Below are 134,013 nucleotides of genomic sequence, written 5' to 3'. Positions count from 1 at the left end.
AGCAGCTGCACTGAGACAGCAGCAAATTTCAGAAGGACTTGCCAAAATAAGGCTGCCCTCGGCAGTGTACACGGCACTGACAACCCGCTGATCAACTTGAACTCACATATTCAAAATTGTCAGAGGAAATTTTAATATTAGGTTCGACCTTTACTAACTGACCACAGATTTGAAGTTTATTCAGCTACATTCTCGACTAAACGGCAACATTTTATGACACAGAAATAATATTATACACAGAGTAATATTTCAAATAGTGGCAATGAAGCTTAAAACCTGCACAATGATGCAAAATGCATTCTAGGCAAGTTACCACCTGATGCATCCTTGATAAAATGAGAGGATCAAAACATATCATGAGATGTTATGTGAACTTTACTTGATGTGAACTTGGGATTGGAAAAGTACTTGGGCTGTGACTGATATGTTTCACAAGAACACAAGTACAGACATTGTGAATTCTTAGGTGTTCATTAAGGTAATGATTTCTTATGAAACTTGAATGGGTTCTCTCCGGTATGAATCCTCAAATGTCTGTTAAGAATACTTGAAGTTGTAAAACTCTTGGCACACTGATGGCACACATGTGGTTTCTCTCCAGTGTGAGACCTCATGTGTATCCTAAGTTCACTTGTATTTGGAAAACTCTTGTCACAGTGATGGCACGTGTAAGGTTTCTCTCTGGTGTGAGTTCTCAAATGTGTTTTAAGGACAGTTGCAGTTGTAAAACTCTTTCCACACTGATGGCACACATGTGGTTTCTCTCCAGTGTGAGACCTCATGTGTCTCTGAAGTTGACTTTCATATGGGAAACTTTTGTCACAATGATGGCACGCATGTGGCTTTTCTCCCCTGTGAGTTTTCATGTGATGGTAAAAGCTTGTTTGAAATGTGAAACTCTTTCCACACTGTTGACACACATATGGTTTCTCTCCGGTGTGAATCCTCACATGTAAGGTAAGGTGATCTTTTCTTCTGAAACTCTTTCCACAGTGATGACAAGTGAACGGTTTTCCTTCAGTGTGAACTGTCATGTGTTTCTTAAGAGTGGCTTTGCTTGAAAAACTCTTTCCACACTGAGAGCATATGTAAGGTTTCTCTCCAGTGTGACTTCTCATGTGAGTCTCAAGTCTCGTTTTATCTCTGAAACTCTTGTCACAATGCTGACAGGCGTGTGGCTTTTCCCCCCTGTGAGTTTTCATGTGCCAGTTAAGGTTCGATTGAGAGGTGAAACTCCTTCCACACTGTTGACATGTGAAAGGTTTCTCCTCACTGTGAGTCCTCTTGTGATCTTTAAGGTGAGCTTTTCTTCCGAAACTTTTTCCACATTGATGACATGTGAAAGGTTTCTCCTGTGAAAGGGTCCTCTTGTGATCTGCAGGGCGTTCATCTTCACTGAAACTATTTTCACACTTTATTTCTTCTGTCTTCAGAGTTTCTTTCTGTGAAACATTATGGTTTATTTTTACAATCTGATGTTTCTCATCCACTTCAGCTTGACTCTCCTCTTTCACTTCCATCATATCTAAAATACAGACAGTAAATAGTTCAGATTAATAAATCAGAGTAACAAAACACATTTGAGATTGTCATGTATCCATGTTATTTTTAATGTGAAGTACATTATGTAATTTCTATTGTCAATTTCTGCTCTTGTAGTTTAACTCTTGTGCTGTGTTCAAAACCCTTTAACACTTCTGGTGTTTTCAATATCACCAAACATTGGATTTTTTTGTCAACTTGTTTTCTTTCAGTTAGGACTAGTTTTGTTTTGCATTTCTTTTTGAATTAATTAATCAAAGGCCTAATTAATATGCGCTTAAGCACCTCAATATTTGAGTGAAAAAGCTGTGAATAATTTTGGCAATACTGTATAAAATATGACAAACATTTGCAGTGTTGATCACTATTGGCATTGTTTGGCCATTTTTAGAGGGCTTTAGCCACATTACTAAAAACAAATAAAGAAAATTTTAAATGTTGCGAATTTTACATAATGATTTCATCATTGGCTGGAAGAAAGTGCATAGTAGAGATCGACCGATATGTAAAGTTAACTTAGGAAAAAGTCTCTCCTATGGTTTAACAGTGATTCCTTCAGCTCATCAAGGAGCGAGATCTTACTCTTAAAAGGTCTTTAATGACTAAAACCAACACTGACTATCTTTTTTACACTAGCCTAAGGAATAAAGTAGTCAGAGCTGCGGAAAGCCAAGGAAAAATATTTTTATAAACTTATTGAAGAGGGCAATAGCAACAGTTATAAACTGTGGCAACACATAAATAAGCTAAGCAACTTAAGTAAAGAAATGCACCGAAAACACACTAAAAGTAATGAGTTAATTGCAAATGGTTTTAATATTTTTTATGGAGTCTGTAAGAGGCTGTTTACACTTGTCATTAACATGCGTTTTCATCGATCGGATCACAAGTGGATGACGTTAATGCCAGGTGTAAACGGTGTTCAAAACGTTTTGAACGCATCCACTTTCAACCACATTCAGAGGTGGTCGAAACCCCTTTCGATCAGATTGCTTTTGCTTGTGTAAATGCACATGTGATTGAATGTGTTCGAACAGCCACACGCGACCGCCTTCTCTCCGCCCATTTATCTAATCTGAGGTACTGAACACAAGTTTAACTTCTTTTCTGGCTTCTGGCTTGAAGATATGGTGAACAGTGCTATTTTTAGCATTTCATTTATACAACTAAAGCGGCTGATCTCCATAGTTTCGTTTTGAAAGCGTGTGAAAGTTGCGCGATCTTATTTCATCAATTGCGCCGAAAATTCAGAGAAAGCTCTAACATATACACGAACAAAACACTGTGCAGCATGTTTACTTGCTAGACATACACGCGGACTCCGCCATAATATTAGTTTGCGTCCATATGAACTCAAAATTACTCCCACTCGTTTGAATGACAGCAGAGAGACTCGCCACAGTATTCAGTACAGAAGCGGTCGAAAGTGGACAAAAGAGACGGATTTAAATACCAGGTGTAAACGTGATGCGTCTCTCTCGTCCACTTGTCGTCCGATCGATGAAAACACATCTTAATGACAAGTGTAAACAGCCCCTAAAATAATTAGCAAGTCATTTTAAATCTATTGAGACACCTTCTGATGAATTTGACAAGGATCACACAAACTCCTTAAAAAGAAGGTAAAAGAAGTATCCCAGGACAAAGTTAAAAAGGTGATTGTAATCATGAGTAAATCCATGGGAGAGGATAACCAAAACATAAATATTACATTTATCAAGAAACACCAGAGTTGTCTATTAGAGCCCATTACATATTTAGTCAATTTAACAATCCAAACAAACAGATTTCCAGAAAGCTGGAAACACTGCAATGATTACTCCAGTTTATAAATCAGGAGATAAGGTTTTAGCAAGTAACCTCAGGCCTATTGCTATCCTCTCTGTAGTTTCAAAAATTCTAGAGGAGATTATAGCTGAGCATTTAAATAGCACTTGGAGTATAACCAACTACTTTATCCACAGCAGTTTGGATTCAGACAGAAATACTCCACAGAATCAGCAATTGTTATTTGGTTGAAAAGATCAAAACTTCTCTGAATAAAGAACATGTTGTAAGGGCAGTGTTTTTTGATTTAAAAAAGGCATTTGATACTGTGTTAACCACAATGTTTTACTTAATAATTTAGTCCAGTATGCTTACAAACAGCATGGGTGTGCCACAAGGATCTGTGCTTGGTCCATTCATTTTCACAATGTACATTAATGACCTGCCGAGCTGCTGCCCAGGTGTCAACTGCCAGATATACGCAGATGACACTGTCATCTATTGGCAGTTTTCCATTGCATAGTACCCCACGGTTTAGTTTAGTTTGGGCCGGGTCAGCTCACCTCACTTTGGCGTGGTTAGCTTTTCCATCGAGTTTGGTATCATTTCGGAGTGGGAGGGATTATATGCGTGTCCTTATATTTGCGCTGCATACTGCTGTGACATCATAGAAGTGAGAGCATTGTACAATCCTATACATTTATTTATTTCTCAGTCCGCCACAAAATAAAAATTGACCACAACAAATAGATGTTTGCACATCGAGTTTATCACTACCTCTGTCTCACATGACAGTTTCTGTTCAAACACCACTGCATCAGTCGACAGCGGTCGACTGTTATGGTGTTCATGATTCTCAACCTGTGGATGTTTTTCATCGCTAAAAGGGAGTTTGGGAACTTATAGCAGAGCACAGATGACAACATGTTTGCTCGAGACAGCGCAAGCTAGCACAGGTAAAGCTAATATACATTATAGCGATGACACTGTAGTGACAATTTTCTCAGACCAATCAGTGATCTACTGTGTTTTCGCGTCACATTTGGTATCAGCTCGGGTCCCTTGGAACCCCAACCGAGGTGGTACGAAAAAAAGTATTGGGTACTACATACTCCACCCAAATGGAAAAGCTCCCAAAAGTAAGCTGACCCGACCCAAACTAAACTGAACCGTGGGGTACTATGCAATGGAAAAGTGCCATATATGTCCACTAAAACACCCAGCCTTCCAGGCGAGCACCTGACCCAGGTTTTATTATGCATCTCGGAATGGCTTGAGCTATCCCATCTAACTTTTAAATGTAAAAAAACTGTGTCTATATGCTTCTCCATGCGTAACAGGCCTGATCATGAAGTATTTGAGGTCAGGATTAAGGACAAAATCACTGAAGTAGTAAGTCAAGTGAAGTATTTAGGGATCATCCTCGATAAATATTTAAACTTTGTTAATCAAGTTAAGTACATTTGTAATAAGGTCAAACCAAATTTAAGCCGTTTTCGTTTTATTCGAAGGAACCAGTCATCAAGCTGCAAAACTATACATCGTCACTATAAAATCATAGACCAGAAACCATTAATGGCATAATTGCCGTATTTTAACGAAACACACCCTTTTCACTTTTGAAAATATAAATTTCAGTATTCTAGGATTCTTTTTAAAATGTCTAAACAATAATCAGGATTGTTCTCTGAAGTGGCTATCAGGCATCAGAGCTCTCACAGAGCAATCACACAAGCCGCTACTTGTGGTGATTGTCTGGTCCCAAGATGCAAGACTTCTTTCTCAAGAGTTCCCACAACTTAGCTAACTTCAAATTCAAGGACCTTTCAAGGACTTTCTAGGTCCAATACCCTCAAATTCAAGGACTGAATGTGGGGACACAATTCAAATGAGATCAAGGTTACATTGTGCTACCTTTAAAGATACATTGAAACAGTTCTCTTTCGAGGGAACTCATGCTGCATCACTGCGGCGACACTTTGGGGACGCCTGCAGGGGTAAGTGCGTCAGAATGTGTATATCAAATTCAACCAATGTTGAGGCTTAACGACAAAGACAGGGGGCAGGAAGAAAATCGCTATCTGAAATATTAAAGACAGCGTTAAAGGGACGCAGGAAGTATGGCAAGGGAGACGCAGCGTCTCGTTACCTTCTCAGGGGACAACAGTTACATACGTAACCCGAGACGTTTTCATTTGTCAAACACAACTATGCAAAAAAGCATTTTGGTATGAATCAACATACAGAAGATATAAGCATTTAAAGCGAACAGTTTATCATGAGTGCTTAAAAAGTCTAGAATTTGTATGATATTATTCTACACTACACAGGGAATAATATGGATTTTTTTTTCAGAAAACTTCTTGCATAAAATAGATTCAACACTTTCAATGACCTGTATCTATGTATGTATATCTTCGAAAACTTTCCAGGCCCATGAATTTTTCAAACTCACACACACTCAAACAATGCATCTGGTTTGTCCAATGTAATTGCTCAATGCCAATGTTTTTATGATCATTCCTCAACTCTCAAAGATGAAGATTGAAAAATAGACACCAACCTATTTGTTCCTCTGTATCTTCATCCTTTATTCTGCATGGTTGTGGATCTGTCATCTTGTCAAGCTCCTCTTTCACCAGCATCAACATTATGTCATGAAGATTTCAGTTGTCACACATGGAGTGATTTCTCTGTGTGTTTGACTCCAGCATTTATTGGTGGATTGTTGTAGGAGGAGCTTCACTGACACCTTCACTCTATGGGTGTGTCTGGAGATAAAAATTCACCATCTGTTTCAGACTTTTTAATGTAATACTTGTTTAGTTTATTTATGGCATCATCTGATTATTGCAGCAGGGTTTTCCTGCATTGAAAATGATTTAGGACCCACCCAGATTACAAAAACAAATGTATATTATTATTTCTACTAGCAACAAATGGCAATTGTTGATATCAAGAATTACATTTTCACTAGTAAAAATGTGTATTCTTGATATCAGAAAATAGTTTTACTAGTAAAAACTGTAATTCTTGATATCAATAATTCGATTGTCCCTAGTGACAATAGTAATATATGTTATCATGAATGGGATTGTTACTAGTAAGAACGTCATTTTAGATATCTGAGAGATTATATTGATATCAGAAATACAATTTCAGATAACAGAAATTAATTATTGATATCAAGAATTTACTTTTCAACTAGTAACAATTGTATTCTTCATATCAAGAACTTGATTGTTGATATCAATAATTTAATTTCAATTCAATTTAATTTTAAAATCAAGAATTAAAATTGTTACTAGTGGAAATGTAATTTCTGATATCAAGAATTTAAATTTTAACTAGTGAAAATTGATTTTGTTGATATCAAGAACTCAATGAATAAAAGTCAAAACAGCTTGCCATAAACTGTGGGAAAAGCTCTCCCTCCCATATTTAAGCTCTCTGTTCCTGAGCTTTATTTTTCAAAGCAACAGACAAAAGTACAGACAACATTACCTAAACCTCACATAATACTTGTAACTGAATTATAGCCGCATGAAACATGTCTGCACTGGCAGCACAAAGTGTGCTCAGCCTGAATAAAATGATTTGACCAGAAAAAAGTAAATATGACAAAATTACCTTCAAATAGGTTTGCTAAGGGGCAGAAAGTTTCTGGTTAATTTCTGGAAAATTTCCATGGTAACTTAATCTTGGGATTTATTTAATATTCTAAATTAGAAACTTCACAGGAATTTCTGGGAATTTTTTTTTAATTTGGGAAAAGGTATATAAACAAAATCACATACAAACATAAATAAACATATTGTTTGGTCATAAGCAGACATGCATGCAAGTGCTAAAATGACGCGTTGACTGATTTAATTGTAAGTAGAACTTTAATGCTTTCATAAAAAAACACAAAAGCATAATAAGCGTTTTTATAATAGTGCTCGCTTACATTTAGGTAACTGATTAACTGGCTAGCTACTGTACACACATTTTGGTATTTGCTAGTTAAACTATAATACCATAGATCAAATATATTTATCAAAGTTTATCATCAAAACTTACTTGACTTGATGTTGTCCTTGGGGTCAAATGCAAGTGTGGTTTATGTGGTAGTCAAGGCCTAGAAAATGGAGGGGAACCAACCCCACCCCAAATGATGAGTTTACAGGACAGGATTTAGATTAATCCAGCAGGACTAGTTATTTTAGGCCATTTAAGTTACAAAAACATAACTTACAACAACAACAACTCATGTGCTTCTTGATACAAAACAAATGGCAATGATGTATTTAAAGTAAACTTATGTCAGTGGCACAGTGCAAGCTGTTTTCAGTTGAGACAACTCAAATATGCATTTCAGTCTGGGACTACACTTAATACCTGTCTGGGAAACCGCCCCTAAGTGTTCATTTGTAGCAGAGATGTGTGTGTGTGTTGGTTGGTTTGTTGTGTGTCGTGTGAATAAAAAAGATTAAACTAACTCAAATATTTTTTAATGACAGAGCCAAAAAGCCATACTCTGTACACCGATCTCCCCTAACGTTACTAAATATAAATGTAAATAAGAACTAAAGTAAGAAGTGATAAATGCAGTTCCCAGGTAAATTTGTCTAAATAGCGCACATCTTCCGTTTTAAGTCCTCGATCTCCACAGTAAACTGGTTCATAATACATGTGTAAAAACAGTGAATAATATTGTTATTAAACGTGCTGGACATTACCTCAAAGTACACAACTGTATGAGTCAGGAGATGTTTATGACGCTGTCCGGACAATGGATCCCTGCTCCAGAGACAACAGTGAGTCCGGGTCAGATTTTCAACTTCATCTCACTGCTAACGGTTAGCGTATTAAATAATCCTGTCTTCTGTTGACAAACCAATAAAATAATCGAAGTCTAAATTGCCGCCTTCTGAGAAAGCATTCAAATGCAGGAAGACTCGGAACCCGTAGCTACAAACTCCACCCAGAGACCCGCGTTCTCAGACCACTCGTTTTTTGAGACAGCGCCCCTACTGTTTGGAAGATCGTATAACACCCTTATCCAAATGGCATTGAAAACAATAGGATGCAATATTACGGTCTCGTTTAATTTAAAGTTATCCAAATAAATATTGGCGTTCCCTGCTTAATGCATGTGCCAAAAAACTTTGTTATCTGACTATCAAATTACATAGTAGTCTGCAGTATTTTTGAGGATGAAAATTACTGATGGGATACAATTACAGATTGAACTATGAACAATTGAAATATGTGATCATAATCTATAATGGTCTTATTATAGGTTGAGATCAACCTATAATAGTCTTATTAACATTATATCATCCTAACATTACAAAACCTGTTTTTTGATATTTTGAAAGCAAAGCAAAACTTCAATAAGAATAAACAAAACAGCAATAATAAACAATTCTGTACTTTATTAAACAATTACCTAAACACCATCTTGCTGTAAACAGGAGAAAGCAAAGAAAAAAGGAAGAAAGACTTGTGTTAGTGACTTTACTTTTCATCTTCAATTGCATTAAAAACAACTCCTCATTTATAAGTCACTTTGGATAAAAGCGTCTGCTAAATGAATTAAATGTAAAATAATGTAAATGCATAAGTAAATTACTTCCTGCATGTGATTTTTCCTTTTTTCTGTTTTTTGGAAACTGCTCAGTCAAATTCCTCGACTTCACTACAATAAAAGATGAATGCCTTTGTCAAAAAATATTGTGTAATAACAAATACTATTTTTTTGCAAATGCAAATTACAAGCAAACCCAGAGTGATAAGAAGGGCCACGGAGGAAGTTGGAACACCTCCTCAGCTTCCTGCCACGATAATGCTTGCATTTCACATAGGCCATGAATGATGTCTTGTCCATATAAATAAATACTATTGTACTGTACTGTACTATTGTAGTAGTTTGATTAAAAAAAACAATTAGAATGAGTATGATTCGCTTAATAAAATTGACGATCCTTACGTTTCTTAACACGTTAACACTTAACTCGAAGCGGTATTCAAGGCTAAGTGTATCACATCATGCATCATATCTAGGATGTAAATCACGAGACTTTTGACCAAATCTTGCTAGATGTCGTGGAAACTTTTAAATGTAAGTTAATAAATGGATTTGACATATTAAATATATATATATATATATATATATATATATATATATATATATATATATATATATATATAAATAAATAAATACATCAATTAATTAATTAATTAATATAAAAACATTGCATATGACAATAATAGAAACAATCCAATTGACAAACATGTTTGTACGGAAGAGGATTAGGGCCACTGGTGAAAAAAATATTTGAATTCTGACTTTATTCTCAGAATTCTGACTTTAATCTCAGAATTCTGACTTTAAACTCAGAATTCTGACTTTAATCTCAGAATTCTGACTTTAATCTCAGAATTCTGACTTTAATCTCAGAATTCTGACTTTAATCTCAGAATTCTGACTTTAATCTCAGAATTCTGACTTTAATCACAGAATTCTGACTTTAATCTCAGAATTCTGACTTTAAACTCAGAATTCTGACTTTAATCTCAGAATTCTGACTTTAATCTCAGAATTCTGACTTTAAACTCAGAATTCTGACTTTAATCTCAGAATTCTGACTTTAAACTCAGAATTCTGACTTTAATCTCAGAATTCTGACTTTAATCTCAGAATTCTGACTTTTATCTCAGAAGTATTGGTACCTGTAATGGACCAATGAGAGGGAGTAACTTTGCGTGCTGTAGCCGCCGGAGAACCATCCATACACGCTGAACATGTCGGATTTAAGTGAGTTTTTGCGTAGTCGAGGGGTCCCAGATGAAGCAATTACATTACTGGAAGAACAAAAGGTGGGTAAAAGAGAATTATACGTTGGTTTGGTGCTTGGTGTTTGTAAAACTACGGAAATGCTACGGATATGAAATGAACACACGAGTTAGCTAGCAACTTTACCATGTTGTTTAAACTAATTGCATGTTTATGACGTCCAGTGTCCGCTAATGAGACACACTCGTTTTAGTATAAAGCTCCGTTCTTTAGTGTTTTTAATGTTTTAACGACCGTGTTTTGTAAAGTAGACGGCATCGGTGATAATGTGTGTGGGGGGATCAATATATGTAACCAGCTGTATAGGCAGCCAGTGAGCATAACAGCGTGAGCCTTAGAGCTTCTTATATTCAAAGCTCACTTCAGTTTGTCATTATATATTTGTTATGCTTCAGAAGTAAATGAGTGTTTACATGTTAGCATGATGAGGGCCAGTGCCAATTTGTTCCTTGTGATAAGGGCGAGATTTCTGCGGCGGGTCTCTACGCCAACTCGTCCCCAGCGAACGCGGTTTTTGATGTTATGATGCTTCATCCATACACTGTATAAACAATAGCCAAAGCGGTCTCCGCACTGCGATCGAGTTGCAAAGTCAACAAACACCTCAAACTATTTCTTGTTTGTAACGTTAAACACTTTAGAAACGAGTATGCCACACATCTGGGATTATAACAAGTTAATTCATCCACAAATTAAAATGGGCTGTGGACAAATAGAAGTTAAATTAAGCAAATAAATGAGTATAACAAAGAGTGTACGAAGTTACTGGCAGACATTCATTGTATGATTTCAAGTTTATATAAATATATGCATAGATATTTGCTCCTTATAATAAATTAACCTGTCAATTTGCTTTTGAACCATTGTATTTAAAATGATTGAGATATCTGGTGACTCTTGTCAAACTTGTTAAAAAGTTTTCGTTGGATTGACACAGAGCCTACTTTGAAAAAGGTTGATTTATTATGAGGCTTAACCTTATTATTTACGGAATGTGCACTTTGGAGATCATTGTCTTTTTTTCTTTGTTGTTCTGTGCAGATTGACAGCGACGTCATCATGCTCATGGATGATGCAAAGCTGGCAAATTACATCCCCTCCTATGGAGACCGAATCGCCCTCTTCAATTACTGCAAAAGTAAAAAGCCCATCTCAAAGCGAAAACATGGGCTTTTAGAAAAACTTCGTGAGAGCATGAAAGTCAGAAAGGAAGGCACCAAGGAAAACATATCACATGCTGACACAAGAACAACACAAAGAAAGAAGCTAAAAACAACACGAAATGTAGAGATAGGATGGATTCACAGTGACGGTCACATTGCCAAACAGGTGAGGGCAAAGCAGGGAGGTGGCACCAGAAAAATTCAATTGGCAGTTGATGCTGGATTAAATGACATCCTTCAAGAAGGAAAGAAACTTTTTTTCCCAGATGGAATATCTCCTAAAGGACCAGAATCAGATTTTGAGTTTGAGGTGTGGGACTTCAAACAGAACCACCTTACTGATGACACACGCCTGTCCATTGGCACTATGTATGAGACTGCAAGGCTCACAATGTTGCGCTTTTACATTGCAACAAAGCCAAAAGATCTTGAAGATGATGCCAGCGAGACATCTGAAGTCATTCTTGTATCTGCACACAGTGGCAATGAAATCAATACAGCAGAACTACAAGTGGGAGAGGTCATGCTTGTTTCTGAAGAAGTCCAGTCTTCTTTAAATGTGCCTGTGGACTCTGAAATTACTTTTGGTTCTAATTACAGCACTGCAGATGACACAGAGGACACATTGATCTATGAGGGATTTCTTATGCCCACCAGTCCAGCTCGTCCAGAGGATGTGATTATTATCACCATATATCATGCTAACACTTTTAATGACATGATTACAGCTTTCTCGGATGAAGAGATTTTAAACAAAGCACTGCATGTGAGGCGCATACTTCCAGACAACAAAGAAGAAGCAGGCAATGGATCTGGGGTCTTAAGAGATGTCCTCAGCTGCTTTTGGCAAGAATTCTATTATCGATGTACACTTGGTACAACAGTTAAAGTGCCCTTCATTCGCCACGACTTCCCTGCTGAAAAATGGAAGGCAGTTGGCAGAATCCTTGTGAAAGGTTACCAAGATTGTCAATATTTGCCAAACAAACTTGCACTCCCCTTCCTTGAACAGGTGCTTTTCAACAATGTGTATAGTGATCTTAAAGCACATTTTCTGCAGTTTGTGAGCAGCCAAGAACGTGAGGTTTTGATGCAGGCAATGAGTAATTTCTCTGGAGTTGACTCTGATGATCTTGTGGAGGTTCTAGACAGCTATGGCTGTAGAAGAATAATCACAGCGGAGACTCTTCCTACAATAGTTGATGAAATATCGCACAAAGAACTTGTCCAAAAACCCATGTTTGTCATTGACTGCTGGAGGGAGGTCACCCATCATCAGCTCTCTCTCAGTCAAGAAGCACTGACAAAGTTGTTCTCTGACCTGCAACCTACCACAAAAAAGGTATGCAATCTGCTGAAATCTGGCACTGATTTGACTACAAAACAGAAGGAAGTAATAAATCATCTGAAAAGATTCATCAGAGAGCTAGATGAAATTAAACTTCAGAAATTCCTGCGGTTCTGCACTGGATCTGATCTCATAGTTACAGACAGCATCTATGTGGAATTTGAAAAAATGACAGAGTTCACAAGAAGACCAGTTGGGCACACATGTGGGAAGATTCTGCATATAGCTGACACCTATGAGAACTTCCCAGATTTTCGCTCAGAATTTAATGCAGTTCTTGAAAGCAATGTGTGGGTAATGGACATTGTTTAGATTGACAAAACCTATCCCACAACAAGCCACTGTTAAGTCTTTTCACATTTGAAGTTTGAACTAATGCAGGATTTCAAGGATAAAAATGCAAGGAAGTGTGAGGAATAGACCCTTAAAGTCAGACATGTTACTCCAGCTGTGCAGAAGGAAGCCCATCTTTTGCTACAAAAACTATATTATCCCTAGTTTCATGTGTTTTGGTGGTGCATTAACATACCACAACAAACTGTCATACTGACCATTACCAAAGCCAGTTTCATCTCCACCAGACCAAGTTATCTAACTGTACAACCCAAACCTTGTTGCTGGACAAAAACATGTTTTGTTTGTTTAATTGAGGTTAAGGATTCCATTCCAACAGCAGCAACAACTGTGTCATGCTTCATCACTGCACTCTAAAAACAAACGGTGCTATATAGCACCAAAAGTGGTTATTTGCTCGTAATCATAGAAGAACCATTTTTTGTGCCATATAGCACCAGTGAAGCACCTGTGAAGAACCATATAGGGGCCATAAAGCAGCACATATGGTTCTTCATAGCACTATATGGTTCTACACAGGTGCCTCACCAGTGCTATACGGCACTAAAAATGGTTATTCTATGATTACGAGCAAATAACAATTTTTAGTGCTATATAGCACCGTTTGTTTTTAGAGTGTGCTTTATGCAGTCAGCTATATCAGCTATAGGATTTTTGTAAGTTGCAAAATAATGACCCATGTGAATGTTGTGTGTAAACAACCATTCAATTTCAGCCAGAAGTGTTCCGAAGCCACAACTGACTATTGGCTGAAATGTCATGTTGGACCAGCAAGCGCATTGTTCTAGTCAGACTAGTTCATCTATTCAATTTTTTTTTAAGTCTGCACTAATTACCATACATAATCTAAAAGTAAGGCTGGCAGTAACACTATTGTTAATTTCCCAGTCTATACAATTTTCCCATGGCTTTTGCATTAGCCATGTTTGTGTTTGCTGGATTTAATTGAATTCAGGTCTTTAAGGTTTAAATACTTGATTATTGTTAAAATACCACTTCCTAGTTAGTGAAAGCAGGTCTGAAGTGTATGTTTTTTTTTTACTGTTTGATATTGCACATGCACTATACAATGCAGTCTGGTAATTGTGCGTTCTTACATTACCTTGTGAATCAACACATTTGATACTAGCAATGCCAAATGGCTGTAGTTGTTTAGGAATACATGTTACAAACTCTCAGGATCTCATTTTAATTAAATACGAGAAGGTATTTCTTTGTTTGTAAGCAAGTCTGGCATATAGCTTTGCAGGTTGTCATAAGCATTAACACTTGTCTTAATTCTACACTACGTGTATGATTTTGATTTTATGATAGGCTATAACGTTTGAGGTAACAGGCCATGGTTGAATAGCCAATGTTGACCTGAGGTGTTAATGATCTTTTACATTAGGTTACTGTTGTAGAAGATGCATCGATAGAGGCTATACGAGATGTTAAGGCATTTTATTTTTTTAAAGCATCCATATAAAATTGCATGCTTCATATACTGCATTTATTATGTAGAATTTGTCATGTGGTGTTCATGCACTTTTAGCTTGTGACCATCTCTTTAGTTAAGATTTCTTTTAAGCCTCTTTACTGTAAACATGTTAAATGTTACTTTTAATAGTCAAATGTTAGTTTAAAAAGTCATGTTATATGCACTTTACAGACCAGGCTATGTGGTTATGAGGTTTAACCATCTTATTATTATAAAATGTTTCATATGTAGTTTTAATGTTAATAAAATGTTACTTTTTCACATTTGTATTCAGGTATTTAATTGAATGTTGATGAAGCTCTCTTTCCATATGGGTAAAAGTGATGGGGTAAATGAGGTTTAAAATACGGTTCAAGAATATTACAAACTGTTTATTAGTCATTAACATTTGACACAAGTGTGAAAAAAATCATTCAACTGGGATTAAAAACAAGTCACCCAGTGCAAGGTGTCAACTAGTCACAATTAAGCAAAGCTAGCAATTTACTTGGAAAGAGCTGATCTTACACAAAACCTAAAACAGTTATGCTGAATGATTTAATAGATGCACAATGATCAGATAAATACATAAAAATTGTGTTGCTGGGGGTCAAACATTTCTTAGGAACACATGGAATAGCAAGGCCAGTTTTTGATACATATTTGGAAAATAAAAACAACTTATTATAAGTTGGTTATTTAAGTTATTATAGGTGGGTTATTTTAAACCATCTTAAGTTCTTTAACTGCTTACAAGCTCTGGAACCCAGTTTATTCATCATATGTCCTCACTGCATATAATGTACCCAACACTTTCATTTGTCCCTATTTTTTGCAGAAACAAAATTAAACTGACTAATTACTTTGTTAAATAAAACTGTAACTACAATTTAGCTATTTTTATTAAGGGTCTTATAGTTTTCTAATTTCATCTCTTAAAGGGATAGTTCACCCAGAAATGAAAATTCAGTCATCAATTTCTCACTCACATGTTGTTACAAACCCGCATATATTTCTTTGTTCTGATGAACACAAAGGAAGATATTTTGAGATGTGTTGTAACCAAACCGTTTGTGGACCCCATTCACTTCCATAGAAGAAAAAATAATACTATGGAAGTAAATGGGGTCCACGAATGGTTTGGCTACAAACATTTCTCAAAATATCTTCCTATGTGTTCATCAGAACAAAGAAATGTATGCGGGTTTGTAACAACACGAGTGTGAGTAAATGATGATAGAATTTTCATTTTTGGGTGAACTATCCCTTTAAAAGTTGGCACTTTGTTTGCATCCAACATCCCATTCACCTTAAACACATCAAATTATTTTCTGTATTTCCTCTCTTAACATGATGTAAAGATCAGCTGCATCAAGTGGATCTGCTGGAACATCCCATCCTTTCTCCTCCATTAGGAGACAACACAGTTCAAAAACAGTTTCGTCACATGGAAACTGGCCTTTATGAGTACACTCTTCCATACACAAAGTGACTTCCTCCATGACAATTGGTTTCAGTCTATCCTCAGCACTGTGTAACTCTGGAAATGAGTACATCACAAATGGCCGACCCGATGCCGCATCATCACTTGATCGTGCTCTGATTTTGTGTGAATTCCATGTGTTGACAACTTCATCAAGTTCATCCTGCAGAGAAACAAACACAGTAAATACAGACTACAAACATGTGATATAGTTGGTCTTAATCTATGCAACTGCTCCCTAAACTGAAACCTTTCTGCATTTCATCAGCTAAGTCAACAGTGAAGAGATGCAGCATGCCACACTAATCACTGTAAAACTGAACAGCAAGAGAATGTCATTTTCTCAACAAACAGCATGAGCATATAGAACAATGCTGCACTGATACTGTAATACTTTACTAAGACTTTATGTCAGTGCATACAGTAACTGCATCCTAACAGGAGGCTCTGAATGAAAGTCTCGAATGTTCACTGTACATGAACAGAAAACTAGAGATGGATCATGTAAAAGCGCCAAACAATAAGTGTATCTTAACAGGGGGATAGTGAGTTTTACATCAGATATGAATACAAATTTCTTTGCATTTTTATGGCATTTTATTTCTCCTTATTCAATTTCAATTCAACTTTATTTATAGTATTAAATCATAACAAGAGTCAGATAGAGTAGGTCTAGACCACACTCTATAATTTACAAAGACCCCAAAATTCCAGTAAGTCCCCCAAGAGTAATCATTCAGTGTGACAGTGAAGAAAAAACTCCTTTTAGCGAGAAACCTGGGACAGACCCAGGCTCTTGGTAGGCGGTGTCTGACTGTGCCGGTTGGGGGTGTGGCAATAATAGTCACATAAATATAATGGTTCAGTGACTAGAAATAGTAGCTGTAGTAGTAGTTTATGGTATAGCAGGGAACTGCAGCGTGTCACAGGACATAGCAGGACTTATATTATGTGCCATTCAGCTGTGTTAACAACATGTTTCAGCTGTCAAGTTCTTCTGCTAATGTAATTGAGCTGTCAGCTCCAGTTTTACATTTCAGCCTCCACCTTTTTAAAAAAAGTCAATGGAATCTAATAAAAAAAATTCATGCTTCAATAATTGCAGCATAAAATCTTGAGATAAATATGGCCAGAAATGACTGCCATATGCAAAGACTAAAATGTCCTTTAACACTGTGACTCTGTGAGTCGACATTAAGACGAAATTTGCTGTGAAAAATTTACTGTGGGCTACATTACTACAGTATCACTGTTTAAAGCAAACTTATCTGTATGAAGCTGTAAATGATCAATGATCAATCATCTGTCATATTGTGAATAGTAGCACTAATTGAACATTCATAGTTATCATGTTACAGTATTTCATTAAATGCAAAATAAGCAAGATGTTTTAATGTAAAATAACCTTAAAATGTTTGAACCGAGACACTGCAAATCACTGGTAGCTGCATGGCTAAGCTTGATGACCGAATATATTTTTTAGATTTCAAGGGAGCCTTCTTTAGACTTCTTATCTAAACAATACAGTTACATCTCTCGTGTGTGGCATGATGTCCGGAGGGTTGTGACATTATTTTGGGGCCTACATGGCCCAAAAATACTCTCGCTTAGCCCCTTAAGCAAGAGTTTGAAAAGTGAAGCTGAGCAAAACCTGCAAACAGTGTTGTAACCAATGTAACTGTTATTATTACTATACTCCATTTATTACTGACTCATTTTATAAGGTGAAGAAAGATTATTACCTGAACAAGATTAAGGAAACAGAATTGGATGAGACTTTTGTCCAAAAAGTCTCCTGTGAAGTGGCCATCATCCTGAAAAGTTTGAAATAAGTTCATCCAGAACTGTGCACTTTGTTTGCGGAGGGTACCCCACCATCCCTCAATGCGCTGGTTTGCTGTGCTTCTTCCATAAAGGAAACTTCTCTCCCCTGCAAAACTGTCTGGGTGGTTGCGCCGCAAAAATATCTGCATTTCTTCAACACAAACATTTTCTGTTCCCCTGTCTGCACGAATCCTCTCTGGACATCCCCCTATGCTTGAAACTGTTTTGATGAAGTAACTTGCAACTACTTTAGGATCACTGTTCGTAGTATAGGCCTCCATCCATAACACATAGCGACTATAGCCATCTATACAGCCATTGATGGCAATGCCATAGGGCTTTAACTTATCATAGCCATCCATATGCCAAAGCGCATTTGGCCCTCTGCAGCTGTATTGACGTCTTCTCAAGCGTCTGGCTCGTCTTAATTCCACACCTTGTGGATCAACCAATTTGATGATGCGTCTGATGGTATCTTGTGATACAACAAATCCCCGTTGAACAGCACGAAGATGTAGCCAACGGTAACCCTGCATCTGTCCATTAGTCATGATCTCATGTTGAACAAAAGCCAGCACTTCATCCAAGTCAGACTGGTTCTTCCTTCTGAACAGACCAAGTCTTCTACAAATTCTCTTTAAAGTCCGGACACTTATTACTATTTGATTGTTGTGTGCTAAAATTGCAAGTATTTCTTTGTTACTGAAAGAAAGTCTGAAGTAGAGGTTGATATATTCATCCAAATCTGACATAGCAGGCATTGTTGTGAGTAGCAAAACTGATCAAATCCTATTGAGGGGAGGCTTTAACAGTAATTGAAGAGGGTGATTCGGTCTCCATAGGAGGGGATGTAATTTGCCAGCTTTGCATCATCCATGAGCATGATGACGTCGCTGTCAATCTGCACAGAACAACAAAGAAAAAAAGACAATGATCTCCAAAGTGCACATTCCGTAAATAATAAGGTTAAGCCTCATAATAAATCAACCCTTTTCAAAGTAGGCTCTGTGTCAATCCAACGAAAACTTTTTAACAAGTTTGACAAGAGTCACCAGATATCTCAATCATTTTAAATACAATGGTTCAAAAGCAAATTGACAGGTTAATTTATTATAAGGAGCAAATATCGATGCATATATTTATATAAACTTGAAATCATACAATGAATGTCTGCCAGTAACTTCGTACACTCTTTGTTATACTCATTTATTTGCTTAATTTAACTTCTATTTGTCCACAGCCCATTTTAATTTGTGGATGAATTAACTTGTTATAATCCCAGATGTGTGGCATACTCGTTTCTAAAGTGTTTAACGTTGCAAACAAGAAATAGTTTGAGGTGTTTGTTGACTTTGCAACTCGATCGCAGTGCGGAGACCGCTTTGGCTATTGTTTATACAGTGTATGGATGAAGCATCATAACATCAAAAACCGCGTTCGCTGGGGACGAGTTGGCGTAGAGACCCGCCGCAGAAATCTCGCCCTTATCACAAGGAACAAATTGGCACTGGCCCTCATCATGCTAACATGTAAACACTCATTTACTTCTGAAGCATAACAAATATATAATGACAAACTGAAGTGAGCTTTGAATATAAGAAGCTCTAAGGCTCACGCTGTTATGCTCACTGGCTGCCTATACAGCTGGTTACATATATTGATCCCCCCACACACATTATCACCGATGCCGTCTACTTTACAAAACACGGTCGTTAAAACATTAAAAACACTAAAGAACGGAGCTTTATACTAAAACGAGTGTGTCTCATTAGCGGACACTGGACGTCATAAACATGCAATTAGTTTAAACAACATGGTAAAGTTGCTAGCTAACTCGTGTGTTCATTTCATATCCGTAGCATTTCCGTAGTTTTACAAACACCAAGCACCAAACCAACGTATAATTCTCTTTTACCCACCTTTTGTTCTTCCAGTAATGTAATTGCTTCATCTGGGACCCCTCGACTACGCAAAAACTCACTTAAATCCGACATGTTCAGCGTGTATGGATGGTTCTCCGGCGGCTACAGCACGCAAAGTTACTCCCTCTCATTGGTCCATTACAGGTACCCATACTTCTGAGATAAAAGTCAGAATTCTGTAGCCTGGTTAGCCAGACCTACATCAAGATGTAAGGTCTGGCAACTCTTCACACAAACGGCTCAATGCAAGGGGCGGGATATAAGGTTGTCCCTCAAAATGCCTCTGCACGCAATAGGATAGCGCTATGACGGATCAGAGCAACGAAGAAGGTGACGTAGTTACCGTAACCAGTCGGCAAAACTCCAAACACATCTTTCTTGCTTAAAAAGGACTTCAGTAGGGTTTATTTGCTCTTCTCTCAAAGAAAAACATAAGTCTAAGTCCTCCAGAGTCGCGGCCAAAGCCGCTTCAAAAGATAGCTGTTCGCCAGCAGCAGCAAACATTCTCTGTTTTCAAGTAGGAACCGTTGCAGCTCTGTCGTCATCATGTTAAGCCCGCCCCACAGACGCTACACACGATGTGATTGGCCTGACCAAATTTTGGTTTTTGGACCGGTTAAGTGTATTGTGAGTGCCTAGACTAAACCCTGGCAGCAAATATATTTTGCGGCCGCTAGGGTGCGTCTAGATTTCTAGGCTAAGAATTCTGAGATAAAAGTCAGAATTCTGAGATAAAAGTCAGAATTCTGAGATTAAAGTCAGAATTCTGAGTTTAAAGTCAGAATTCTGAGATTAAAGTCAGAATTCTGAGATTAAAGTCAGAATTCTGAGATTAAAGTCAGAATTCTGAGATTAAAGTCAGAATTCTGAGTTTAAAGTCAGAATTCTGAGTTTAAAGTCAGAATTCTGAGATTAAAGTCAGAATTCTGAGATTAAAGTCAGAATTCTGAGATTAAAGTCAGAATTCTGAGTTTAAAGTCAGAATTCTGAGATTAAAGTCAGAATTCTGAGATTAAAGTCAGAATTCTGAGTTTAAAGTCAGAATTCTGAGTTTAAAGTCAGAATTCTGAGATTAAAGTCAGAATTCTGAGATTAAAGTCAGAATTCTGAGATTAAAGTCAGAATTCTGAGTTTAAAGTCAGAATTCTGAGATTAAAGTCAGAATTCTGAGATTAAAGTCAGAATTCTGAGATTAAAGTCAGAATTCTGACTTTAAAGTCAGAATTCTGAGATTAAAGTCAGAATTCTGAGATTAAAGTCAGAATTCTGAGTTTAAAGTCAGAATTCTGAGAATAAAGTCAGAATTCAAATATTTTTTTCACCAGTGGCCCTAATCCTCTTCCGTATGTTTGGGCCTACCACAGGAAAAAGAAAACTACAAATAAACTCCACTTTATTCTTGAAGTTCAGTTGAGTTTTAGATTTATAAAGCAGAGCTTTGAGGTATTGAAAAAGAATAGCACACTGCTACTCACTGTCCATGCAGGCACATGTGGCTTTAGGGGGAACCACTTTGATGGTAATCAAAATCACTGCAGCATTTGTGACATTTTGGAATTTCTGGAAGTGAATTCCCCCTTTGAATCGTTATATCCATCTTTAAAAGAGAGAGAGAGTGTCAAACTCAAATTTTAAGACCACCCCAAAGAGTCTAAGGAACCCAAACAAAAGTCCAAATGACACATTCTAGCTGACACGTAAATACCATAGGCTGGTTAATAAATAAGGCGTAGTAAATTTGATTATTAGTCAACTTAATACTTACTTTTTAACAACTCATTAAAGTAGTCTACATAAATTATATAAAGTAAAATAATTACTCCTGCATTAATTAATTCAATTTATAGTTTTAGGAGAAAAGGTCCGGTAATTTAAAAAAGGTCAAATGGTAAATCTGATTAAATAATTAATGTTGACATTCTTTGATATTAACACACTTTGGGGTGATTTCCCAAACAGGGATTAGTTTAAGCCAGGACTAGGCCTTAGTTTAATAAGAAAATATAACTAGTTTGATCAAACATGCCTTATTAAAAACATTGCTTGTGTACATTTTGAGGCCAAGCAATGGCCACTGATGTATTTTAAGATGTCAGTGCAAGTTGTTTTCAGTTTGCAGCGCTTAATAAAATTGACGACACTTACGTTTCTTAACACATTGCGCTGTTTTGAAAAACGAGGGGTCTGAGAAATTCTTTTTTCTTTCATCATTAGTAACTTCAATATGTGAAAACGAAAACATATTTTTATGATTTCCATGAAGAAATGTGATGTTCGAAGCTTTTGATTGTTGTAAAAACGAAAAGCTATTCGGATCTGTTAACCTAAAGTGAGTGAAATGTTTACTTATTTGTCAATAGATTTTACCTCAGTCTAACATTTATTCTAGCGATTTCTATTTTCTTTCTGTATTTAGTAACTTATATGTGAGGACTTATATACATTTTAGTGATTCCCGTCTAAATGAATAGATGATGTTATTGATTGTTGTAACTTAATAATGGAGAGGGGGCTAACTGCTGTGGTAAGATATGTTAAACTAAAGTAAATTAAATGTTTATTCATTTTCAATATCTGTTATAAGTCTTCTTTATTGTGTGAAGTCATTAGTTATTTATTTATTTATTTGATAAAATACAATGTTATCATAATACACTCTCAGAAAATAAAGTACATTAATTGTACCTTTTGTTACTGCACTGTCAGGAAAAAAAGGTTTAAAACTGTACCTTTTCTGTCACTGGGGTGGTACCCTCAAAGGTTCAGTTTTGTACCTTTTAGGTATACAACACATTGAAATATTGTACCTTTTGGAATACAATATTATACCTTAAGGAACTATTGTGTACCTATAAGGACCAAGTTTGTACATGTGGTGACAGTTTTGTACAAAAATGGACCCTTCCAAAAGGGTAAAAAATTGGCTTTGACAGGGTTCACTCGTTGACTATGAGATATATGTATACATTTTAAAACTAATCTAAGTAATGTAAACTTTAAATTATAAGTGCGTACTCTATATATTTGTGTTGGGTTAGCAAATCATTTAGAGTAAAGGTAACTTAAATAAAAGGTCAAATAAATCAATAAAAAAACCTTAAAGTTTTTAAGTTTCCTTAAGTTCATGCCACTCAGTTGGTTTAAGTTCACTTAATAAATCTTATTAAGTTCACACAACTATATAGCTCCTTAAATGGTTTAAGTTGATTTAACTCAAATTAATTAAATTACATAAGATCAGAAAAACATTAGTATAAAAATGATAACAGAAAGAGAGAAAGTACACAGTGAGTTTATTGAACAATGATTTACTTTACAAAATGTTTAGATATAAAACAGAAGTGTGCTGTTCAGTCCAAATTCACAACATTAAAACTAATATTACATTTACACTTTCCTCACGAAATATATCAACCATTCCTTTTATGACTTTGACAGACTGTCCAGAGCTCAAATAACCACTCATCACAACCGCGATATACAGAAGAGCATCTCTGAACGCACAACACGTCGAACCTTGAGGCGGATGGGCTACAGCAGCAGAAGACCACACCAGGTGCCACTCCTGACAGCTAACAGGAAACTAAGGCTACAATTCTCACAGGCTCACCAAAATTGGACCATAGAAGATTGGAAAAACGTTGCCTGGTCTGATGAGTCTTGATTTCTGCTGCAACATTCGGATGGTAGGGTCAGAATTTGGCGTCAACAACATGAAAGCATGGATCCATCCTGGCTTGTATCAACGGTTCAGGCTGGTGGTGGTGGTGTAATGTGGGGGATACTTTCTTGGCACACTTTTGGCCCATTAGTACCAATTGAGCATTGTGTATTTTTTCTGACCATGTTCATCCCTTAAAGGATAAAGCACCATGTCATACAGCGCAAATCATCTCAGACTGGTTTCTTGAACATGACAATGAGTTCACTGTACTAAAATGGCCTCCACAGTTACCAGATCTCAACCCAATGGAGCATCTTTGGGATGTGGTGAAATGGGAGCTTCATGCCCTGGATGTGCAGCCGACAAATCTGCAGCAACTTCGTGATCTTATCATGTCTATATGGACCAAAATATCTGAGGAATGTTTCCAGTACCTTGTTAAATCTGTGCCACGAAGGATTAAGGCAGTTCTGAAGGCAAAAGGGGGTCCAACCCGGTACTAGTAAGGTGTACCTAATAAAGTGGCCAGTGAGTTTAGCTCCTATCTTTACTAACTGACCACTAGGGATGGGTATTGTTTGGGTTTTTTTCGATACCTGTGCCAAATCGATACTTTTAAAACGGTTCCGGTGCCTAAACGGTGCCTAAAGCGGTACTTTGAAAAAAAGAGTCACAGAAAGATTGTAGATGAAAGTACAGCACAAAACACAATGAAAATTCTTCCCTGTTTGTCATTTGTTTATTAATGATTTGCCTAAAGCACCATCATCTTTTAAGACCTGCATTCTTGATTTCTTTATGAAATTTTTGATTTGTGAATTAAATAAAATCTTCTCAACACTCCACTTTTAGCTCAGAAAAATGTTCTATGATTGGTTGTTAATTATCTGTCTAATGATTGGTTAAAGCCTACGCGGCTGCCGCTCACAAAAAGATAAAGGGCGAGTTCTAATCGAAAGTGATCCTTTCTATGTCCTATTCCCTTCGAAGATCAGATCTGTTGAATTCTAGAGAAAGTTGCGCAATTGTTTCTCATAGTGTGGCTAATTAAACACACTTGGCAAATAGAGCAATAAAATACAGCGTCTTTTTCTCTTTATTTGGATCGACTGTTCATGCGAAATCCTGAAGTGCCCTTCAATGGCCCAAAACGGCATTTGGAATTCACCCAAAATATTTTCTTATCAGCTTGCAAAACCATTCACGTTTTGACGCTTTCTGCTTGTCTGAACTTGACACCCGTGACTGCCGCGGCCCATCTCAGGCCAATATCAGCCGAAGTACTAATAAAAACATTAGTGAGGTAATACGTTTTAGCAAATTCTCTGAAGGAATGTTACCATATAAAATAAGCTGCCGTCAGATCAATTGCGGCATTCACGCGCTCCTCTGAGGATCTCATTTTCCAAATTGTTCTTTTAAGTCAGAATATAAAAACAACCTGGACATATATTCTTACAAAATTTGTTCGATTTGTATTATTAGGGATGTGCAGATGAGGATTTTTTCACATTTTAAACTTATTAAACACAGCGCATATTTTAAATGAAAATATATTTGGCAAAGAAGTTTAAAAGTTGACTATTTAATCTTTAACATTAGATTATTTAATATTTCCATTTATTAATAAAATTAATTTTTAAAATGTTTGTTCATTATTACTCTTAACGAAAAACTCAACTCCAATAAAATAGTAGCTCCAATGACAAACTTGCTTATATTGCTTGTTTATTAATAAAACGAATTCGACGGATGGTATCTGCGTTAAAACACAAATAAATGAAAGATTTAATTGACATAATTTTAATTACTACGAATGCTTATTTGTTCATTATTATTTTTTTATTAAAACAGAACAACAATAAAAATGTAAAATGACTCGCTTAACGTTTAACAAAAACGAATAGACGGAAAACATTTTACCCGCCCTATAAATAAATTCAAGATCCTTAGATTTTTCAAAACAAATGATTGGTTTCGGTTTTTTTATCAATATAAAACTACAATAATGTAAAATATGAACAAACTCATCTAAGTTAAGCGAAGAAATCAAACTTGAATCCTCTGTATTATCAAATCTTTCCGACTTTCACATTCACGTGAATTATGTAAGTGAGGAAATTATTTACACCATATGAGTGCAGTATAATTTAACTAGCGATTGTGCTGTGCTTGTGTGATTATGCTTTTTGCGCTACAGAGAACAAAATACTTCAGTCAACCGTTCATGCATTAAGAGGCACCGAAATGAGGCACCGAAATCTGTGTTCTGATTCGGTCCGGTAGGTACCGCCCATATAGGCACCGCGTTTCGGTACCCAACCCTACTGACCACAGATTTAAAGTTTATTCATCTATATTCTTGACTAAACGGCTACATTTTATGACACATAAAAAGTAATATTTCGAATATTGTGCAGGTTTTAAGCTTCATTGCCACTGATGCAAAATGCATTCTGGGAAACTTAACTGTCATAAGTCCACACAAGTCACCTCCTGATGCATCCTTAATAAAATGAGAGGATCAAAACTAGGGATGCACCAGTTGACCGGGCAGAGATCGGAAACGGACAGTTTTTGCGTAATCGGCAACTGGTCGTTTTTTTGTATTTTTTCGGCCGATTTTTCCGTAAGTGCACCCGCTTGCAAAGACTAGGGCTAGGCAAAAAAAATATATTTTTCGATTAATCGTTTTTTAAAACGTGGTCGATGCAGAATCGATTCCCCCCATATTTTTTCTGCAAACATTGAACGTAAGATTAACATTAATCAAATTACTAGTCGTCTTCAGTAGATGTCACCCTCTTTTTTGCCTTGTGCGATGTTACCAATGAGCGAGAGGTGAGCCTGTCATTCTTTCATTTAGTCCTTAAAATTGAGCTTTTGGGTGCTTCATCGACGTTGATGCCACCTTCACATAAAAAGTAAGAGGTATGGATGCATTTTAGATTTCGCTAGCAAGACTTTTTATCCTTCTTTTTATTAATTTCCCACTTGTAAACTTATGTTCACCGTTCTTTTTTATTAATATAGTATTTGTATTCAATCTATATTCATTGAGTTGAATTGAATATAAAAACCGCCCCGAGATCCGGAATCGGATCGAGAAGCTATCGATTTGATAGCTTGTGAATCGAAATTGAATCGATCTGGAACACCTGAATCGATACCCAGCCCTAGCAAAGACTACATTTTTATCATTCGCAAACATGTCTGTTGTGTAAAAGCATTTCGAAATCTGTGCGCAGGACATTAAGATTGCAAGCTGCAATGTCTGTAAAGGACAAGTTAATCGCGGAGATTAACAACAGTACATTCGCAGGGCTCCCAGGTCTCACGCATTCACTGTGAGATACACGCATTTAAGTCAGTTTAAACACTCACACACCTTATATTTTTAAGAAACTGATAACTTTTCCTGCTATATACAATTAAGCAGGCAAGTTATCTGTCTTTTTTGTATTTTTTACAATGTAGAGCAATTTATTTAATTTGGATAAATTTGTTTGTCTTTTATCAGACTTACCAATTGTTATAATTTATATTTGTGCTGGTCAGTTATGAATAAAGGTAACATTCAACTGCTAGCAAAATTTTGAGAATTTGGTGGGGAAGAGGGGTATGGGGTTCCGGATGTGTCAAAATAATGTCGTCTGCTTTATACAATACATTTGTATATGTCCATTGAAATTGTCTGTATATGTCGTCTGTTTACGGACGTCGTCCTCGCTGTCGTCTGAATATGTCGTCTGAATATGTCGTCCTCCGTGTCGTCTGTATATGTCGTCTGAATATGTCGTTCTCCATGTCGTCTGTATATGTCGTTCTCCTTGTCGTCTGTATATGTCGTTCTCCCTGTCGTCTGTATATGTCGTTCTCTCTGTCGTCTGTATATGTCGTTCTCCCACCTGTCAAATGCTCGTGTTAATGTCGCCCTAGCTTTGCCTTTAATGAAGTGTCTATTCAAGATAGCATCCATTATTGGCAAACACGATTTACACAACTCCGCCCATTATTATTTTTTATTTGTGAGTAAAAAAATGTAAATTTCAAATGCCATAATACACTGTAAAAAATAAATCAGGAGCAGGGCGCACAAATATTGGGCAAATGTTATAATAATTAAAGGGTAACAAGCAGGGGTTATTCCTATGAGGTTTCATACAGTTTAAAGATGGAAAATACCTACCAAGAAAATTGTTATGAAACACAGACAAATAAAGGTTTTGTTTTGATGTATTTACATTTGTGAAAAAAGATTTCAGCTCTATTATTATTGTTTAGTTAAAGACACGCGGGCATATTAACGGCACGTGCAGTACAGCCTTGTATGGTCCCCTGGAAGTGGATTTTGCCGTGCTCGCTTTCTCACTTGCCCTCTAAAATATCACATCGAAAAGGAAAATATTTTCAATAAAACAAGTGGAAATAGTGTGCCTTTCGAGTGTTTAATAACAATGAAAATGCTTAGCTATACTGGGTAGTGTAACGGAGGGCTTTTGCACTTCCAGAATGCAGCATCAATTTAATTAATTTACTCATTTTTATTATTGCATCCTATTAATGTAAAAAAGCTGAGGTGAAAATAGTAGGCTAGCTGCCAGTACAAAGTGTAGCATCTAATTACGCTTTTTGCAAATAACTACTTTTGCTGAACACTATAAAGTATAAAGCGCTATTATCACCTGAAAATAGTGTATTGCTAAGAAAATTATGTTATTGTCACTTAAGTGTTAATATAATACATCTGTAAATAGAATATACATAGAATAGATTATCTGTCCGAACGCTCCGCCAGCAGTGTTTGTACAGTATGAATAAGCCCATAACGTAAGTGATGACCCTTTTCTGCATGCGTTTTTCTCATGTGTATTGTTTTTAGAATGTATATGTAACTTGCTACCCAGTGAATTGAAAGGTTGTGTAAAAAATTACACAATACGACTTTATCACTTACTAACTTTATCATTTGTTCGTTGTTAATGTAATACGTTAAGCTTTTTGTTTTAATAAAAATGTCATAAATAAATTCAACGTTTGAGTAATGTGTTTGTATTAAATATAACAAAGAATTCTGCTATAATGTCATCAATTTAGTAGAGAAAATTGTGCTTAATCAAGGCAAATTGTGATCAGAAAAATATTTTATTAATCGAAAAAAAGATGCTGAATTGCTGTAAAAATAAATAATCAGCTGACTTTATTTAAATACAGACATACACCATGTGTATAAAAACGTAATTTTGCTTTTGACTATGCCAAATGCAAGGAGTTAAGCTAGATGCATGTTAAAGGATTTATTGGAAAACATTGCTGGCGGAGCGTTCGGACAGATAATCTATTCTATGTATATTTTATTTACAGATGTATTATATTAACACTTAAGTGACAATAACAGAATTTTCTTAGCAATACACTATTTCCAGGTGATAATAGCGCTTTATAGTGTTCAGCAACACTTTGTACTGGCAACTAGCCTACTATTTTCACCTCAGCTTTTTTACATTAATAGGATGAAATAATAAAAATGAGTTTAAATGAATATGTTTATTAAAGTTATTAAATTGATGCTGCATTCTGGAAGTGCAAAAGCCCTCCGTTACACTACCCAGTATAGCTAAGCATTTTCATTGTTATTAAACACTCGAAAGGCACACTATTTCCACTTGTTTTATTGAAAATATTTTCCTTTTCGATGTGATATTTTAGAGGGCAAGTGAGAAAGCGAGCACGGCAAAATCCACTTCCAGGGGACCATACAAGGCTGTACTGCACGTGCAGTTAATATGCCCGCGTGTCTTTAACTAAACAATAATAATAGAGCTGAAATCTTTTTTCACAAATGTAAATACATCAAAACAAAACCTTTATTTGTCTGTGTTTAATAACAATTTTCTTGGTAGGTATTTTCCATCTTTAAACTGTATGAAACCTCATAGGAATGAATGACCCCTGCTTGTTACCCTTTAATTACGCCCTGCTCCTGATTTATTTTTTACAGTGTAAGACTTATTATGGCATTTGAAATTTAATTTTTTTTACTCATAAATAAAAAATAATAATGGGCGGAGTTGTGTAAATCGTGTTTGCTAATGGATGCTATCTTGAATAGACACTTCATTAAAGGCAAAGCTGAACAGGGCGACATTAACACGAGCATTGGACAGGTGGGAGAACGACATATACAGACGACAGGGAGAACGACATATTCAGACGACATATACAGACGACACGGAGGACGACATATTCAGACGACATATTCAGACGACAGGGAGGACGACGTCCGTAAACAGACGACATATACAGACAATTTCAATGGACATATACAAATGTATTGTATAAAGCAGACCACATTATTTTGACACATCCGGAACCCCATAGAGGGGCTCCTCCCCTAACAGATGTTATCTCACTCCAAACTTTAAAATAAAACCTGAGAGCCCTGCATTCACCACAACAAACTTGGTCAGACATTTAAGTTCATCACCTGATAGAACACAATAAGTATCAAAAGTCTGTTGATAATGCAAAACAGGCAAAACATTCAACCCTCACTCAACCATCCATGTCATGGTCTCATTTAACCCCTTATGTTTGTATTAAATGTATCCTACTGCACAGTTACTGCTGTTTTCTATTTTAGATGGTTACAGTTATTGTTTTCAATAGGCAAACCAAGTTTAGCCTGTTAAATACCAAATAAACATATTGTTTATGTATACTTCATTCTTTCTGGTTTGTTGCTTGATAAGAAATAAAAAATCGGAAATCGGAATCGGCCAATTTGCTTTTAAGAAAATCGGTATAAAAACCGCCCATGAAAAATCCCTGCATCCCTAATCAAAACATATCCTGAGATGTTATGTGAACTTGACTTGATGTGAACTTGGAATTGGAACAGTACTTGGGCCGCAACCGATGAGGTTTCACAAGTCCACAAGAACACAAGTACAGACATTGTGAATTCTTAGGTGTTCATTAAGGTGATGATGATTTCTTATGAAACTCTCTCACATGTGCACTAAGGTTACATTTCATTGTATAACTCTTACCACAGTGTTGACAAATGAATGGTTTCTCTCCAGTGTGAGTCCTCATGTGTATCTTAAGTTTATATGCAGTTATAAAACTCTTTTTACAGTGATGGCACCCGTGTGCTTTCTCTTCAGTGTGAATCATCACGTGTGCTTTAAGGTAACGTTTTTCTAAAAAAACCTTTCCACAGTGATGACAAGTGAACGATTTCTCTCCAGTGTGAGACCTCATGTGTATCTTAAGTTTACTTGTATCTGGGAAACTCTTGTCACAGTGATGGCACGCGTGTGGCTTTTCCTCAACGTGGGTTTTCATGTGGCAGTTAAGGTTCGTTTGAAAGGTGAAACTCTTTCCACACTGCTGACACGTGTAAGGTTTCTCTCCAGTGTGAATTCTCAAATGTCTTTTAAGGACACTTACAGTTGTAAAACTCTTTCCACACTGACGGCACACATGTGGTTTCTCTCCAGTGTGAGACCTCATGTGTCTCTCAAGTTGATTTTTATATGGGAAACTTTTTTCACAATGATGGCACGCGTGTGGCATTTCCCCACTGTGAGTTTTCATGTGTATCTTAAGGGTACATTCAACTGTGAAACTCCTTCCACACTGTTGACACACGTATGGTTTCTCTCCAGTGTGAATCCTCAAATGTATGTTAAGTTGAGCTTTTCTTCTGAAACCCTTTCCACAGTGATGACAAGTGAACGGTTTTCCTTCAGTGTGAACTTTCATGTGTGTCTTAAGAGTCTGTTTGATTGAAAAACTCTTTCCACACTGAGAGCATATGTAAGGTTTCTCTCCAGTGTGACTTCTCATGTGAGCCTTAAGTCCACGTTTATCTCTGAAACTCTTTTCACACTGAAGACATGCGTGTGGTTTCTCTCCAGTATGAGACCTCATGTGCATCTTAAGTTGACTTCTATCTGGGAAACTCTTTTCACAATGCTGGCAGGCGTGTGGCTTTTCCCCACTGTGAGCTTTCATGTGCCGGCTAAGGCTCGATTTAAGGGTGAAACTCTTTCCACACTGTTGACAAGTGTAAGGTTTCTCTCCTGTGTGAGACCTCATGTGCATCTTAAGTTGACTTCTATCTGGGAAACTCTTTTCACAATGCTGGCACGCGTGTGGCTTTTCCCCACTATGACCTTTCTTGTGCCGGCTAAGGTTCGATTGAAAAGTGAAACTCTTTCCACACTGTTGACATTCAAAAGGTTTCTCTTCACTGTGAGTCCTCTTGTGATCTGCAGGGCGTTCATCTTCACTGAAACTATTTTCACACTTTATGTCTTCTTTCTTCAGAGTTTCTTTCTGTGAAACATTATGGTTTATTTTTACAATCTGATGTTTCTCATCCACTTCAGCTTGACTCTCCTCTTTCACTTCCATCATATCTAAAATGAAGACAGTAAATAGTTAATATTGATAAACCAGAATGACAAAACACATTTGAGATGTCATGTATTCATGTTATTTTTAATGTGAAGTACATTATGTCATTTCTATTGTCCATTTCTGTTCTTGTAAATCCCTATAACACTTCTGGTGTTTCCAATATCACCAAACATTGGATTTTGTTTGTCAACTTGTTTTCTTTCAGTTAGGACTGGTTTTGTTTTGTTTTTCTTTTTTGAATGAATTAATCACAGGCCTAATTAAACTGAGCTTAAGCACCTCAGTATTTGAGTGAAAAAGCTGTGAATAATTTTGGCAATACTGTATAAAATATGACAAACATTGGCAGTGTTGATCACTATTGGCATTATTTGGCCATTTTTAGGGGACTTTAGCCACATTACTAAAAACAAATATTAATAAAATATAAAAAAAAATTTCAATCCAAACAAACAGATTCCCAGAAAGCTGGAAAACTGCAATGAGTACTCCAGTTTATAAATCAGGAGATAAGGTTTTAGCAAGTAACTACAGGCCTATTGCTCTCCTCACTGTAGTTTCAAAAATTCTAGAGAGGATTATAGCTGAGCATTTAAATAGCACTTGGAGTATAACCAACTACTTTATCCACAGCAGTTTGGATTCAGACAGAAATACTCCACAGAATCAGCAAATTGTTATTTGCTTGAAAAGATCAAAACTTCCTTGAATAAAGGACATGTTGTAGGGGCAGTGTTTTTGGATTTAAAAAAGGCCTTTGATAATGTTAACCCCAATGTTTTACTTAAAGACACACTATGCAGTTATTTTACCTTAATATAACAGCTTCAAAGTTATTTCAGTGGAGGACGCGGCTAGAAAAAACAGCAATGCAAGCTTGAGTGGAGCACCCCCGACAAATCTCGCGAGAATCACGACTTGCTTTACGGCAACGACGTCACAAACGTTAGGCTTGTTCGACTTTGTGCTGCACAGCTAGAACTGATAGACAGATGACGTCAAAGTGCCGTCTCGGATCATTCTCGCGCTAATTTGACGTCATCTGGCTGTCGGTTCTTGCAGCACCGCATGAAGTCGAACAAGCCTAAAACAACAACTGCACGCGCGAATTTGAGACGTGATGCTCAACAATGGAAAAGTTAAGAAAGCGCATTTGGAAGAGAGTAGGAAAAGGACAAGAGTCCCACTCGGTCAGGCTTTTACTCATTGGTGTGAGCTAAAAGACAGCACTGGATGGGATGCTGATCTGGCGATCTTGTTGATTAACTAGTAAGTAAATCTCTTATTTGTAAACTTGTTGCGCTTGCTTGTAGTATGTCATGCGATTATCATGACAACAGCTGTCTATACCTGACTTTCCAGGTCCAATACCCTCAAATTCAAGGACTGAATGTGGGGACACATTTCAAGTGAGAGCAAGGTTACATTGTGTTACATTTAAAGATACATTGTTACAGTTTCCTTTTGAGGGAACTCACGCTGTGTCACTGCGGCGACACTTTGGGGACGCCTCCAGGGGTAAGTGCGTCTGAATGTGTATATCAAATTCAACCGAATGTGTATATCAAATTTAACCAATGTTGAGGCTTTGTTTTCAGAAAACTTCTTGCATAAAATAGATTCAAGCACTTTTAATGACCTGCATCTATGTATGTATATTTTCAAAAACTTTCCAGGGCCTTGAATTACGCATTACATAATATTATTACTTTTCTGAAGTAACGAGTAAAGTAACGCATTACTTTATAAATGTACACATTAATATTTAATAACGGAGATGGCAGGCCAGAGCTTGACATTTTTGCGATCATAAAAACACCTGCAAGGCCTGAAAGAGATCAAGCCTCAGCCAAGTAAGAAAACGTAACGCAAAAGTAACTTAAAAGTAACATAAGCATTACTTTCCATGAAAAGTAACTAAGTAATGCAATTAGTAACTTTTTTGGGGAGTAATTTAATATTGTAATGCATTACTTTTAAAAGTAACGTTCCCCAACACTGCCTGTGGGGAGCCTGCTTTCTGCCAGTCTGCTCCCTCTATTCCCAAACTTTGGAACTCTCTACCCACGGGGCAAAAATTAGAAACCAATAGTAAAGCTTTTAACAAAGGTCTCAAACAATGGCTAAAGTCTAAACAACAGTGCTCACATAAATAGTCCTTAACTGGTTGATTACTTGCTCGTATTACCTTTGCTCTTCATCTTATTTGTTCTTTATTTCGAAAATGGCTTGCATTTCTTACTTTTTTTCTGTGATTTGTTGTTGTTTCTTCCATCTTTTTGATATTTTAATTGTTTTATTACGTATGGACAAGTGTTGCGAATTAGCACTTGTGCTAAAACACTCAAATAATGCATCCGGTTCGTCCAATGTAATTGCTATGTCCATATGAAATAAAATGTGATACATACATATATACAATTATTTATTACCTCTGCAAGCTATTGCAGTTTGATACAGTTAATGAGTGAGCAAAAGCATAGATAAACTTAGAAAACATGCTTATCAACAGCCATCATAAAATAACAGTTAAAGGCGGAGTCCACGATGTTTGAAAAACGCTTTGGAAATGGAGACGGGCCGACTACCAAAACACACTGATAGCCAATCAGCAGTAAGGAGCGTGTCTACTAACCGACATCCTTGCCGGGTTGCGTATGTGTGGGGCGGGTCTATCAACAGAAGGTCCAGATTCTATTGGGGTAGGGGCGTGTTTGTTTAGGTGATTTATTTTCAAATATCAACATTGGCTTTCAAACATCGTGGACTCCGCCTTTAAGAAATTCAATGGTATAAGCCATTTTGTTTGTTACTTTCCTGACAAAGAATTATTATTCCAGTGATATTATTCAGTAAATGAATATTTGAAGAGTTTGGTTCCAAAACGCAATAAATCCATTTTGACAAATTTCGGTAAAAACGTGTTTTCTATACCAAGAAAGTGACAAGATGAAAACCACTATTTTCTGTTACAAACTTTCACATAGCATCTTTAGGTTATAAAAACATAAGAAATTCAAATCCATAACTTGACTTTCAAAGATTTATTATAAAAACTAATTATTTTTTCCACAAAATGCAATAAATCCATGACAGTTTTTTATTTCAAAATGCTATTAATCTATTAAATCAATGTATAAATGTGCATTCATCTTTACCATTTTATATTTATTTAGTTGACTAGTGGTATACAATGATTAAAAAATAAACATTAATGGCATTAACCAAAACACTTACTTTGTTATATTAAGAACACATTGCTGCGGTTATATTTGACGTCGTCTCTTTACATGTTCACAGCGATCAGCTGAAAAATGTTTTGGTCCCGCTCGATTTTCGTTGACTTTGAGTAAAATAATGTAAAGTTTTCATAAGATCCTCTGGGGTCAATGTTTTAGCATGAGAAGCTTGATGCTGTCTGGAGAACAAGCAGCCGAGTGACTCTCGCGGAAATTTACTATTTCCTAATAGTAAAATTTAAAAAACTAAACTAAAAACTAAATTTATTACCATACTATATAGTAGGCAAAGTAGTGCTTTTTACATATAATATAGTATGGAAGTAGGCGGTTTGGGACGCAGCACGTTTTGCTAATAATACTCAAAACACCAAAAAAGCATGTTTACTACATGAGCCACCCCAAAAAAAAATCTTTAGAAAATCACCCTGTCTATAGTCTACTTTAATGTTTAACCAGGAAGTTTGCTTTAAATTGCTTTTATTCTGTACACTATGGGACAGAGTCATTATCAAATCTGAGTCGTTAAACCAAAATGACATCAACTTTGTGTGAACTCATGTAAATAAAGCATGTATCTAATGCATTTACTGAACGTATGCACATGAATGACAATAGCCTATTTCATGTGCCTTGTTAATGGGCGCTTTGCATTTAAAACAGACAGTGCTTGTTTAGACATCTTTTGTGGCACACAATGTGCATCTCTTCCTTTTCTCTCTTCTGTCTGAGACATTAGAAGACCCTGATTATAAACTATTTTCTGTAGGCCGGTCATTTATGATCAGAAACACCTCAAGTGGAACAAGGTGGAAAACATATTTATATTCCTAAGACCTGGGTGTCCACATATGTGGACATCAATTTTTTATGTTTGCACCATACACTGTAAAAAAATTCCGTAGAAATTGCAGCTGGGTTGCCGGTAATTTACCGTAGATTTACATATATGTTATTTACCGGCAAGAGTTTGTTCAAAGTTAAATGAACATTAAACATTTACAGTCTTTGTCTTTACAGAGTAAAACTAAAAAAACAACATCAAGCAAAAGATTCTGGGAAACAAAATCTGAAGCAAAAACAGAAAAAGGTTGATGATGATTTCTGGTTCCCAGAATGCTTTGCATGAGGCTGTTATTGTATAGTTTAATTATGTAAAGATAAAGACTTGTTAATATTTAAAATTTATTTAACTTTGAACAAACTCTTGCCAGTAAATAACAAAAATTTAAATCTACGGTAAATTACCGGCAACCCAGCTGCAATACCATTGTAATTTCTACGGAATTTTTTTACAGTGTAATACTTAATTCTGTGTAACTGGAACCTGTTGTACACAAACATGGACAATTACACTGCTTATGTTCAAAGAAAATATTTGGTTATTATATTTACTGGTTCTTCCTAACCCCGAAATCTGGAAAAAGACAAACCAAAACTCAGGTCTTAGGAGGTTAAAAAGCGTCAAATTTGAATAAGCGAGATTGTTATAGTCTTTATGAACAAATTTCAGTTTGATGAAATAACATTAACTAGTATTTTTGGCTAAAAGACAATTTTCTCTATAATGACGTGAACACAACATGAGGTTTAACTGTAGTAGAGCATTGCATGTAGATCACAGTCATTCAATTCACTGAAGGTTGCTTTGGATAAAACTCTTTACCTGATGCTTCAATCTAATTCTACTGAATCTATTATAGATGCAGAAAGTTATCATCTCATGGATTTTATTTTATCTTCTCCTTGTGTTTCTAACACCAACCTATTTGTTCCTCAGTATCTTCATCCTTTATTCTGCATGGTTGTGGATCTGTCATCTTCTCAAGGTCCTCTTTCACCAGCATCAACATTATGTCATGAAGATTTCAGTTGTCACACATGGAGTGATTTCTCTGTGTGTTTGACTCCAGCATTTATTGGTGGATTGTTGTAGGAAGAGCTTCACTGAAGATCTCAATCACTTACACTCTATGGGTGTGAAATAGAGATGAAAGAAGAGACATTAAAACATTGAATGTCAGTAAAACATTCGACTTCTGTTTCAGACTTTTTAATCTTTCACTTGAACTTCAAAAAATGACTTTCCTACTTAGTGATTTTGTCTTGTTTGCAGTAAAAATATCAAAAAATTCTTAAATTAAGTTGCTTTTCTCTTGATGAGCAAAATGTCCTAAGAAAATAAGCCTAGTTTTTTAAAAAAATATATAAACTTTAAGTAAATTTGTGCTTAAAACAAGCTAAAAAATCTGCCAATGAAATAAGTTTACCTTTTTCATAAAACACTTAATTCAAGAAAAAAAAATCTTATTCAATTGGCAATGTTATCTATACAAAAGGTAATGCTGATGTTTTTTTAATAAAAACAAGCTCCAGTTCATGTTCTCTGAATAATAAACACTTTTTAACACATAATTATTTAGATTATTTGCATTCAGGCATATCACAACAAAAAGGTTAGGGGAGCAATATCAAAATGTTATGAGAATGTTAAGGGAATGTAAGTGTAAAGTTGGGAGAATGCATTACCACCTTGTGTGTGGATTATTTTCGACAAATTGAACGGCCTCTTGTCAATTATTCATTACTGAAAATTCAATGTTATCTATACAAAAAGTAATGTTAATACTCAATTTCACGATTTCACATGGTAGATCCACATTATAATGAAGATTAAATTTAGCATTGTTATTTGTGCTTGTACAGAGTTAAAATTATTTCATATAAATCCAATCTTAAATCAATATTTAAATGAAATATGTGGTTAATGCAACACACAGTCTGATTAATGCATTTATTACAAAATGAAATATATGATGTAAAACACAACCATTTATTAAAAAAGTACAAAAGTTTTGTACAACATGAAGTAAACACAAGAAAATAAATCTAGTTAAAGTACAAAGGCAGTGATTCAGTGTTAAGATTCTATAGCTTTAACATCAATGTAACTTTTACATCAGTTAAAAACAATAATAACAAATAACAGACTTTATATGAATAATAAAGAGACAGAAAAATGCCAGTTAGACATATCCAAAGGGAATATTTCATGTTTGACCATCAGACACTGAAGGGCAAAGCAGCTGCACTGAGCCACCAGCACATTTCAGAAGGACTTGCCAAAATAAGGCTGCCCTTGGCGGTGTACACGGCACTGACAACCCGCTGATCAACTTAAACTCACATATCCAAAATTGTCAGAGAAAATTTACATTTTAATCTTTACTAACTGACAACAGATTTGAAGTTTATTCATCTACATTCTCGACTAAAAGACCACATTTTATGACACAGAAAGAGAAATATTTCGAATATTGACTTTAAGCTACACTGCCGTTGACGTGAAATGCATTCTGGAAAACTTGGCTGTCTTAAGTCCGCACAAGTCACATTCTGAAGCATCCTCAAACAAATGAGCAGATCAAGAACACATCCTGAGATGTTATGTGAACTTGACTTGATGTGAACTTGGAATTGGAACAGTACTTGGGCCGCGACTGATGACGTTTCACAAGAACACAAGAACAGACATTGTGAATTCTTAGGTGTTCATTAAGGTAATGATTTCTCATGAAACGTGTAAGGTTTCTCTCTGGTGTGAATTCTCAAATGTGTTTTAAGCACAGTTGTAGTTGTAAAACCCTTTCCACACTGATGGCACACATGTGGTTTCTCTCCGGTGTGAATTCCCAAATGTCTTTTAAGGACAGCTGTAGTTATAAAACTCTTTCCACAGTGATGGCACACATGTGGTTTCTCTCCAGTGTGAATCATCATGTGCATCTTAAGTCGACTTGTATCTGGGAAACTCTTGTCACAGTGATGGCACGTGTAAGGTTTCTCTCCGGTGTGAGTTCTCAAATGTTTGTTAAGCTTAGCTGCAGTTGTAGAACTCTTACCACATTGTTGACAAGTGTATGGTTTCTCTCCAGTGTGAAGTCTAATGTGTATCTTAAGGTAACTTTTTTCTGTGAAACTCTTGTCACAGTGATGGCACGTGTAAGGTTTCTCTCCGGTGTGAATTCTCAAATGTGTTTTAAGGGCAGTTGCAGTTGTTAAACTCTTTCCACACTGATGGCACACATATGGTTGCTCTCCAGTGTGAGACCTCATGTGTATCTCAAGTTGATTTTTATATACAAAACTTTTTTCACAATGATGGCACGCATGTGGCTTTTCCCCATTGTGAGTTCTCACGTGCTGGTAAAAGCTTGCTTGAAATGTGAAGCTCATTCCACACGGTTGACACACGTATGGTTTCTCTCCAGTGTGAATCCTTACATGTATTTTAAGGTGAGCTTTTGTTCTGAAACTCTTTCCACAGTGTTGACAAGTGAACGGTTTTACTTCAGTGTGAACTGTCATGTGTGATCTAAGATTGTCTTTGCTTGCAAAACACTTTTCACACTGAGAGCATATGTAAGGTTTCTCTCCAGTGTGACTTCTCATGTGAGTCTCAAGTCCACGTTTATCTATGAAACTCTTTTCACACTGAAGACATGCATGAGGTTTCTTTTCACTGTGAGTTATCATGTGTTTCTTAAGATGATTTTTAAATGAGAAACTCTTGTCACAACGCTGGCATGCATGTGGCTTTTCCCCCCTGTGAGCTGTCATGTGCCGGTTAAGGGTAGCTTTACGGGTATAACTCTTTCCACACTGTTGACAAGTGTAAGGTTTCTCTCCAGGGTGAAACCTCATGTGTCTCTTAAGTTTATTTTCATATAAGAAAATCTTGTTACAATGATGGCATGCGTATGACTTTTCTCCCCCGTGAGTTTTCATGTGCCTGTTTAGGTTTGATTTACGGGAATAACTCTTTCCACACTGTTGACATGTTAAAGGTTTCTCCTCACTGTGAGTCCTCTTGTGATCTGCAGGGCGTTCATCTTCACTGAAACTCTTTTCACACTTTATATCTTCTGTCTTCAGAGTTTCTTTCTGTGAAACATTATGGTTTAGTTTTAGAATCTGATGTTTCTCATCCACTTCAGCTTGACTCTCCTCTTTCACTTCCATCATATCTAAAATGAAGACAGTAAATAGTTCATATTGATAAACCAGAGTGACAAAACACATTTGAGATGTCATGTATCCATGTTATTTTTAATGTGAAGTACATTATGTCATTTGTATGGTTAATTTCTGCTCTTGTAGTTTAACTCTTGTGCTGTGTTCAAAACCCTATAAAACTTCTGGTGTTTCCAATATTACCAAACATTGGATTCTATCTTTTTGTCAACTTGTTTTCTTTCAGTTAGGACTGGTTTTGCATTTCTGTTTTGAAGTAATTAATCTTAGGCCTAAATAATCTGAGTTTATGCACCTGAATATTTGAGTGAAAATAGCTGTGAATAATTTTGGCAATACTGTATAAAATGACAAACATTTGTAGTGTTGATCACTATTGGCATTGTTTGGCCATTTTTAGGGGGCTTTAGCCACATTACTAAAAACAAATATTAAGAAAATATTAATTGTTGCGAATTGTACATAATGATTTCATCGTTGGCTGGAAGAAAGTGCATAGTAGAGATCGACCGATATGTAAAGTAAACCTAGGAGAAAGTCTCTCCTATGGTTTAACAGTGACAACCTTCAGCTCATCAAGGAGCGAGACCTTACTCTTAAAAGGTCTTTAATGTTTAAACCAACACTGACTATCTTTTTTACACTAGCCTAAGGAATAAAGTTGTGTCCGAGCTGCAAAAAGCCAAGGAAAAATATTTTTATAAACTTATTGAAGAGGGCAATCACTGTGGCCGCAACACAAGCTCCGGTCTTCCATAAACGTAATTGGCTGGCTCTGCCTAGGTTACAGTCGTGGCCAAAAATATTAGCACCCTTGGTAAATATGATCAAATAAGGCTGTAAAAAATTCATCTGCATTGTTAATCCTTTTGATTTTTTATTTAAAAAATTCACAAAAATGTATCCTTTCATTGCATAATAGGAATTTAAAATGGAGGGGAAATATCATTATGAAATTAATGTTTTTCTCAAATACTCGTTGGACACAATTATTAGCACCCCTAGAAATTCTTATTTGTAAAATATCTCTGAAGTATATTCCCATTCATTCTCACAATTTTCAGAACTCCAGCATGATTGTAAACACAAAATCATTCAGCTCTGGCTTCTGTTTCACAGAAATATAAAGAGGAGGGGAAACAAAGCCTAGATTCCCTTAATCATCCATCACAATGAGAAAAACCAAAGAATATATTTCTGATGTGCAGCAAAAGATAATTGATCTTCACAAATTGGTGAAGTGGCTTTAAGAAAAGAGCAGTGAAAATGACCATTTCCATCATCAGGGCAATAATTAAGAATTTCCAACCATCAGAAAATGTTACAAAACTGCCTGAAAGAGGACCTATGCCTATATCGTCCTAATGTGCGGTGAGAAGGAGAGTTTGAGTAGCTAAAGACTCTCCTAGGGTCACAGCTGAAGAATTGCAGAAAATTGTTGAGCCTCTGGTTCAGAAAACCTTTTAAAAAATTGTCAAACAGAACCTACATCAACACATGTTGTTTGGGAGGGTTACAAGAAAAATTCTCCTAGCTCATTCAAAAACAAACTAAAGCATATTCAGTTATCAGTCATGACTGGAACTTTAAATGGCAATGGCTTCTATGGTCAGATGAAACTAAAAAATGAGCTTTTAGCAGCAAACACTCAAGATGGGTTTGGTAAACACAGAGAAAAAAAGTACCCCATGTGTACAATGAAATATACTGCTGTGTTTTTGATTTTGTGGGCCTATATTTCTGCTGGAGGTTCTGGACATCTTGTTAAAATACATGGCATCATGGATTCTATCAAATACCAACAGATAAAAAATCCGTAAGTGACTGACTCTGTTAGAATTCTTATAATGGGCCATGTTTGGATCCTCTAACTGTACAATAACCAAAACACAAACCTCAAAAACAACACAAAAATGGGTCACTGAGCTCAAAACCAAGCTTCTGCTAAAGCCATTCTACTCTTCTGACCTGAACCCCACAGAAAATGAGAGGAGTGAACTGAAGAGGAGAAGCAACAACATGTAGCTGGGAATCTAAAAGGTCTGGAGTGATTCTGGATGAAGGAATGGTCTCTGATCTCTTGTTAGGTGATTTCTTACCTCATCAGGCATTATAGGAGAAAATTTAGACCTGTTAAACTGGCAAATGGAGGTTTTAAAAAGTATTGAATAAAAGGGTGCTAATAATTTTGGACAATGTGTATTAGAGAAAAACATTTATTTCATAATCATATTTACCCCCATTTTAAATTCTTATTATCCAATAAAAGAATACATTTTTGTGATTTTTTTTAATGAAAAATCAAAAGGATTAACAATGCAGATGAATTTTCACAGCCTTATTTGATCATATTTACCAAGGATGCTAATATTTTTGGCCACGACTGTATTTGCATAAGGCGATATGATTGGCTGACGCACGCGTTGCCGCTTGAAAAGTTGAGAAATGTTCAACTTCTGCCGCGAGCAACGGCACTGACGCAGCGCCGACGGATCCACAATTCAGTTCACCAACGCTTGACGTCACCCATTAAAAGTGAATGGGAAGCGTCAACGCTTACGCCCCGTGTGAATGCGGCGTAACAGTAATGAGTTCATTGCAAATGGTTTTAATATTTTTTATTGAGTCTGTAAAAGAATTAGCAAGTCATTTTAAATCTATTGAGCCACCTTGTGATGAATTGACAAGGATCACAAAAACTCCTACATAAAAGAAGTATACCAGGACAAAATTGATTGTAAACATGTGTTAATCCATGGCAAAGGATAACCAAAACTTAAATATTACATTTATCAAGAAACACCAGAGTTGTCTATTAGAGCCCATTAGATATTTAGTCAATTTATCAATCCAAACAAACAGATTCCCAGAAAGCTGGAAAACTGCAATGATTACTCCAGTTTATAAATCAGGAGATAAGGTTTTAGCAAGTAACTATAGGCCTATTGCTATCCTCTCTGTACAGGGCTCAACGTAAAAAAAATTCTACTGGCCCGATTGGGCCAGTGGATCAGGTTTTCACTTGCCCTGCCAAAATTTTCACTGGCCCTACAAAAAAAGGTCACATATTCATCAGCATCATCATATTCTTTATTCAGGACAACATTAAAATAAATGGTCCATAGCACTATATAAACACACCAAAATACAAGATACAGCACATACAATAAAGAATAGTGACTACAGCAGTCAAAATTCCAAAATACACAAAAACAACAACAACAACAACAACAACCAAACAAACAAACAAACAAACATGGAAAAAGGTGTTCAAATATTCACATATAAACTAAAACGCCAATGGTTCCACAATCTCGAAGTGAACCTAACTGCACTCAATGCAGGGTTCACTAGTGTTGCAATGATGCTGTTATCTGACTCTGCTAATCTACACATACACATGTACATGAGAATCCTAAGTACAGCAGAACATGTAAAAACATTTGCACTTACGCACATATGACTCGCACTGCCCCATCGTGGCATTTTAAGGAGCAGCCTCAAACCATCATTGTATGCCACATTGAGTTTCTGCATACTGCTTTTTTATAACGCCGCCACAAATGGGCTGTGTACATCGGAGTACAAAAAGCTTTAAAAAGTTTGGTCTTCACAGATAGTGAACACATACTGAACTTGCGATTCAGCATATTAGCTTGGGCATACAACATACAATACTGTCTATGAATGTCCCTATCATCAGACAGGTCATCAGTTATATAATGTCCCAAGTATTTAACTTCATCACACACTTTAAGTAAAGTACCAGACAAATAAAAAGTAGGAAATGAGAGATTATTGTCCTCCCTGCTTCTAACAATCATTATATTACTCTTCTTAGTGTTAAAAGTAATATCAAAGTCTGAACCATATTGAGAACATACCCTTAGTAGCTGTTGAAGGCCAGCACTATATGGACACAGAATGACCAAGTCATCTGCGTACATGAGATGGTTTATAATGATGCCCCCTACCATACAGCCTGTTCCACAGTTGTTTAACAATTTTGATAAATCATCCATATAAATATTAAAAAGAAAGGGAGATAAGATACTCCCCTGCCTAACTCCATTACTTACATTAAATGAGGCAGACATAGAGTTACCCCATTTCACATACATTGACTGATGGGCATACCAAAAGGCCAAGATTCTCACTAAATATTTGGGAGCCCCTCTGTTGTACAATTTGTAAAATAACTTCTCATGATATTAAAAAAAATATTTCAAAAGTCAAATATAATTTTACGCATTGTATTCATCATTAGCCTTTCATGGCTATGTTCTCAGATATTTCAGCATAAAACTGGACAAAAGATAATTCATAAAAGAAATCTTGTTGCATGAACGTTAACTAACCCATATTATTAAAACAGTGTTATTACATTTTATACAGTGTTGTTTTTGTTTCTGCCTGCATGCTAATAAAGTGGATTGCCTTAATCTCACTTAGCATCTCTTTCCAGAGAACCTCAATGATAGTGTCTGTGAATCTAGATTTATAAATATTTAGGTCAAAATCATAGTGTGATGGAAACAAACAGAAGTATGGAAAATATTAGGGATGCACCGATACCACTTTTTTGTATTTATTAAGTACCGAGTACTTAATAAAAAAACATGATTTAAATTTACAGGTAACAGCTTTAGTCATATAATTTAACAAAAAAACAAAGGACTAGTTTTCCAGTTTGTTGTAAACTCTGCCTCTTTGGACAACACGAGAGGCATTAACCCCTTACACGCCGCTCAAATATAGACATTTCTCAGACCGTGGTATCGATTCCAGGTATCGGGGGACTTTTAACGAGTATGAGTACTTTAGAAAATGTGGTATCGAGGCCGATACCCGATACCAGTATCGGTGCATCCCTAGAAAATATATAACATTACTGCATATATTTCCATGCAGTTCTATCCATTTTAACTAATAGTGGAGCATTTAGTGGACTTATTTCTTTAACGGCAGCAGATTTTTTTTTAAGTTGCCAGCCAGCGGCAGCATTTTATATGATTTTCATTCACTAAAGTTTAAGGCTGATCCCTCTGCTTTCAAACAAAATACAGTTTCATCCCATCTTCATTTTTATTCATCACCTCTCATATATGGGTGGGTTTTAAGGACGTTTGTTAGAGATCAGATAATATCAGTGAATGCTCCAGTGTTTTATAAGTTGGGTAAGCGCGCCACCTAGTGGGTAATAGCGGAAATATAGATTGCCTTTAACTCATCATTGGTGGGGAAAGAGTTAACTATTAGTAAAGACGTTAAACCAAATATTTCTTACCTCCGACATGCAATATCTGTGTGTTACTGAGATCCCACATAAACTCGGTTTTAATTTTTTTAAGCAAGTTAAAACATCGTTCGAATGGCTGTTCATTCTTGATGAGGTGAAATGCTGTGTTGATATGTCTCTCGATGCGCTGGATATTCTCATCCTTCATACGTCTCGCCATTAAGTTCAGTAGACCAGATGAAGCATTATCAGACTTTTCTCATCGGCTTTGACGTTTTGTTTGCGGTAGTTGCTAGTCCTAACGAAAAAGGATCCCGACTTGTCTGCTATACCTGGAAATCGACGGAAAACTGGTCGAAACATTGCATCGTTTCTTTCGTCGTGTTTTATTTAAGTAAATGTATGCTTCCGAGATGCTAAAAAAAAGTTTACTTTTGGCCTTATAATCGGAGGGCGCCGGCGCCTCCGCCATCTTAACGTATCTTTGCTCTAACTTACTACTACCAGCTGAGTATCACGCAAAACACGCAACAGTCACCACAACAACCAATAAGGTAAGATAAACTTATGATATTGCTAAGAAGTTTACGTTTGCGCCGCTTAAAATGCGTCTCAATGGTAACATTGCGTAAGAGTACATACAGAAAAGCGACCGCAGACAGAAAATATATTTTTGTGACTGATGGTGAAGCACTGGCCCGATCGGGCAAGTGACAATATGATATACTGGCCCAAGCTTCTCTCCCACTGGCCCTGGGCAACCGGGCAGTCCCTTATGTCGAGCCCTGCTGTAGTTTCAAAAATTCTAGAGAAGATTATAGCTGAGCAATTAAAGGAGCACTTGGAGTATAACCAACTGCTTTATCCACAACAGTTTGAATTCAGAGAGAAATACTCCACAGAATCAGCAATTATTATTTGGTTGAAAAGATCAAAACTTCTCTGAATAAAGGACATGTTGTAGGGGCAGTGTTTTTTGATTTGAAAAAGGCCTTTGATACTGTTAACCACAATGTTTTACTTAATAATTTAGTCCAGTTTGCTTACAAACAGCATGGGTGTGCCACAAGGATCTGTGCTTGGTCCATTAATTTTCACAACGTACATTAATGACTAGGGATGCTCCGATCAATGCCGATCTCCACTAATAATACGTGGCCGATCACTATTCTGAATCGGACAGCCGATCTTATTACAGGTATTTCATGTACTACGGCTTTTGATCAGTAAGTCCTTATCGATCTGAAATCACTGTTAGTTTAAATCGTTTATAACATGCATTTGAAAAAGCAACACTCGTCAAACATAATTATTAAACATATTCTTTATTATCATGAAAATACCTGAAACGGTTTGAAGAACAGCAATATAAATATATCCTTAAGCCATTTCATGGAGCTGCGTGTCATCACAGCTGCGTGTGTATTGTTCTTCGTCTACAGCGCATTTTGAGTTTCTGCACGAGAGCGCCCCCTGGCTTTTGGATGTAGCGGAATTTCACCATAATTCATTGAGAAACATAGCAAGCATCATCGGCCGATCGATCGGAGCATCCCTATTAATGACCTGCCGAGCTGCTGCCCAGGTGTCAACTGCTAGATGTATGCTGATGGCACTGTCATCTATATGTCCACTAAAACACCCAGCCTGGCAGGCGAGCACCTGACCCAGGTTTTACCAGGCATCTCGGAATGGCTTGAGCTATCCCATCTAAAAGGCCTGATCATGAAGTATTTGAGGTCAGGATTAAGGATGAAATCACTGAAGTAGTGAGTGAAGTGAAATATTTAGGGATCATCCTAGATAAATATTTACAATTTGATAGTCAAGTTAAGTACATTTGTAATAAGGTCAAACCAAATTTAAACTTTTTTTTTATTCGAAGGAACTGTTCATATCAAGCTGCAAAAATATACATGCATACAATGATTCAATCCACTGAAGGTTGCTTTGGATAAAACTCTTTACCTGATGTTTCAATCTAATTCTACTGAATCTATTATAGATGCAGAAAGTTATCATCTCATGGATTTTAGTTAATTTTCCCCTCATGTTTCTCAATGTTTTTATGATTATTCCTTAACACTCAAAGATGAAGATTGAAAAATAGACACCAACCTATTTGTTCCTCAGTCTCTTCATCCTTTATTCTGCATGGTTGTGGATCTGTCATCTTCTCAAGCTCCTCTTTCACCAGCATCAACATTATGTCATGAAGATTTCAGTTGTCACACATGGAGTGATTTCTCTGTGTGTTTGACTCCAGCATTTATTGGTGGATTGTTGTAAGAGAAGCTTCACTGAAGGTCTCAATCACTTTCACTTTATGTGTGTGAACTAGAGATGAAAAAGAGGCAGTAAAGTCACCAAAAAAACTGAAGTATTGATTGTCTTATTTACCACCCAGATTACAAAAACACATTTTTATTATGCTATGTTATTTATTTTTAATCTGTGTACGCTGGGAATTTTTTGAACATTTGGAAAATGTATATAAACTATATCATATACAAACATAAATAAACATATTGTTTGGTCATAAGCAGACATGCATGCAAGTTATACAAATGCTAAAAATGATGTCTTGAATGATTTAATTATAAGTAGAACTTCAAGTCTTTCACTAAAAAAACTTATAATAAACATTATTATAGTTATTATAATAGTGGTCGCTTACATTATGGTAACTGATTAATTGGCTAACTACTGTATAAACACATTTTGGTATTTGCTAGTTAAACTATAATACCATAGATCAAATATATTTATCCAAGTTTATCATCAAAACTTACTTGACTTGATGTAGTCATTGAGGTAAAATGCAAGTGTGGCTTCTGTAGTAGTCAAGGCCTGGAAAATGGAGGGGAATCACCCAAAGAGCCTTACTTTATAACCCTGCTCTACCCTAACGTTAGTAGATAAATGTTATGTAAGAACTAAAATAAGAAGTGATAAATACAGATGCAGTTCTGAGGTAATTTTAAAGTTGTCTGAATAGCGCACATCTTCTGTTTTTAGTCCTCGATCTCCACAGTACACTGGTTCATAATACATGAGTAAAAACATTGAATAATATTGGTATTAAACGTGCTGTACATTACCTCAAAGTACACAACTGTATGAGTCAGGTGATGTTTATGAGGCTGTCCGGACAATGGATCCCTGCTCCAGAGACAACAGTGAGTCCGTGTCAGATTTTCAACTTCATCTCACTGCTAACGGTTAGCGTATTAAGAAATCCTGTCTTCTGTTGACAAACCAATAAAATAATCGAAGACGGAGTGCACACCGAAGCATTTACACGTGGCTGAAGACACCAGGCTCGAAACACACTGGCTGCGTCAGAAAGATCCAAATTGGCGCCTTCTCGCCTTTTGAGGAGAGTAGTATGAAGAAGCTGCAGACTCGGAGCCTGCACCTACAGACCCCCGCCAAGAGACCCGCATTCTCAGACCCCTCGTTTTTTGAGACAGCGCCCCCTGCTGTTTGGAAGACCGTATAACACCCTTATCCAAATGGCATTGAAAACAATAGGATGCAATATTCTATATTCTATATTCAATATTAGTCTCGTTTTATTTAAAGTTATCCAAATAAATATTTGCGTTCCCGGCTTAATGCATGTGCCAAAAAACGAATTGTGTTCTCTGACTAACAATTTACCCAGTAGTTATTTTTTTGAGCGTGGGTGTAATTAAAAGAAAATTACTGATGGAAGGGATACAATTACAGATTGAACTATCTTTAGAAAAATATGTAATATTATATTGCTACAATGTTGTTGTTTTTTTTAATTAAAATTCTATTTTTTTCGTTCAGTTCAACCTGTAATGGTCATTAACATCATGCTAACATTACAAAACCTGTTTTTTGATATTTTGAATCCGAAGCTAAACTTAAATAAGAATAGACAAAACACTAATAATAAACAATTCTGTACTTTATTAAACAATCACCTAAACATCATCTTGCTGTAAACAGGAGAAAGCAAACAAAAAAGAAAGAATTGTGTTAGTGACTTTACTTTTCATTTTCAATTGCATTAAAAATAACTCCTCATTTATAAGTCACTTTGGATAAAAGCGTCTGCTAAATGAATAAATGTAAAATAATGTAAATTCATAAGGTAAAATAATTACTTCCTGCAGGTGATTTTTTTCCTTCTTTTTCTGTCTTTTGGAAACTGCTCTGTCAAATTCCTTGACTTCACTAAAATAAAACATGAAGGCCATTGTCAAAAATGTTGTGTAATAAAAATACTATTTTTTGCAAATACAAATTACAAGCATACCTCGAGTGATAAGAAGGGCCACTGAGGAACACCTGCTCAGCTTCCTGCCAGGATAATGCCTGCATTTCACATAGGCCATGAATAATGGCCTGTCCATATAAACAAATACATCAATTAATTAATATAAAAACATTGCATATATGACAATAATAGAAACAATCCAATTGACAAACATGTTGGGCCTACTTCAGGAAAAAAGAAAACTACAAATAAACTCCACTTCATTCTTGAAGTTCAGTTGAGTTTTTGATTTATAAAGCAGAGCTTTGAGGCATTGAAAAAGAATAGCAATTTTACTGCTGCTCACTGTCCATGTAGACAGGCACACATGGCTTTAGGGGGAACCACTTTGATGGTAGTCAAAATCACTGCAGCATTTGTGACATTTTGGAATTTCTGGAAGTGAGTCCCCCGTTTGAATTGTTATATCCATCTTTAAAAAAAAGAGAGAGAGAGAGTCAAACTCAAATTCTAATTTTAAGACCACTCCACAGAGTCCATACAAGGAACCCAAACAAAAGGCCAAATGACACATTCTAGCTGACATGTTAATATCATAGGCTGGTTAATAAATAGTGAAGGCATAGTACCTTTGATTATTAGTCAATTGTATTTTGTTAATGGCTGGCAACAACTTAATATCACAGTTAAATTGATATTGATTCATTTTAATACTTACTTTTTTAAGAGCTCATTTAAGTAGTCTACATAAATTATATAAAGTAAAATCATTTTTCCTGCATTAATTAATTTATATAAGTTTAAGTTAATTAATTAAAGTTTAAGGAGAAAAGGCCCGGTAATTAAAAAAAGGTCAAATGGTAAATCTGATTAAATTATTAATGATGACATTCTTTGATATTAACACACTTTGGGGTGGTTTCCCGAACAGGGATTAGTTTATATCAGGACTAGGCCTTAGTTTAATTAGAAAATATAACTAGTTTGATCAAACATGCCTTATTAAAAACATTACTTGTGTACATTTTGAGGCCAAGCAATGGCCACTGATGTATTTTAAGACATAAGTTGTTTTCAGTTTGGGCAGCTCTTATATTTATTTTAGTCTAGGACTAGTAATCCTAGTCCGGGAAATCGCCCCTTAATGTATTTAATTAGTCTACTTTAATGTCAACAAATTTTAATCAAATTTTTACAATGGCTTGTCTACAAAAAGTCCAAGGTTAAAAGCTAACGTTAGCTAGCTATGTTATTTAGCTATAAATGTTTTCGGGGAAAAAAGGCGAAAAAAACATACATTAACGGCTCGAATTTGTTTACAATCTATCTTTACAAATATTAAATGTATAACTTATATGTTGGGTTATCGATTAGCTAAAGTAGTTTGATTAAAAAAAGAATTCGAATGAGTATAATTCGCTTAATAACATTAACGATACTCACGTTTCTTCAAATGTTTATCCGATCCAATTTGATCGCCGTCTCGAAAAACGAGGGGTCTGAGAATGCGGCTCTCTGGGCGGGGGTCTGTAGCTGCAGGCTCCGAGTCTGCAGCTTCATAATATTGTTTGAGGAAGCATTCCAAGACAAGAAATGCACGAGAGGGAGCTCGCTCGCTGCACAGCCAAGCTCCGCCTCGCTGGATCTAGTTGGCGGGGCTTGAAGCGCGAGTTCAACCGTATGAAAGAAAATGTGCTTAAGTTGTTGTCATGTCCTGTTTTTCTCTAATCTGATCATGACTATGATTGATTATTTTCAACATTCTCAGTACGGTTCTGACAAACGGCCTTAATTAAAAAACTTAATAACAACGTATGTGTTTCTAAAAACTGTTAAAACTTTGTGTGTCAGCTTATATTATTTTCTCCTTATTTTGATAAATAGTATTGTTGTTCTTTTTCTCACTTCTAGTCGCTTTAGGTAATAGTGACTTTTATTACTTACATTAAAGGCGATGTGAAAGCTGTGCACCCCTCTCTATTTGTGTCCACCGCAAAGGGTGGGTTGTCTAAATTATCGATAACACTTTACAATGAGGTTGTAGCCTATCTGTTTAGTTAATGCATGAACTAACATAACTTGATAGACCCTTTTACAGCTCACGCAGGGACAGATTTGTAATATTTGTCGGCAAAAAAGTCTAATAACACAATATGAACAGCCAACAGCAGGGGCACTAATAAGATCACTTATATGCTGCTTCGTGTAAAAAACGAGGAAGAAGAGTCGGCCAATTAGCTAGCCGTGATTGGTCCACGGATTCTTGGAATTCGCGAGCCTGAATTCGCGAGCCTGAGCATCCACAGCCTGGTCATGATGAGGGACTGACAGAGTTAACTTCACATCAGCAAGAGGTAAAGACAAGATTTTTCTGTTTGCTGTGGAGACCAGAAATTGGTAAGATAAATATCAGTATGTCAGAAGTTTAGAATGTCACATTTTATTAACCTTTGTTTATGTTTCAACACATACATGCTTTAACAACAAGAACAACAGCATTAAATGCTGACTTATGTGTGTTGTACACAAATGCACATAAGTGAATCAAACTGATCCTACACATTTTATGGTTTTCATGTGTAAACAATCAGGACACAGCTCAGTGACCATTAAAAAAAAATAATGTGACAGATTCTGTACTTTTGTCTCATGTTCATCTTTTAATGTTTAGACATTTCTTGACTCCACAACAAACAGAAGAATACTTATGAAGGGCACTTCTACAGTATGTGTAAAACTGCAACGTACACAAACAGTACAGAAAAAAGAATACAAACAGAGAATAGACAAGCATTTCAAATTAACAAATTAACTCTAGTCTCAATGTTGATGTAACTTATATCTGAAATATCAGACAAGTAAGCTGACAACAGTTTTGCATATGTATAAAGTTAGAAATCTCCTCAGATGGTCTGAGGACATTGACAGTTTACACTTACATAAAAATGATTTTAGACAAAACTCATGTTTTCTTACGTTGTCATGTCACGTGTGTTTTGTGAGAATCACTTACATCATACAGTACAGTATACAGCACGTCAATCATCGATGGATTTTCTTCAATCTGTGCTTCAGTGTTTCTGGAGGTTGCACACGTTTAACTGTGTCTGACGATGGACGAACAGGTCGCGTGTATGTTATGGCGGGTACATGTGTGAAGTTTTGCTTTTAGTTAAAAGATTGGTACATTCATTTCCACGTCACCCAAAACTGGTTATATTCTGCGTGTTTCTACATAGGTTACGAGTAAAACAGCTTCGGACGATTCCGTTTTTGCAGCGATCTGAACAATTCATTCAAACTGATTCGCGAACCAATTTAAAACGTTTGGCCCATTCTCTTTGTAAAGAATCGACTCAAAAGACTCATTTATTTTCAACACTTTGTAAGGAATCGACTCAAACGAGTCATTAATTCTCGAATGCGCCAGAAACACAAGATAGCAATTTAAAAATAAAATACAAATTTCGTAATTAATTTAAATACAGTAACGAAGGAACGCTGCATAGTGTAAACGAAGTAAAAGTACAATTTATTTTTTTCCACCTCGGAAGGGCAACTTGAGTCGAGACGGGCATATGGGCAGTTGCCCGGCAACCTGAGAAACCCCCCTGTGCACGTCCCTGCATTCTTCCCCACATGGATGAAAACTCGATTTACAGTCTTATGTTTCATCAGAATGTTTTGAAGTTCCCTGTTTACATCAGAAACAGTTGCTTATGGAAGGCAGCAGTCGTAGTTGAGTCCCTGTTGCTAATGTTTCTGATAACTGAGTCACCCAATATCAGAGTTCTGTTATTGGGTGGTACTGGTTAGGGAGTGAGTGAAAGGCAGTGGCGCCCCCAGGATTGTTTTCATGGGGGGCACAAAGGGGCCAGCACAAATCTTAGGGTGGCACAATAAAAAAAATTATTATGCCTGAATCTAATGGTCAACAGTTTTCCCTTTGCTTTTAATGCTACTTGGAGTATAGCTATTCTTATGTATTACTAGTTTATGATTTACTAGAGACAAATAAAAATTGCAAATAATTTAAAGATCAGATGGTGGAATAGTATTAATCTATCAAAGATGAGTATCGACCGATCATCGTTTGATTTGTGTATTTAAAATACATTATTTTATTAAACTATACAATGAGTTATATCCAGTGTTATCCAGTTAACATACTGTAATTAAATGAGTGACATACTTTAGTCCTTAACACGTTCTTAGTCTTCTATTAAGTTTTCTCGACGTGGGCACCAATCTTACCTCTCTCTCTCTCTCTCTCTCAATTCAATTTCAATTTGCTTTATTGGCATGACAAGTGTTACAATGTATTGCCAAAGCATTAACAGTGAATATAGAACATGAAAACAAATGATATACATGAAAAAAAAAAAAAAAAAAAAACCTATATACAAATAAAAACTAAAAAAAAATTAAAACTGCAAGCAGTGATGGAAGGGCCCTCGCACACATGACACCGCCACGCCGTGGCATAAGAATTAAAGGGAACAGTAGTAAATAGGCATTTAAGCATGTAAACATAGGTGAACCATTTAAAAGTGTATGAGAGTATGAGTGACTACATGTAAATATTGGCACGTAGATGTGTTCAGTCCAGGACTCTTATTGATCATGTAAAATGTAGGGCAGATCTGACTTTGAATAATCAGTGTAAAACATGTTACTTCTTGTTGCCAGCAGGTGGCGCTATGGCCATAAGTGACTATTGGCATGTAGATGTGTTCAGTCCAGGACTCTTGTCAATTATGTAAAGTTTGGGACAGATCAGACATTGCATAATCATTGTAAACATGTCACTTCCTGTTGCCAGCTGGTGGCGCTATAACTATAAGTGACTATTGACATGAAGATGTGTTCAGTTCAGGACTCTTATTAATCATATGAAGTTAGGGAAAGATCGGACATTGCATAATCAGTGTAAACATGTCACTTCCTGTTGCCAGCTGGTGGCGCTATGACCATAAGTGACTATTGACATGTAGATGTGTTAAGTCCAGGACTCTTATTAATCATATGAAGTTAGGGAAAGATCGGACATTGCATAATCAGTGTAAACATGTCACTTCCTGTTGCCAGCTGGTGGCGCTATAACCATAAGCGACTATTGACATGTAGATGTGTTCAGTCCAGGACTCTTATTAATCATGTGAAGTTAGGGAAAGATCGGACATTGCATAATCAGTGTAAACATGTCACTTCCTGTTGCCAGCTGGTGGCGCTATAACCATAAGTGACTATTGACATGTAGATGTGTTCAAGTCCAGGACTCTTATTAATCATGTGAAGTTTGGGACAGATCGGACATTGCATAATCAGTGTAAACATGTCACTTCCTGTTGCCAGCTGGTGGCGCTATAACCATAAGTGACTATTGACATGTAGATGTGTTCAGGTCAGGACAGATCGGACACTATGCCTGAGTTCCAGCAACCTGTTTCATAGCGAAATATCCAACTTTGTCGGGCCAGAACCGACACAAATTTTAATATAGAATCAAATCCTTCGCAATTTAGCATCACAAAGGCCTTAACACTCTGGGGTCGGCTGCGGCGCGGGCGCCGCAAACTCTTTATTTTTCGATCACTCCCCAAACAGACTTAGATAACTCTGCTGATTTTTGACATACAGATATGATTTATACATCATTTAAAACGTTAAATTGTCTAGTTTTTTTCTGTCCACTCCCAATAAAAACAGCATGTTGTGCTTTTCGCAAAATTAAGAAAATAAACATGATGCGCGTTTTGTTCTCTCTCCCTCAGTGAAGTCCTTTCAGAAACACGTCAGAAAAATGAACTGTAACTTAACGAATATTTGTCATATAAACAAAAGATAAATGTCTACATAATGCTTGGAATGTCTGCTTTTGGAAGATGTAAGTGAAATCGAAAACAAATATTGTAATTCGTTGTTAACTGTATTAGAAGAGAGAGATGTACCGTCTTTCTTCTGTTGCTTCATTATCTATAATGAGCCACGCCCCGCTCCATTGAAGAAAAGAGCAGAGATCATCCATATTCATTAGTCAACCCCACAGTCAATGGACATTCCATTCCGTCTCTGCAGCCAGCCATTCACTGCTGTGTTGAGTTTTAATCCGAGTGCTGGAAACATGACATCTACTTGTTTACTCGTGACTGTAACTAAAGTTATCTCCAGACGCGAGTGTGACTCGATCGACGTCCAAACGCACACACAAACACACAATACCTCATATTTGAAGCGCTTTGTGGTATCATTATAAAAGATGCGATTGCACACATCACATACTCGCGCCTAAATCTCCAGACAGACGCGAGTGTGTGTGCTTCGTCAGTGTGACGGGATCGATGTCCGACATATAAATCCTTATTTACTTGCGGATGTGTGTCAGTTTCTCCAGACGCGAGTGTTTTCTTTGTCTTCCATCAAACAGCTGAGGCGACGGGAACGCACATAAACAAACACGCGAGTCAGGAAACTCGACGCGCTTTTTGGTATTCTTATAAAATACGCGATTGCAAACAGTACAATCCTTATTTAGTTGCGTCATATCTCCGCACAGCAAGTTTATTAAACACAGGATCACTCGCATGTGCACACATTCACTGCTTTTTATGATCAACACGTGAGGTAATGGCGGCGGCTGTAAACAAACATTGATAAGTTTATCACGCGTGTCCCTGGTTGTGTTTCTACTATAATGATTACAAAAACACAAATAGGAGTCCAGACAACGATAGGCAGTTGTTCTTTTGAGCTTTTTACTGCACAAAAGTAAACCTCTCGCTGGCCAACCAAACACTAACCCTGTGTTGAAGTGTGTTCATTTTACGATGGCCAAACAGTATCTTTACCATGATTAGGCTACCATGGATTTTAAAAGGTAACTTATACTTGTGAAATGAATAGAAAATATTTCAATAGAAATATATATATATATATATATATATATATATATATATATATATATATATATAATGTGTGTGTGTGTGTGTGTATTTACATTATATTGAAAAGTAAACCTTATCATGGTTTTACTACAGAGGTAGTTACATTCCTGTTGAACATCCCCACAAGGCTCATTATTCAATTCTTTTGTCTCTCAGCTGTCAATCACTGATTATTCAGGAGCTTTCCCGCCTCCATGCATACAGCCTCTCTCAAGCAAAAGTGTCTTAGAAATTGTAAATCAATATCTTGCTTTATGTGATTGAGTAGGCCATATGATTTTCACATCATTTTGAAGAAAAAACTCTAGACTACTAGATCCAGTTTGGAAAGTCTTGGGAAACATGTTAAGAATGAGTTTTGTGGAGTTATATCAGTGACTTAAAAATTTTGCTTTTTCAAAAACCACGCATAAACATTTTTCTCTCAAAAATACAAACATGTACATACATGTTGATTATATGATATTGTAGCCCAGTTTGTGATGAACACAGTGTTATGAGACTTTTGCCATTAATATGTTTTTAAGCAACTGAAAAAAGCACAAATGTCAGTGCATGTCAAAACTTCCCCAGGGCCCTAAAAACCCCTTAGACCCCAGAGGGTTAAGATGAGACTCGCCAAATATGATGATGATCCGACGAAAACTGTAGGAGGAGTTAGTTAAAGTATGACTGCTGGAAATGAGAAAACTGTGCCAAAATCTGAGAAATAATTCAAAATAGCTGACTTCCTGTTTGGTGTAGGGCGTTGCTCCAAGAGACTTTTTTGTAGGGCTTGTAATAATACATGAGCATACCGAAATTCGTACATGTAAGTTAAACACAGTCCAAGGGCTGTTGCATTGAATATTTGAAAGTGGCGCTAAAACATGTTCCTTCAGGTTGCCAGCTGGTGGCGCTATGGCTATAAATGAAAATTGTTATGTAGATGTGTTCAGGTCAGGACTCTTAGCAATCATGTGAAATTTGGGACTGATCAGACATTGTATGCATGAGTTTCAGCAACTTCCTGTTTCATCGGAAAACATCAAACTTTGTCGGGCCAGAACCGACACAAATTTTTATGTAGAGTCAAATCCTTCGCAATTTAGCATCACAAAGGCCTTAAGATGACACTCGCCAAATATGAAGATGATCCGACGAAAACTGTAGGAGGAGTTAGTTAAAGTATGACGCCTGGAAATGACAAAAACTGCGCCCAAATCACAAAAATAACTCAGAATAGCTGACTTCCTGTTTGGTTTACGGCTTCGCTCCAAGAGACTTTTTTGTAGGTCTTGTCATGCTACAGAAGCGTACCGAATTTCGTAATTGTACGTTAAACACAGTCCGAGGGCTGCTTCGTTGAAAATTTGTAGGTGGCGCTATAGAGCCGTTTTCCCACGCCTAATTCCAAAGCCTACACCACATGTAAATTTTCATCACTCTTGACATCCGTGCAAAATTTCATGAGTTTTTGAGTATGTTTAGGCCCTCTAAAGTCCCGCTGAAGTCGGAGAAAAATAATAATAATAATAACTCCTTGAAGAACAATAGGGTCCTCACACCCCGGTGTGCTCGGGCCCTAAAAAAAGAATACATTATAGAAATCTATGAACAATGTGTTGTGCAAGAGTATGTGAATATATGTAAGCGCATTACTGAATGGTCGACTCCTCCCTTTTCTTATGGCAGGCAGCAATGTATTGTGCTGCTAGTAAAATACAATTTTGTTTTTCTCCTAATAAATATTGAAGTTGTGCATTGTTGTTTAATTTTGTGAAGTCAGTGCACATTGTTTCAAATTTTGTGTAGAAATTCTGTCTGATTTCCTCATAATTAGGACAGATGATGAGGAAGTGTTGTTCTGTCTCTATATCTCCTCGGTTACAGTATGGGCAAATGCGGCTCTCTTTGGGTAACCAGTTTTGTCGATGTCTTCCTTTCTCTATAGTCAAAGTGTGATTGCTCAGTCTGTATCTTGTCATTGTTCTTCTTAATTTAGAGTCTTTCACTGTGCTTAGATATTCTGCTGTTGTATAATTTCTATTTAGGGTCAAATAACATTCAAGTTTACTTTGTTTTCTTGTTGATTCAGTCCAGTAAGTCAGGTAATTCTCCTTTTGTACTTTTATAATTTGGTTGGGCCGAATTTTGTTGATGTGTGTGTCAGTGGTGTTAGTGTGTTTTTGTAGATTTAGGATCATCTGAAGTAGTGGACTTTTGTCAATGTTCATTTCATGGTTTTTAAGGGCTTTAAAATGATAAGAGTTGGGGTCACTCATTTTAAGATGTTTCCAAAATTTGATGGTTCGTTTCTGGATGCGCATTAGCAGAGGATATTGGCCCAATTCTGCTCTGCATGCGTTATTTGGTGTGTTTCTCTGTACTCTGAGGATACTCTTACAGAACTCAGCATGTAAGGCTTCAATCGGGCTTTTGTCCCATTTGTTAAATTCAGGGTTCAGGAGAGGACCCCACACTTCACTGCCATAAAGTGCAATAGGTTCTACGACTGATTGGAATATTTTGAGCCAGATTCTAATTGGTATTTCAATTTGGATTGATTTTTTGATGGTGTAAAAGGCCCTTCTTGCTTTCTCTTTCAATTCATTCATGGCCAATTTTAGGTTTCCAGTTGCACTTATTTTCAACCCAAGGTATGTGTAGCTTGTAACGTGATCAATTTTGGTGGCACCAAGGGTGAAATTTCTTTGTGTCTTCCTCTGACTTCCTGGTCTTTTCTGGAATGTTAAAGTTTTAGTTTTCTTAGTGTTAATATTTAGGGCCCAGGTGTGACAGAATTTATGCAAAATGTCTAGGCTTTGCTGTAGACCCTCTTGAGTTGGAGATAGCAAGACCAGATCATCAGCAAATAGCAGAAACTTGATGGTTGAATCATGTAGTGTGAGACCAGGTGCTGAGCTTTGTTCTAGGAGTTTTGCCAATTCATTAATGTAAATATTGAAGAGGGTGGGTGATAGTGGACATCCCTGTCTTACCCCCCTTCCTTGAGTAAAAAATTCTGTTTGTTTATTTCCAATTTTAATTGCACATTGATTGTTTGAGTACATTGTTTTAATAATGTTGTATACATTACCCCCGATGCCTGATTCTAGAAGTTTAGATAGTAAGCCTTCATGCCAAATTGAATCAAAGGCTTTTTGGAAGTCTACAAAGCAAGCAAATATTTTGGTTTTATTTTGGTTAATGTATTTATCAATCAGGGTATGTAGGGTGAAGATATGATCTGATGTTCTATGATTTGGCAAAAAACCAATTTGGCTTTTGCTTAGCACATTGTGTTCTGTAAGGAAATGTATGAGTCTTGTATTGATGATACTACAGAACAATTTCCCCAGATTGCTACTCACACATATACCTCTGTAATTATTTGGGTCTGATTTGTCACCACTTTTGAATATGGGAGATATAAGTCCCTTATTCCATATGTCAGGAAAATATCCAACACTTAAAATCAAGTTAAATAGTTTTAGTATGGCCAGTTTGAATTTGTGATTTATATTTTTAAGCATTTCATTTAGGATGCCATCTAGTCCACTTGCCTTTTTTGTTGTCAGATTCTGTATTTTATCATTTAGCTCTTTTTCAGTGATTGGGTAGTCTAGTGGATTTTGATATTTGCCAATTATTTTTTCCAAATGGTTTAATTTTTCATATATCTGTGTTTGTTCTGTATTCATGTTTATTTTGCTATAAAGTTGTTCAAAGTGATTTTTCCAGGTGTCTCCATTTTGTATAGTTATTTGTTCATGGTTCTTTTTATTTAGGAGATTCCAGTTGTCCCAGAAACTGTTTGAATGAATTGATTCTTCAATAGTTTCAAGCTGATTTTGGGTGTAACGTTCTTTCTTTTTTCTGAGTGTATTTTTATATTTTTTAAGTTCCTCACAATATTGGAGACGCAAATCTGCACTGTCTGGTTGTCTGTGCTTTTGATTTGCAAGTTGTCTTAAATTTTTTCTTATTCTTTTACAGTCTGAATCAAACCAGTCATCTCGTTTTTGCTCACTAATTTTATTTTTAGTGATTTTAAGGTTGGATATTGTTGCTAAACAATCAAATATGTAATTTATGTTTTCTACAGCTAAATTTACATCATCAGCATTAGGAGAATAATTGTTTTCTATAAAGTTATCTAAAAGTAATTGCACTTGGGGGTGGTCATTAGCAATAAGGTATTTTTCAGTGCTGTTTCGAGACCATCTGTAATTCTTTCTAATGTTATGCAGCTTACTGGGTTGTGGATGTATGTTTGTGTTTTCTTCCCTTTTTAGATATAGAGTCAGTTGGCTGTGATCTGAGATGGGTGTTAGTGGTTTGACTATGAATGCTTTGAAAGAGAACAAATCTAAATCTGTGATCATGTAGTCAACTGTTGAACAACCATGAAATGAACTGTATGTGTATCTTCCTAGAGAATCTCCTCTTACTCTGCCATTGATAATGGATAAGCCGAGACTTCGGCAGAGCTCGAGTAGAAGTTTTCCATTTTTGTTGACTTGTGTATCAAAGTTATTTCTTAAAAAATTGACATAGTTTTCTTGAAAGCTCTGTCCAAATATGTAATTATTACCATTGTCTGTGGTGTAATCGGGTAGGGATCCTGTTCTTGCATTAAGATCCCCACACACCAACACACTTCCTAGGGCCTGGAAATTATTAATTTGATTATGGAGGGTTTCAAAGATTTTTTCATTATAGTAAGGAGATTCAGAGGGAGGAATATAAACAGCACATAAAAATATATCTTTTGTAGTTTGACTGATTTGATTATTAATTTTGAGCCAGACATGAGATTCTTCTTTTTTGACTAGTTGGATGTATTTGTCAATTTCAAGCTTGTGCCAAATAATTGTGCCACCTGAATCTCTCCCACATGTGATTTTTTCATGCTTTTGAGATGATATTGATATTTCACGATAACCTGGGGGACAAAGAGTGACCTTATCAGTTCTGCGCCATGTTTCTTGTAATATTATTATGTCTGTATCTAAAACACTTTTCTTAAAGTCCAGGGTTTTGGTTTTGTCTCCAAAACTGGATGAGTGTATTCCCTGAATGTTCCACAGTGTTATTGTCAGTGGGTTCATTTGCTTAACAAACAATCTTAACATTCCTCTAATAAACCAACCCGACTTAAACCAGTTAAATATAAATTAACATTATGTAAACATACTGTATGTAGCCTACTTTTACATATTGTTATAACTATATTACTTTATCATAGTGCAGATCATTTTGTTGTCTTTTACTCACTATTTGTCCATCAGCCGTGTGCAGATTAAGTTTAGCATGTCCTTAATTTCTGTTAGACTGGTGCTTTGGGTGTCGTTTTGGCCTTTTAGGGCCGCAGCGTAGTTCAGTTGCTCTGGCCGTTCTGATCGGTTTGGATTTTGTTGTGGAGAGGGCATCTGTTCCATCATCGGGGCATTTCTCTGATGTTTTTTCCGCTGCTGGTATGGTGGCACGAAGTCTTGGTGTTGCTGTCGGTGATGTGGTACATGGTGTTCACGTATAGGTTGTGGGTGCATAGGTCGAAAACGTGGTTGTTGTTGTTGTCCAGGATGTGGGTACCGGGGGACAGGGTAAGGTTGTTGAGACATAGGGTGTTGTTGACGAAGTCTCCAGGGTTCTGTAGTATAGCGTTCATCAGGATTTTGGGAGAAGACGCTATGTGGTGATATTGGGTGGAAGTGTCTCTTTAGTTGAGGGTTGCTAGATTCTTTGTTACTCCTTGAGGGACTGCCAGGGGTTCTGCCAAGTGCAACATCTTTTAGATTTTTAGCCAACACATTCACGCTGTCTTTACGTAGATGAATGTGGTCATGAAGATGGTGAATGTTCAGTGTAGAATGATGTGCCAGGTGAACGTTTGGCATTCCTGCACATCCACGTGAGATGTCTGTGTTGACTCTCTGTTTTGTGCGCAGGTGGAAATCAGTTCTGGGTAGTATGGTGGAGATGACTATTTTAGATGTTGGGAAGGTCTGTGTTGCTTTAACGGCTACATGCATAACTGACTGTGCCACTCGTTCCTGTTGTGTCCTCAGGTCATTTGATCCCACATGTATGATGATGTGGCTGGGATCACCCAGTTTTTCTTTTTCAAGTTGCCGAAGGGCACTTTCTGTGTTCGGGCACCAAAGTTTTATTGTTTTGTGGTTGGGAAAAAGCTGTTTTTCATTGATGAACTTGCCATTTGAGTCTATTAAAATGACTATTTCAGCATGTCTAGATGTGTTTTTCTGATCCTGCGGTTGTTCAGGAGGCGCATCAGTCTGTGTTGTTGTTGGTGTGTTTGTCTCGGGAGGTGTCAGAAGTGGATGTGCTGGTGGCTCTGTGATATTTGAGCTGGATTGTATGCAGGATTCTGTCTGCTTTTTCAGGCTTTGTATTTCTCTTTCTTTAAAAGTCAGCTCCTCTCTGACACTTTTTAGCTCTCTGTTCAGGGTCTCTCTTTCCTGTTTAAGTTCTTTAATTTCTCCTCTCAACTCTTCAACACTAGTTTGAAGTTCTTTCTTGAGTTGATAAAGTTGATTTTCTAATTGTTGTATATTTTGATTGGATGTTGTGTATGAGAGCATCAGTTCTCTGAGTTCCACCAGTTCAACTTCGTGTAGGGATAGACTGTTTCGTATCTGAGTGACTGACTCCTCCAGCTGTGTGTCACAGTCCAGGATAAGCTCCTCCTCCTCTTCCTCTAGCTCCGCCCCTGAACTCTTGGTCTCAATATGGCCGTCTGCTCTCTTTGCCTGTTTCTCGTTTTCTACCATGGCTTTCAGACTGTGAAAATTTGCTTGGACGGAGTTGAGACATGCTTCATTCCCTTGAAACATTATGGTCCCATTGTGATAAATATTTACAGTCAGAAATGCTTTGCTGGTGTCTCCTTCTTCTTCTTCATGAATTTGAATTTGTCTCCCATTACAGATGCCATGCTTTTTAATATTCTTGTAGTATTTGCAGATGACTGTGTGCCATGCAGTGCTGTTTTCTGTGTAGAGCAGTAGATTTGTGATTGTGGATTTGTCTCCTTTTTGAAAGTAGTCAGCCATTAAAGTCTCTGGATTTTTCTTAAGTAGCTGATGTTTATATGTTTTCTTGTCTTTTGCACTCTTTATTTTCAGTGGATATGTGATTTGATGGGGGAGGGGCGCTCCTCCTGCTGCTGTCTCTGCCTCTGATGTTCCCTCCATTTTCACTCACTAATATGTTGCTAATTTAGCTTTAGCCAGTTGTATATTTCTCTTTTTAAGTTTTTTGTTGTAATTTTTAAAGCAATGAAGATAAAGGTAACTTTGACTTGCCTGTTTGTTGATTGAAGTTTGTTTCCGGATGATTTCAGCTGTATTGTCCTGTTCAGCTCTGCTGCTGCTCCTTGGTTGTTTGTATTCAAATTTGATTGAAATAGAAAAGTCTAAAATGATTGATTTTCAGTAATCTTGTGAAGTTTTCCTTTATCTTCAGTTTAATGTAGGTTTTGTCGGGTTTGGTTCAGTTTAGAGGTGATAAAATGTTAAAACTTTAAGAGCTGAATTGAAGCATGACCTCTCATCATTTCTCTCTCTCTCTCTCTCTCTCTCTCTCTCACACGCGTTTGAAGGGAAAATTGCGTGTTTTCGGCAATTGCGCAGCCTAATTCGCGTCATTCGCATCGCGTCTTTAGATTGACTTTGTATGTAATCTACTCGCGCAAATCTACTCGCGCAAAAACTTGGGTTTGGTTAGTATGCCCCATAATGACTGGAAACGCATTATTCCCTTCACGGCACCGCAGGCAGAAGCGCAGCGGCCGGCCGGGTACACTGGCAAGAATAGAGCGAGACCTTCAGCCTATGTGCCGGGCAGGGGCGTCATGCACCATTTTTTTAAGGGGGCACACACAGTCTGCACAGCTCACAGAAATTTGTGCATACACAGACATCAAACGAAATATTATAGATTCTTCAGTCTTTTCCATGCCAATTACATTTATAACAATCTGAGCGCCCCAGCCTTCATGCAAAAACCTCCAAAATAAATGTGTTGACTAACTTTTATATCAAATACTATTCAATCGGAAAAATGACATATTGGCATCATATTTACATCTGAAACGGCATGTTTTGTTTATTTACGTTTTGTTTAATTGTGTCATTAATGCATTTTGCAAAACAACTGCATTATCCTATGAAATTAATGTAATTTTAAATCCATAAAGTATATAAACAGCGAAAATGACATAAGCTATAGCCACGTGATTGATTTTAATATTCAATAACGATTTAAAAAAATATGTTTAGATAAAATATTAGAGGAATGGACTTTTGCATTAAATGTTACCTCGTATGTGAGCATGTAATTCCGCGCCCCCGTGAACTCTGGCGAACTTTGCCGTTGGACCAAGAAGATGAATCTAGAAATCTCTACTAATATAACGTCGAGACGGTCACATTTTAAACTATACATTTTCTACACAGAGGAGGTTAACTGCACATTACTGTCCTGGGGTTTGGAAATGTTGTGAGCGTTTCTTAGATGTTTTAATTCCTCAGATAGCCAAATGCAACAGCAAAGCTCGTGAGCACGTTCAGACGCTGATGACGCCAGAATAAAGAAATTTAACACGATCAAAACGGCGACAATCTCAGAAAAGTGACAAGGACGCAGCACAGAATTGATAATATTGCGAATATTAAACAGATTAAAAGACAAGTAACAGATTAATGGATGCTTCTTTGATTTTGAGGTTGCATGCAAAATCCAATTGGCTCAAAAACCGAGGGTCAGTTTGAATGGGCATGACGTCTCTGGTGCCAGGGCTTAGCCCCGGATGCCCCAGCCCAATTTAAACCCTGACAGTGATTATCTTAGCTTGAAACAATATGCTTTATATATAACCTATAATTAACTGCGTTTTACTTACTAGTTTGTGAGTTTCTTCTGTAATGCATGCAGTGGCTGAACAGGAGCGAAAAGGACGTCACGTGTATGTCACATGGATGGTAGTGCGGCTGCGCATAATCGGCTTCCTGGGTAAAGGAGAGGGGAGGGGTTAAGATCGTATTCTATTTAACACATTATACAAATGTATTTTATTTTTTTACAAAGTGCTTTTAGTGTACATTTTAATGAATACATATTACTACTATTATTTAAATATAAAAATCTCAAAAGAAATTTTTTTTTCTAAATCTCATTCTGTTTGGGGGGGCCACTGGGGGGGCCAGTGAATTTTATGGGGGGGCCGCGGCCCCCCCTGGCCCCCCCTTGGGGGCGCCACTGGTGAAAGGAGAGTGTTTTTCCTTTGTATTTTTACTTAGGTAAGTTAATAATCTAAAATGAATTCTTATTATTTTGGTCTTTATCCCTTTGCGAAGAGATGCAAAGAGTGAATAAAACTCTTAAAAGTATTGTGTTTGTGGTGAAATGGGACAGTAGAAGGAGGGGGAAACAGAAATTTAGCTTTTAATATCTTCTCATCGGACCTTTCCAATCCTAGACGGGACGGGTTTGTGACATTATATAGCAAACAGCAGAATAGGCTACCTACTTGAGGTCGTCATTCAGTCTCACCAATACGTGCAGCCCTGGGTTATTTTAATGTATTTTTGCAATAAAACTAAATATATAAAATGCTAAAAACCTTGCTTGTTTTCATTTAGAAAATATGAATATGTGGATCAGGCAACATGCACGCTGATTAATGTATTAATACAAAATGAAATATGATATAAAACACAACCATTTATTATAACAAAACTTTTGTACAACATGAAGTTAATACAAGTTAAAAAATCTAGTTAAAGTATAAAGGCAGTGATCTAGTGTTAAGATTCTATAGAAAATATATGTGATTTAAGTTATGAAACTTAAATTTAACATCAGTTAAAACGATAATAACAAATAACAGACTTCATATGAATAATAAAGAGACAGAAAAATGCCAGATATATATCCAAAGGAAATATTTCGTGTTTGACCATCAGACACCGAAGGGCAGAGCAGCTGCACTGAGCCAGCAGGAAATTTCAAAACGACTTGCCAAAAAAAGGCTGCCCTTGGCGGTGTACACGGCACTGACCACCCGCTGATTAACTTGAACTCACATATCCAAAATTGTCAGAGGAAACCGACCCAGAGATTTAAAGTTTATTCAGCTATATTCTTGACTAAACGGCTGTATTGTATGACACAGAAAGAGTAATATTTCAAATATTGTGCCGGTTTTAAGCTTCATTGCCGTTGACACAAAATGCATTCTGAGAAACTTGGCTGTGATAAGTCCACACAAGTCACCTGCTGATGCATCCTCAATTAAATGAGCAGATCAAGAACACATCCTGAGATGTTATGTGAACTTGACTTGATGCAAACTTGGAATTGGAACAGTACTTGAGCCGTGACTGATGACGTTTCACAAGAATTTTCATAGTTGACAAGTGTAAGGTTTCTCTCCAGTGTGAATTCTCAAATGTCTTTTATGGACACTTGCAGTTGTAAAACTCTTTCCACAGTGATGGCACACATGTGGTTTCTCTCCAGTGTGAATCATCATGTGTCTCTTAAGTTGACTTTCATATGGGAAACTCTTTTCACACTGGAGACATGCATGAGGTTTCTTTTCACTGTGAATCATCATGTGTCTCTTAAGGTGATACTCCAAACTGAAACTCTTTCCACACTGAAGACATGTGTGAGGTTTCTCTTCCATGTGAATTGCCATGTGTGTCGTAAGGTTGCCTTTACTTCTGAAACCTTTTTCACACTCATGGCATCTGTAAGGTTTCTCTCCAGTGTGAGACCTCCTGTGTCTCTTAAGTTGACTTTCATATGGGAAACTCTTTTCACAATGATGGCATGCGTGCAGCTTTTTCTCACTGTGAGTTTTCATGTGGAGGTTAAGGCTCGCTTGAAAGTTGAAACTCTTTCCACATAGTTGACATGTGTAAGGTTTCACTCCAGTGTGAATTCTCAAATGTCTGTTAAGGACACTTGCAATTGTATAACTCTTTCCACACTGATGGCACACATGTGGTTTCTCTCCAGTGTGAGACCTCATGTGTATCTTAAGTTTACTTGTATCTGGGAATCTCTTGTCACTGTGAATTTTCATGTGCCGTTTAAGGCTCGTTTGAAATGTGAAACTCTTTCCACACAGATGACACGTGTAAGGTTTCTCTCCAGTGTGAGACCTCCTGTGTCTCTTAAGTTGACTTTCATATGGGAAACTCTTTTCACAATGATGGCATGCGTGCAGCTTTTTCTCACTGTGAGTTTTCATGTGGAGGTTAAGGCTCGCTTGAAAGTTGAAACTCTTTCCACATAGTTGACATGTGTAAGGTTTCACTCCAGTGTGAATTCTCAAATGTCTGTTAAGGACCCTTGCCGTTGTATAACTCTTTCCACACTGATGGCACACATGTGGTTTCTCTCCAGTGTGAGACCTCATGTGTATCTTAAGTTTACTTGTATCTGGGAATCTCTTGTCACTGTGAATTTTCATGTGCCGTTTAAGGCTCGTTTGAAATGTGAAACTCTTTCCACACAGATGACACGTGTAAGGTTTCTCTCCAGTGTGAGACCTCATGTGTCTCTTAAGTTGACTTTCATATGGGAAGCTCTTTTCACAATGATGGCATGCATGCAGCTTTTTCTCACTGTGAGATTTTATGTGGAGGTTAAGGCTCGCTTGAAAGTTGAAACTCTTTCCACATAGTTGACATGTGTAAGGTTTCACTCCAGTGTGAATTCTCAAATGTCTGTTAAGGACACTTGCAGTTGTAAAACTCTTTCCACACTGATGGCACGTGTAAGGTTTCTCTCCAGTGTGAGACCTCATGTGTATCTTAAGTTCACTTGTACATTGGAACCTCTTGTCACAATGATGGCACGCGTGTGGCTTTTCCCCACTGCAAGTTTTCATGTGATGGTTAAGGCTTGTTTGAAATGTGAAACTCTTTCCACACAGATGACACGTGTAAGGTTTCTCTCCAGTGTGAACTCTAATGTGTATCTTAAGTTGACTTGTATCTTGGAAACTCTTGTCACAATGCTGGCAGGCGTGTGGCTTTTCCCCCCTGTGAGCTTTCATGTGCCGGGTAAGGCTCGATTTACGGTTAAAGCTCATTCCACACTGGTGACATTTGAAAGGTTTCTTCTCACTGTGAGTCCTCTTGTGATCTTTAAGGTGAGCTTTTCTTCTAAAACTCTTTCCACACTGTTGACATGTGAAAGGTTTCTCCTCACTGTGAGTCCTCTTGTGAACTGCAGGGCGTTCATCTTCATTGAAACTCTTTTCACACTTTATGTCTTCTGTCTTCAGAGTTTCTTTCTGTGAAACATTATGGTTTATTTTTACAATCTGATGTTTCTCATCCACTTCAGCTTGACTCTCCTCTTTCACTTCAATCATATCTAAAATAAAGACAGTAAATAGTTCATATTGATAAATCAGAGATTTTGAGATGTTATGTATCCATGTTATTTTTAATGTGAAATACATCATTTCATTTCTATTGTCAATTTCTGCTCTTGTAGTTTAACTCTTGTGCTGTGTTCAAAACCCTTTAACACTTGTTGTTTTTTAAATATCACCAACCATTGGATTCTATCTTTTTGTCAACTTGTTTTCTTTCAGTTAGGACTGGTTTTGCTTTTATTTTTTGAAGTAATTAATCATAGGCCTAATTAATCTGAGCTTATGCACCTCAATATTTTAGAGAAAATAGCATTATATGTGAATAGTGTTGCAAAATTCCAGGAACTTTCAAAGCTAGAATCTTTCCATGGGAATAAACAGGAATACAGGTGCTGGTCATGTAATTAGAATATCATCAAAAAGTGACTGATATATTTCAAATGTTTATTTATTTTAATTTTGATGATTATAACTGACAACTAAGAAAAATCCCAAATCCAGTATCTCTGAATATTAGAATATTGTGAATTTTGAAGACACCTGGTGCCACAATCCAATCAGATAATTAACTCAAAATACCTGCAAAGGCTTTTGAATGTTGACTTGACAGTTGTCCAAAAGACGACAATTGACACCTTGCAGAGGAGGGCAAGACACAAAAGGTCATTGCAAAAGAGACTGGCTGTTAACAGAGCTCTGTGTCCAAGCAAGTTAATAGACACAGGCGAAGGGAAGGAAAAGATGTACAAGCAAAAGGGATAACCACACCCTGGAGATGATTGTGAAACAAAACCCATTCAAAAATGTGGGGGAGATTCAGAAATAGTGGACTGCAGCTGCAGTCAGTCCTTCAAGAACCATTACGCACAGACGTATGCAAGACCTGGGTTTCAGTTGTCGCATTCCTTATGTCAAGCCACTCTTGATCAACAGACAGTGTCAGAAGCGTCTCGCCTAGGCTAATGACAAAAATGCTGCTGAGTGGTCCAAAGTTATGTTCTCTGATGAAAGTAAATTTTGCATTTTCTTTGGAAATCAGGGTCCCAGAGTCTGGAGGAAGAGAGGAGAAGCACACAATCCACATGGCTTGAGGTCCAGTGTAACGTTTCCACAGTCAGTGATTGTTTGGGATGCCATGCCATCTGCTGGTGTTGGTCCACTGTGTTTTTCCTGTGTATACCAGGAAGTTTTGCACTTCATGCTTCCTGCTGCTGACCAACTTTATGGATATTGAGATTTCATTTTCCAACAGGACTTGGCACCTGCAAACAGTGCCAAAGCTACCAGCACCTGGTTAAAGGACCATGGTATCCCTGTTCTTAATTGGCCAGCTAACTCACCTGACCTTAACACCATAGAAAATCTATTTAGGTATTGTGAAGAGGAAGATGGGATATGCCAGACCTAACAATGCAGAAGAGCTGAAGGCCACTATCAGAGCAACCTGGGCTCTCATAACACCTGAGCAGTGCCACAGACTGACCGACTCCATGCCATGCTGCAGTAATTCAGGCAAAAGGAGCCCAAACTAAGTATTGAGTGCTGTGCTTATACTTTTCATGTTCATACTTTTCAGTTCTTTGTATTGGTCTTAAGTAGTACTCTAATTTTCTGAAATACTGAATTTGGGATTTTCCTTAGTTGTCAGTAATAATCATCAAAATTACAGAAATAAAAATTTGAAATATATCAGTCTGTGTGTAATAAATGAATATATACAAGTTTACTTTTTGAATGGAATCAGTGAAATAAATCAACTTTTTGATGATATTCTAATTATATAACCAGCACATGAGAATTAATGGGAATAAACTGGGAATTTGAAAAATTTGCAGAGATGCCTATAACAGGGAACTTAAATGTACTTAAAAAACTCTTGCAGCATAATTGTTTAAAACAACAAGATTTAATGTAATTACTACCCTGCATATTCCTCAGTCACCTCACACACACACACAAACACTCCACCTGAACATAAAATTGGACTACATCAAGTCAGGTAAGTTTTGATGATAAAACGTGGATAAATATATTTGATCTAGAGTATTATAGTTTAACTAGCAAATACCAAAATGTGTTTATACAGTAGCTAGCTAGCCAGAATATCAGATATCTAAGTGTAAACTAGCACTAGTATAATAACTATAATAATGTTTATTATGTTTATGGGGCGGTTTCCGGGACAGGAATTAGCTTAAACCAGGACTAGGCCTAAGTTTATATTACTAGTTTTAACAAACATGCCTTACTAAAAACATTACTTGTGTGCAATTTGAGGAAAAACAAAGCGTACTGATGTATATTAAGATATGTCGTTGCAAGTTGTTTTCAGTTTGGACAGTTTTTAAAAATATTTTAGTCTAGGACTACTCTAATCCCTGTCCAGGAAACCACCCCTATATGTGTTTGTATATGATGTAGTTTATATAAATATCCCTAAATGTCCAAAAAATTTCCAAAAATTCCCATTAAGTTTCCAGTTCGATATATTTCCAAAATTCCCCAGAAAAGATTCCAATAAAAAGTTTCTGAAAATTTTTTGGAACCTTTCCACCCCTTTGCAACCCTATCTGGGAATAATTTTGGCAATATTAAAATCTGACAAAAATTTGCAGTGTTCATCACACTAGTCTACTTAAATGTTGAATTGAGAAGTTTCTTTTAAATTGCTTTTATTCTGAACAATATGGCACAGAGTCACAATTGTGGTGTTCCTGGTCAAAAATGACTGGTCGTTGAAAGTAAAGGTGGAAGATCACAAAACACAGAAAATTATTTTGAAATGATTTTTTTTCTAAAACAGAAAGCAAACGAAGACTCGTGCCATTCCCGGTCAAATATAAGTCATTAAATTTACCCATTTAAGAACAAACCAAAATAAATAAACTTTGTGTGAGCTCATGTAAATGAATCATGCATCTAATGCATTTACTGAACGTATGCACATGAATGACAATAGCCTATTTCATGTGCCTTGTTAATGGGCGCTTTACATAAAACAGACAGTGCTTGTGTGGACATCTTTTGCGGCACACAATGTGCAGCTCTTAATTTTCTCTCTTCTGTCTGAGACATTTGAAGGCCCTGGTTATTATAAGCTATTTTGTGTAGGCTGGTCATTTATGACAAGATAAAAATACCCTTTTTTTTGAGAGAGAGAGAGAGAAAGATTGTTATAGTCTTTATAAATAAATGACTTGGTTTATAAAGTTTTTATTTAGCAAGTCAATAATATTTCAGCCCGATGCAATACCATTAACTAATATATTAGGAAAAAGAAAATTCTCTCCAACGACTGGAACACAACATAGGGTTTAACTGTAGTAGAGCATAACATGGATGAATTCCCAGAGATCACAGTCATTCAATCCACTGAAGGTTGCTTTGGATAAAACTCTTTACCTGATGTTTCAATCTAATTCTACTGAATCTATTATAGATGCAGAAAGTTATCATCTCATGGATTTTAGTTTATTTTCCCCTCATGTTTCTCAATGTTTTTATGATTATTCCTCAACCATCAATAATAAAGATTGAAAAATAAACACCAACCTATTTGTTCCTCAGTATCTTCTTCCTTTATTCTGCATGGTTGTGGATCTGTCATCTTCTCAAGCTCCTCTTTCACCAGCATCAACATTATGTCATGAAGATTTCAGTTGTCACACATGGAGTGATTTCTCTGTGTGTTTGACTCCAGCATTTATTGGTGGATTGTTGTAAGAGGAGCTTCACTGAAGATCTCAATCACTTTCACTCTATGGGTGTGAAATAGAGATGAAAAAAGAGGCATTAAAACATTTAATGTCAATAAAACATTCAGCATCTGTTTCAAACTTTTTAATGTTTTACTTGTTTAGTTTATTTTTGACAGATAATGATGTTTCTAATGCTGACCCTCATGTTAAGATTGCTAAGATTGACACTTATGTTATAGTGGTGAAATGATTCCTTTGTTTTCTCAGCCATTAATTACAGATCCGAATCTATGTTTGTTACAGTCTTTAAGGATGGTGCCAAATCCTGACCAAAAGGGCACTCCTCCCAGAGGAACACAACGGGGGAGCTCATAGGGTTGTCTATTGTAACTTATGTGTTGACTAATAATTGTAGAAGCCAAGATCGGCTCTTGTTGTAAAATCAGTGATCCGTGAAGGCTCTCTTCTATCTGCTCTATCTAATTTTTATTAATTGTACCCAGATAGCACAGGTACGTCTGTAAGATGTCTGGTAAAGATCTGTAATACATCTGGTGTGTAAAACATCTAAAAAAAAAAGGTCTTAGAAAGAGCTGCATTACATACATTCTAAATCAAAAACGTCTTGCAGACGTCTTCAATATGTCTATATGACATCTTTTAGGAAACATCTCAGAGATGTATTGCAGATGAGCAAACAATCTAAATTATACGTCTTGCAGATGTAAACGCAGACATCAAATATACGTCTTCAAGATGTATGTGTGCTATCAGGGTACGTATGTGTTATTTCACTCAGTTATTGTTTCCTTTGTTCCTAGACGGAACGGGTTTGTGACATTATATAGCAAACAGCAGAATAGGCTACCTACTTGAGGTCGTCATTCAGTCTCACCAATACGTGCAGCCCTGGGTTATTTTAATGTATTTTTGCAATATAACTAAATATATAAAATGCTAAAAACCTTGCTTGTTTTCATTTAGAAAATATGAATATGTGGATCAGGCAACACGCACGCTGATTAATGTATTAATACAAAATGAAATATGATATAAAACACAAACATTTATTATAACAAAACTTTTGTACAACATGAAGTTAATACAAGTTAAAAAATCTAGTTAAAGTATAAAGGCAGTGATCTAGTGTTAAGATTCGATAGAAAATATATGTGATTTAAGTAATGAAACTTAACTTTAACATGAGTTAAAACGATAATAACAAATAACAGACTTCATATGAATAATAAAGAGACAGAAAAATGCCAGATATATATCCAAAAGGAAATATTTCGTGTTTGACCATCAGACACCGAAGGGCAGAGCAGCTGCACTGAGCCAGCAGGAAATTTCAAAACGACTTGCCAAAAAAGGCTGCCCTTGGCGGTGTACACGGCACTGACCGCCCGCTGATTAACTTAAACTCACATATCCAAAATTGTCAGAGGAAACCGACCCAGAGATTTAAAGTTTATTCAGCTATATTCTTGACTAAACGGCTGTATTGTATGACACAGAAAGAGTAATATTTCAAATATTGTGCCGTTTTAAGCTTCTTTGCCGTTGACACAAAATGCATTCTGAGAAACTTGGCTGTGATAAGTCCACACAAGTCACCTGCTGATGCATCCTCAATTAAATGAGCGAATCAAGAACACATCCTGAGATGTTATGTGAACTTGACTTGATGCAAACTTGGAATTGGAACAGTACTTGAGCCGTGACTGATGACGTTTCACAAGAATTTTCATAGTTGACAAGTGTAAGGTTTCTCTCCAGTGTGAATTCTCAAATGTCTTTTATGGACACTTGCAGTTGTAAAACTCTTTCCACAGTGATGGCACACATGTGGTTTCTCTCCAGTGTGAGACCTCATGTGTCTCTTAAGTTGACTTTCATATGGGAAACTCTTTTCACACTGGAGACATGCGTGAGGTTTCTTTTCGCTGTGAATCATCATGTGTTTCTTAAGGTGATACTCCAAACTGAAACTCTTTCCACACTGAAGACATGTGTGAGGTTTCTCTTCCATGTGAATTGCCATGTGTGTCGTAAGGTTGCCTTTACTTCTGAAACCTTTTTCACACTCATGGCATCTGTAAGGTTTCTCTCCAGTGTGAGACCTCATGTGTCTCTTAAGTTGACTTTCATATGGGAAACTCTTTTCACAATGATGGCATGCGTGCAGCTTTTTCTCACTGTGAGTTTTCATGTGGAGGTTAAGGCTCGCTTGGAAGTTGAAACTCTTTCCACATAGTTGACATGTGTAAGGTTTCTCTCCAGTGTGAATTCTCAAATGTCTGTTAAGGACACTTGCACTTGTAAAACTCTTTCCACACTGATGGCACACATGTGGTTTCTCTCCAGTGTGAGACCTCATGTGTATCTTAAGTTCACTTGTATATTGGAACCTCTTGTCACAATGATGGCACGCGTGTGGCTTTTCCCCACTGCAAGTTTTCATGTGATGGTTAAGGCTCGTTTGAAATGTAAAACTCTTTCCACACAGATGACACGTGTAAGGTTTCTCTCCAGTGTGAGACCTCATGTGTATCTTAAGTTTACTTGTATCTGGGAATCTCTTGTCACAGTGATGGCACGCGTGTGGCTTTTCCCCACTGTGAATTTTCATGTGATGGTTAAGGCTCATTTGAAATGTAAAACTCTTTCCACACAGATGACACGTGTAAGGTTTCTCTCCAGTGTGAATCTTCATGTGTCCTTTAAGGTTAGATTTTGTTCCGAAACTCTTTCCACACAGATGACAAGTGTAAGGTTTCTCTCCAGTGTGAGACCTCATGTGTATCTTAAGTTGACTTGTATCTGGGAACCTCTTGTCACAGTGATGGCACGCGTGTGGCTTTTCCCCACTGTGAATTTTCATATGCCGGTTAAGGCTCGTTTGAAATGTGAAACTCTTTCCACACTGGTGACACGTGTAAGGTTTCTCTCCAGAATGACATTTCATGTGTTTCTTAAGGTTACGCTCAAGTTTTAAACTCTTTCCACAGTGATGACAAGTGAACGGTTTTCCTTCAGTGTGAACTGTCATGTGTGCCTTAAGATTGCCTTTACTTGTGAAACCCTTTCCACACTGATGGCACACGTGTCGTTTCTCTCCAGTGTGAATCCTCATGTGTCCTTTAAGGGTAGGATTTGTTCTGAAACTCTTTCCACACAGATGACAAGTGTAAGGTTTCTCTCCAGTGTGAATTCTCAAATGTCTGTTAAGATGACTTGTATCTTGGAAACTCTTGTCACAATGCTGGCAGGGGTGTGGCTTTTCCCCACTGTGAGCTTTCATGTGGCGGATAAGGTTCGACTGAAAGGTGAAACTCTTTCCACACTGTTGACATCTGAATGGTTTCTCTCCGGTGTGAATCCTCATGTGTACTTTAAGGTTATCTTTTGTTCTGAAACTCTTTCCACACTGTTGACATGTAAAAGGTTTCTCCTCACTGTGAGTCCTCTTGTGATCTGCAGGGCGTTCATCTTCACTGAAACTATTTTCACACTTTATGTCTTCTGTCTTCAGAGTTTCTTTCTGTGAAACATTATGGTTTATTTTTACAATCTGATGTTTCTCATCCACTTCAGCTTGACTCTCCTCTTTCACTTCCATCATATCTAAAATGAAGACAGTAAATAGTTCATATTGATAAACCAGAATGACAAAACACATTTGAGATTGTCATGTATCCATGTTATTTTTAATGTGAAGTACATTGTGTCATTTCTATTGTCAATTTCTGTTCTTGTAAATCCCCATATCACTTCTGGTGTTTCCAATTTCACCAAACATTGGATTCTATCTTTTTGTCAACTTGTTTTCTTTCAGTTAGGACTGGTTTTGTTTTTCTTTTATTAATTAATTAATCATAGGCCTAATTAATCTGAGCTTAAGTGCCTCAATATTGGAGTAAAAAAGCTATGAATAATTTTGGCAATACTGTATAAAATATGACAAACATTTGCAATGTTGATCACTATAGGCATTGTTTGGCCATTTGTAGGGGGCTTTAGCAACACTTCTAAAACAAAACACTACTAAAACACTACTTACTGCCTATCCAGTAAAGCCTATTAGTTATCCTAATGAGTAAATTATGTTGCAATTATCACTATACTTGACCTATAAAATAAATATATTTTTTGTTTGCTATTATAATAAGGAATAAGTTAATTTTGTAAATAGTAGTGCAATAAATAGCGCATTTTGAACAGGCTCTTTAACATCACCGTTGAGGATTCTAAACGGGTGTTGCACCTAAAAAAGAAAAGTCTTTGCAGATAACCTTTGCGGCCACTTTTGCACCCATGAGCCTTCTGGTCTGAAAACGAGGTGTGTTCAGGCGCATTGTTGGTTCCTTGCTATTTTGAGGCAAATAAAATAGACTACGCCACTGATGAACTAAAACCTGCTCTAAAGTCAATGGAGCAATATTGCTTTTGTTATTTAATGAGCGCGTTAGTAATATGCGCATATTAATGCGCTTATCACATGGATGCGCAGCAGCACACAAATGTTTAAAATATGAAAAGTCAAAGGATTAAAATGTTTAAAAAGATTATTATTGAGTGTCTTGGACTGGACATAAATGAGGACCGATTATGAGACGTTAGAAGGCGTAAAAAGCTGCTGCACCTGTAGCCTGGTAAGTAATTCAATGTTTTGCTTTAAACAAATGCAAATATTGCATTATTTTAGAATTTTGCTACCCCACAGATTTATTATATATGATGACTTTGTACCTGTGGATATAATTAGATGAGAACCGATTTTATGTTATGCTTTAATTTCAAATCACCATCAGCGCTGTTCTAGTGCTGAAACGGCACGTTTATAAATGATTTATCTCCTGTTTGTTACAAATAAACTATTTTTAAAGTACAAACCTTTTCTTGCATATTTGTCAATTATTCTTTGAGATTACACTGATCTTGTAGGCTATCCATACATTTACAACAATTAAAAGCCTACTGTTTTTACTTCCATGACTGAAAGAAAACGACTTTTAAAGGTTTAAATGAAGAATTTTGTTGCAAAATGAGAGAACTCCGTTTTTTAAATTTTTGTCAAATTATTATTATGTTATCATGTTATTATTTTGTTTTATAGTGCTACTTAGCTGTATTTTTTAAGTTATGGAGGTTTAAATCAAAACAAACCAACTGCAGTTGAATTGATATTAAAGGGGCTGAATGTAAGTTATTACTTAAAAAAATCTTTAAGAGAGTTTTCATTTGTATATTTATGAGGCAACCATAATGTAATAGAAAGAATGACACCTTGAGTGTCCTCCACGGTTGCCTCTATCAGCCTGTAGGCTCTTTTCTGTGTGGAGAAGTCGGGTCCGAATTGGTGCGAAATTCAAAATGTGACGTCATGCGCGTGCTCGTCTACCTGGGCGTTCCATATAGACGCACGGCAGTCATTAGTAAACAGCGGCAATCGCTAGAATGTTTCAAATGGACTCAGTAGACGGAAAGAAGCGACCAACTTCCAGCACAATCCAGACACTCACGGAAACTCCTCGTAAGTTTAAAAAAAATCCTTATCTAGTGCAGCCAAAATAGTGCGTGACCGGCGTCGGGGAAAAGACAAGAGTAAACATCGTATTGGCATTTGATTCTTGGAGGGAGCTCCGGTCAGCGCTGGGTATGAAAACAGACCTTGAGCAGGTTTCCTTTTTACTGCAAAGGTAAGACATAGTTACAGGACATCTGTAATATATTATGTTATTGTTTTTGTGGTGTAATGCTAACGACAGCATGTAGCACAGGACCATTTCAAAAGTTACTTTCTTATATGAATTATCTTTATTCAGAGCACGAGTGCATTAAGATTGTGAGTGTCGGGAGTGTGTTTTACAGTGTCGTGTTACAAAAATTTTAGAAGTAGACTTCTGCTGAAAATATAAAGTAGCACTGGAACATTTTGCTAAAATATGGTCTGTCAAACAATAACCTTACAGTACTGTAACTTTTCTTACATTTGTAAACATGCTGGTGAATCTCAATGAGCTGTCTGTGGTTTCTACGGCAACTCTGATTGTTGTGGTCGTGCTCGTACGAGTGTGCCCACCGAGAACGAGCATGAGACTGGCTGCAGTTTCTATAACGGCCAGTGGTGTCAGTAACGGTTAGAAATTTCTCAACTTACGGAGAGCACCTTTAATTGGAATGCACAACCAAAAAACGAGATTTCTGAAAAAAAAAAACGGAGTTAGCTCGCAACGAAACTCTTCAAATACCAACAAATGATGCTACTATTTAAAGTATTTTTAAACTACAAAGCTTTTCTTGCATATTTGTAAAATATTCTTTAAGATAACACTGATCATCTGGGCTATCAATACATTTACAGCAATTAAAAGCCTGCTATTTTTACTTCCATGACTGAAAGAAAACGACTTTTAAATTAATTAATTAATTAATTAGTTACATTTATATAGCGCTTTTCTCAGTACTCAAAGCGCTTTACATATGAATGGGGGAATCTCCTCAACCACCACCAATGTGCAGCATCCACCTGGATGATGCGACGGCAGCCATATTGCGCCAGAACTCCCACAACACAACAGCTTATTAGTGGAGAGGAGACAGAGTGATATAGACAATTAGTATGAGGGATGATTAGTAGGCCAATGGGCAAGTTTGGCCAGGATGCCGGGGCACAGCCCTACTCTTTTCGAATAACATCCTGGGATTTTTAACGACCACAGAGAGTCAGGCCCTCGGTTTAACGTCTCATCCGAAAGACGGTGCTTTTTGACAGTATAGTGTCCCCGTCACTATACTGTGGTGTTAGGACCCACACAGACCACAGGGTGAGCATATAAGCTAACCAACTTACAGTGAGGAAAATAAGTATTTGAACACCCTGCTATTTTGCAAGTTCTCCCACTTAGAAATCATGGAGGGGTCTGAAATTGTCATCATAGGTGCATGTCCACTGTGAGAGACATAATTTAAAAAAAAATCCAGAAATCACAATGTATGATTTTTTTAACTATTTATTTGTATGATACAGCTGCAAATAAGTATTTGTACACCTGAGAAAGTCAATGTTTAGGTTATCAGATGTAGTAACTATATCTTTACGCTAATCCATAAACAAACACAAATTTCATAAGTAACGCAATGGCTATGTTTACATGGACAAAATTTTGCTTACATTTCTCATCGTGAATGTTATAAATCCCTCAATTTAAATAGTTGAACCAACTTCATGTTGCCATGACACGCACGTCCTCACTACGGCACGCGCGATGTTTGTCTCATTTATCATTTCCTGATAACTGCTTTAATCTAGTTTGCGACATTTCTCGTCGTGAATGTTGATCTCTAGTGTTAAAGAGCTGAACAATAACATAACTTTTGTTGTGATCTGACTAGGTCCTCTTTCCGGCAACAATCTCAGAAGATTTACGGGACGTGTTTGTGTTCACACAGACGCTTGTCTGGCAATTTTACAGGTATTTTCTGGAACCAAAGTTCTGTGTGAATGGGGTTTATGTTTTTAAATAAGTCCAGTATGCTTACAAACAGCATGGGTGTGCCACAAGGATCGGTGCTTGGTCCATTACTTTTCACAATGTACATTAATGACCTATATGTCCAATGTCCATCTATCCAAAGACTTCTTTCTGCCAGTCTGCTCTCTCTGTAAAGGGGGCCAAACTTTGGAACTTCCTTCCCACTGGGCTAAAATTAGAAACCAATAGTTAGAAACCAAAGCTGTTAACAAAGGTCTCAAACAATGGCTAAACAACAGTGCTCACATGGATAGTCCTTAAAGATACAATATGTATAATCCACCGCTAGATGGCGCCAGATCAAAACAATAACACTGAAGTAGATTAATGACGCTCTGAAGCAGCGTGGAATGATGGGATTTGTTGTCTTTAACTCAACCACTGATGGCCATCAATCAGATGGGAACGAGTATTCATGTTAACGGATGAGATATAGTAATCAAGTTTTGTAAATGTTGCGTTTGATGACATCGTTTTATTTCATTATATAAGGTTTCATGTAATGTTCAAAACGAAATTGTTAGTCATAGATGTTACAGGATTAGTCCAATTCAATGTTGTGTTAACACAGCACAGAATTAAGGTGTTCAGATAAGGGGTGTGCCGGTTTCAGAATTGGTGATGACGGTTATGACAACTGTTATAGGACAACTGACAGCAGACACTGATTAGCTACTTGCTCTACGTTTATTTAAAATTAACAGCAAGACAACTAGCAGTGAATGTGCTTTCACCGCTATCACCCAACGACCCCCCTCTTTAGACAGTTAAGGGTGGACGGGGCTTCGTTAAGAAAGCATCTCCCTCTAACCCGTCATTTGAAACAATTGACCCTTCGCAGGGAGCTTGATTGAAGGTGATCTGAACAATCATACTTCTTCGCCATCTAACGCGGTCAGAAGAGTTAGTAGATTAACATGCGAGGATTTGAACTTGAAATGCAGAATGTACGGACACCTTTCCGCGGTTAAAACAATATTCCTCCTTATGATCATTCATGTTTATTTGATGCTATAAATTAACGATGAAGATGATTTGAAAGGTGATGATTTGATTTGAAAGGTGAGACTTTAATATGTTTAATATCAAAAGTAACCAAAAAGTAACTTGGTCTGTCCTGTGTGACAGCGCGTTGTCAGTTTCGTCTCTGCTCTGCAATGTATTTTTAACCGCGTGAGAACATGGTGGGGCGTGAGAGCGGCGTATCTTGTCGGACATAGCGACAGTAACTAAGGGGGTCGATTCTTTGCAAACGGTCAATTGACCTGATATATTCCCCATGTTCATGAGTCATCTGCACATCTCACTTATGCTGTTTTCCAAATAATCAAATACAGTTTGAAACGACATTGACCATTAATAGCACAGACGGTTAACAATTGTTTTTAATCATTATTTAAACATTCTTTATGATAATAAATGTTTTAAAATATATTTTAATAACACTGTTTTGGCGGTTATAGAGTTCTAATGACGGTGGTCAACTATAACTGCCAGTCTCACGGTAATATAATAACCATCACACCCCTAGTTCAGATTACAAAAGCAAGCGAGTAGCCTGACAGGCGCATACTTCCGCATTTGTCCACGACACGTTGTCATGGGGTTTTAACGTCAGTAAAGGCGGTAACAAAGGGTAACATGGATATTAACGTCATTGACAGGTGACTGCACTGCCCTGTGTCACTGTTTAGAATAGCTATTTTCTCACGATTTACAAGTAGTTGAAAACATTATAGATATTGATAGTAATCAGCTGGAGTGATTTTGATTATTATTATAATTAAGGGTTTGTTCAGTTCAGTAGTGTTGTAGTAAATGTGTCAAAAACAGTAGTATAACCGTAAATATAAACCAGTTATGAGGAACATAAGCATCCAAATATCTGGTATCGGTTTTGAGATAGATAGATAGATAGCTAGATAGATAGCTAGATAGATAGATAAAACGGGGCAGAGCAGATTTTTCTGTTTTCTTTCTTGGTTTACAGACAAATAAACACGTTTCAAAATAGCTGTCTTTGTGAGTATTATAGTAAACAAATGATTTTCTTAACTGCATGTAAACATTTTATGGCATTTGGTCTTTCCTTACGAAAATTAACCTTGGATTACTACAGTTAAAAAAACATGTTTACTGTAGTGAAACTATGTTTTACTAAAAGTACTAAAAACACCAAAAAAAAACATGGTTACTACATGAGCCCCCAAAATAAAAATCTTAAAATCACCCTGTCTATAGTCTACTTTAATGTTTAACCAGGAAGTTTGCTTTAAATTGCTTTTATTCTGTACACTATGGCTTAGAGTCATTATCAAATCTGAGTCATTAAACCAAAATGACATCAACTTTGTGTGAACTCATGTAAATGAAGCATGCATCTAATGCATTTACTGAACGTATATGCACATGAATGACAATAGCCTATTTCATGTGCCTTGTTAATGGGCGCTTTGCATTTAAAACAGACAGTGCTTGTTTGGACATCTTTTGGGGCACACAATGTGAATCTCTTCCTTTTCTCTCTTCTGTCTGAGACATTAGAAGACCCTGATTATAAACTATTTTCTGTAGGCCGGTCATTTATGATCAGAAACACCTAAAGTGAAACAATGTGGAAAACAATAATTAACCTCCTAAGACTTTGATGTTTGCACCATAATACTTAATTCTGTGTAACTGGAACCTGTTGTACACAAACATGGACAAATACACTGCTTCATGTTCAAAGAAAAATATTTGGGTATTATATTTACTGGTTCATCCTAACCCCAAAATAGCTGGAAGAAATCTTACAAAAGACAAACCAAAACTCAGGTCTTAGGAGGTAAAAAAGCGTGAAATTTGTACAAGAGAGACCGTTTATGAACAAAGTTAACAAATTTCAGTCTGATGAACTAACTTTAACTACTATTTTTGGGTAAAAGAAAATTTTCTCTATGACCTGAACACAACATGAGGTTTAACTGTAGTAGAGCATTGCATGGAGATCACAGTCATTCAATCCACTGAAGGTTGCTTTGGATAAAACTCTTTACCTGATGTTTCAATCTAATTCTACTGAATCTATTATAGATGCAGAAAGTTATCATCTCATGGATTTTAGTTTATTTTCTCCTCATGTTTCTCAATGTTTTTATGATTATTCCTCAACCATTAATAATAAAGATTGAAAAATAGACACTAACCTATTTGTTTCTCGGTATCTTCATCCTTTATTCTGCATGGTTGTGGATCTGTCATCTTCTCAAGCTCCTCTTTCACCAGCATCAACATTATGTCATGAAGATTTCAGTTGTCACACATGGAGTGATTTCTCTGTGTGTTTGACTCCAGCATTTATTGGTGGATTGTTGTAGGAGGAGCTCAATCCCTTTCACTCTATAGGTGTAAACTAGAAATGAAAGAAGAGACATTAAAACATTTGACTATCCTGCTTAGTGTTTTTGTCTTGTTTTCAGCAAAAATATCTAAAAATTCTTTAAGTTCTTTAATTTTTAAACTTTAAGTAAATTTGTGCTTAAAACAATTAAGCTGAAAAAATCTTCCCATGGAATGAGAAAAATTTTCTTGAAATAAGTTTACTTTTTTCATAAACACTTAATTCAAGAAAAATGTTCTTATTCAATTGGCAATGTTATGTTATCTATACAAGAGGTAATGCTGATGGTTTTTAAAAAACAATAAAAACAAGCTCCAGTTTATGTTTACTGAATAATGAACACTTTTTAACACCTGATATGCCTGAATGCAAATAATTTAAATAAATATCACAATAAAAAGGTTAGGGGAACAATATCAGAATGTTATGAGAATGTTAAGGGAACGTTAGCGTAATGTTGGTAGACCGGATTAACACCTTGTGTGTATTATTTTCGACAAATTCAACAGCCTGTAGTCAATAATTCATTACTGAAAATTCTATGTTATCTATACAAAAAGTAATGCTAATACTACATCCACACGATCATGAAGATTAAATTTAGCATTGTTATTTGTGCTTGTACTGAGATACATTTATTTCATATACATCTTGTAAAATCCAATCTTAAATCAATATTTAAATACAAATATGTGGTTCATGCAACACACACACTGATTAATGCATTTATTACAAAATGAAATATATGATGTAAAACACAACCATTTATTAAAAAAGTACAAAAGTTTTGTACAACATGAAGTAAACACAAGAAAAAAAATCTAGTGTTAAGATTCTATAGCTTTAAAGGGACACAAGGCAGCATTTTTATGTTAATAAATAATCTTCGTAAGTCGGTAAATGGTTAAATGACTCATCATAGAACGAATGAAGACTCTCTCGCCCGCCTGACAGAATAATACCCCACTTGCAAGTTTGCTGTATCCCACCCGCCGTCCTTCAGTCTCGCAAAGTCTCAGATATCGCGAGAAGCAGGATCACTTTACGGCAAACAACACAGAGGCAGGCGAACGAAACACGGATAGCGATTGTTGCAAATGGCAGACCCATGTTCAAAAAAATATATATATTAGATAGATATAGAAGAATAATATTTGTCTAAAGTTATATTAGTAAGGTCTATAAGTTCATCTGGTCGAATGACATTTTCCCTTTGCTTGTCTAATATATACATTTATTTATTTATTTTTAATTATATTATTCTCATGCCCACTCTCCCAAAAAAACACGAAAGCAGTAGTTTGCCTCGTTCATATCCGTCGTTCACGGTAAAAATACTATTATGCATGACAACATAATAAAAATAAAAAATCAGTTGGAAAAGAAAATATTACTTGCCTCGATAGACATTACTGGATTGGAAATAGCCAGTTCCTGTGCTCAGATGGGTTGACAGCTGTTAGCTGGGTTGCGAGGGGGGAGGCGCAACAGTTCGTTTTTATGACAGTGTGTTTGAAAGCATTTACTCCCAGACACTAGGGGGAGCTCGTAGAGAAATAACACTCAGACTTGACTGGTGTCCCTTTAACATCAATGTCTTTAACATCAGTTAAACCAATAATAACAAATAACAGACTTTTTATGAATAATAAAGAGAAATAAATAGAGGGGACAAAAAAATTCCAGTAACATATATATCCAAAGGGAATATTTCATGTTTGACCATCAGACACTGAAGGGCAGAGCAGCTGCAATGAGACAGCGGCAAATTTCTTGCCAAAATTAAGGCTGCCCTCGGTGGTGTACACGGCACTGACAACCCCGCTGATCAACTTAAACTCACATATTGAAAATTGTCAGAGGAAATTTTAATATTAGGTTCGACCTTTACTAACTGACCACAGATTTGAAGTTTATTCAGCTATATTCTCGACTAAACGGCTACATTTTATGACACAGAAAGAGTAATATTTCAAATAGTGTGCAGGTTTTAAGCTTCATTGCCGCTGATGCAAAATGTATTCTGGGAAACTTGGCTGTCATACGTCCGCACAAGTTACCACCGGATGCATCCTTGATAAAATGAGAGGATCAAAACATATCCTGAGATGTTATGTGACCTTGACTTGATGTGAACTTAGGATTGGAACAGTACTTGGGCCGCGACTGATGACGTTTCACAACAACACAAGTCCAGACATTGTGAATTCTTAGGTGTTCATTAAGGTAATGATTTCTTATGAAACTTGAATGGGTTCTCTCTGGTATGAATCCTCAAATGTCTGTTAAGAATACTTGAAGTTGTAAAACTCTTGGCACACTGATGGCACACATGTGGTTTCTCTCCAGTGTGAGACCTCATGTGTATCCTAAGTTCACTTGTATTTGGGAAACTCTTGTCACAGTGATGGCACGTGTAAGGTTTCTCTCCGGTGTGAATTCTCAAATGTGTTTTAAGGGCAGTTGCAGTTGTTAAACTCTTTCCACACTGATGGCACACATGTGGTTTCTCTCCAGTGTGAGATCTCATGTGTCTCTCAAGTTGACTTTTATATGGGAAACTCTTGTCACAATGCTGGCAGGCATGTGGCTTTTCTCCCCTGTGAGTTTTCATGTGATGGTAAAAACTTGTTTGAAATGTGAAGCTCATTCCACACTGTTGACACACGTATGGTTTCTCTCCAGTGTGAATCCTTACATGTATGTTAAGGTGATCTTTTCTTCTGAAACTCTTTCCACAGTGTTGACAAGTGAACGGTTTTCCTTCAGTGTGAACTGTCATGTGTTTCTGAAGAGTGCCTTTGCCTGAAAAACTCTTTCCACACTGAGAGCATATGTAAGGTTTCTCTCCAGTGTGACTTCTCATGTGAGTCTCAAGTCTCGTTTTATCTCTGAAACTCTTGTCACAATGCTGACAGGCGTGTGGCTTTTCCCCCCTGTGAGTTTTCATGTGCCAGTTTAGGTTCGATCGAGAGGTGAAACTCTTTCCACACTGTTGACATGTGAAAGGTTTCTCCTTACTGTGAGTTCTCTTGTGATCTGCAGGGCGTTCGACTTCTCTGAAACTATTTTCACACTTTATGTCTTCTGTCTTCAGAGTTTCTTTCTGTGAAACATTATGGTTTATTTTTACAATTTGATGTTTCTCATCCACTTCAGCTTGACACTCCTCTTTTACTTCCAGCATATCTAAAATGAAGACAGTAAGTAGTTAATACTGATAAACCAGAGTGACAAAACACATTTGAGATGTCATGTATCCATGTTATTTTAATGTGAAGTACATAATGTCATTTCTATTGTCAATTTCTGCTCTTGTAGTTTAACTCTTGTGCTGTGTTCAAAACCCTATAACACTTCTGGTGTTTCCAATACCACCAAACATTGGATTTTTTTGTCAACTTGTTTTCTTTCAGTTAGGACTGGTTTTGTTTTGTTTTTCTTTTTTGAATTAATTAGCAATATAGGCCTAATTAATCTGCACTTAAGCACCTCAATATTTGGGTGAAAAAGCTGTGAATAATTTTGGCAATACTGTATGAAATATGACAAACATTTGTAGTGTTGATCACTATTGGCATTGTTTGGCCATTTTTAGGGGGCTTTAGCCGCATTATTAAAACCAAATAAAGAAAATATTAAATGTTGCGAATTTTACATAATGATTTCATCATTGGCTGGAAGAAAATGCATAGTAGAGATCGACCGATATGTAAAGTAAACCTAGGAAAAAGTCTCTCCTATGGTTTAACAGTGACATCCTTCAGCTCATCAAGGAGCGAGACCTTGCTCCTAAAAGGTTTTTAATGACTAAAACCAACACTGACTATCTTATTTACTCTAGCCTAAGGAATAAAGTAGTGTCCGAGCTGCGGAAAGCCAAGAAAAAATATTTTTATAAGCTTATTGAAGAGGGCAATAGCAACAGTTATAAACGGTGGCAACACATCAATAAGCTAACCAACTTAAGTAAGCAAATGCACCAAAAGATAAATTATCTTAAAGTATGTGATGAACACACTAACAGTAATGAGTTAATTGCAAATGGTTTTAATGTTTTTTTTTATTGAGTCTGTAAAAGAATTAGCAAGTCATTTTAAATCTATTGAGCCACCTTGTGATGAATTTGACAAGGATCACACAAAGTCCTACATAAAAGAAGTATCCCAGGACAAAATTGATTGTAAACATGAGTTAATCCATGGAAAAGGATAACCAAAACTTAAATATTACATTTATCAAGAAACACCAGAGTTGTCTATTAGAGCCCATTACATATTTAGTCAATTTATCAATCCAAACAAACAGATTCCCAGAAATCAGGAGATAAGGTTTTAGCAAGTAACTACAGGCCTATTGCTATCCTCTCTGTAGTTTCAAAAATTCTAGAGAAGATTATAGCTGAGCAATTAAAGGAGCACTTGGAGTATAACCAACTATTTTATCCACAGCAGTTTGGATTCAGACAGAAATACTCCACAGAATGAGCAAAGTTTTATTTGCTTTAAAAGATGAAAACTTCTCTGAATAAAGGACATGTTGTAGGGGAAGTGTTTTTGGATTTAAAAAAGGCCTTTGATACTGTTAACCCCAATGTTTTAAGGTAATAATTTAGTCCAGTATGCTTAGGCATAAAAAAATTTGTTTGGTTCCGGTTTCCGACCAACCCTGTCAATTTATGTGCGACCCAAATTTATTTTATGAGCTTGGAGAAGAAATAATACACATTAAATAAATACACAAATAAAAAAATTTGAGGCAAACTATAATTTACCTTTTAGTACAGCACCGTTTTTATAAAGCATGCGATGCAATGTCCTCCAGCAATGCTAACAAACAAGGCAGCTACACGGTCGTTAACACAATCGTTCACACATCGCACACATCGTGTGCATTCGAGATGCTGTTTCGTGCACAGCAACGTAATCTTTTGCCCCCGCCGAAAGTTGTACAGACCAAAAAAGACGAGCTGAACAACGACATGCAAGTGGGCTTTTCTCTTCCAGAGAGCACAAACCAAGGCTCATTTTTGCTGACAGTAAGTAAATTATAATATTTGAATTTATGGTATCATGACATTTGTTAAAGAGTTCCACTTTTATACTTTAGCCACAGGCTCACGTAAGATATTTTTCATATCATACAGTGTTTCCCACACATAAGTTAGACTAATTGTATTTAGAAAGATTCAACACCGGCCTCCACATAATTGCGTTTCGTTATTTATTTATTTTTTTACTTTAAAGGACAAGTTCGGTATTTTACACTTAAAGCCCTGTTTTCAGATTGTTTATGATGAAATAGAATGGCTTTGACTGAAATTTGGACATATAATGCTGTCCCGAGAATTTTCGGGTGTTTATTGTATCACCTCCCACCTCTTTAATGGGTTTATATGTCCACAGGAACAATCCTTCCTTAAATGCATTAAACTTTCATTTACAAAGACGTGAAACTCAACGAGTGGTCAGGGGTGTTCACTGATATGCTCACACAAAAATGCTGCAAAAGATGCTTTCCAACAGGTGTTTTACCGCTCGTTGTAAACATGTGGACCTATTTTTCCAAACGGCTCACACCCGTATATTCTTCTGTTGAGAGCTTGAATAATAGACACTCCAGCCCAGTTGGTGGCGATTATCCACCTTTGCCAATTGCAAGAATACAAACGGGTTCCCGGCGCGGAGTAATACCGTACCTCACAGCACATCCAAGTCAATGGAGTTGACAAAAACTATGTTAAAACCTGTTGGAATGCGTCTTTTGTAGCGATTTTTGTGTGAGCATGTCAGTGAACACCCCTGACCACTCGGTGAGTGTAAATGAAAGTGATTATTTAATCAAATAAAACTTTTGAAATGTACTTTGAAACCAGAATTTATATCTGGCATTGCTGAAAAAACTATAGAGACCAGAAAATCATGTGAATTTTGCTACTGAAATGTATTTTACTAAGATTCATTTGGCTGCTTCTTGCTACTCTTTCTGAAGAAGGATGCTATATCTGCTGCCTTTCTCTTCATTTTTCCCATTTCAATGATTGTCTGACATTAAAACACTAAAGCAAAACATTAAAACATTACCATGTTTTAAAAAACTTATTAGGGTAAATGTATCTAGATTATCTGTTATATATCAAATTAATCTTAATCCTTATTTTTTTAATGTACAGTGACGAACTCTGTCAAATCGGCTATCGCGTGGCGCGCACACACATATAGAGGCGCTGAAGGAGAGATTCTTATTATAAAACAGATTCTTAAACAAGATTTTAAGCCCATTATGTGTTTTTACCAAACTTTAGAAGAGAAAAAAATGCGGACTTAAATCGGCTTTTTGGACAAACAGGGATGAAAATGCGCTTGAAGTGCCTGTCATTTATATTCACGCCGGAGCCTGAAGAAACATCTCCACTTTATGCCGTCCTGCCCCTCTGTGTTCGGCGATCAGGTTTCATGCGCAATAACAATGTGTGTGTGTGTGTGTGTCGGCACACCGCGCTCTCTGTTCAATATTCCGCTCTGTGTTTGCGCTGCGCAGTCTGCTCTGTCGCTAACGGCCATAATGTTAATTAACATTGTTTGAAATTTAACTTGTCCAGTTGGACAACTAATTGTTCCGGACAAGTGGACAAGCCTTAATGTGAAGCCCTGCGTGGCTCTGCGGTGCATGAGACAAACACGCAATATAGCCAAAGTTACCTCAAATATATACGCTATTCAATTTAAATGTTTAACAATTTCCTACCCATCCCTTGCTGCCACTGGAAAAAATTAATAAATTAAACAAATTCCCTACCGACCCATGACCTAAACTGACAACCAACCAGAACCAAACTTTTTTATGCCTTACAAACAGCATGGGTGTGCCACAAGGATCTGTGCTTGGTCCATTACATTTCACAATGTACATTAATGATTTGCCGAGCTGCTGCCCAGTTGTCAACTGCCAGATGTACGCGGATGACATTGTCATCTATAGGTCCACTAAAACACCCAGCCTTCCAGGCGAGCACCTGACCCAGGTTTTATTAGGCATCTCGGAATGGCTTGAGCTATCCCATCTAACTTTTAAATGTAAAAAAAAACTGTCTATATGCTTCTCCATGCGTAAAAAGGCTTGATCATGAAGTATTTGAGGTCAGGATTAAGGACAAAATCACTGAAGTAGTGAGTGAAGTGATTTAGGGATCATCCAAGATAAATATTTAAACTTTGATAGTCAGGTTAAGTTAATTTGTAATAAGGTCAAACCTAATTTAAACTGTTTTCGTTTTATTAGAAGGAACCTGTTATATCAAGTTGCAAAACTATACATGCCTGCAATGATTTTCCCTCATCTATAATACTGCATCACATCATGGTCGCAGGTTTCCTCAACCACTATGAATCCTATAGTCTCAATATACAAGCAAGCGATAAAAATCATAGACCAGAAACCATTAATGGCATAATTGCCGTATTTTAACGAAACACAACCTTTTCACTTTTGAAAATATCAATTTCAGTATTCTAGGATTCTTTTTTAAATGTCTAAACAATCATGTGTCAGGATTGTTCTCTGAAGTGGCTATCAGGCGTCAGAGCTCTCACAGAGCAATCACACAAGCCGCTACTTGTGGTGATTGTCTGGTTCCAAGATGCAAGTCTTCTTTCTCAAGAGTTCCCACACCTTAGCTAACTTCAAATTCAAAGACCTTTCAAGGACTTTCCAGGTCCAATACCCTCAAATTCAAGGACTGAATGTGGGGACAAATTTCAAGTGAGATCAAGGTTACATTGTGTTACCTTTAAAGATAAATTTTTACAGTTCCCTTTCAAGGGAACTCGTGCTGCTTCACTGCGGCGACACTTTGGGAAAGCCTCCAGGGGTAAGTGCGTCTGAATGTGTATATCAAATTCAACCAATGTTGAGGCTAGGGCTGCACGATTACAGGAAAAATTATGATCACGATTGTTTTGCTCAAACTTTTGATCACGATTAAAAATGACAATCATTCTTTTAGTGAAGTAGTAACTTCTATTTACTTCAGTATTTTTATTACACTTCACAGCCATGTATACAATATTATATACATTTTATAGGCCTATATTATAAAATATTTTATTGTTTTGTAATATCCACAGCTCCCATTCTCTTAGAACTTTTTAAAACATTTAAAATAATTCTGCAAAATTCTGTATAGATTTTGCAAAAGAAATCCGCAGAAATAACAAAAATAACTTCTTACACAGATTCCTTAGCTGTACTACTATTGCAGCAATTAAAGCAGTTCAGTTTTAACTGTCAAAATTATAAAATATCTTTTATTTCTTACATTTTAGAGCCTTTTTTGTTTGTTAAATTAAGGTTTTTGATAATGACCAAGCGGTTAGCGGCCGACAGCTAACGTCAAGTTGACGACTTGTTTGATCAAATGAGCCTCTCAAATCAACACTTCTCTTGCCTACAATAACATCTATATAAAATATATATTTTCAACATATAACAATGTTAAATGTTTATTATCAACATACTATTTTTTTTAAAGCGGAAGGAGGCTCTGTTGCTCGCAGTTGCGGCGGGGTGCAGAAAAATTATGAAAAGGGCTATACAAAACGAAACGAAATAAACATGAAACAAAATAAACATGCTGGTTGCCTTACCTTACACATTCGCTATGCATCAATTACAATTCAAGGCTTTACCATAGAACATGGCTATTCGTGTATCCAACAGTTAAATTAAGAAAAAAGGCTCTCAAACAAAAAAAATGACACCGCATTTTTTACATGACTACAGAAAGAAGTCTTTTATAGATTATGCGCAGGTTTTAAGGTTTTAATAAAGTTCTCCATTTATCCCGATGCGCTGAAGGTCCTGCTGCTGGCGGAGACGCTAAACACTGTTGCAACAGGTGCATTGTGAATGTGCGTAGTGGACTCGTGCGATAGGTTAAACGTCTTTATTTTACCATTTATCAATGTCTCAACGTTTCTTTTAATTAAATTAAAATACAAAAAGGTGGAGAAACCATAAAAAATCCAGAGGCCTGGCCGCATATCAACTGTGATGTTAAAATTGGTCCGAAACTCGACCCGAGGGGCGTAAAAAGGCTAAAATGCAGGGCTAATATATATTTATATCAAATCATAATTAAACAGAAATAAAAACAAAACATTTTTGAAAAAAAAGCCTATGATATTCCTTTTATGTGGCAATAATTTTTTAAAACCCCTTGCTGCTCACGGTGCTTATTGGACACATATCCTTGGCTAACTTACATGATACGCGATCCGTTATTGTTGTCTGTGTCGTGGATGGTCGGGTTTTTTTTATGGTTGCGGCTTGTGTCTTCAGCTTTTGAAACTCTTGATATTTCACGTTTGGAATGAACAGGAGCACAGTTTGCACAAGACGTATCTTACCTGATCAACATCACTTTCCTCAAATCCGAAATATCCAAACAATGTAGTAGGCCTATATGACCCTTTTTGGAAATTAAACATACATATTTCTGCACTTTCTTCTTGTTGCTCTGCCATTATGTTCGTTCAAGGTAAATGACTGTAAATCTCGTGATGCTAAGGTATTTCTACCATAACACAGACTGCGCTTGCAAAGAAACACCCCGTTTACTCTGACTCCGCCCATAACAAACACATTGCTTGATTCTAGACCGTCTGTTTTGTGCTTGGTCTTTACACATTAATCGCGACGATTGTCATTAATTAATCGTGGGGCATGCATATCGTTATCATGATAAAAATACGATTAATCGTGCAGCCCTAGTTGAGGCTTAACGACAAAGACAGGGGGCAGGAAGAGAATCGCTATCTGAAATATTGCCAAAGACAGCGTTACAGGGACGCAGCAAGTATGGCAAGGGAGACGCAGCGTCTTGTTCCCTTCTCAGTGAACAACAGTTACATACGTAACCCCAGACGTTTTCATTTGTCAAACACAACTATGCAAAAAAGCATTTTGGTATGAATCAACATACAGAAGATATAAGCATGTAAAGCGAACAGTTTAGCACGAGTGCTTAAAAAGTCTAGAATTTCTATGATATTATACTACACAGGGAATGATATGGATTATTTTCAGAAAATGTCTTGCATAAAATAGATTCAAGCACTTTCAATGACCTGTATCTATGTATGTATATCTTCAAAAACTTTCCAGGCCCTTGAATTTTTCAAACTCACACACACTCAAACAAAGCATTTGGTTTGTCCAATGTAATTGCTATGTCCATATCAATGCAAATGTTTTTATGATAATTTCTCAACTCTCAAAGATGAAGATTGAAAATAAACACCAACCTATTTGTTCCTCTGTATCTTCATCCTTTATTCTGCATGGTTGTGGATCTGTAATCTTCTCAAGCTCCTCTTTCACCAGCATCAATATTATGTCATGAAGATTTCAGTTGTCACACATGGAGTGATTTCTCTGTGTGTTTGACTCCAGCATTTATTGGTGGATTGTTGTAGGAGGAGCTTCACTGAAGGTCTCAATCACTTTCACTCTATGGGTGTGTCTGGAGATAAAAATTCACCATCTGTTTCAGACTTTTTAATGTTTTACTTGTTTAGTTTATTTATGGCAGATAATGGGTTTATTTCTAACTTTGACCCTCATGTTATGCTAAGATTGACTTTTATGTTATCGGGGGGGGGGTGCTTCTACTTTTTTTCCAATTAAATAAATGTTTTGATTGGGAGCTTAAGGTTTTGAAAAAAGTAAAATGATGCAGACATCATCTGATTATTGCAGCAGGGTTTTCCTGCATTGAAAACGATTTAGGACCCACCCACATTACAAAAACACATATTATTATTTTTTTTTTAATCCGTGGAAATAGCATTTCTACTAGTAACAAATGGCAATTGTTGATATCAAGAATTACATTTTCACTAGTAACAAAAATGTGTTTTCTGATATCAGAAAATAGATTTTTACTAGTAAAAACTGTCATTCTTGATATCAACAATTGTATTTTCACTAGTTAAATGTCACCATAGGCGGCAGGCCATCATTCAAATTCATTTTTTTGGTATCAAGAATTACATTTCTGATATTTAAATTAGAATTTCAGATATAAGCAATACAATTTTGTGTGAATATTGTGAATATTTGACATCAATTTTTACTAGTTAAAAAGATCATTCTTGATATCAATAATTCGATTGTCCCTAGTGACAAAGTTAATTTCTTAACATGAATGGGATTGTTACTAGTAAGAACGCCATTTTAAATATCTGAAATTATATTGATATCAGAAATACAACTTCAGATAACAGAAATTAATTATTGATATCAAGAATTAACTTTTCAACTAGTAACAATTGAATTCTTCATATCAAGAATAAACATTGTTACTAGTGGAAATGTAATTTCTGATATCAAGAATTTAAATTTTAACTAGTGAAAATTGAATTGTTGATATCAAGAACTGAACGAATAAAAGTCAAAACAGCTTGCCATACACTGTGGGAAAAGCTCTCCCTCCCATATTTAAGCTCTCTGTTCCTGAGCTTTATTTTTCAAAGCAACAGACAAAAGTACAGATATCTGACAACATGACCTAAACCTTACATAATACTTGTACCTGAATTACAGCCGCATCTGTATGGGGTCAGATTTGTTTCGTATTTCTGAATAAATATACTATGATCCACAAATAAATATAGAGAGTTTCATAAATATTTTTTAAATCCTCAAATGCACAATAAGCAAACCATAAATATATGTTAGACATTTCATAAAAAGGAAGGAAATTCACAAATAAATAAAATGGGATTTGCAAATGAATTTTTTTTTATAAATATATATTTTTATTTTATTTATATGTGAATGGCTTCCTGCGCATTTGTGGATCGCTTCCTGTGCATTTATGAATCGCTGCACACATTTGTGGATCGCTTTCTGTGCATTTGTGAATCGCTGCACACATTTGTGGATCGCGTTCTGTGCATTTGTGGATTTGAAACCCTTCTAACGTCAAGACGTGCACAAGAATCCACAAATAGGTGGACTCCGCCCACCGTCTACTCCAGCCAATCAGACAACAAGCACATTGTGCTGACCAATCGTGGCACGATCTCCCTTCAACCAATCACAGAGTCTCTTCTAGAAACATTGTGCAAAAGACCCAGACGGAGGAGGACTTTTATTATGACAGCGAGTATCGCTCACTCAAAGCAATGGCGGAAGAGCGCTAGCTTTGTACAAAAAAAAAAAAAAAAAAAGCTTTGTACAAGTGTCTCGCTGTGTGAGGCATGAATCATGTTGTTGTGGAGACAATAGCACCAGATTGTTACGCGGTGTGTTCATGTGCGTCATTAAAGTGAGTACAGTTAGGTTTGCATGTTAAAATTTCCGTTATTAATAGCGCTAACATGTTATTAGCTAAACTGTGAATCTACTACACTGTAACGTTATATAAATCACTTTCTTTTGCTGTTCATCAATGTGTTTATCCTGTAATAATGTCAGTTATATTACATACGCTGTGTAAACACTGCTAATGGTGTAAAATGTGTCATTTGAGACACGTCTGTTCATTTTATTTTGATAACGTATGAGGGGAGAAGCTGTAGCTAATTTGTCAATGTTATGTATGTTTATTAGCATTAGTGTTACTTTGGGAATCCTGTTGTTATCTGTTGCAGGGAAACCACATCTACACCTGCCTATGATCTGGCTAAGCTCTCAAATATAGCCAGGCACTCATGCATCTCCATTCACATGCCATGCAACCAAGCTCATAAATACAGCTCTGGCCTATCTCTCTTAAAGGAGCATACCCTCATCCTGTGCAGAGCTTCATTAAAGGACTACTACCAATATTCACCATTACCTTCATCAACGACTGCTCTGCTATCCAAGTTGTGCCTCTCATTCAGAGTTCTGTGCTGTGTGTGCTACCCTTATAAATACTGAATGCTGGCTCTCTCCTATCTAATGTATGTTCTCTTGTGTGCCTAATAAACAGCTCAAGTTGGTTCAACGCTCTCTATTGTGTTCTGACAGACACCCTGGTACACTGCTATATTCATTCGTAACTAGGCCACTACACTTCAGAGTAGTCTTCGCTACCGTTATAGTTATGTAGTGACATTTGCTTACAGATAGTTTGTATCTAACGTGGTACATTTTATTATGACATGACAAAACAAATGTGTTTTACCTCGTCTCCTACTACAGAACTGATCATTTAATTACACATTATGCATTATGGTATCTTTTAAATGAACAAGAAATTTCTGTGGTGTCTACATCTTAATGTCAAGAAGGTTTAATATGTCAAAGCTGTTAGATAGTCTTACAGTGTTGTTTTTATTTTCCCTTTATGCTCTGAACAAGCTTATGCTCTTACTTAAAATTCATAGAAGTAAGATGGATTTTTACACAAGTATGCAATCAAACAACTGGTATGTTATTTGTTTTTTATTGTGTGTGTTTTTTAGGGGTGGGGGTGCATTCAGCTGATAGATGTTTGCCTAAAAGGGATATGACAGACGCTACGTATCATTTCATGTGATTTTTATATGTTTTACGACTTGTATCTTTACTTGACCAGGTGTTACAGACGATCAACAAAATGCCCTCTGGAATGTCCTGAGCGGGGAATTCTCTGAAGTAAAGGATGAATTTGTGTTCATATTTCAAGTTCAAGAGGATATTGATTTTTTTTGTCATACTGTGTTAATGAACAAGGCCTGAAGGTCAATGACATGTTTCTCAAACAGCAATTGCAGTAGACAGGAGTGAATGAATGAAATGTGTAATGAACTCATTTATTTATGAATCAATAATTTGAAGGAATAAATAAATAAGCTAATCCTTTGTGTAAGCTTAGATGCAGACATTTGTTAGAGTGTGCTGAAATAAGTAGTACAGATTTATATAGAACACAATATCTTAAGTAAATTAAATATTAAATGTAAACAAACACACACACACACATCTGTAATTTCTAAATGGGGTGTAAATTTATTTTTAAGTTAAGCCAAGCCAGATTTATTTATATAGTGTTTTTATTACAAAGTTGCATTGCTTCAAAAACCAGGGAAATTACTAAATTAATAGTAAATATAATGGGTTATATATAGTATTATTCCAAACTATAGATTATAATCTAATAAAACAGTATTTTGTTCTTCAACTATTGATAATTTAGTCAAATAATATAAATAATCAGGAACAGACCAAACTATACAAGCCTTTCCAATTTCCACCTCACATTAAAATGGAACCTTAAAAGGATTAAAATTACCCGAGAACAGGAGTTTGATATTACATAAGGGATTAGCAAAATTGAAACCAAGACGTCTTTAAGATTGTAGCCGGATTATTTCAAGAAAGGCTATATGCTATATTAACAGAATTTACAAAATGCTAAACTTAGTTACTGTCAGCCAGGAAACAAACCAACACGGCAACAGAAGGAACCAAAAAGCCACGTGTGGAGTAAACTACTGCTAAAACCGGTTTTAATCAATTTAATTTGACAAATATTAACCTTGACATACCTTACCACAAAGTGTATTAAGAGAATCCCTAGTAAAGAATTATTGACAACTGTCAACAGTGCCCGTTCCTCAATCGGAAGGCTGCAACCTCCGGAGGTCGCATATGCAGGCTGCATAAGTCATCACGTCTGCTTAATTTAAGTTAACTGAGCATTACATCCGCAAATCATAAGCATTTTACAACAATTACCGACTAACTAAGAATAATAGTCAACTTTATAATAGTTATTTTTTTTAAATAAGACAGTTGAATTTCATCAGGCAATCTTTTGTAGGCTGCATACATCATCAAGACTGTGTTCCCAACCTAACAGTAAAACAAAATGTGATTGGTTGGAGGGAAATCTTGCCACGATTGGTCAGCACAGTGTGCTTGTTGTCTGATTGGCTGGAGTAGACGGTGGGCGGAGTCCACCTATTTGTGGATTCTTGTGCACGTCTTGACGTTAGAAATGTTTCAAATCCACAAATGCACAGAACGCGATCCACAAATGAGTGCAGCAATTCACAAATGCACAGAAAGCGATCCACAAATGTGTGCAGCGATTCACAAATGCACAGAAAGCGATCCACAAATGCGCAGGAAGCCATTCACATATAAATAAAATAAAAATATATATTTATAAAAAAAATTCATTTGCAAATCCCATTTTATTTATTTGTGAATTTCCTTCCTTTTTATGAAATGTCTAACATATATTTATGGTTCGCTTATTGTGCATTTGTGGATTTAAAAAATATTTATGAAACTCTCTATATTTATTTGTGGATCATAGTATATTTATTCAGAAATACGAAACAAATCTGACCCCATACATCTGAAACATGTCTGCACTGGCAGCACAAAATGTGCTCAGCGTGAATGAAATGATATGACCAGAAAAAAAGTAAATATGAAGAAATTACCTTCAAATAGGTTTGCTGAGGAGCGGAAAGTTTCTGGTTAAAGAAGTAGTCCACTTTATAGATGGGGCCCATTGACTTACCATAGTATTTTTTTTCCTACTATAAAAAGTCAATGGACCCCATCTTTAAAGTGGACTATACCTTTAATTTCTGGAAAATTTCCATGGTAACTTAATCTGGGGATTTATTTAATATTCTAAATTAGAAACTTAACGGGAATTTCTGGGATTTTTTTAAATCTGGGAAAAGGTATATAAACAAAATCATATACAAACATAAATAAACATATTGTTTGGTCATAAGCAGACATGCATGCAAGGTAATGCAAGTGCTAAAATGACGCGTTGACTGATTGAATTGTAAGTAGAACTTTAATGCTTTCATAAAGAAACACAAAAGCATAATAAGCGTTATTATAATAGTGCTCGCCTACATTTAGGTAACTGATTTACTGGCTAGCTAGTACTTACTGTATAAACACATTTTGGTATTTGCTAGTTAAACTATAATACCATAGATCAAATAAATTTATCCAAGTTTATCATCAAAACTTACTTGACTTGATGTAGTCCTTGGGGTCAAATGCAAGTGTGGCTTCTGTGGTAGTCAAGGCCTGGAAAATGGAGGGGAATCAACCCCACCCCAAATGATGAGTTTACAGGACAGGATTTAGATTAATCCAGCAGGACTAGTTATTTTAGGCCATTTAAGTTGTTTTTACAAAAACATATCTTACAACAACAACTCATGTGCATCTTGATACAAAACAATGGCAATGATGTATTTAAACTTATGTCAGTGCAAGCTGTTTTCATTGGAGACAACTCAAATATGCATTTCAGTCTGGGAATACACTTAAACCCTGTCTGGGAAACCGCCCTTAAGTGTTCATTTGTTGCAGAGATGTGTGTGTTGGTGGGTTGTGTGAATAAAAAAGATTAAACTAACTCAAATATTTTTTAATGATAGAGCCAAAAAGCCATTACTTTGTACCCCGAACTCCCCTAACGTTACTAAATATAAAGGTAAATAAGAACTTAAGTAAGAAGTGATAAATACAGATGCAGTTCTCAGGTAAAGTAGTCTAAATAGCGCCCAACTTACGTTTTGAATCACCGATCTCCACAGTACACTGGGTCATAATATATGGGTACAAACATTTAATAATATTGGTATTAAACGTGCTGGACATTACCTCAAAGTACACAACTGTATGAGTCAGGAGATGTTTATGACGCTGTCCGGATGGATCCCTGCTCCAGAGACAACAGTGAGTCCGGGTCAGATTTTCAACTTCATCTCACTGCTAACGGTTAGCGTATTAAGAAATCCTGTCTTCTGTTGACAAACCAATAAAATAATCGAAGTCTAAATTGCCGCCTTCTGAGAAAGCATTCAAATGCGGGAAAACTCGGACCCTGTAGCTACCAACTCCACGCAGAGCCCTGCATCCTCAGACCCCTCGTTTTTCGAGACAGCGCCCCCTGCTGTTTGGAAGATCGTATAACACCCTTATCCAAATGGCATTGAAAACAATAGGATGCAATATCACGGTCTCGTTTAATTTAAAGTTATCCAAATTAATATTGGCGTTCCCTGCTTAATGCATGTGCCAAAAAATCATTGTGTTCTCTGAGTAACAAATTACACAGTAGTCTGCAGTATTTGTGAGCATGGGTGTAAATAATTGAATGAAAATTACTGATGGAAGGGATCCAATTATAGATAGAACAATGAACTATTGAACTTATGTAAAATATTATGTGATCATAATCTATAATGGTCTTATTATAGATTGAGATCAACCTATAATGGTCTTATTAAAATTATATCATACTAACATTAGAAACATGTTTTTTTTTTGCAAATGCAAATTACAAGCATACCCAGAGTGATAAGGGCCACGGAGGAACACCTCCTCAGCTTCCTGCCAGGATAATGCCTGCATTTCACATAGGCCATGAATGATGGCCTGTCCATATAAATAAATACTATTGTACTGTACTGTACTATTGTATCGATGAGCTGAAGTAGTTTGATTAAAAAACAATTAGAATGAGTATGATTCGCTTAATTAAATTGACGATACTTCCGTTTCTTAACACGTTGCGCTCTTTTGAAAAACGAGGGGTCTGAGAATGCGGGTCTCTCGAAGCAGTTTTCAAGGCTAAGCGTATCCCGTCATGCATCATATTTAGGATGTAAATCATGAGACTTTTGCCCAAATCTTGCGAGATGTCGTGGAAACTTTTAAATGGATTTTACATATTTTTGGCATAAATAAATATATTTAAATAAATACATCAATTAATTAATTAATATAAAAACATGGTATATATGACAATAATAGAAACAAACAATACAATTGACAAACATGTTTGGGCCTACCACAGGAAAAAGAAAACTACAAATAAACTCCACTTCATTCTTGAAGTTCAGTTGAGTTTTAGATTTATAAAGCAGAGCTTTGAGGTATTGAAAAAGAATAGTGAACTAAATTTATTTATTTGTCAATAGGTTTTACCTCAGTCTAACATTTATTCTAGCGATTTCTATTTTCTTTCTTTATTTAGTAACTTATATGTGATAACTTATATATATTTTAGTGATTCCCGTCTAAATGAATAGATGATGTTATTGATTGTTGTAACTTAAAGGGATAGTTCACCCAAAAATGAAAATTCTGTCATCATTTGCTTACTCTCATGTTGTTACAAACCCACATAAATTTCTTTGTTCTGATGAACATAAAGGAAGATATTTTACGAAATGTTTGTAACCAAACAATTTGTGGACCCCATTCACTTCTATAGTAGGAAAAATAATACTATGGAAGTAAATGGGGTCCACAAACGGTTTGGTAATAACAACGTATACCCAGCAAACACAGAACGTTACCCTAACATTAGTTTTTGGTTATCTTTTGGTTATTTTTTGGAACCATAAAATACCGTTCCCATAACGTTGCAGGGTGGTTAGGTTTAAAAAAAACTAAAAAGAACTTAAAGGGATAGTTCACCCAAAAATGAAAATTCTGTCATCATTTGCTTACTCTCATGTTGTTACAAACCCACATAAATTTCTTTGTTCTGATGAACACAAAGGAAGATATTTTAAGAAATGTTTGTAACCAAACAATTTGTGGACCCCATTCACTTCTATAGTAGGAAAAATAATACTATGGAAGTAAATGGGGTCCACAAACGGTTTGGTTACAAACATTTCTTAAAATATATTCCTTTGTGTTCATAAGAACAATTACATTTATGTGGGTTTGTAACAACATGAGTGTGAGTAAATGATGACAGAATTTTCATGTTTAGGTGATCTAATAATGGAGAGGCGGCTAACTGCTGTGGTAAGATCTGTAAACCTAAAGTAAATTAAATGTTTAGTCATTTTCAATAAATATCTGTTATAAGTCTTCTTTATTGTGTGAAGTCAATAGTTATTTATTTATTTATTTGATAAAATAAAATTTAGGGGTACAATGGCTTCCCAGATAACATGCAACCATTGAAACAATGTTAAAAATCGTCGATTTGTCAATGTTAATACCGTTGAATCAATATCACGTTTGCACCCTCCATTAATATTGAAAAAATATTGAAATTTCAACAAATCACCATTATCATGATCAGTGTTTGCTTTAGTTGGGCCCTTTACTCTTGTGTTTTAATGGTAAGTTTTCTTTGGCTGCTGAAGCAGTGTTTTAAAATACATCTGCTTTTGCAAAGAAAACAAAGATGCAATGTTATCAAGTAGTTTAATTCTTGTAGATATACCTAAATGATATTTATGAAATACTGCTAAAGTTATGCTAAAAATGGATTTTACAGTACTAGTTGGAAACAGGTTTTGAGGATTACAAAAATACATTTAAAAAGTTAAACTACTGAATCTATCTCTGACATCATGAATCGGTCTATGAATCTCATCAATGGTGACGATCAACAAAAGAAAGCTTCATTCTGCAATGCATGCTGGGTATCATCGTAGTACTAAACTAATTTATAATTCCCAGCATGCATTGCAGTTGATCTTTTTATCTGAATTTGTTTGATGATTGTCACCATTGTTGAGATTTGTAGGATGAGTAATGATGTCTGAATGTGTCAGCAATTTTTCTGTTTGTCTTGTCTCAGTGTATTTACAAACCAAAACAATTATAAATGTCAAAAATGGATCAACATAATCATGTAAAGCAGCTTAATTTTATATAATCTTGACTTCTTCACAAAAAACAACCAGTTTCAACTTAACTTTGAAACACATCTTTCTTTTCCAATACACATGTGTTTCTACATAAACACATACAAACACTAAAAAAAAGAAAAGAAAGATTTAACCTAGTGAATGTCAAGAGTCAAGGACCCAACTAAAGCAAACACTGATCACAACAATGGTGATTTGTTGAAATCTCAATATTTTTTCAATATTAATGGAGGGTGCAGACCTGATATTGATTCAATGCAGTTAACATTGACAAATCAACTGTTTTTAACATTGTTTCAATGGTTTGCATGCTATCTGGGTTGTTACTGCACTGTAGTGTTGCTTTCGTCAACGAAAAGTATGACGAAATATAGTCGTCAACGAACCTTTTTCACGTGACGAAAACGAGACGAGACGTAACGAAAATGCTGGTCATGTGACGATGACTATAATAAAATGTATAATGCAATATTGTTGACGAATAAAAACGAGACTAAAAGTGGTTTACAAAATAAAAACTAAGCTAAAATGTCTCTTCATTTTCGTTGACCAAAACGAGACGAGACGAAATGTTATAACGTTATTTCGTCTTTTACCCATCTCAGCATCTCCGCGCCCCCACCACCTGACTGCAGGTGATCGCCTGTGTTGTTGGCGCTGCGTAGATCAGTCAAAACATGAAAGTACCGCGACAGTGAGTAGAAAACATGCGGAGCAGTCTGCTCTCGCGATGCTTTGATATCATACGCCTCCATTTGCACGTTAATGGGCATTTCAAACAGTGTACGCGGCAACCGCGAGACATGCGGAAAGCGGAGAAACGGGGGCGGTTACAGAGGTGAAGCGGAGTTGGTCCACAAGCCTTGCTCGTGCACCTAAGATCCTCTCCCTTTTACGGACACGACTCTTCATGGCAGTCGCTGTTGAAGATAAAAACATTTCCACTAAATGCTGCACAAAACGCTTCCACTGCATGAGAGAAGCTGTAGCCACGCGGCGATTCCGACCGGGAAGATGCAGCATTCTGGCTCCAAATGTAAAAGAAAAGTCCAAAATAAATCCCGTGCATTACTTTCAGGTCAGTTCAACAAGCCTGTTGAAATCTATTGCTTTGATTGCTGACACCACCAGTATAACAATGTACAAATTTATATCATGTAACAGTTGTTTAAATGACATTGTGCTGCGTTGCGTTTTGAAACATTGTAAATATATCTATGCTTAAGACATTCGTTGTTTTGTATATGCTTAATAACTACACTTATTTATTATTTAAATAAACAAAACATACTTCGCTGAATACTTGAGTATTAAATCAATCAAACTGTACTGTTGAGAACATAACCATACATACCAACTTTGCTTTTCTTAATAGACATCTAATGTTTTCTTAAAGCTGACTTTTAATTTACTTACAAGAAAAACATTTAGTAATTCTCCAAAATTGCTTGGATTTATACTGACATTTAAGATCAGCTTTGTCACATTAAATTAAGCCAAAGTCCATTAGGTACACTGGTGGTAACGTACAGATGCAGAAATATAAACTATAATAATATATAATTACATATGTATGATTGTAGTTTGTGCTGCTGTCAAAATACAATTATAAATGTTAACAGTAGCATATTTCTATTCTCACACATACTATAGTTGTGTGTGACCCATTTGACCTTGTGTGTGTGTGTGTGTGTGTGTGTGTACCTGGTAATTATCACGTTGTGGGGACCAATTGTCCCCACAAAGATAGGAATACCAGTGTTTTTGTGACCTTGTGGGGACATTTTGATGTCCCCATGAGGAAACAAGCTTATAAATCAAACAAGATGATGTTTATTGAAAATCTAAGGTACAAGAAAGGTTTCTGTGATGGTTGGGGTTAGGGAATGGGGCAGGTAAAGGGAATAGAATATACAGTTTGTATGGTATAAAATGCATTACGTCTATGGAATGTCCCCACAAAACATGGAAACCAGAATGTGTGTGTGTGTGTGTGTGTGTGTGTGTGTGTGTGTGTGTGTGTGTGTGTGTTTGCTTAGACTACTTTTGTTTTGATTATGTAGACTTTTATGTAGACTCTTACGAACAGTCAAGTCACTCACTCAGAGGATAGTAAAATAAATATCTATTCAAATCAGAGCATCTTCCATGTCTGGAATGGATGTATTCTTGGGTCTATAAGGTAACAATAATATAACTTTTGTTTGAAATGGGATTTGGCTAAAAGAAAATATTGTTTTGTCTATAATACTATTAGGTCATTATACTATATGGGTTAAATAGAATGCATTACTAAAAAGAGACTAAATACAATTTCACTGACTAAAACTAGACTAAAATGTCATCAGTTTTCGTCGACTAAAACTAGACTAAAATAGTAATGGATAAGTCTGACTAAAATAAGACTAAAATGGCAAGAATTTTAGTCGACTAAAATTTGACTAGACTAAAAAGAGTATGACGTGACTAAAACTAATAAAAACTAAAATGACAGCTTGACACAAAGACTAGACTAAAACTAAAATGAAAACAGGCTGCCAAAAACAACACTACTGCACTGTCAGAAAAAAGGTTTAAAACTGTACCTTTTCTGTCACTGGGGTGGTACCCTCAAAGGTTCAGTTGTGTACCTTTTATGGGTATACAACACATTTAAATATTGTACCTTTTGGGGTACAATATTCTACCTTAAGGAACTATTACCTTTAAGAGCCAGTTTTGTACATGTGGTGACAATTTTGTACCTTTATTTAACAGTACAAAAATGGACCCTTCCAAAAGGGTACAACATTGGCTTTGACAGGGTACACTCGTTGACTATGAGATATACGTATAAGTCAGTGTTCTTCACTCCCAATCCTGGAGAGCCGGTGTCCTGCAGAGTTTAGCTCCAACCTTAATCAAACACACCTGCAAGCTAATCAATGTCTTCATGATCACTAGAAAATCACAGGTAGGTGTGTTTGATTAAGGTTGGAGCTAAACTCTGCAGGACACCGGCTCTCCAGGATTGGGAGTGAAGAACAGTGGTATAAGTTTTAAAAGTAATATAAGTACTGTAAACTTTAAATTATAAGTGCGTTCTCAATATATTTGTGTTGGGTTAAAGGTAACTTAAATAAAAGTTCAAATAAATCATAAAAAATTCAAGATTTTAAGTTTCCTTAAGTTCATGCCACTCAGCTGGTTTAATTTCACTTACTAAATCTTATTAAGTTCACACAACTATATAGCTAGTCAAATGGTTTGAGGAAAATTATTGCCTTAAATGTTTTAAGTTTATTAAACTCAAATGAATTAAGTTGCATAAGATCAGAAAAACATTAGTATAACAATTATAACAGAAAGAGACAAAATACACAGTGAGTTTATTGAACAATCATTTACTCATTAAATTCACAACATTAAAACTAATATTACATTTACATTTTCCTCATGAAATATATCAACCATTCCTTTATGACTTTGACAGACTGTCCAGAGCTGATAGAAAGGCAACAGTAACTCAAATAACCACTCGTTACAACCGAGATGAAGAGTATCTCTGAACGCACAACACGTCGAACCTTGAGGCGGATGGGCTACAGCAGCAGAAGACCACACCGGGTGCCACTCCTGACAGCTAAGAACAGGAAACTAAGGCTACAATTCACACAGGCTCACCAAAATGGACAAAAGAAGATTGGAAAAATGTTGCCTGGTCTGATGAGTCTTGATTTCTGCTGGGGCATTCAGATGGTAGAGTCAGAATTTGGCGTCAACAACATGAAAGCATGGATCCATCCTGCCTTGTATCAATGGTTCAGGCCGGTGGTGGTGGTGTAATGGTGCGGGGGATATTTTCTTGGCACACTTTTGGCCCATTAGTACCAATTGAGCATTGTGTATTTTTTCTGACCATGTTCATCCCTTTATGACCACAGTGTACCCATCCTCTGATGGCTACTTACAGCAGGATAAAGCACCATGTCATAAAGCGCAAATCATCTCAGACTGGTTTCTTGAACGTGACATTGAGTTCTATGAACTAAAATGGCATCCACAGTTACCAGATCTCAACCCAATGAAGCATCATTGGGATGTGGTGGAATGGGAGCTTCATGCCCTGGATGTGCAGCCGACAAATCTGCAGCAACTTCGTGATGTTATCATGTCAATATGGACCAAAATCTCTGAGGAATGTTTCCAGTACCTTGTTGAATCAATGACACGAAGGATTAAGGCAGTTCTGAAGGCAAAAGGGGGTCCAACCCAGTACTAGTAAGGTGTACCTAATAAAGTGAGTTTAGGTCCTATCTTTACTAACTGACCACAGATTTAAAGTTTATTCATCTATATTCTCGACTAAACAGCTACATTTAATGACACAGAAAGAGTAATATTCCGAATATTGTGCAGGTTTTAAGCTTCATTGCCGCTGACGCAAAATGCATTCTGGGAAACTTGGCTGTCATAAGTCCACACAAGTCACCTCCTGATGCATCCTTGATAAAATGAGCAGATCAAGAACACATCCTGAGATGTTATGTGAACTTGACTTGATGTGAACTTGGAATTGGAACAGTACTTGGGCCATGACTGATGACGTTTTACAAGTCCACAAGTACAGACATTGTGAATTCTTAGGTGTTCATTAAGGTAATGATGAAACGTGAATGGTTTCTCTTCAGTGTGAATTCTCACATGTACATTAAAGTCACATTTCATTCTATAACTCTTACCACAGTGATGACAACAAGTGTAAGGTTTCTCTCCAGTGTGAGACCTCATGTGTATCTTTTACTTGTATCTGGGAAACTCTTGTCACAATGATGGCACGCCTGTGGCTTTTCCTCACTGTGAGTTTTCATGTGGCGGTAAAAGCTTCTTTGAAATGTGAAGCTCTTTCCACACTGATGGCACTTGAATGGTTTCTCTTCAGTGTGAATCCTCACATGTAAGGTAAGGTGATCTTTTCTTCTGAAACTCTGTCCACAGTGTTGACAAGTGAACGGTTTTCCTTCAGTGTGAACTGTCATGTGTTTCTGAAGAGTGCATTTGCTTGAAAAACTATTTTCACACTGATAGCATATGTAAGGTTTCACTCCAGTGTGACTACTCATGTGAGTCTCAAGTCCACGTTTATCTCTGAAACTCTTTTCACACTGAAGACATGCATGAGGTTTCTCTCCAGTGTGAACTCTAATGTGTCTCTTAAGTTGACTTCTATCTAGAAAACTCTTGTCACAATACTGGCAGGCGTGTGGCTTTTCCCCCCTGTGAGTTTTCATGTGCCGGTTAACGTTCGATTGAGAGGTGAAACTCTTTCCACACTGGTGACATGTGAAAGGTTTCTCCTCACTGTGAGTCCTCATGTGTTCTTTAAGGTGATCTTTTCTTCTAAAACTCTTTCCACACTGTTGACATGTGAAAGGTTTCTCCTCACTGTGAGTCTTGTTGTGATCTGCAGGGGGTTCATCTTCACTGAAACTATTTTCACACTTTATGTCTTCTGTCTTCAGAGTTTCTTTCTGTGAAACATTATGGTTTATTTTTACAATCTGATGTTTCTCATCCACTTCAGCTTGACTCTCCTCTTTCACTTTAATCATGTCTAAAATAAAGAAAGTAAAAAGTTTAAATTGATAAACCAGAGTGACAAAACACATTTTAGATGTCATGTATCCATGTTATTTTTAATGTGTAGTACATAATGTCATTTCTATTGTCAATTTCTGCTCTTGTAGTTTAACTCTTGTGCTTTGTTCAAAACCCTATAACACTTCTGGTGTTTCCAATATTACCAAACATTGGATTTTTTTGTCAACTTGTTTTCTTTCAGTTAGGACTGGTTTTGTTTTTCTTTTTTGAATTAACTAATCATAGGCCTAATTAATCTGAGTTTATGCACCTCAGTATTCGAGTGAAAAAGCTGTGAATAATTTCGGCAATACTGTATAAAATGTGACAAACTCTGTGACAAATAACTATTGGCATTGTTTGGCCATTTTTAGGGGATTTAGCCACAGTACTAAAATCAAATATGAAGAAAATATTAAACGTTGCGAATTTTACATAATGATTTCATCGTTGGCTGGGAGAAAGTGCATAGTACAGATTGATCGACCCATATGTAAAGTAAACCTAGGAAAAAGTCTCTCCTATGGTTTAACAGTGACATCCTTCAGCTCATCAACGAGTGAGATCTTGCTCTTAAAAAGTCTTTAAAGGCAGAATAGGCAGGAATTACCTAAACAACTTTTTTACAAATTTGTTTAAACTGTCTTTATATACAAATACATAATTAAAATGTAAGTACTCTGAAAAAGAGAGTATAAAACTCAAGTGTCTATAGACCTCTCACGACAACAAATGATTGGCTTGCGTGACTATCACTCTCTCTCGCGACCATGGCACCACCCCTGTTCCTACAGGATCTGCCCACACATGCGCACACCCGATTGATTTGAACATGCACGAGGCACTCTAGGAAGAGCAAAAGTATGGCAGAGAAAGAGCATTCAGAACTCACAGTACCTGCATATCCAGTCAGCAAAGGCAAACAAAGGAATAAACGTAGCAATCAAACAAGAGTAAATAAATATATCGCATGGCTTTTCCTCGAGTCGACGATGCAGTAGCGGTATTGTCTCCAGAGTGTAGTCCTCATCAGAGTCAACAATGCTTTCATCACGGAAACTCTTCCATGCAAAACACTGGCTTAATAGTGAGTACTAAAAGCCATCCTATTTGTTTATATTCATAGTGATAAAGTTAGGTGTATTATTACATACATGTGATTCTGACATGATGTTACTACATGCACCGCGCTCCTTCATCTCCTCTCGTCTGAGGTAAATGCTTCTCCCAGCAGAGCCGGTCAGCGTCGCGCGTTCATGTGTTTTGGGGGCGTGGCTTTAGAAGAAACCCAGAAGGGAGGGGGTGGAGTGAATGGCGAAATGAGCTGTGTTTAAAACAGTCGTGAGAAGTCTACAGACACTTGATTTTTATACTCTTTTTCAGAGTACTTACATTTTACTTATGTATTGGTATATAAAGACAGTTTAAACAAATTTGTAACAAAGTTTTTTTTAGATAATTCCTGCCTATCCTGCCTTTAATGACTAAAACCAACACTGACTATCTTTTTTACACTAGCCTAAGGAATAAAGTAGTGTCTGAGCTGCGGAAAGCCAAGAAAAAATATTTTTATAAACTTATTGAAGAGGGCAATGGCAAAAGTTGACTTGAGTAAGCAAATGCACCAAAAGATAAATTGTCTTAAAGTATGTCATGAACCCACTAACAGAAATGAGTTAATTGCAAATGGTTTTAATACATTTTTATTGAGTCTGTAAAAGAATTAGCAAGTCATTTTAAATCTATTGAGCCACCTTGTGATGAATTGACAAGGATCACACAAACTACTACATAAAAGAAGTATCCCAGGACAAAGTTAAAAAAGTGATTGTAAACATGAGTAAATCCATGGCAAAAGATATCAAAACTTAAATATGACATTTATCAAGAAACACCAGAGTCTATTAGAGCCCAATAGATATTCAGTCAATTTATCAATCCAAACAAACAGATTCGCAGAAGGCTGGAAAACTGCAATAGCCGTGTTTGCACTATCGGGCTTCAAGCGGGCGTGCCAGTGCCTGCCGAGGCCTGTGGCGTTTGCATTGTCACTTCCGGGGCATGATCGTGCTTCACTGGTGCTTCGTTGGGGCTTAAGGCCCGGCTTTTCTGGCCCGCCGAATTCCTTGGGCCAGAGCAGACTTCTTGGGGCTAGGGGAGTGGTAAAGGTCAAAGGCGGAGTTTATCTGAGTCTCTGGCAAGATGCGCATCCATCTGTCTGCAGATTTAAAACTTAAAAAATAATCGGGATCACCAGTAATTTACTGTTTAATGGAAGATGCCTTCTATGTTTGTACTTCGGACTGAAGAAAATGATCTGCATATGTAAAAAACAAAGACGTGTTACAACGCCGAACTCGCCATGCTAAGGATCCGGCGCACACCGCTACCGGTTCGGGAGAAGTTTATAAAGTTTCGGGCACAGAACAAAGTGTTTAAAGTGCAACAGTGCTGAGAAATTAAGGATGTGTGTTGGATCATCATTTCATCGTCCATGTATTAAAGAAGCGATCACTCGAGTCACGATGGTATCTACAGTCGGTGAGTTAACATGCTACATAACGTTTGCATACAAAAAAATACAATACAAAAAACGATTGCATAAGTGTCTTACATGGGTATTTATTGTTTATTTGTGTTATATTGTCATCTCTGTTTAATTTTTTAGTCAGCCCTTAGAAAAAGTAACCATGGTTTTATTATATTAGTCATAGCCATGCTTTCTGGCATTTTGGAGATTAATTTGACTCTTATGAATGTAGCAAACTTTATATGTCGGTATACTGTACGTGTATTTACAAACCCTTTATACAAAACATCACATGTGCTACTTTCTTTTGTGTCTGTTTTACAGAAATATGCCAACGTAAAGCTTTCAGTTTTTCATCCAGGAGTTTTTATTTAGTATATGAGAGATGACACAGCAACAGGTGAAAGAGCAGGAGATGAAACGAAGATGATGATGATGAGACGACAGGAGCCATGGATGTTAATATCCGTCTTCTTTAAATACACCTGTTTGTGAACTGATATAAACTTCATATGTAAAAAAAGTACTGCGCTATTATTACTACGGCTGCTTGTCAGTTTATTGAAAATGATTGCTTAATAAGGATCACATCTGAAACACAGAAATTGTAAGATGCAACAAAATGGTAAATCTAACCATCATTAACTTAACCACTGTAACATAGCTTTTTAAATACTTGTGTATATTCAGAGTTGATTCTTAAAGGGGTACATTTTTTAGATCGCTCGTGTGCAGCCAACATAAACTTGAAGAGTAACACCGCGGATGGAGCAAACATCTCTATCTTCTTATCTTGGCTTTCACCGTGCAAACAGCCGCCTCAGTTATGTTCTTTATGTTTGTTGTATGATGATGCGATCTCACTCCCGTCTCCTGTCAGATTGAAGTGACTTCCTCATGGTTAAACAGGCGGAGTTGTGTGACGTTACATCCAGGTAGGCGTATTAAGGGTGGGGTTTTCTGAAGCGCTGCGGCGCTATTGGCTTGACAATGCAAACGCGTCGTGATTTTGGCTACACAGCTGGAGGTCTGAGGCTATTGGCTCCGTGAGGCCCGTTTGAAGCCCTGGCTCGCACAGGCCCGATAGTGCAAAAGCGGCTAATGATTACTCCAGTTTTTAAATCAGGAGATACGGTTTTAGCAAGTAACTACAGGCCTATTGCTATCCAGGGCTCGACATTAAGGCTTGTCCGCTTGTCCGGGACAAGTGGATTTTTTAAAGGACAAGTGTAAGAGAAAATTAGTGGTCCGACTGGACAAGTTAAATTTCAAACAATGTTACTTAACGTTATGTGCAGTTAACGACAGAGCAGAACATGCAGTGCAAACACCGAGCGGAATATTGAACAAAGAGCGCCGACACACGCACGCCCGCACACACACACACACACACACACACACACACACGTTTACACCTTGCTGTTATTGTTACTAAACAAGCTTCGCGCGCATGAAACCTGATCGCCGAATACCGGGGGGTGGGGCGGCATGGAGTGGAGTGGAGAGTGATGTTTCTTCAGGCTCCGGCGTGAATATAAATGACAGACACTTCAACCGCAGTCCGTATTTTTTCTCTTCTAAAGTTCGGTAAAACACATAATGGGCTTAAAATCTTGTTTAAGAATCTGTTTTATAATGAGAATCTCTTTTTCAGCGCGCCTACGTGTGTTTGCGCCGCGCGACAGCCGATTTGAGTCTGACAGAGTTCGTCACTGTACATTAAAAAATCCCACACAAACATTACCGCGTAAATGCTAGGATTAAGATTGATTGACATTATTATTGATTAATGCACCTATAATACTTAAAAGTATTTTAAGGTTGGATGATAGAGATTTTATGTGCCACCCCAGAGTTACTGCTGGCCCCTGCCTGGCCACTCCTATGAAAAATCCATGGCTCCGCCACTGATTAGCAAAACACAAAAAATAAATTCTATTATAAATCTTTACCCGGACAAGTGACTTTTGTGCATGGACAAGTGAAACATAAATTTACTTGTCCAAAGGACAAGTTCCTCAAAAAGTTAATGTCAAGCCCTGCTATCCTCTCTGTAGTTTCAAAAATTCTAGGGAAGATTATATATTTTTCCACAGCAGTTTGGATTCAGACAGAAATACTCCACAGAACGAGCAATTGTTATTTGCTTGAAAAGATCAAAACTTTTTTGAATAAAGGACATGGATTTAAAAAAATTAATTAATAAAAATTAATAATTTAGTCCAGTATGCTTACAAACAGCATGGGTGTGCCACAAGGATCTGTGCTTGGTCCATTACTTTTCACAATGTACATTAATGACCTGCCGAGCTGATGCCCAGGTGTCAACTGCCAGATGTACGCTGATGACACTGTCATCTATATGTCCACTAAAACACCCAAGCCTGCCATGCGAGCACCTGACCCAGGTTTTATTAGGCATCTCAGAATGGCTTGAGCTTTCCCATCTAACTTTTAAATGTAAAAAAACTGTCTATATGTTTCTCCATGCGTAACAGGCCTGATCATGAAGTATTTGAGGTCAGGATTACGGACAAAATCACTGTAGTAGTAAGTAAAGTATTTAGGGATCATCCTAGATAAATATTTACACTTTGATAGTCAGGTAAGGTACATTTGTAATAAGGTCAAACCAAATTTAAAATTATCGTTTTATTTCGAAGGAACCGGTCATATCAAACTGCAAAACTATACATGCATGCAATGATTTTCCCTCATCTATCTATTGCATTACATCATGGTCGCAGGTTTCCTCAACCACTATGAAACCTATAGTCTCAATATACAAGCAAGCAATAAAAATCATAGACCAGAAACCACTAAATGGCATAATTGCCATATTTTAAGAAACACAACCTTTTCAATTTTGAAAATATCAATTTCAGTATTCTAAGATTCTTTTTTAAATGTCAAAACAATCATGTGTCAGGATTGTTCTCTGAAGTGCCTATCAGCCGTCAGAGCTCTCACAGAGCAATCACACAAGCCGCTACTTTACTTGTGGTGATTGTCTGGTCCCAAGATGCAAGACTTCTTTCTCAAAAGTTCCCACACCTTAGCTAACTTCAAATTCAAGGACCTTTAAAAGGACTTTCCAGGTCCAAAACCCTCAATTTCAAGGACTGAATGTGGGGACACATTTCAAGGGAGAGCAAGGTTACATTGTGTTACCTTTAAAGATACATTGTTACAGTTTTGGAGACGCCTCCAGGGGTAAGTGCGTCTGATTGTGTATATCAAATTCAACCGAATGTGTATATCAAATTCAACCAATGTTGAGGCTTTTTTTCAGAAAACTTCTTGCATAAAATAGATTCAAGCACTTTTAATGACCTGTGTATATGTATGTATATTTTCAAAAACTTTCCAGGGCCTTGAATTATTTCCCCTAGATTCACAAACTTTGAAGGATTTCAAGGACCTGTGGGAACCCTGCTTTCTGCCAATCTGCTCCCTCTATTCCCAAACTTTGGAACTCTTTACCCACTGGGCTAAAATTAGAAACCAATAGTAAAGCTTTTAACAAAGGTCTCAAACAATGGCTAGTCTAAACAAAAGTGCTCACATAAATAGTCCTTAACTGGTTGATTACTTGCTCGTATTACCTTTGCTCTGTATCTTATTTGTTCTTTATTTCGAAAATGGCTTGCATTTCTTAATTTTTTTTCTGTGATTTGTTGTTGTTTCTTCCATCTTTTTTGATATTTTAATTGTTTTATCACGTATGGACAAGTTTTGCGAATTAGCACTTGTGCTAAAACACTCAAACAATGCATCCGGTTCGTCCAATGTAATTGCTATGTCCATATCAAATAAAATGTGATACATACAATTATTTATTACCTCCGCAAGGTATTGCAGTTTGATACAGTTAATGAGTGAGTAAAAGCATAGATAAACTTAGAAAACATGCTTGTCAACAGCCATCAAAAAATAACAGTTAAGAAACTCAATGGTATAAGCCATTTTGTTTGTTACTTTTCTGACAAAGTATTATTATTCCAGTGATATTATTCAGTAAATGAATATTTATTCTTCACTCTTTCAGACCCCTCTATTTATTACTTTGGATGCATAGAGGGAGTGATTTTGATTATTATTATTATTATTATTATTATTATTATAAGGGTTTGATCAGTTCAGTAGTGTTGTAGTAATAGTGTCAAAAACAGTGGTATAGCCGTAAATTATAAACAGTTATCAGGCACATAAGCATCCAAATATTTGGTATTGGTCTTGAAATTTGATGTATGTATGTATGTATGTATGTATGTATGTATGTATGTATGTATATATATATAGAGAGAGAGAGAGAGAGAGAGAGAGAGAGAGAGAGACAGAGAGAGAGAGAGAGAGAGAGAGAGAGAGAGAGAGAGAGAGAGAGAGAGAGAGAGAGAGAGAGAGAGAGAGAGAGAATAAACAACGCAGATTTTTCTGTTTTCTTTTTTGGTTTACCAAAGTAAAAAAATTTTTTACTGTAGTGAAACCATCGCTGTGTCCCAAACCGCCTACTTCCATGCTATATAGTAGACAAAGTACTGCTTTTTACATACTATATAGTATGGAAGTAGGCGGTTTGGGACGCAGCACGTTTTGCTAATAGTACTCAAAACACCAAAAAACCATGTTTACTAGATGAGCCCCCAAAATAAAAATCTTTAAAAAATCACCCTGTCTATAGTTTACTTTAATGTTTAACCAGGAAGTTTGCTTTAAATTGCTTTTATTCTGTACACTATGGGACAGAGTCATTATCAAATCTGAGTCGTTAAACCAAAATGTCATCAACTTTGTGTGAACTCATGTAAATGAAGCATGCATCTTATGCATTTACTGAACGTATGCACATGAATGACAATAGCCTATTTCATGTGTCTTGTTAATGGGCGCTTTGCATATAAAACAGACAGTGCTTGTTTAGACATCTTTTTGGGCACACAATGTGCATCTCTTCCTTTTCTCTCTTCTGTCTGAGACATTAGAAGACCCTGATTATAAACTATTTTCTATAGGCCGGTCATTTATGATCAGAAACACCTCAAGTGAAACAAGGTGGAAAACATATTTATATTCCTAAGACCTGGGTGTCCACATATGTGGACATCGATTTTTTTATGTTTGCACCATAATACTTAATTTTGTGTAACTGGAACCTGTTGTACATAAACATGGACAATTACACTGCTTATGTTCAAAGAAAAATATTTGGGTATTATATTTACTGGTTCTTCCTAACCCGACATCTGAAAAAAGACAAACCAAAACTCAGGTCTTAGGAGGTTAAGAAAGCGTCAAATTTGAATAAGCGAGATTGTTATAGTCTTTATGAATACATTTCAGTTTGATGAAATAACATTAACTTCTATTTTTGGCTAAAAGAAAATGTTCTCCATTATGACGTGAACACAACATGAGGGTTAACTGTAGCAGAGCATTGCATGGAGATCACAGTCATTCAATCCACTGAAGGTTGCTTTGGATAAAACTCTTTACCTGATGTTTCAATCTAATTCTACTGAATCTATTATAGATGCAGAAAGTTAACATCTCATGGATTTTAGTTTATTTTCCCCTCATGTTTCTCAATGTTTTTATGATTATTCCTCAACCATCAATAATAAAGATTGAAAAATAGACACCAACCTATTTGTTCCTCAGTATCTTCATCCTTTATTCTGCATGGTTGTGGATCTGTCATCTTCTCAAGCTCCTCTTTCACCAGCATCAACATTATGTCATGAAGATTTCAGTTGTCACACATGGAGTGATTTCTCTGTGTGTTTGACTCCAGCATTTATTGGTGGATTGTTGTAGGAGGAGCTTCACTGAAGATCTCAATCAATTTCACTTTATGGGTGTGAACTAGAAATGAAAGAAGAGACATTAAAACATTTAATGGCAGTAAAACATTTACCATCCCTTTCAGACTTTTTAATGTTTTACTTTCTTACTTAGTGTTTTTGTCTTGTTTGCAGTAAAAATATCAAAAAATTCTTAAATTAAGTTGTTTTTCTCTTGATGAGCAAAATGGACTAAGAAAATAAGTCTAGTTTTTAAACAAAAAATATAAACTTTTAAAGTAAATTTGTGCTTAAAACAAGCTAAAAAAATCTGCCAATGAAATAAGTTTACCTTTTTCATAAAACACTTAATTCAAGAAAAAAATTCTTATTCAATTGGCAATGTTATGTTATCTATACAAAAGGTAATGCTGATGGGTTTTTTATAAAAAACAAGCTCCAGTTCATGTTCTCTGAATAATAAACACTTTTTAACACATGATAATTATTTTGATTATTTGCATTCAGGCATATCACAATAAAAAGGTTAGGGGAGCAATATCAAAATGTTATGAGAATGTTAAGGGAATGTTAGCGAGAATGCATTATCACCTTGTGTGTGCATTATTTTCGACAAATTCAACAGCCTGTAGTCAATTATTCATTACTGAAAATTCAATGTTATCTATACAAAAAGTAACGCTAATACTCAATTTCATGATTTCACATGGTAGATCCACATTATAATGAAGATTAAATTTAGCATTGTTATTTGTGCTTGTACAGAGTTAAAATTATTTCATATAAATCAAATCTTAAATCAATATTTAAATACAAATATGTGGTTCATGCAACACACAGTCTGATTAATGCATTTATTACAAAATGAAATATATGATGTAAAACACAATCATTTATTAAAAAAAGTACAAAAGTTTTGTACAACATGAAGTAAACACAAGAAAAAAAATCTAGTTAAAGTACAAAGGCAGTGATTCAGTGTTAAGATTCTATAGCTTTAACATCAATGTAACTTTTACATCAGTTAAAAACAATAATAACAAATAACAGACTTTATATGAATAATAAAGAGACAGAAAAATGCCAGTTAGATATATCCAAAGGGAATATTTCATGTTTGACCATCAGACACTGAAGGGCAAAGCAGCTGCACTGAGCCACCAGCACATTTCAGAAGGACTTGCAGAGATGAATCTGCCCTCGGCGGTGTACACAACACTGACTGCCCGCTGATCAACTTAAACTCACATATCCAAAATTGTCAGAGAAAATTTAAATTTTAATCTTTACTAACTGACCACAGATTTGAAGTTTATTCATCTACATTCTCGACTAAAAGACCACATTTTATGACACAGAAAGAGAAATATTTCGAATATTGTGCAGACTTTAAGCTACACTGCCGTTGAGGTGAAATGCATTCTGGAAAACTTGGCTGTCTTAAGTCCGCACAAGTCACATTCTGAAGCTTCCTCAAACAAATGAGCAGATCAAGAACACATCCTGAGATGTTATGTGAACTTGACTTGATGTGAACTTGGAATTGGAACAGTACTTGGGCCGCGACTGATGACGTTTCACAAGAACACAAGTACAGACATTGTGAATTCTTAGGTGTTCATTAAGGTAATGATTTCTCATGAAACGTGAAAGGTTTCTCTCTGGTGTGAATTCTCAAATGTGTTTTAAGCACAGTTGTAGTTGTAAAACCCTTTCCACACTGATGGCACACATGTGGTTTCTCTCCGGTGTGAATTCCCAAATGTCTTTTAAGGGCAGCTGTAGTTATAAAACTCTTTCCACAGTGATGGCACACATGTGGTTTCTCTCCAGTGTGAATCATCATGTGCATCTTAAGTCGACTTGTATCTGGGAAACTCTTGTCACAGTGATGGCACGCGTAAGGTTTCTCTCCGGTGTGAGTTCTCAAATGTTTGTTAAGCTTAGCTGCAGTTGTAGAACTCTTACCACATTGTTGACAAGTGTATGGTTTCTCTCCAGTGTGAAGTCTAATGTGTATCTTAAGGTAACTTTTTTCTGTGAAACTCTTGTCACAGTGATGGCACGTGTAAGGTTTCTCTCCGGTGTGAATTCTCAAATGTGTTTTAAGGGCAGTTGCAGTTGTTAAACTCTTTCCACACTGATGGCACACATATGGTTGCTCTCCAGTGTGAGACCTCATGTGTATCTCAAGTTGATTTTTATATACAAAACTTTTTTCACAATGATGGCACGCATGTGGCTTTTCCCCATTGTGAGTTCTCACGTGCTGGTAAAAGCTTGCTTGAAATGTGAAGCTCATTCCACACGGTTGACACACGTATGGTTTCTCTCCAGTGTGAATCCTTACATGTATTTTAAGGTGAGCTTTTGTTCTGAAACTCTTTCCACAGTGTTGACAAGTGAACGGTTTTACTTCAGTGTGAACTGTCATGTGTGATCTAAGATTGTCTTTGCTTGCAAAACACTTTTCACACTGAGAGCATATGTAAGGTTTCTCTCCAGTGTGACTTCTCATGTGAGTCTCAAGTCCACGTTTATCTATGAAACTCTTTTCACACTGAAGACATGCATGAGGTTTCTTTTCACTGTGAGTTATCATGTGTCTCTTAAGATGATTTTTAAATGAGAAACTCTTGTCACAACGCTGGCATGCATGTGGCTTTTCCCCCCTGTGAGCTGTCATGTGCCGGTTAAGGGTAGCTTTACGGGTATAACTCTTTCCACACTGTTGACAAGTGTAAGGTTTCTCTCCAGGGTGAAACCTCATGTGTCTCTTAAGTTTATTTTCATATAAGAAAATCTTGTTACAATGGTGGCATGCGTATGACTTTTCCTTCCCGTGAGTTTTCATGTGCCTGTTTAGGTTTGATTTAAGGGAATAACTCTTTCCACACTGTTGACATGTTAAAGGTTTCTCCTCACTGTGAGTCCTCTTGTGATCTGCAGGGCGTTCATCTTCACTGAAACTATTTTCACACTTTATGTCTTCTGTCTTCAGAGTTTCTTTCTGTGAAACATTATGGTTTAGTTTTACAATCTGATGTTTCTCATCCACTTCAGCTTGACTCTCCTCTTTCACTTCCATCATATCTAAAATAAAGACAGTAAACAGTTAAAACTGATAAACCAGAGTGACAAAACACATTTGAGATGTCATGTATCCATGTTATTTTTAATGTGAAGTACATTATGTCATTTCTATTGTTAATTTCTGCTCTTGTAGTTTAACTCTTGTGCTGTGTTCAAAACCCCATAACACTTCTGGACTTTCCAATATTACCAAACATTGGATTCCATCTTTTTGTCAACTTGTTTTCTTTCAGTTAGGACTGGTTTTGCATTTCTGTTTTGAATTAATTAATCATAGGCCTAAATAATCTGAGTTTATGCACCTCAATATTTGAGTGAAAATAGCTGTGAATAATTTTGGCAATACTGTATAAAATGACAAACATTTGCAGTGTTGATCACTATTGGCATTGTTTGGCCATTTTTAGGGGGCTTTAGCCACATTACTAAAAACAAATATTAAGAAAATATTAATTGTTGCGAATTGTACATAATGATTTCATCGTTGGCTGGAAGAAAGTGCATAGTAGAGATTGACCGATATGTAAAGTAAACCTAGGAGAAAGTCTCTCCTATGGTTTAACAGTGACAACCTTCAGCTCATCAAGGAGCGAGGCCTTACTCTTAAAAGGTCTTTAATGTTTAAACCAACACTGACTATCTTTTTTACACTAGCCTAAGGAATAAAGTAGTGTCCGAGCTGCAAAAAGCCAAGGAAAAATATTTTTATAAACTTATTGAAGAGGGCAATAGCAACAGTTATAAACGGTGGCAACAAATAAATAAGCTAAGCAACTTAAGTAAGCAAATGCACCAAAAGATAAATTGTCTTAAAGTATGTCATGAACACACTAACAGTAATGAGTTCATTACAAATGGTTTTAATATTTTTTTATTGAGTCTGTAAAAGAATTAGCAAGTCATTTTGAATCTATTGAGCCACCTTGTGATGAATTGACAAGGATCACAAAAACTCCTACATAAAAGAAGTATCCCAGGACAAAATTGATTGTAAACATGAGTTAATCCATGGAAAAGGATAACCAAAACTTAAATATTACATTTATCAAGAAACACCAGAGTTGTCTATTAGAGCCCATTAGATATTTAGTCAATTTATCAATCCAATCAAACAGATTCCCAGAAAGCTGGAAAACTGCAATGATTACTCCAGTTTATAAATCAGGAGATAAGGTTTTAGCAAGTAACTATAGGCCTATTGCTATCCTCTCTGTACAGGGCTCAACGTAAAAAAAAATTCTACTGGTCCGATTGGGCCAGTGGATCAGGTTTTCACTTGCCCTGCCAAAATTTTCACTGGCCCTACCAAACATTTTTTTGTGTCACATATTAAAAAAAATATTTCAAAAGTCAAATATAATTTTACGCATTGTATTCATCATTAGCCTTTCAAGGCTATGGTCTCAGATATTTCAGCATAAAACTGGACAAAAGATAATTCATAAAAGAAATCTTGTTGCATGAACGTTAACTAACCCATATTACTAAAACAGTGTTATTACATTTTATACAGTGTTGTTTTTGTTTCTGCCTGCATGCTAATAAAGTGGATTGCCTTAATCTCACTTAGCATCTCTTTCCAGAGAACCTCAATGATAGTGTCTGTGAATCTAGATTTATAAATATTTAGGTCAAAATCATAGTGTGATGGAAACAAACAGAAGTATGGAAAATATATAACATTACTGCATATATTTCCATGCAGTTCTATCAATTTTAACTAATAGTGGAGCATTTAGTGGACTTATTTCTTTAACGGCAGCAGATTTTTTTTAAGTTGCCAGCCAGCGGCAGCATTTTATATGATTTTCACTAAAGTTTAATGCTGATCCCTCTGCTTTCAAACAAAATACAGTTTCATCCCATCTTCATTTTTATTCATCACCTCTCAAATATGGGTGGGTTTTAAGGACGTTTGTTAGAGATCAGATAATATCAGTGAATGCTCCAGTGTTTTATAAGTTGGGTAAGCGCGCCACCTAGTGGGTAATAGCGGAAATATAGATTTAACTTTAACTCATCATTGGTGGGGAAAGAGTTAACTATTAGTAAAGACGTTAAACCAAATATTTCTTACCTCCGACATGCAATATCTGTGTGTTACTGAGATCCCACATAAACTCGGTTTTCATTTTTTTAAGCAAGTTAATACATTGTTCGAATGGCTGTTCATTCTTGATGAGGTGAAATGCTGTGTTGATATGTCTCTCGATGCGCTGGATATTTTCATCATTTATACGTCTCACCTTTAAGTTCAGTGGACCAGATGAAGCATTATCAGACTTTTCTCATCGGCTTTGACGTTTTGTTTGCGGTAGTTGCTAGTCCTAACGAAAAAGGATCCTGACTTGTCTGCTATACCTGGAAATTGACGGAAAACTGGTCAAAACATTGCATCGTTTCTTTCGTCGTGTTTTATTTAAGTAAATGTATGCTTCCAAGATGCTTAAAAAAAGTTTACTTTTGGCCTTATAATCGGAGGGCGCCGGCGCCTCCGCCATCTTAACGTATCTTTGCTCTAACTTACTACTACCAGCTGAGTATCACGCAAAACACGCAACAGTCACCACAACAACCAATAAGGTAAGATAAACTTATGATATTGCTAAGAAGTTTACGTTCGCGCCGCTTAAAATGCGTCTCAATGGTAACATTGCGTAAGAGTACATACAGAAAAGCGGCCGCAGACAGAAAATATATTTTTGTGACTGAGGGTGAAGCACTGGCCCGATCGGGCAAGTGACAATATGATATACTGGCCCAAGCTTCTCTCCCACTGGCCCTGGGCAACCGCGCAGTCCCTTATGTCGAGCCCTGCTGTAGTTTCAAAAATTCTAAAGAAGATTATAGCTGAGCAATTAAAGGAGCACTTGGAGTATAACCAACTGCTTTATCCACAACAGTTTGAATTCAGAGAGAAATACTCCACAGAATCAGCATTTTTTGGTTGAAAAGATCAAAACTTCTCTGAATATAGGACATGTTGTAGGGGCAGTGTTTTTTGATTTGAAAAAGCCTTTGATACTGTTAACCACAATGTTTTACTTAATAATTTAGTCCAGTTTGCTTACAAACAGCATGGGTGTGCCACAAGGATCTGTGCTTGGTCCATTAATTTTCACAATGTACATTAATGACCTGCCGAGCTGCTGCCCAGGTGTCAACTGCTAGATGTATGCTGATGGCACTGTCATCTATATGTCCACTAAAACACCCAGCCTGGCAGGCGAGCACCTGACCCAGGTTTTACCAGGCATCTCGGAATGGCTTGAGCTATCCCATCTAAAAGGCCTGATCATGAAGTATTTGAGGTCAGGATTAAGGATGAAATCACTGAAGTAGTGAGTGAAGTGAAATATTTAGGGATCATCCTAGATAAATATTTACAATTTGATAGTCAAGTTAAGTACATTTGTAATAAGGTCAAACCAAATTGAAACTTTTTTTTATTCGAAGGAACTGTTCATATCAAGCTGCAAAAATATACATGCATACAATGATTCAATCCACTGAAGGTTGCTTTGGATAAAACTCTTTACCTGATGTTTCAATCTAATTCTACTGAATCTATTATAGATGCAGAAAGTTATCATCTCATGGATTTTAGTTAATTTTCCCCTCATGTTTCTCAATGTTTTTATGATTATTCCTTAACACTCAAAGATGAAGATTGAAAAATAGACACCAACCTATTTGTTCCTCAGTCTCTTCATCCTTTATTCTGCATGGTTGTTGATCTGTCATCTTCTCAAGCTCCTCTTTCACCAGCACCAAGAACATTCTTGTAGATTTCAGTTGTCACACATGGAGTGATTTCTCTGTGTGTTTGTCTCCAGCATTTATTGGTGGATTGTTGTAGGAGGAGCTTCACTGAAGGTCTCAATCACTCTATGAGTGTGAACTAGAAATGAAAGAAGAGACATTAATACATTTAATGTCAGTAAAACATTCACCATCTGTTTTACTTTTTTAGTTTACTTATGACAGATAATGAGTTATGAGTCTAATGTTGACCCTTATGTTATGCTAAGATTGACTTTTATTTTATAGGGGTGTAACGATTTACTTGTTTTCTCACGCATCAATTACAGATCCAGGGTTCCCACAATTTAGTAAACTTCAAATTCAAAGACCTTTCAAGGACTTTCCAGGTCCAATACCCTCAAATTCAAGGACTAAATGTGGGGACACATTTCAAGTGAGAGCAAGGTTACATTAAAAGTAACACAATGATACATTGTTACAGTTCCCTTTCGAGGGAACTCGCGCTGCGTCACTGCGGTGAACCTTTGGGGATGCCTCCAGGGGTAAGTGCGTCTGAATGTGTATATCAAATTCAACCAATGGTGAGGCTTAACAAAGACAGGCTGACGTGGAAGCCAGGAAGTATATCGATATCTGAAATATTGCCAAAGACAGCATTACAGGGATGCAGGAAGTATGGCAAGGAAGACACAGCGTCTCGTTCCCTTCTCAGGGAACAACAGTTACATAAGTAACCTAATGTGTTAAACACAACTATGCAAAAAAGCATTTTGGTATGAACCAACATACAGAAGATAAGCATTTAAAGCGAACAGTTTACCATGTGCGTTTAAAAAGTCTAGAATCTTTATGATATTATCCTACACTACACAGGGAATAATATGGATTTTTTCTTGCATAAAATAGATTCAAGCACTTTTAATGACCTGTATCTATATATGTATATCTTCAAAAACTTTCCAGGGCCTTGAATTATTCCCCCAGATTAAAGAAGTTTCAAGGATTTCAAGAACCCATGGGAAGCATGCAGATCTGAATCTATGTTTGGTGTAGAAATTTTCAATTAATTCGAATAAATGTTTTGATTGGGGGATTAAGGTTTTGAATAAAATTTAGTTACACATGTCAAAGTGAAATAATGCAGACATCATCTGATTATTGCAGAGGGGTTTTCCTGCATTGAAAATGATTTAGGACCTATCCAGTTTACAAAAACAAATTTATATTATTTTATGTATTTTTAATCTGCAGACGCTATGGGAGAAGCTCTCCTTCCCATGTTTAAGCTCTATGTTCCTCAGCATTATTTTTCAAAAGCAACAGACAAAAAAAACAGACGACTGAAAACATGAGCTAAACCTCACATAATACTTGTACCTAAATTATAGCTCCATGTGAAACATGTCTGCACTGGCGGCACAAAGAGAAAACAAAAGAGAAAATATATTTAAATTAGTGACAAAATTACTTTCAAATAGGTTTGCTAATGGGAGAAAGTTCCTGGTTAATTTCTGGAAATTTTCCATGGTAACATAATCTGGGGATTTATTTAATATTCTAAATTTGAAACTTAACAGGAATTTATGGGAATTTTTTTTAATTTGGAAAAAATATATAAACAAAATCATATACAAACATAAATAAGCATATTGTTTGGTCATAAGTAGACATGCATGCAAGTGCTAAAATGACGTGTTGACTGATTTAATTGTAAGTAGGACTTTAATGCTTTCATAAAGAAACACAAAAGCATAATAAGCGTAAGTGCTCGCTTACATTTAGGTATCTGATATTCTGTCTAGCTACTGTATAGACCGTTTCATCGGACGCACGTGATACACGTCTGGATCCGAACCTTACTTCCGGTTACGTTTTTTAATGGTCTGACTAGTTGCTAAACTAATCTCTTGAACAAATGCCTCATCGAAAATAACAAATGTTTGGTTTCCTATATAATCTATGTTTTGTTTTGTTTGCTTGTTATATAAATAAACTATGTTTAAAGAACTTTGTTGTTATTTATTATTAGCGGAGTTTACCGGAAGTTACGTGCGTACCGCGACAGCGGCTTGTTTATGTTGTTACTGCTGAAACGGTCTATAAACACATTTTGGTATTTGCTAGTTATACTATAGATCAAATATTTATCCAAGTTTATCATCAAAACTTACTTGACTTGATGTAGTCCTTGGGGTCAAATCCAAGTGTGGCTTCTATGGTAGTCAAGGCCTGGAAAATGGAGGGGAATCAACCCCACCCCAAATGATGAGTTTCCAGGACAGGGTTTAGATTAATCCAGCAGGACGAAGTATTTTAGGCCATTTAAGTTGTTTTTACAAAAACATACCTTACAAAAACAACAACTTGTGTGCATCTTAAGACAAAAACATGGCAATGATGTATTTAAACTTATGTGCAAACTGTTTTCAGTTGAGACAACTCAAATATGCATTTCAGTCTGGGACTAGACTTAAACCCTGTCTTGGAAACCGCCCCTAAGTGTTCCATCTGTAGACCCTTTGCAAACACGTGACCTAGACCACGTGACGACGCCATGCTGGACGGCAAAATCACTGGCGCACTAGGTTGATTAGTAATAGACGAGCGGGATTTTTGATTAGTTTTAAACAGTTAAAATATATATTACACTAAAATACATCGCTTCTTATATTAAGGAAGTTGATGTGCCGTTATCGGTCGAGGTAGGGCATTTGGTAGGTCCTCACAAAAAGCGCTATTTAGAGAAGTTAGAGATAGCGGGACTGGATACCGACCCTTACCTTCTTCCTCCTTCAATTTTCACGGACCTCATTAAATCGCCGAATCTGCCCGACTTCAGCCCGCATGATTTGTACCACTATGTGGTAAACGGGATATCCTCATAGACTGGTGCTGATCTTAAGGCTTTTAAAAGTCTGCAGAGCTGCCAACTTCTGAGTCCTAACCATTTGCCAATTGATAATAGTGTGGATTTTAGCTATTTCTGTGTTAAATAGTTGGAAAAGACTGCGGTAAAATGGTTCACAGTACAAATCGAATCATATTTTAGAAATTAAATTGAAATAAAAGCTTTTACTGAGTTTAAATGCCTGAGATTAGAGTCTTTACTATTATTTTATACACTTCTATTATGCTTTTCTTCTGATAAAATCTAATGAATGGGCTACTGGTCTCTGTAAAATGTATAACTGCAGATAACAGCAGCTTTGATTCAGTTTATCCACTGAGAAAGAGAAGCGTAAAGTGATGATTTGTGATAGAGGGACTGTCAAAATCAAATAAACCAAATGAGTAGTTTATATTAAACTAAAGCAACAGATAATGTGTATGTCAAGACCATATAATTATATTTCGTATATATTATTGTTTATAGATGTCAAATATCAATTGACTTTTTTTATTAAAACCTGTCACCGCAAACATCACGCAGGCTTGTACTGCTTGCAAACATGCACACGCGAGTGATGGTTGCTTAAAATTGCTGTTTTCTGAGGGTATCTGCGTGCGTGGAATCCGGGCAGGTCTCTGCTTTTCATCCAGACCTTGACGCTTTGTGTGTTCGACTGGTGCGGAGCTGACTGATCGGCGTATGACATCAGAGTAACGCGAGAGCAAAGGTAAAGGCGGACCCTTTTGTAACATTTCGACTTGCTCTCGCGGTACTCTGATGTCCTCGCTGCCGAACTTCCTGCGCAGCGCCACATAAAGTGAAATGCTCTTTGACTCTTTGCAGCAAAGTACCAGCAACATGAGAAGTGGTGGCACGCAAAAGACAGTGAAGGTATGCTTAAATATAAAAGTGTCAGTACTGCGAGCACTGGTTTAGCTACTTACATCGTGAAAATGGATGTGTGGCGTGAGAATGGGGTCAATTGCGATGCGTGGGAGTTAGCAGCTATGATTTATGGTGTCACTGCACCATTAAACAATAACATTCATGTAAAAATAATGTATTTATGCCACTTTTCTGTAATGGTAGGTGCATCATAGCAACACGAAATAACCATTTTATGACCCTAACGAACACAAACACGTACTTGTTCGGCTTGCCGTCCGTCTACAATATAGCACTTCCGCCGTCCGTCATGGCGTCCATAATTCGCGCGAGTAGACCGTGACTTCACGTGCAAAGGGTCTGTAGCAGAGATGTGTGTGTTGATTGTGTAAATAAAAAGATGAATCTAACTCAAATATTTTAAATAATGGCTTAAAAAAGCCTTACTTTGTAGGCTACCCCTGCCCTCCCCTAACGTTAGTAGATAAATGTAAGAACTAAAATAAGAAGTGATAAATACAGATGCAGTTCTCGGTTCATTTTAAAGTTGTCTGAATAGCGCACAACTTCTGTTTTGAATCATCGATCTCCACAGTAAACTGGTTCATAATACATGAGTAAAACATTTAACAATATTGGAATTATACGTGCTGGACATTACCTCAAAGTACACAACTGTACGAGTCAGGAGATGTTTTTGACGCTGTCCGGACTTCTTCTCACTGCTAACGGTTAGCGTATTAAGAAATCCGGTCTTCTGGTGACAAACCAATAAAATAATCGAAGACGGATTAATTATTTCAATGTACACCGAGGCATTTACACGTGGCTGAAGACACCAGGCTCGAAACACACTGACTGCGTCCAAAAGCTCCAAATTGCCGCCTTCTCAGGAAGGCACGAGAGAATGCTCCCGCTGCGTGCACCATAGATATGTATATAAAGGCTAGATGGCTCGTCCGCGCTGATGGCCAATTGAGTGGAACGTCCGCATTTTGGCGGCCATCTTAGGACAGGGCGCTCGCTCACTCGTAGCATTGAGTTTTAATGATGCAGGTACTTTTAAATGACCATAACTTGCTTAATTTTTTACCGATTTTCAAACGGATTGGTTTGTTATAAACGTCAAAGATGTACCTATGACACTGAATACGTATACTAAAAATAAATAAAAAATTCATGAAACATGTTAAAGCATCCAGAATTATAGCCACGTTAATAACGTTTGTAAGAAACCAAACCGTTTGTAAATCCGTCAAGAATTCAGCAAGTTACGAGCATTTTAGTTGGCGTATGTCACTCACCTTCCGTCCACAGCAGCAGGGAGCAGCACTGACCTAAGATGGCCGCCAAGTGACGACACAGCTGACTCCGCCTTGAGCCATCTAGCCTTTATATACATATCTATGGCGTGCACAGCCAAATGGGAGGAGCTCCGCCTCGCTGGATCTAGTGGGCGGGGCTTGAAGTGCGAGTTCGTATGGAATAAATTTCGCTCAAATTCTCATATCCTGTTTTTCTCTAATCTCATCATTGGCTATGATTGATTATTTTCAACATGCTCAGTACGGTTCTGACAAACGGCATTCATTAAAAAACTTAATAACAACGTATGTGTTTCTAAAAAATATTAAAACTTTGTGTGTCATCTTATTTTCTCCTTGGATTATGATAAATAGTTTTGTTGTTGTTTTTCTCACTTCTAGTCGCTTTAGGTAATAGTGACTGGCTGCTATATGATTATGTACATTATTATGTAGGCGAGGTGGAAGCTGTGCACCCCTCTTTATTTGTGTCCACCGCAACATGTGGGTTGTCAACTAATCTAAATTATCGATAACACTTTACAATGAAATTGTAGCCTATCTGTTTACATTGGTTAATGCATGAACTAACCTAAATTACTGTACTGACATTAACTAACATTAACAAAAATAAATACTTACTGAAAATTATATCGTTCATTGTTTTTCGTGTTAGCTAATACATTTGCTAATGTTTACTAATACAACCTCATTGTATCCCTGCTGAAAAAAACAATAAAACCATTACAGAAAATTCTAATGGTATTATTGGGAATTTAATTGGAATATGGCCCAAAACACACTTGGTTTTTGTTGGTCTCTAATGGTATGTATTGGTTCTATGTATTGGTTCTAATGGAATATGTATTGGTTCTAATGGAATATGGCCCAAAACACACTACAGTGTATTGGTTTTAATGGTAAAACTAATGGTTTTTATTGGTATTTTAATGGAAACCATTTTCTGTAATGGTTTATTGTTGTTTTTTTCAGCAGGGATTACCAAACCATCCGAATAATTTTTGAAATAAGTATAAAAATAAATAAGACTAGGTTACCTAATCTGCCCTTGTTGTACGTAAATGTGAAAGCATATGCTGTAAAAATGATATTGCACATTTAAATGGAATATTGACTGTAATTTTGGATATATTCAACCTTTATGTGATAGGCTATGCATTATGCTATTTTATGAATAAGCAGACAAGTAACCTAAAACCAGCCATATGTGACTTCCCACAGTAGAGATTAAAAGGCATTCGCTTCAACTAAATTTTTGGAGAAGATAAATGTCATTTAATAGTCACATACTCCACTGTCCTACAAGTATTTTACTCCACCATCCTACAAGTGGATTTATTGGTTTCTATTAAAGGAGACATATCATGCTAAATCCACTTTCTTAGCTCTTAAATGCATTTTGTTGTATATTTGTAGTGTTTAGAAGTACATAAAAGTTGAAATTAGTCTCTTCAGGTGCTTTGTTGATATCTTTATATTCTGTTTTGGTCATATTTTCCAACCGTTTCAGATTTTTCTATTATCTATTACGTTTTTTGAACAATTACGTCACAGTATTTGCAGCGGAACTGCTAAATAAGGACATCGACTTCCAGCCCAACACTACGAGCAATCCGCCATTTTCAATTTCTCGCTGCGATATTGTAGTCCAAGCTCAAGGATGCAGAAGTTACGAGAGAGTAAATCAAAATGTTTGGTTGTTGAACCTGTGCCTGGTTGAGTTTTATTTTTCACGGAAATGTCAATATTTAGTGCGCGAAGCACTTCAAGGATAACTATTTCACCAACCTCCACCAGTATAAAGAAGGATTTGCCGATAGACTTCGTTTGATTGAGGGGTCAATTACTTCTATCTTTGGAGACGACGAGCAGAGCACTTCGGTAAGCTGTAAATAACTTTAAAAACAGTAAAGTACACGGTTGTCATGGTTTAGCAGTGCTGTTTCTCAATCCGAAGGCTGCAGCCTGCAGCCTGCGGATGTCGCATGTGGTCATTAACCCGGGATTAAGTTATAGCATATTACAACAACTTACAATTAACTAAGAATAATAGTCAACTTTATAATTGTTAATATTCTGAAATAAGACAGCCGGCATTAACACACCATTGCGATACCTCCATATGAAGACGTTGTTCTGCAGGTTCGTCGTCTTCATTTTCCTCTCAGTCCGTTTCCGACTCTGGTGCGAACATGTAAGGCTGGATAGACAAGTCTTCCGTTGTTGACATTTTGTGAATAACGAGTGAATAAAAAGTTTCTGTGCCGCTAGATAATCGTATCTCTGCTATAAAACTACAACAATGGCTGAACGGGGTGGAGTTTAACCGAGTGTCACCTCTGCAACCTGGAGAGGGGGCAGGGTATGACGTGCATTTAAAAAGACAGTACAAAAACGAGTTGCTCTCAGATGCACATCAGAAAAGGGGTAGAAAGAGGGCCTGAATGAAACATTCACATAACTCGCCTGGGTACTATACTAATGCCGCAATAGCTAGCCTGTCTGGAACCGAGCAGATATTTAACCACAACACTACGTGACACTTGCATCACATGTGAACGGCCCCTATGCTAAAAGGAGTTTGTTTCTCTCTCCAGTCTCGTACTCGATCCCAAAGCAAACGAGACTAACAGACTCAGTTCCGGCTACCGTGAAGGTCAACACGCCACTGATCTACTGGCCGTCCTTTAAACGTGATGCCTGCCAAATGAACACTGGCTGAACCCGTCTAATCTTCTTATCCATTTACACAAACACACACACGTTTTTTTTCCTCCTAGGACTTTTTCCATTGGGTTTTTCTCCTAGGCGGTTAACGTAGCACCCAGTTCTATATGTTAGGTTACTACGCTCGCTTGTTCAGTTTAATCTTAGCCCCTGTATTTTGCTACTCATGTTGTCTTTCGCTTTTTCAGGGTTTTCCCTGGTTCTATTAATGTAAAGCTGCTTTATAAATAAAATTGCATTAAAACTCAGCCTCATTATGTTACCATCTGTGCAAGTAATGCATGCAATGGAGTAGGAATATATCTTATGTTTAATGTGAAGTAATTAGCAATCATGAGATCATGCTTTTTTGTAGGGATGTGCCCGAAGAAAATATGTGGGAGAGCATTGCTAGAATATAAATATTTTTTATTGCAACATGTAGCGTTTAAGTATTAACATTAAATCAAAACTTTACAACAGATTTATTAATGAAAAGGTTTAATACACTGACATAAAGTTACAATTGAAATGGTTACACTATAAATGCATGAAATGGTAAATAATACATGTACAATTAACTGTTTCCAATGTATGTGAGATATTACCTGATATAGTATAGAGAACAGAGAAAGAAAGTTTAGAAGAAAGAGATTCACCATTAAGAACTGAAATCTAGGCCTAATGGCCTGAACCCCAGAGCTTTACATACGCACTCTGGGGATTTATTTGACATCTTTTGAAATGTCCCCTTTAATGTATTTTCGTAAAAAATGAAATGGTTAAAATGCAAAAACCTTGCTTGTTTTCATTTAGAAAATATGAACACGTGGTTCAGGCAACACAAGCATTTTGAGGGGCAATACGGAAGTGATTTAATGCTGGGTACACACCAAAAGATATTTTACATCATAAGATTTTCAAAATGTGACCACAAACATGAGGATAAAAAAATCCTAGATTTAACTGTTTTGCTCCTATAGTGTGTGGTGTGCAATGATGTGTCAAAGACAGCACACCACACGGACAGATTTTCAACCAGACGGCACACGCTCAACTGAACACAGGAAACCTCGCAAAATCTCGTAATGTTTCTCGGGTCCAAAAGTGACCTCACAGTAAACAAACATGGCAAACAACGGGCATAAAGAAATTATGTCCATCTCACTTTGGACTGTGCATGCTGCGCCAGTTGTTATGTATTTATCTTTTATCTGCTCACTTTCTGACTGATTTTCGTTTCACGTGACAATCCACAGCGTATGTGTGCGTTTGTCCTCGGGGTTCCCCCACACATAAAGATTTCTGATCTGATTCAAGATCGGGGTGGCTCCGACATTTTTCCGATCAGGTTCGGACACTCTTACACACCTCACACCAAGGGAAAATCTGATAAGATAATCTGTAAAACCATCAAGACAATTGGGACATAGCTAGGATTGTCGGAAGGGGGGAAATCGGCCCAAAATCAGCCCTATTATATTTTGGTGTGTACCCAGCTTAAACTGCAATTCATCAACTGGCCGTTAGAGGCTCACTCCAAAAGGGAGGCTATCCTTATAGACCCTCATGTTATGATAATAACAAATAACAGACTTCAAATGAATAATAAAGAAAAATTAATTGATGAGACAGAAAAAAATGCCAGTCAGATATATCCAAAGGGAATATTTCATGTTTGACCATCAGACACTGAAAGGCAAAGCAGCTGCACTGAGACAGCGGCACATTTCAGAATGACTTGGAGAGATGAGGCTGCTCTGGGCGGAATACACGACACTGACTACCGCTGATCAACTTAAACTCACATGGGAAATTTTAGTAAAGGCTCAATCTTTACTAACTGACCACATATTTGAAGTTTATTCATCTATATTCTCGACAAACAGCTACATTTTATGACACAAAAAGAGTAATACTTTGAAAATTATGCAGGTTTTAAGCTCCTTTGCCGTTGACGCAAAATGCATTCTGGGAAACTTGGCCGTTATAAGTCCACACAAGTCACCTCCTGATGCATCCTCAATAAAATGAGTGGACCAAGAACACCCGGGGATGTAAAGTGAACTTGGCTTGATGTGAACTTGGAATTGGAACAGTTCTTGGGCTGTGACTGATGACGTTTCACAAGTCTACAAGAACACAAGTACAGACATTTTGGGCTTTTGTGTGCATGTAGACTTTAAGGATCATATGCACAGTTTTATTAATAAGACCTCAGCTGATTTCTAAA

The 134,013-nt window shown here is 36.6% G+C and overlaps 7 protein-coding genes, 2 long non-coding RNA genes and 1 pseudogene across 9 annotated transcripts; 2 read left to right on the top strand and 8 right to left on the bottom strand.

Moving 5' to 3' along the window:
• The window catches only part of LOC135769144 (uncharacterized), a 40,966-nt pseudogene extending 35,006 nt beyond the window's left edge, over positions 1-5,960 (bottom strand).
• Positions 5,961-10,049: 4,089 nt separating this feature from the next.
• On the top strand, positions 10,050-13,491 carry LOC135768933 (uncharacterized). Its single transcript, XM_065278294.2, has 2 exons — positions 10,050-10,173; positions 11,192-13,491. Exons 1-2 carry the CDS (start codon positions 10,099-10,101, stop codon positions 12,971-12,973), a joined length of 1,857 nt encoding a protein of 618 aa, XP_065134366.1. The 5' UTR covers positions 10,050-10,098; the 3' UTR covers positions 12,974-13,491.
• Positions 13,492-15,680: 2,189 nt separating this feature from the next.
• Positions 15,681-20,397, bottom strand: LOC135768936 (uncharacterized). Its single transcript, XM_065278299.2, has 3 exons — positions 19,701-20,397; positions 17,700-18,682; positions 15,681-16,120 (listed from the first exon to the last, which is right to left on the bottom strand). Exons 2-3 carry the CDS (start codon positions 18,540-18,542, stop codon positions 15,794-15,796), a joined length of 1,170 nt encoding a protein of 389 aa, XP_065134371.1. The 5' UTR covers positions 18,543-18,682; positions 19,701-20,397; the 3' UTR covers positions 15,681-15,793.
• Positions 20,398-29,439: 9,042 nt separating this feature from the next.
• On the bottom strand, positions 29,440-31,793 carry LOC135768935 (uncharacterized). The gene has a single exon (XM_065278296.2). It carries the CDS (start codon positions 31,789-31,791, stop codon positions 30,346-30,348), a length of 1,446 nt encoding a protein of 481 aa, XP_065134368.1. The 5' UTR covers positions 31,792-31,793; the 3' UTR covers positions 29,440-30,345.
• A 6,270-nt stretch (positions 31,794-38,063) lies between these two features.
• Positions 38,064-47,819, bottom strand: LOC135768934 (uncharacterized). Its single transcript, XM_065278295.2, has 2 exons — positions 47,428-47,819; positions 38,064-40,063 (listed from the first exon to the last, which is right to left on the bottom strand). The coding sequence occupies exons 1-2, from the start codon at positions 47,513-47,515 to the stop codon at positions 38,592-38,594; spliced, it is 1,560 nt and encodes a 519-aa protein (XP_065134367.1). The 5' UTR covers positions 47,516-47,819; the 3' UTR covers positions 38,064-38,591.
• A 614-nt stretch (positions 47,820-48,433) lies between these two features.
• On the bottom strand, positions 48,434-51,419 carry LOC135768422 (uncharacterized). The gene is made up of 5 exons (XR_010542169.2): positions 51,005-51,419; positions 49,908-50,033; positions 49,601-49,689; positions 49,449-49,518; positions 48,434-49,280 (listed from the first exon to the last, which is right to left on the bottom strand). It is a non-coding gene; the product is annotated as an uncharacterized lncRNA (long non-coding RNA).
• Positions 51,420-66,254: 14,835 nt separating this feature from the next.
• On the bottom strand, positions 66,255-68,902 carry LOC135768938 (uncharacterized). Its single transcript, XM_065278301.2, has one exon. The coding sequence runs from the start codon at positions 68,900-68,902 to the stop codon at positions 66,917-66,919; it is 1,986 nt and encodes a 661-aa protein (XP_065134373.2). The 3' UTR covers positions 66,255-66,916.
• A 3,564-nt stretch (positions 68,903-72,466) lies between these two features.
• Positions 72,467-76,228, bottom strand: LOC135769143 (uncharacterized). Its single transcript, XM_065278525.2, has one exon. The coding sequence runs from the start codon at positions 76,226-76,228 to the stop codon at positions 74,354-74,356; it is 1,875 nt and encodes a 624-aa protein (XP_065134597.2). The 3' UTR covers positions 72,467-74,353.
• A 7,110-nt stretch (positions 76,229-83,338) lies between these two features.
• On the bottom strand, positions 83,339-128,663 carry LOC135768939 (uncharacterized). Its single transcript, XM_065278303.2, has 4 exons — positions 128,411-128,663; positions 123,899-124,110; positions 107,935-108,759; positions 83,339-86,715 (listed from the first exon to the last, which is right to left on the bottom strand). Exons 2-4 carry the CDS (start codon positions 123,987-123,989, stop codon positions 85,748-85,750), a joined length of 1,884 nt encoding a protein of 627 aa, XP_065134375.2. The 5' UTR covers positions 123,990-124,110; positions 128,411-128,663; the 3' UTR covers positions 83,339-85,747.
• On the top strand, positions 95,755-97,231 carry LOC135768941 (uncharacterized). Its single transcript, XR_010542304.2, has 3 exons — positions 95,755-95,857; positions 96,183-96,551; positions 97,094-97,231. It is a non-coding gene; the product is annotated as an uncharacterized lncRNA (long non-coding RNA).
• Positions 128,664-134,013: the final 5,350 nt, after the last annotated feature.

The sequence above is a fragment of the Paramisgurnus dabryanus genome, chromosome 3 (genome assembly GCF_030506205.2).
Source record: "Paramisgurnus dabryanus chromosome 3, PD_genome_1.1, whole genome shotgun sequence".
Taxonomy (NCBI): Eukaryota; Metazoa; Chordata; class Actinopteri; order Cypriniformes; family Cobitidae; genus Paramisgurnus; species Paramisgurnus dabryanus.
Note: the sequence above shows the minus strand (reverse complement) of the source record. Positions and strands in the feature narration are given on the sequence as shown.

Coding starts and splice junctions, on each gene's coding strand:
- LOC135768933 (XM_065278294.2), top strand. CDS start 10,099: ATGTCGGATTTAAGTGAGTTTTTGCGTAGTCGAGGGGTCCCAGATGAA. Junction 10,174..11,191: donor CATTACTGGAAGAACAAAAG/GTGGGTAAAAGA, acceptor TGTTCTGTGCAG/ATTGACAGCGACGTCATCAT.
- LOC135768936 (XM_065278299.2), bottom strand. CDS start 18,542: ATGCCTGCTATGTCAGATTTGGATGAATATATCAACCTCTACTTCAGA. Junction 16,121..17,699: donor GTTTCCTTAATCTTGTTCAG/GTAATAATCTTT, acceptor GTTTCTCTGCAG/GATGAACTTGATGAAGTTGT.
- LOC135768935 (XM_065278296.2), bottom strand. CDS start 31,791: ATGGAAGTGAAAGAGGAGAGTCAAGCTGAAGTGGATGAGAAACATCAG.
- LOC135768934 (XM_065278295.2), bottom strand. CDS start 47,515: ATGTTGATGCTGGTGAAAGAGGAGCTTGAGAAGATGACAGATCCACAA. Junction 40,064..47,427: donor AGAGACTGAGGAACAAATAG/GTTGGTGTCTAT, acceptor TCTTCATTTTAG/ATATGATGGAAGTGAAAGAG.
- LOC135768938 (XM_065278301.2), bottom strand. CDS start 68,902: ATGATTGAAGTGAAAGAGGAGAGTCAAGCTGAAGTGGATGAGAAACAT.
- LOC135769143 (XM_065278525.2), bottom strand. CDS start 76,228: ATGGAAGTGAAAGAGGAGAGTCAAGCTGAAGTGGATGAGAAACATCAG.
- LOC135768939 (XM_065278303.2), bottom strand. CDS start 123,989: ATGTTCTTGGTGCTGGTGAAAGAGGAGCTTGAGAAGATGACAGATCAA. Junction 108,760..123,898: donor AGAGACTGAGGAACAAATAG/GTTGGTGTCTAT, acceptor TCTTTATTTTAG/ACATGATTAAAGTGAAAGAG. Junction 86,716..107,934: donor TACAAGTAAAAGATACACAT/GAGGTCTCACAC, acceptor TCTTCATTTTAG/ATATGCTGGAAGTAAAAGAG.